General features: G+C 39.0%; 1 protein-coding gene across 1 annotated transcript; it reads right to left on the bottom strand.

Annotated features, from left to right (window-relative positions):
- Positions 1-48,553: 48,553 nt before the first annotated feature.
- On the bottom strand, positions 48,554-140,861 carry DEPDC1B (DEP domain containing 1B). Its single transcript, XM_043887676.1, has 11 exons — positions 140,741-140,861; positions 133,697-133,962; positions 101,575-101,710; positions 97,438-97,565; positions 94,053-94,183; positions 92,084-92,131; positions 86,287-86,427; positions 63,882-64,048; positions 61,056-61,232; positions 55,148-55,333; positions 48,554-49,541 (listed from the first exon to the last, which is right to left on the bottom strand). The coding sequence occupies exons 1-11, from the start codon at positions 140,786-140,788 to the stop codon at positions 49,380-49,382; spliced, it is 1,590 nt and encodes a 529-aa protein (XP_043743611.1). The 5' UTR covers positions 140,789-140,861; the 3' UTR covers positions 48,554-49,379.
- Between the last annotated feature and the right edge of the window lie 3,318 nt (positions 140,862-144,179).

Below are 144,179 nucleotides of genomic sequence, written 5' to 3'. Positions count from 1 at the left end.
ACCAGTAAATTGTGGTGTCTTCTCAGAAGAAAAGAGGACGGCCTTTTTTTCTTGAAGACATGGGAAACTGGCTGGTGTGTGGTGGGCTCCAGAGTTTCTGTAGAGGAAGCGAGTGGAGCAGAAGTCTACCACGAAGAGGAACTTGGGTGGGGGGCTTTGCTGAAAGCTGTGCTTGCCAACGCAGGAGACTCCAGTTCGATTCTTAGGTGGGGAAGATCCCCTGGAGGAGGAAACGGCAACCCATTCCAGTATTCTTGCCTGGGAAATCCCAGAGACAGAGGAGCCTGGCGGGCTGCAGTCCTTGGGGTCGCAGAAGAATCAGCCTGGACGGAGCACGCATGCGCCCGCGCACGCCGTTTCCAAGCACACGGCGCTCACGTGCGTTGCAGGTAGTCAAGCAGCTGCCGGCCTTTATCAGCCATGAGCTGAGCGAAGCTGGTGGTGATCATGATTAAGGCTGAACATCCAAGCCACCTGGCCTCCTACTGGGGGCTGAAGAGAGGAAAGGCCAGAGTGGGCAAAGCTTGGAAAACAATGGAAACCTAGCTTTTTTTTTTTTTTTTTCATTTATTTTTATTAGTTGGAGGTTAATTACTTTACAACATTGTAGTGGTTTTTGTCATACATTGACATGAATCAGCCATGGATTTGCATGTATTCCCCATCCCGATCCCCCCTCCCACCTCCCTCTCCACCGGATTCCTCTGGGTCTTCCCAGTGCACCAGGCCCGAACACTTGTCTCATGCATCCAGCCTGGGCTGGTGATCTGGGAAACCTAACTTTAATGTATCCACTCCTATATGGCTTTCTGAAGTCTCTCTTGGGAAATTTAAGTCTGGGAATTTTCCAGACACAGGCAAGTAAGTCATCAAAGCACTTAGAGGAGTCATCCAAGCAAATCATTCCATATCCACCCTCAGTATTTATTTTACCTTATTCATAGGACTTGTTGGACTTGGGGGAATGATAGGTTATTTTTAAGAGATTAATAGTGTAAATGGTTCAAAATTCAAAAGTTATAAAAGAACACAGAGTGAAATATCTTTCCCATCACTATCTTCCAGCCATTCAAGTACTGTTGCAGTTTCTTGAACATACATCTAAAGCTGTTCAATGCATACACAAGTACATCCTTACATGTATTTTAATTTTTAATTGTAGGATAATTGCTGTATGGTTTCTGCCATACATCAACCTGAATCAGCCATAGGTATACATATATTTTGTGGAAAATTCATACATCACCTATGTACACAAGTAGTTTTCAAACTTTTAAAATTGTGATCCACAAAAAAGAAATGAAACTTCTCTTCTGTTCCATGGATGTGGTTATCTGTGCCCAGTACCAGAATGCCATAATCATTTTAACTTTATAATGCATATTCATCAGCGCATTTATGCTTCTCATTGCTATTCTGATTCTGTTATTCAGGACTCTTCCTGGCTAGTCTTGCATGTTTAATTTTCCAAATAAACTTTAGAATCATTTCTCTGGACATGTGATCCTGTCTTTCATTGTATCTTAGCACCAGTTGTTGTTTATATGCATAAAGACCACTAATTTTTGCATCAAGCCACGCTACTCAATTCTTTTTTTGTTTATTGTTAGTGGCCATGATCTTTCCATTAATTTCCTTGTTTTCTAGGCACAGAGTCCTATTATTTGCAAATACAATTATTTTACCTCCTCTTTTCCTTTTTATAATCTCATATTTCTTTCTCTTACCTCACTTAAGTTGGCTAGTACCCCAAGATTAATGTTCACTAATATGATGAACATTGTTTCTATCATTCATCCATTAGGCATAAGCTGACTTTTTCTAAAAATTTATTTTTTCATTGAAGGATAATTGCTTTCCAGAATTTTGTTGGTTCTGCCAAACAATAAGCTGACTTTTGAGGTAAAGAAATATATTAATGCAGTAGGAATTTAGTTCTGTTTCATGAGGTATTTTTCTATAGATCAATCATGAGTTTAACAACAAACATTTTCGGCAACCAAGGGTGTGAACACTTATATTTAAATATATTAGCATTGTGAATTGTATTAATAGTAATTAATTAATTGTAATAATTAAGCTATCCTTTCCTTCCTAAAATAAACCTCACCTGGTCATGTTTTATTTTTCTTTTTCTGTTGGCTAATATTTTATTGAAGACTTTTGCTTTGATAGTCACAAAAGGCACTAGTCTGTGATTTTCTTTCATTTTATTGTTGATGTTTTATGATAGACTTTGGCACCAACATAATTATAAAAGAAACCAGAGGCTTTTCTTCTTTTTCTATAAGAATTTTAAAAAGCAATGGAATGATTAAGGTTAAAAGGAGTTCACCTGTGAAAACATCGGCACCTGGTAGTTAGGGAGAGGAGCATCCTTTTGAAAACCTTCTATTTTTGTGAGTATAATTGATCTCTTTAGATTTTCAAACTCTTCTGTGGCCAGTCTTGGAACTACATTCTCTAGAATTTTCTATATTTTATCCAGGTTTCTAGAAATTATATATTTTATCCAGGTTTTTTAATTAAGTTGTATATGGTTGAGCAAATACAGCTCCTGTAATCTAATTTATCTGTGATTATTTTTTTTTTCATCTATTTCTGCTTTCTCCATTTCAAAAATAAACGCTGCACCTTTTTCACAATAGCCAGAAGGAAGAAGCCATCCAAGTGTCCACCAACTGATGAATGACAAACAAAAGTTGGTAAATGCAGTACAAGGAGTATCACTCGTACATAGAAAGGAAAGAAGACACATGCTACAATATGGGTGAAATTTGAAAACATTATGCTCAGTAAAAAAAAAGGTCAGACAAAAATGGATGGATGTTGTATGATTCCACTTACATAAAATATCTTTGATTTGATACATAAATTGATACAAACAAAAAGTAAATTTGAAGTTACCAGGGGTTGGAGAGAACAGAATGAGAAGTTATTGCCTAATGGACACAGCTTCTGTTTAGGGTGATGAAAAAGTTTTAAAACAGTGGTGATAATTATACACATTGTAAATACAATTAGTGCCACAGAAGTGTACACTTTAAAATGGCAAATTTGTGTTATATATATTTTACCATAATAAAAGATGATTTCAAAAAAATGAGCATAGCAAACAATTCATAGACTTAGTTTTGCCATTTTAAAAATTCTTCAAATTCATTAATTTCTTATTTAGTCCTTGTTAATGTTTCACTCAATTGTTTCTTTTCTCTTCCATACTGGATACCTAATTCACTTAATTTAATTCTTAATTACAAGTATTTAATGCTACAGATTTTCCTCTAAGCACTGCTTCAGCAAGTATAGTCTCCAATGTTATGTTTTAATTTTTGTTGTTTTCTAATATTTCAGTTTCAAGAATTATTTAATGATTATTCTTTAATTTTCAAGAGGTAAGGAAAGTTTCTTTTTCTATTTTTATTACAATTTCTGATGACAATTTTCACAATTCTCATCAGAGAATATTATCTATTTCTATTTATTGCCATTTTCTCTGAGATTTATCATGTAGCTAATTTTTGTGACTGCTGCATTGATACTGGAAAGTATATGCTTTCAGAGTATACAACCTGATGTATACCTAAGAGTTATCATCAGTTCAGTTCAGTCGCTCAGTCATGTCTGACTCTTTGCGACCCTATGAATCACAGAACGCCAGGCCTCCCTGTCCATCACCAACTCCCGGAGTTTACCCAAACTCATGTCCATAGAGTCGGTGATGCCATCCAGCCATCTCATCCTCTGTTGTCCCCTTCTCCTCCCGCCCCCAATCCCTCCCAGCATCAGGGTCTTTTCCAATGAGTCAGCTCTTTGCATCAGGTGGCCAAAGTACTGGAGTTTCAGCTTCAGCATCAGTCCTTCCAATGAACACCCAGGGCTGATCTCCTTTAGGATGGACTGGTTGGATCTCCTTGCAGTCCAAGGGACTCCCAAGAGTCTTCACCAACACCACAGTTCAAAAGCATCAATTCATTGGCGCTCAGCTTTCTTCACAGTCCAACTCTCACGTCCATAAATGACCACTGGAAAAACCATAGCCTTGACTAGAGTTATCATAATTACTATCAATTAGGCAGTCCACACCCTTACTTGCTCTATTTTATCAACAGTAGTTAAGAGATAAGAATTAAAGTTTTATCTTATTCAGGCATTTCTATTCCTGTTTCCTGTACTTTGGCTCTCTTCCATGAGTTTATTCATCACGTTAAACTGCATCGTGTTACATCCTTTGTTATTATCGAGTGCCATTTTTATATAATGTTGTTTTGAATACAACCATACAGTTATGATTGCTTTCTCCTTCTCCTCTTCCTTCTCCCTCAGCTCCCTAGTCAGCTTGGCTGCTCTAACAAAATACCATAACCTGGGTGCACACAGTTCTGGAATCTGGAAGTCCAAGATCAAGGTGCCAGCATGGTCAGGTTCTGGTGAGAGCTCTCTTCCTGACTCGCATACAGCTGCCTTCTCGCTGTGTCTTCATAAGGCAAAGAGAAAGCTCTGGTGTCTCTTCCTCTCCTTATAAGAACACCAGTTCTCTCAGGTCAGGGTCCAACCTTGTGCCCTCATTTAACCTTAATCATCCCCTCATCATCTCTAATTTATAATCACATGAAGGGGGGTAGGGCTTCAATATGTGAGCTGGGGGCTGGATGGGGAGGACACAATTCAGCCTGTAGCAATGTCTTATCCCAACTCTTTATATTCAACCTTTCTGGGCTTCACCATTTTAGGTGTATCTTATTATTACATCTTATCATTATCATTGTATTATTATAAATAATTGGACTTCACACTTCTTATAAATTTGAGAGCCTCTTCTAGTAGACGAGTTAGATCATTTATTGTTATGGTCATATGGTTGGTCAAAACTTGCTACTCAGAGTTTATGTTATGATTCCCTTCTCTTGCTTTTGATTTTCCTATGTAATCTGCTTTGTTATAACACCAGCTTGATTTCCCCCCCTTATAATAGTTTGATTTTTGCCTGAATGACAGAAGAATTTTTCTTTGTCTTTGAGAATTCACAAATTTACCTAGATGTGTGTCAATGTTGACCACTGTTTGGTCAGCCAAGCAGTGTTGACCCAGTTTTTCCTGGGCACAGTGTGCCCTTTTCATTTGTAGATTCATGTCTTCTTTTCCAAAGCGTTGTAGTGAATACTATCTCCAGGCTAAGTCATAGAGGATACAAATAAGGTATATATTGCAATTCTGTTGTCTTCCATATCTTTCATAGTCTCTCTAATCCATTTTAACTTGGTTAATCTCTGGTTTATTTTGCTTGCTTTTCTTAATCCTGTCTACCTCATCTTCACTGACATGAGTAGTGTTTATTCTCCTGTGTTTATTCCAATATGCATAAATTTCCATATGGCTTTATTTTTCTCTTCTGCTTCCTTCCTGAGCCCTAGAAGTTCTTGTTTCATCTCCTTCTGTGGCACCTCTATATTTTCCCTGAGCTCTCAATTGCTCTGCTTTGAGCCTCTTTGTTGTTCCATTAAGTTCTATTAGTTTCTAACCATTTATTTAGTCCTGATTTCCAGCATCTTGATGGTCACTTGTTATTGTTAGGATTTTTTTTCTGCCATATATATCCCCTTTCCCCTCCCTCTATTGTCTTGTACTGTCTTGTATGGAGCCTGTTCTTGTTGCCTTTTTATTGCTCATCTCTAAATTGAGTACATTCTTCTCAGACTTTAAAGATGATACCTGTTAGGGAGAAGATGACCTGTTCCAGGAATTCCCAGTGGTTTAGGGAGAAATTCATTATGACAAGGATGTATGTGTGACTTCTTTTAGCTTTTACCTCTCTCCAGACTACAGATATTGGCAGCTAAACAGAAGAACACAGTTCAGGCTCTCCTCTAACCTGTATTGTCAGGAGACAGACCGAAGATGGCATTTTCTACATGTTTTTTATTTTTATTCAGCTCTGCTTCCTCCATTGTTCTGTGGGATGAAATAGGATCTAGAGATCCAGCCTCCACCCCACCTCATATGTAGATGCTCTTCCTGAGATTCCAAAGAAAGGATCATTGGTTCTGCCCTTCAGAGTGTCATCTACTTAAGAAAATAGTTTCCTGCCAGCTTAGTCTAAGTTCTATATCCTCAAACACCCACCCTGGGAGTCTTTCTGCATCCATGTTTGATTTTTACTGCATTGGCAGCACTTCTCATACTTTATGTTTTGGGGTTTACTCTTTAAGTCTTCAAGTTTTATCAAAGGTAAATTCATGTTTCTATCCTCTTTTTTGCTAGCAAATTCTGAGGAGAAGTGTGAAAAAAATATCTTCTTGCCCTTTTAAACAGAAGCCCCAATATTTACAAAAGCTAAAACAAAATTCAAAGTAAACATAAAGAGCAGCCTTAAAGGGGAAAAATGTCCTGGCAGGGGAATACATGACCAGTGTCTGAGCACTGGTCATGGAAGAGAGTGGAATAGTTTCTTCACCAGCATCTCGTGCCTGAGTAAGGGATTAGAAGACAAACAAGCAGACTATGCATATGCTGGGCCCTCCCTGTAAAACTTATTTCTCCCCAGACCCACTGCTTTCCCTCACCCTCTAAAATCCTTTGTGCACAAAATGTGGTCCATGGACCAGCAGCAGCAGCATCAAGGGAAAGTGGGTTAGAGATCCAGAATTGCAGGCCCTGCTTCAGATCCCAGATCCAAACCAGGACTCTGCATTTGAAAAAGATCCTCAGGTGATTCATAGACACAGAAATTTGGGAAGCAGCACTGTAGATCTCAGCAGAAGCATCACTTTGCTACACATTCATGAACAATTCCTTTTCTTCTGAGCTCTCACTCTGTAATTATACATTTGTTGGGGTAATTTTTTCTGTTCATCTATGCTTCCCCAGTAGTGCCAGGCTCCATGAATCTCCCACAACAATACAATAAATATTTGCGGAATGAGTAAATGAGCATGCAAAATACATTTGTGTCTCAGAGCATTTTTTAATGCCAGTTGGTACCTTCTCCCACCAGCAGCCTTCCTGCATCTATTCATGCCTGTCTCAGCCTGGAACTCCTTAACCCAACCCTCTTACTGGCCCAACTTCAATCCCAGGCATGGGTTTGGAGAAAACCCTGCCAGAAAAAGTGAGTGAGGAAATGAAGGAATAAAAGGCATCCCTGAAAAATTCAAGAATCTCATTCAGAGCACAGTTTCCTAACATCTTGCTGTGTGTGCGCTCAGTCATGTCTGACCCTTTTCAACACTATGGACTGTAGCCACCAAGCTCGTCTGTCCATGAAATTTTCCAGGAGGAATAACTGGGGTGGGTTGCCATTTCCTGCTCCAGGGATCTTCCCAACCTGGGGAATCTAACCCACCTCCTGCGTGTCCTGCATTAGCAGGCAGAGTCTTTACCCCAGCACCACCTGGGAAGTCCAGCATCCATAACATCTTGGATGCGTGTTCAGTCACTCAGTCATGTCCAACACTTTGAGACCCCCTCAACTGTAGCCCGCCAGGCTCCTCTGTCCAAGGGATTCTCCAGGCGAGAATCCTCAAGTAGGTTGCTATACCCTCCTTCTTGGGATCTTCCCAACCCAAGGACTAAACCCATGTCTCTTATGTCTCCTGCATTGATTGGCAGGTGGGTTCTTTAACACTAGCACCACCTGTGAAGCCTCCTAAACATCTCACATATGTGTAAATGGTACAAACAGATCCTGTTACCTGCAAGTTATTTTGCAAAATTCAATCTTAATCTCTGTGTAGGAAGGGAAGGTATCTCTCATGCAGACACCCAGCACCACCAACTCCAGTTAAGGAGTTTGCAGGAGGCAAGTCCCAGTGAGGGAGCGGGGGAGGCTAGAACAGGAGTGAGAAGAACCTGATTGACTTTTCCTGCTCCTCACATTGAACTCCAGCAGTGGAATTTTTCTTGTCGACTACCCTCACCAGGTGTTGCTGAAATTGCCATCCTCAGGTTCACGGGGCTATTTCGACAAGCAAGGAGTGAAAGGTGATGGCTTTCAACTACTTTCCCTACTTGGATGATTAAACCTTCACTAAATATAGTAGGTTTAAAATGAATGTTCACAACATTGAAAAGGAACATGCTAATTCTAAAAATATAGACTCCCTGGCGGTGAAAGTTCTCTCAAGCAGAGCGGACACTGAAGCAAAACAATGATTTCATCCCTACTGCCCACCAGCCCCTACCCAGCGAGCCAATTTTCTTCCAAAAGGAGGGTCACCACATGGCAAGGGAGGGAGCCAGGGCTGTTACCAGACACTCCATGAAACTCTCAAAAAATTAATGGTAGAAAGTCAAGGGAGGAAAGGTTATAAGTCTGAATTGCTCTGTTTGTGGGATCCCGCTTAGCACCAATCAAACCAACCAGCACTTGTAATTATATTCAATATATGCAAAGCTCCAGTTCACAGTGGGAGGAGTTTTCATTAGGTTGCCTTGTGTTGTGGTCCATAAAGCATTTTGTCAAAAAGGAGAAACATTCGAATGAGAGTATAAACTTTCTAAGAAGCCACTTTCCTGAAAGATTATAATCACAAGTGACCTTGACTCTCCATGGCTTTAAAAAGCAATTATACCAGGAGCTCAAAGAAGGCTTCTCTCGGGTTATAAAATCACCCTTTGCAACTCACTTGGTATAATAACAAATGGTCAACAAATCAAAGCGTTGTCTTCACTTGGTGTCTCTAGTTCTTGGCCTGGGTTCTCTTTTAAACCTACTGTAACCAGAGAAAAAGTTTGCATCAAGGTTATGATGGCCCTCATGTTGCTCAATCCCGCGGTCACTCCCCAGCCGTGTCAACAGAACGTGACACAATTGATCACTCCTTTCTTGAAAATCTTCACCTTTCACTCATTTGGCATTCAGTCTACCATTCCCTCTCAGTATGGGCAACTTATCTGAACAGAAACTCAGATTTTGCTTATGTGTGATCTCATAGCCAACGCCTGTGCATTCTATTCTTAAAAGGCTTGAATTTTCTGTTACCTTTATAGAAAAACTGTGTATGTAGCTATGACAGAATAACAACCACTTTTCTCCCAAAATTCTATGTGGCTCTTCAGCCCTTAATGGGCTTCCCTGGTGTCTCAGACAGTAAAGAATCTGCCTTCGAGGTAGGAGACGCAGGTTCGATCCCTGGGTTGGGAAGATCCCCTGGAGGAGGGCATGGCAGCACACTCCAGTATTCTTGCCTGAAAATATCATGCACAGAGGAGTCTGGCGGGCTACAGGCCATGGAGTCGCAAAGAGTCGGCCATGACTGAGCAACCAAGAACATGCACACGCACACGCACGCATGTGTGCGCACACGCGCACACACACACATGCAAACGCAGCCTTTTATACAGGCAAGGTCTCTTTCCCTTTGTTTTTTAAAAGCAGTAATTAATCCTGAGATGTGGGTTGATATTATATTCTATGGAGCATTTTCACTTACTTTTATTTTTTTCACAGGAAAAAAAAAATTATCTAACTCATGACTTCTGAAGAACAAGAGAAAATTGTGGCCACGTAAAAGGAGTCATTATTCAAGCCTCCAAGGCTCTTTGATTGGTCCAGATAGGAACCCCCTCCCTGATCTCCTGGAGTATCCTCCCTTCTCTAGCACTCCACACCCATGCAAACACCAGATGGCAGTTTTTAGATAAGCTTCTCTATCTTCTGGTGAAAAGTTGTCTTGTAACAAAGAATACATTCTACAGCTGTTCAAACTCCCATTTTTGGCCCTTAACTGATTCATCCTTAGTGAATATGCAAATCTATGGACCGGAGACAAACATACATCAATCGTACCTGCAGTTCAGTGTAGGACAAAGGCTACCTGGTATCATATTAATATGTGACTGCTCCTGAGTCTTGAAAATTTGGGGACTTGAACAAGGACCTTAAGTTCTAGATGAGGGAGTGAAGGCCCAGAAAGGTAAATGATTTGCCCAAGGATGTCCAAGGACCTGAGGTTCTTCCTGCCTTCATCTCTAGGTTGATAAGGTTCTACTTTTTTCTGAGGAATGCATTGCACAAGGCCCCCTGCTATACTTCTCTTGGTCTCTTGCTGTTAGGAATGACACCAAGACACTATTTCTAGATAATTCTTGAACACTGTAGTCTCTGTTTTACATCTGGCCCATTACATTTCTCTCATTAGCTCTACTCCTGCCTAGAATTCTATCAAAAGGAATCTGTTCATTAACAAACCTTTCAGAGAAATATCTCTTTGCCATTTTTAGAAGTTTAATCTAAAGGAGGGAGGAAAAGATTTGAGATAGTGGCTTGAAGAATAGTGTGGGTTGCTGAATAGTGTGGGTTATTGAATTTATTTTTTCTAGTTGAAGATAATTAGAGGATTATTGCCTACCATCTCCCTTGGAAAGACTGACATTCATTTGTTTCTCTAGCACAGAGCACATTAACTCTCAACCAATATCATTTGATTCTAGGTTAGAACTACAGATCTGATTTTCTCCAAGGGAGCCTTCAAGATTTCTGATTTCTTTTTCTTCCTAGGATAATTTACATTTTTTCTTTGAGTTACAATCTTCTCTTTTTTCCTAAGTAATAATATGTTAGCAAATTCTATGAGCTTCAGAATATCAACCTCATCTGTACCTAAGTCTCCAGATTTTCATAATAAACAATCTTGCTGATGCCTCATGTACTAAAGACTACATTTTATATGATTTTAGGTTTATATAATGGGGAAACTGACATTGCAGAACAGAAATAAGATTTCTATCCATCCCCTTCTGTTTCCTTGGGCCTAAACATGTGCCTTCTTCTCCATCAAACATGACTAAAGACTTATTATTCTGCACTACTTTCTGGGCTGGACCTCCCAGCCCCAGCCCCGGCCACATCCATTATACAGACCTTTTACTGATGTCATCAATACTTTATAGATTTAATGTATAAGCTCTGCTTCCTCAAGAGCAGATATCACATATTTTTCTTCATGTGTGTATTACCTAGCAGGTAATACCTACCAGGCTAACAAAGTAGTTAGTCAGTAAACTCTAGTTTTAAATTGTTGACATTCCTCAACCCTTTACAGAATTTCATCTTCTGGTCCAAGAGGGAACCTGCAATAGTCTTGCCTTGGCTATATGTGGAGAGCAGATCAAGGGAGAAGGCAGGACCTACTGCTTATGCTTTTGAAACAAATGTAATGGGTATAGATTTTGTTCTACAACCCCCAGGTCCACGAAATGTCATACTTCTTTACTTTTCCAAATTCTCACTGGATGACCCTTTCCCATGAGGTTTGTGAAATCCAATCTCAATCATTTTCAGACCACCAGGTATCCCACCCATCAATGTAGGAACACTGGGGCTTTTGAAACCCATTTTGGGAAGAGTCTCTGGTCTGGTCCTCTGTCTATCTTGGTTGCAGAATCTTGAAGTATGTTGTCCCACCCAACTGGCTCATTTCGTGATGGGTGACTGTTATTCACAGGATCCACCCCACAAGTCTTTGCCCTGACTTTGAAAGACAGTGTCTCTCATGACCACCAGGAGTCTCAGCATTCCAACATCTTCTGTGGTTCAACCTCCCCCTTCAGCTTCCCAGTGTTGCCTCAGGGACAGTCTGGTGCACCAGGCCCAGGAAAAGTGGTCAGTGCAGCAAAAGCCTCTGAACTCTCTCCTGGAGCAAGTGGACCTCAGACGTCCACACAGAAGCCTCCCTCCAGCTATGCTCAACTAGTAGGGATGGAGAATAAGGACAGAAGATGAACAAACATTACCAAAACGGTTATTTTCTCAGTCATTTCACACCGCCACAGAGTAAGGTCTTTGCACTGCTTATCACATTCATGCTTAAATATCTGGCAAATGCAACTATGAAATTATTTCAGAAGAAATGTAGGAAGGGTCTGTTGTTGTTGTTGTTGTTTTCCTTTTTAAAGAACAGGGGGCAAGTAATGAGAGAGATGTGGGGCCAGGAAAATTATATTTCAGAATCATGAAAAGCTAATCTGCTTCTCCCACTTCACAATTCTCAAAATAGCATAAACTATCCTCTTTTTTTAAAACAGGAAAAGGCCATGTTCACAATAAGCTCATTTCATTTCCTCCTGATTTAGCTTTTGTTACACTCTTGACCTGTCCTCTGATCCAGCATAATCAAAGCAGATTGGATAATTTTACCTATCTTTGAACGTCTTCCTGCATGACATTTCAAGATTTTAGAAATAAATTACTCTGAGAGTTAGACTTGCAAGGAAACTCTGGTTGTTTCAAGAGGTCTTCACCTTTGCATGTAAATCCTTTAAACTGCCAATTGCGCTGCTGCCATCTTCAAATGACCATAGCTCATTTTTAATCTACAAGATTATATAACTTGGGAATTTTTAAGCATAAATTACTTAAAGCACATTCTTAACCTCTAAAATTAAATGGGTGTTTTATATTGTATTTACTTTTTCACGGAGCCAAAAAGAAAGCGAGCAAATCTGACACTTTGAAGAGATGCGTTTGTTCTGTGTTCTGAATCCAATTCAAATGTTAAAGTTCCAGAGAAAATGCTTAAAAGGAAGTGGTTACAATGTGTATTTATACCACAGATAATGACATTTAGAACATATGCATTATTTAATAAATAAACAATGTATTAATTGCTAGAATTTAATTACTTGATGAACTTTCAACTAGTCAAGTATTTTTAAAATTTCCCAGTAGTTATTTAAAAGGTGAGAAAAGAGTTGTGGGGTATTACATTGTGTTCATTTTTTACTATATTCCCCCTTCACAAGCATAATGTTAGCTCTTTGTTCATCAGAGGTAAATTGAGGCAGAAAGCAGACAAGGCCTGTGAGATTTCCTGGAAGTGATTTCTGAGGTGGGCAGGGGGAGGGAGTGTAAGAACTAAGCCCTTAAAGCTAAGAAAATGAACCAAGGCCATTCAAGTGTCTGAGAAAAAATGAAAAAGGAAAATAATTTCTTACTTAGCCTCCAGAGCCCTAGTAGAAAAAAATATTCCCTCAGATTAGAAGGGAACAGAAACTGGAGAGGGGGCTGTCCTAAAAAAGAGGTGTCCTGAATGACAAGTCTCCAGAAAAAGAGGAGGTGCTTCCAGCATCCTGCAGTGTTTCTGGATTCCCCTACCCCACCCTCTCACTTCAGAGAAGAAACTGTAATGACACAGTCCCCCAAGTTCATGTACGACGTGAACACAGTGGGATGACCCATTGGAAGTAAACATGCCCTGCAGACAGGTACCAGGAATGCTTCAAGAGCAACCCAGGAAGCCCAAGGACCCAGGACCTCCTGGGAGCACAGTCGCTCAGAAACAACTGCGCAGGAGCAGAAGAGTCACCTTCAACATGAAGCTTCCCTAGAGCCTGGCCTCAAAGTGCAAAATGAGAGAAAAGGCAGACCCAAGCCTGACTGAGACTGTTTCCTCTATGCTGTCAGAATGGTGGCCGATTAAAAAAATTAGGATGGAGTATAAGAAAAACACTGATATTAGTGGACTGAGATTAATACCCACTATGAGGCAAATGTTTAATCTTCATAGTATGCTTTTCAACTAATCAGACAGATATTTATGTTCTCCACTGCATTGAGCTTATCTAGTTTATTGTATTATGAAACCAATGCCTTGTGAGGATGCTTAAAACCTACGAATGTTTACACAATCACAGTGTCCCTATTTGGAGGTCAGGAGGAAAAGTCTATCTGCAAAGTGCATTTAATAACACTGACATATCAAAATCAAAAAAGAGCAGGTTAGTGATGACAGAACTGAATGTAGTTCTATTTTTTAATGAATCCTGTGGTCCTCAGAAAACAATCTAACCGCAATACCATAAGACATTAAAATGGCCAAAATAAGTATTATTTAACTATTCAGCATCAGAAAATCCAGAGACACTTGCTATCTCCGATTTATTATAGCCAATCAGCTGATATTGCTAAAAAAATCACAAAAATTCAGCAGTTGGGTTGTTGAATTTTCTACATCAGTTGAACTCACAGTCTCATCAAGTTTCTGATGTAAAAGTGAGGGCACTGATTTGGAAAGAATGAAGACCTAAAATGTGGACTGAGGACACCTGGTTGTAGTGAAATGAAATTGACAATCCTCAAACCCCAAGTTGACCAGAGTCTTTCTTACCAGTGAAGTAGCTTGCCTTCTTTTGTTTGAGGACACTAGCCTTTCTTTGATTGAAAAGGCTGTGATAACATCATCTGGAGAAGATGACTTGAAAAAGAATGATCCCTCTCTTCAAGACCTACCACAATTACAACTACCTCTTGTGGCCACTAGATCCATAACCCAGGGCTAATTCTCAGCATGCTCCAGGGAGCTGGGCACACACTATAACACTGAAGAAAACAGCTCACTCTCCATAAGAAATGCAAGATTTTGCTAAATGTATGGGCATAAACCTGGAGAATACATGTGGAAATAGATATAAGGGTGTTAGAACAAAGAAGATGGAATATAATTAGACTGAGCCAAATTCATTGATATGGGTATATTTAATAGCAGTTTTGGATTTCATATGTTAGCTTGTGCAGCAAGAAGCAGCTCTAACACTTTGTGTGGCTGGTTGCCTGAAACCTGATCGCAAGAGTGGTCTACAAAAGCTAAGGGAAACATTAGTGTTGGAGATTTACTACGTGTGACCTGTACACCTACCTCCCAGTTATATTCCCCAAGAAGACCCAGAATATACTCCCTTCATTAAGTCACTGATAAATATATAATTATGTGGAGCACCTGTATCCTTGAGAAGGTCTGTATATAGATGCAAACTATTACATATAGAATGGATAAGCAACAAGGCTCTACTGTATAGCACAAGGAATTATACCCAATATCCTGTAATAAACCATAGTGAAAAAGAATATATATACATATATGTATGCATAACTGAATCACCTTGCTTATAGCAGAAATTAACTCATTATAAACCAATTATACTTCAATAAAATATATTTTTTTAAAAAATAGAGTTATGATCCAGAAACCACACTCCTAGGAATATATCCAGAAAAGATGAAAGCTCTAAATTCTAAAAGATACATGTACCCAATGCTCATAGCAGCGCTATTCACAATAGCTAAGACATGGTAACAATCTAAATGCCCATCAACAGACGAATGGATGAAGAAGATGTGGTATATACATACAATAGAATATTACTCAGTCATGAATAAATGAAATAATGCCATTTGCAGCAACATGGATGGACCTAGAGATTATCATACTGAGTGAAGTAAGTCAGACAGAGAAAGACATATGATATCCCTTATAGGTGGAATCTGAAAACAATAACACAACAGAACGTATTTTGCAAAATAGAAATGGATTCACAGACATAGAAAACAAATTTGTGTTTGCCAGAGGAGGAAGATGAGGGGAAGGATAAATTAGGAATCTGGGATTAACAGATACACGTTACTATATACAAAATAGATAAACAAAATCCTACTCTGTAGTACAGGGAACTATATTCAACATCTTGTAATCTATAATGGAAAAGAATCTGAAAAAGAATATATATTATATATAGAATGTCCACCAAGGGACATAAAATGGTTCCGTTAAATCATAGGATGAGAATATCATCAGGCCATTTTGTACTCCTTTTGCCACTGAATCAAAATACAGAAAAAAGGGTAACTCTGTTGGCTGGTGTGATTGATTCTGGTTACCAGGGTGAATTTAGGGTGCTACTACACAATGGAGGCAAGGGCTATGGAATGCAGGGAATCTTCTGGGGGCACCAATAGTAAAGGTTACTGAGGAAACTATAGAAATCAAAACGTTTTAAAGTGAGGATTATTGAGAACTCAGATTCTTGGAAATGAAGGTCTGGATCACTCCACCAGGTATAGAACCCTGACCATCTAAGGGCCATGGGTATGTGGAATAGACAGTAGAAAAAGGAGAAAGGCATACATTTTAACTCCAGCCTATCAATTACAGAAATGAGGACTGCAGCAGTTTTACAAGTTTTTTGTACTTTATGTGTATGAGTGTATTTGTATGTTAAGCATTTGTATATTTAACCATTTTCTTTTTTTCTTTATTCATTATTTTACATATAAATTGTTGAATGTAAATGCTTCAATTTAGCTTTTAGGTAAGAGAATGCTCAAGGGAACTGTGAGTAAATTTGAAGAGTAAGTAACATCACCAGTGGAGGATATAAATGACTGTTGAAACTGTGTATCTCCTCACTGGAGGCAGAAGTGAGAAATTCTGCACTTCTATGGAAAACAGAGTAGACTTTGTGTTGACAAATTTCAAATATGCCTAAAAGGATGCATGTGGAAGTCAGTAGCCAAAGGAGGGGACTGCTAGTTATTGGCTTATAGCCTCTCAACTCTAAATCCACCTGTGTTGCCCTAATCTGCGCTTCCCTGCTGGCTCAGATGGCAAAGAATCCATCTGCAATGTGGGAGGAATAGGTTTGATTCCTGGGTTGGGAAGATCCCCTGGAGAAGAGAATGGCTACCCACTCCAGTATCCTGCCCTGGAGAATTCCATGGATAACTCGCAAAAAGTCAGACACAACTGAGCGACTTTCACTTTCTTTCACTTTTTGCCCTAATCTGGACTTTGTAAACACGTCTCTCTCTTGCCATCTGGCGCTATGTCGTGTTTTGTTGGTAGAGTGCAAGAGGGATATCGCAAAGTATAGCAGAGGAAGGCACGTTCCTTCTTCATTCCTCCTGGTCCTTCTTGCTCCTGTGGCTTGCCATCTGTGGTGTGTGGACGATCCCCTGCAGTGGCATCACTGTCCAGCAGCTGCTTCCCACTGAGTTTCCTGGTGAACAGGCAGCTTGCTTGCCAACAGTATGTGGAAGACTCAGTGGCACCCACCTTCCCATAGGTTTTGCCAGATCCTAGTAGGGCTTTCCTGGCTCACTGCTTGCCAGCCCTGGTGAATGGCAGCTCACAAAGCTTCACCATCCGGTGGACAACAATCTCTCTCTCTCCAACAAGGTCTGGATCTCAGCCCTGAGAGGAGGGTAACCCTTTCCCAAATTTATTCCTCCCTTGAGAATTCTTCCTCACCCTAGAAGGCATAACTGCTCCCTATGGCTTTCTATTCCTGTGTTCTTTAGCATTTAACTTACCCCTTTGCACTTACTTCCCTGGTGGCTCAAATAGTACGGAATCCGCCTGCAATGTGGGAGACCTGGGTTCGATTCCTAGGTCGGGAAGATCCCCTGGAGAAGGGAACGGTTACCCACTCCAGTATTCTGTCCCGGAGAATTCCATGGACTGTATAGTCCATGGGGTCAGTCGCAAAGAGTCAGACACAACTGAGAAACTTTCACTTTTGTAGCTAATTATCTTTTACTACATTATTTAATATGAAATTTTCCCTATTCAAATTACTAGTGTAATTTCTGTCTCTTCACTAGACACTGACATAATTCCCTTCAGGAAGGAATCCACTTTAGAAAAGTTCTAAGTTTTACCACAAATGAATTGATAGTATTTCCAAAATTTTTGTTCAGTCTCAGCCATGTCCAACTCTTTGCGACCCCATGGACTGTAGCACACCAGGCTTTCCTGTCCTTTACCATCTCCCAGAGCTTGCTCAAACTCATGTGCATTGAGTCGGTGATGCCATCCAACCATCTCATCCTCAGTCATCCCCTTCTCCTCCTGTCTTCAATCTTTCCCAGCATCAAGGTCTTTTCTAATGAGTCGGCTCTTCGCATCAGGTGGCCAAAGTATTGGAGCTTCAGTTTCAGGATCAGTCCTTCCAGTGAATATTCAGGGTTGATTTCCAAAATTACAGCACCTAGGACCTCTCACCTAGGAGATAATCAATAACTGAATATTTGCCAGTTAAAATTGTAAAATTTGCCTTTTCCAAGATGGGGAGAAATTGGAAGCTTCATATACTGCTGGTGAGATTATAAAATAACACAGTCACTTTGGAAAACAGTCTGGCAGTTTCTCAAAATGTTAAACAAGTTACCATGTGATCCAGAAATTCCGCTTTTAGGTATATTCCCAAGAGAAATGAAAACATATGCCACCCAAAAACTTATCTACAACCGTTCATAGCAATATTATTCATACCAGCCAAAAAAGTAGAAAACACCCAGATACTCATCAACTGATGAATGTATAAAAACATGGTTTATGCATACAACAGAACATTATCTAGACATAGAAGGCAATGACGTATTTACATATGTCATAACACGACTGAAACTCGAAAGTGTTATGCTAAGTGAGAGAAACCAGAGCCAGTCATAAAATATCACTTTTTTTTTTCTTTTTTTTTTAATTTTTATTTTTTTTTATTAGTTGGAGGCTAATTACTTCACAACATTTCAGTGGGTTTTGTCATACATTGATATGAATCAGCCATAGATTTACACATTTTGTATGATTTCATTTGTGTGAGATGTCTAGAACAGACAAATCTATACAGACAGAAAATTCATTAGCTCTTGCCTCAGGTTGGGGAGTGGATGGGCAGGAAAGAAGAGTGATTGCTAATGGATATTGGATTTCTTTTGGGGGGGTGATGAAAATGTTCTAAAATTATATTGTGGTGCTATTTGTTCAATTCTGTGAATATGCTTAAAAAGGTGAACTGTAAAATTTAAATATATGTGAATTATTTCATGAAGCTCTGTGTGAAAATTTCCCTTTTAAGTGGCTTTCATTCTGCAGCTCCACTTCATGAAATGTATCAAAGTGCAGTTGAAACAGAAGGAATTAGCACAATCACAAAAATCTCTATTTTAAAGGATATATCTGGATACTTGTTTCATTTTATTTGCTTTTAATAAAAATTGTTTTGAGAAACATCTGAGAGAACAATGGATGACTTTTTCTCAGCTGTTTTATAATAGGCTAACTGTTTCATCAGAGGGCCTGAAGGGTATGCTTTATGACTGTGATTTCATGTGTAATGATTCTGAATCCATGTTGCAGCCCAGCTCATGAAAGCAGGAAATGTGATGGGAAATGCCACAGGGTGTCCTTCTGGCTCTACGTCTACAAATAAAGGCCAGAGTGTCAGAAGGCACCTCCACCACCCTGGGCCTCCCTTCTCATCTGTTATAAAAATGCGCGTGTTGAAAGAGATGGTCTCTGAGGGTCTTTGTGTCTCTGACATTCTGGATGTGTGAGATGATCATGTAGTTGTTAATTAATATTCATATATCAAGGATGGGAGGCAAAGGCAAATCTGGGTGAAATCTAAGCAAATTTGGCAGTGGAAGTAAATTTTTGATATTGAATGCTGAAATGTAATGGCCTAAATGACCATCAGATATGCCTGAAAGCACAGACTCTCCAAGGTCATCAATGCTACTATTCTTTAGGGAATCAGTCAAATAGCACGCTAGAGACTAGATGGGAATTAAAACTAACCTGACTCTTCAGAACGAAAACCTTTGAAGGAGGGTACAAAATTACTTATTATAGTTAGATACTGTATTTATTTGTTATTTTCCCTAGGAAAATTGACTTTTTTTAATGAAGGCTTCTGTAGCTATTGCTGGTGGGAAAAAAAAACGGGCAATTTTGAAATAATTAAATCCTCTGTATAGGTTTCTTTCACATAACTCACCTATTCTTTTGCTCTCTGAGGATCTTGCAAAGCAATGCACCTTAGGAAAAATACAGGGGAACACAACTCTTTTTTTCTCATCTTTCTTTTTGTGTGCAATGAAAGAGTACCCACAGGAGCTTTCCATCATAGCTCCAAATGTACAAGCTAAATCTAATTGCCACTTACATTAGCTAATCTCAAGTTTAAATTGTGTTGATGGCATCTTATCAAGACTTTGAACACTGCTTAAGCATTATCTGTTTACTTGAATGAATTTTAAGCTAGACATTGCTCAAGGAATTTTTTAAAATTCAAGTTTATTCCCTCAAATTTCACCTCATTTCTTTTACTAGGTATGTAAATTGGTCAGCTGTTCAGTGAATGAAAATCTTCTCCCCACAGAATAAAAAAGGAAACTAGACACTTACCCTTTATCTGAGTAACATAAAGTATAAATGAATATAAAGTGAATAAAACTATAAAATATAGATATTTTTATTAAATGAATATAAAAGTACATGTAGACTATTTGACACAGGGATAGAATATGAGATGCATTAGACAGAGACTGTAAAATATTAAATTCAAGTGAATACTTATTTAAAATAAAAAAAAGAATTGTTAAAGTACAAACTCCTAAAAAGTGGTAAAGAGCATGTTCCATAGTCCAGAAGAAATGTATAATACTAATACTAAAATTATTAATTAACTGCCTGATACATTCTATTAATAGAATACTTGTATTCCTACAACTTTAGCTTGCCCCATCTTATAGCAATGCTTTTTTTTCCCAAAATATCTAATTAAGAAGCATCATCTTTTTTGTCCATTTATGTCCCATTTGGTGTTTCATAAATATTATGGGATCATGATTTTTCTGAAAAAAGTCATTAACCATTGTTGGAGTAGTGCTTATCACAAGTCATAATGAAAGATGAGTGAAAGTGTTAGTTGCCCTGTTGTATCCCATTCTTTGCGACCCCATAGACTGTAGGCTCCTCTATCCATGGTATTCTCCAGGTGAGAATACTGGAGTGGGTTGCATCCCCTTCTCCCAGGCATCTTTCCAACCCAGGGATCAAACTCAGGTCTCTTGCATTACAGATGGATCCTTTACGGCCTGAGCCACCAGGGAAACCAGGAGTACGTATGTAAATCAATGGCCAGCTATGGTTGATCTTCATGTCCTTCTGTTGACTGTACAAATTGAAATTTTCTTTTCTGTCCTTTTCATCTTCCTGCTGCTTTTTCACTTCTTGCTTGAGAAGGTCCTAGTCCTTATCAACATCTTTATGCCTTCTGTCTCCATTTTTATTAACTATAATTCTTGGTTGTGCTGTGTTGTGCTTAGCCGCTCAGTCATATCCGACTCTTTGTGACCCCATGTAGCCTGCCAAGCCCCTCTGTCCATAGGAATTCTCCAGGCAAGAATACTGGAGTGGGTTGTCACACCCTCCTCCAGGGAATCTTCCCAAGCCAGGGATCAAACCCAGGTCTCCCACATTGCAGGAGGATTCTTAACCGTCTAAGCCACCAGGGAAGCTGGTATACTTGCTCTTATAGTTAATACTGTACACATTGACTTATTAGTGAATGTTATGGGTTTGGCCACTTGAATACTTCCCTCTTCAGGTTGTTTTATCACACCTGCCATTTGGGGTGGGCCATGTCATCTGGAACCACACGATTTTAGCAGGAAAACATGCATCTGAAATGCTAAAATAATCCAATAACCTGGCAAGCAGAAAACATGTCACACACAATTTATAGAAGCCATTCCAACACCAGTGTAGCTAGCAGTATATTTCCCTGTATATTAGCTTCCTATGACTACTGTAACGACTTACCACATGTGTGGTGACTGAGAACAACACACACACATTCCCTTATGGTTCCAGAGGTCAGAAATGTGAAATCAGTTTCACTGGGCTAAGATCAAGCAGGCCAACCTCCTTCAAGAGGCTGTAGGGGAGAATTCATTTCTTTGCCTTTTCCAGCATTCCTTGGCTTATGAAACCTTTCCTCCATCTTCAAAACCAGCAGTATAGCATCTTGCTTCAGTGGCCATTTTGCCTTCTTTTTGTGTCAAATCTTCCTCTGCCTCTTTTATAGGTTCACTTGGGATTGCTTTCAGGGCCTTCTCATACAGTCTCCCTGCCTCAAAATTGTTAATGACATCTGCAGTCTCCTTTGTCATATAAGGTAACATTCACAGGTTCCAGGCAATAGGACCTAGACATCTCTGGGGGCCACTGTACAGTCTACCACACTGTCTAAGTTTTATACATCTAAGATGTATGAATCACACATAACCCAAACTAGATGTATATCCAATTCAAACTCCCATCAGCTTAATTCCAAAAGTGCCCATGGCCACTTAACCATCATAATCCAAAGGAAAATATGACCCAAAAGTTAGAGCAGAAAGAGCAGTCTCAACTAATTGAAGTTAGAATATATTATTTTTGTAATTTTTACAAAATCTAGGACTTTATTATATCAACTCAATCATCACAACTCTTTGGTTTTATAGATGAAGTACTTTAGTTTCAAAGACAGTACAGGTGCCCCAAACAGGAACTTAAAATAGGAGCATGCACATGAGGGACCCTCTGACTAAAGCTGCAATAGCTTCAGTAAATCCTTCTCTAATGTACTGTTAACCTCTCCCAGTGTTGTGTGTTTTTGTGTTCTTGGTAGTAAATAAGAGAGACTATATTTGTAGTCAAAGGTATCTCTATGCAGATTTTCCAGTACCATCTTGTTTTGGTTTGCTTCATTTTTTAAAACTGAGGTAAAATTCACATAACCTACAGTTGAGTACATTCAGTCCCTTCACAGTGCTATGTAAACATCACTTCTGCACACATGTTTAGTTGCTTTAGTCAGGTCTGACTCTTTCTGACCCTATGGACTGTAGCCTGAGCCTGCCAGGCTCCTCTGTTCATGAGATTCTCCAGGCAAGAATACTGAAGTAGGTTGCCATGCCCTCCAGCGGATCTTCCTGACCCAGGAATCAAAACCACATCTCTTATGTCTCCTGCATTGGTGGGCGAATTCTTTAACCCTAGCTCTACCTGGGAAGCCCAAACATCACCTCTCTAGTTCCAAAATATTTTCATCACCTCAAAAGAAAATGACTTCATTAAAGAAGTCATTTTCCATTTTCCACTGGAAACCACTAACTTGTTTTCAACCTCTGTGGATTTCCCTATTCCGGATATTCTATATAAATGGAATCATACACCATGTGACATTTTGTGTTTGACTTCTTTTACTTAGCATGAAGTTTTCAAGGTTCCTCATGCTGTATCATGTATCAGTTCAGTTCAGTTGCTCAGTCACGTCTGACTCTTTGAGACCCCATGGACTGCAGCATGTCGGGCTTCTTCCCTGTGCATCACCAATTCCCAGAGTTTGCTTAAACTCATGTTCAAAGAGTTAGTGATGTCATCCAACCATCTCATCCTCTGTAATCCCCTTCTCCTCCTGCCTTCAATCTTCCCTACCATCAGGGTCTTTCCCAATGAGTCAGTTCTTTGCATCAGGTAGCCAAAGTATTGGAGCCTCAGTTTCAGCATCAGACCTTCCAATGAATATTGATTACCTTTAGGATTGACTGGTTTGATCTCCTTGCAGTCCAAGGAATTCTCAAGTCTTCTCCAACACCACAGTTCAAAAGCATCAATTCTTCAGCACTCAGCTTTCTTTATTGTCCAGCTCTCACATCCATACATGACTACTGGAAAAATCATAGCTTTGACTAGACAGACCTTTGTTGGCAAAGTAATATCTCTGCTTTTTAATATGCTGTCTAGGTTGGTCATGGCTTTTCTTCCAAGGAGCAAGTATCTTTTAACTTCATGGCTGCAGTCACCATCTGCAGTGATTTTGAAGCCCAAGCAAATAAAGTCTGTCACTGTTTCCATTTTTTCCCCTTCTATTTGCCATGAATGACGGAATCACATGCCATGATCTTAGTTTTTGAATGTTGGGTTTTAAGCCAGCTTTTTCACTCTCCTCTTTGATCCTGCATCAAGAGGCTCTTTATTTTCTCTTCACTTTCTGCCATTAGGGTGGTATCATCTGCATATCTGAAGTTATTGATATTTCTCCTAGCAATCTTGATTCCAGCTTGTGCTTCATCCAGCCTGGCGTTTTGCATGATATACTCTGCATAGAAGTTAGGTAAGCAGGGTGACAAAATACAGCCTTGATGTACTCCTTTCCCAATTTGGAACCAGTCTGTTGTTCCATTTCTGGTTCTAACTGTTGCCTCTTGACCTGCATACAGATTTCTCAGGAGACAGGTAAGGTGGCCTGGTATTCCCATCTCTTTAAGAATTTTCCAGTTTTTTGTAACCCACACAGTCAAAGGCTTTGACATAGTCAATAAGGCAGAAGTAGATGTTTTTCTAGAACTCTCTTGCTCTTTTGATGACCCAACAGACAATTTGATCTTTGGTTCCTCTGCCTTTTCTAAATCCAACTTGAACATCTGGAGGTTCTCAGTTCATATACTGTTGAAACCTGGCTTGGAGAATTTTCAGCATTACTTTTCTAGCATGTGAGATAAGTGCATTTGGGTGGGAGTTTGAACATTATTTGCCATTGCCTTTCTTTGGGATTGGAATGAAAACTGACCATTTCCAGTCCTGTGGCCACTGCTGAGTTTTCCAAATTTGCTGGCATATTGAGTGTAGCACTTTCACAGCATCAACTTTCAGGATTTGAAATAGTACCACTGGGATTCCATCTCTTCCACTAGCTTTGCTTGTAGTGATTCTTCCTAAGTCCCTATTGACTTCACAATCCAGGATGTCTGGCTTTAGGTGAGTGATCACACCATCATGGTTATCTGGGTCATTAAGATCTTTTCTATACAGTTCTGTGTATTCTTGCCACCTCTTCTTAATATTTTCTGCTTCTGTTAGGTCCATACCATTTCTGTCCTTTATTGTGCCCATCTTTGTATGAAATGTTCCCTTGGTATCTCTAACTTTCTTGAAGAGATCTCTAGTCTTTTCCATTCTATTGTTTTCCTCTATTTCTTTGCAATGATCACTGAGGAGGGCTTTCTTACCTCTCCATATTATTCTTTGGAATTCTGCATTCAGATGGATATATTTTTCCTTTTCTCCTTTGCCTTTTACTTCTCTTTTCTCAGCTATTTGTAAGGCCTCCTCAAATAACCATTTTGCCTTTTTGCATTCCTTTTTCTTGGGGATAATCTTGATCTCCGCCTCCTGTACAATGTCAAGAACCTCCGTCCATAGTTCTTCAGGCACTCTGTCTATCAGATCTAATCCCTGGAATCTTTTTGTCATTTGTATCATTGTAAGATTTTGATTTAGATCATACCTGAATGGTCTAGTGGTTTTCCCTACTTTTTTCAATATAAGTCTGAATTTGGCAATAAGGAGTTGATAATCTGAGCCACAGTCAGCTCCTGGTCTTGTTTTTGCTGACTCTATAGAGCTTCTCCATCTTCTGCTGCAAAGAATATAATCAATCTGATTTGAGTATCGACCATCTGGTGATGTCCATGTGTAGAGACGTCTCTTGTGTTGTTGGAAGAGGGTGTTTGCTATGACCAGTGCATTCTCTTGGTAAAACTGTTAGCCTTTGCCCTGCTTCATTTTGTACTCCAAGTTCAAACTTGCCTGTTACTCCAGGTGTCTCTGACTTCCTACTTTGGCATTCTAGTCCCCTATAATGAAAAGGAAATCTTTTTTGGTGTTAGCTCTAGAAGGCCTTGTAGGTCTTTATAGAACAGCTCAGCTTCTTCAGCATTAGTGGTTGGGGCATAGACTTGGATTACTGTGATATTGAGTAGTTTGCCTTGGAGATGAACAGAAATCATTCTGTCATTTTTGAGATTGATTCCAAGTACTGCATTTCAGACTCTTTTGTTGACTATGAGGGCTACTCCATTTCTTCTAAGAGATTCTTGCCCACAGTAGTAGATATAATGGTCATCTGAATTAAATTCACCCATTCTGATCTATTCTAGTTCACCGAATCCTAAAGTATCGAGGTTCACTCTTGCCACCTCCTGTTTGACCACTTCTAATTTACCTTGATTCATGGACCTAATATTCCAGGTTCCTATGCAATATTACTTTTTACAGTATTGGACTTTACTTCCATCACCAGTCACATCCACAACTGGGTATTGTTTTCACTTTGGCTCCATCTCTTCATTCTTCCTGGAGTTATTTCTCTACTCTTCTCCAGTAGCGTATTGGGCACCTAACTGACCTGGAGAGCTCATCTTTCACTGCCATATCTTTTGCCTTTTCATACTGTTCATGGGGTTCTCAAGGCACGAATACTGAAGTGGTTTGTCATTCTCTCCTCCAGTGGACCATGTTTTGTCAGAACTCTCCACTATGACCCATCCATCTTGGGTGACCCTACATGGCATGGCTCATAGTTTCATTGAGTTAGACAAGGCTCTGGTTCATCTGATCAGTATGGTTAGTTTTCCGTGATTGTGGTTTTCATTCTATCTGCCCTCTGATGAATAAGGATAAGAAACTTATTAAAGCTTCCTGATGAGAGAGGCTGACAGTTGATCATGTATCACTTCATTCTTTTTTATGGCTGAATAACATTCCATTGCATGAATAGAATACATTTGTTTATCCATTCATCAGACACTTGAATCATTTCTACCTTTTAGCTACTGTGAATAATGCTGTTATGAATATTTGTAAGCATTCTGCACCCAATAACATCCTGCATGTGTTTTCCCCATACCATTGGGTAATTCTACATCATTTGGACTGACTGATTTATCATATAATTGAATTCTGACCCTTTCTACCCAGAGATACCATTAGATTCCACAACTTAAGGGCTCAGTCCTACCAGATTGCCCCACAACTTCAGATGCCAATTTCAAGCGCAGGTTGCAACCTGTGCTTCTGACTACAGATTAAAGCCTCTAACAACCCCTCCTTTAGTTCAATTAATTTGCTGGAGTGGCTCACAGAACTCAAAGAAGCAGTTTACTTACCTTGACCAGCTTATTACAAAAGAATATAGCTCATGGGACTTCCCTGGTGGACCAGTGGCTAAGTCTCTGTGCTCCCAAAGTAGGAGGTCCAGGTCTGATTCCTGGTCATGGGATCTAGATCTCACATGCCACAACGAAGAGTTCACATACCACAACGAAAGATCCTGCATGCCTCAACTAAGACCCAGTGCAGCCAATTAAACAAATAAAGTTTAAAAAGTATATAGCTCAGGAACAGCAGGATGGAAGAGACATGAAGGACAAAGTGTTGGGAAGGGGCAGAGGCTCCCCAAATCTCCATGTGCTCACCAACCTGGAAGTTCTCCAAAATGCCTCATTTTGGGTTTTTATGGTGACTTCATTACATAGGTGTCTTCCCAAGCGGCACAGTTGATAAAGAATCTGCCAGCCAACGTAGGAAACTCCTGTTCGATCCCTGGGTCAGGAAAATCCCCTGAAGTAGGAAATAGCAACCCACTCCTGTATTGCCTGAAAAATCCCATGGACAGAGGACCTGGTGGGTTACGGCTCATGAGGTCACAAAGAGTCCGACACAACTAGCACACATGCATGCACACATTACACAGACATGATCGTCACTGGCCACTGTCTATTGACTCAACTTTTAGCCCCTCTCCTCTACCGGGTGGTCAGGGGGGTGGGTCTGAAGGTTCCAACCCTTGTTGGGGTCCTTTCATGGACCGGAACCTGCTGGTCTGGAGTTGATGATGAGAAAGTGAAAGAAGGAAAGAGGCTAATATTCCCTGGGTTACTCAGCCGGCCTTCGTGCTCCAGGGAATCAGGCAGAAATAGAAAGAAAGACACAGGGACCCAAGCTCTGATGGAACAAGGGTGCTTTATTGAATTCTGTAAGAGTATATATACTGGTAGCTTCTTCAGATAAAGATGAAGAGACCAGACTTTATAAGTTACCAAGGAAGCAAGGAGCAATAAAGGCCATAAGGCCAAAAGGCGATCCATATCAAAAGAGGGTCGTAAATAACCCCTTTCACCAAATGGAAAAGCTAATGAAGGAAATCCTATGCAGGCATCCCATCTCTTTGATCTCCGTCCTGGGAGAGGCTGATAAGGAACAGAGGACTCAAGAGTATGATAGGAAACAGCACACAGGAATCCTACTGTTAAACATTCCCTGACAAACCCTCTTAGCACATGATCTGTTTTCCTGCCAACAAGCCCTGGTCATCAAGAGATTTCCAAAAGTCACTTTAAGACCCCTCGTGTAAGAAATTCCAAAGGTTTTAGGAGCTGTGGTCCACAAATGGGGTGAAAACCAAATATATATTTCTTATTACAAATCATAGTATCACACTCACGTATAAGTTTTTGTTTGAACACCTATGTTCAATTCATTTGGTAGAACTGCTTGTTCAATAATAATTTTATGTTTAATTTTGAGGAACTCCCAGGGGTTTTTGCAATTTAAACCTTGTCACTAAGTGAAGAATAAAAAGCAATTTTCTTAACATGGTCATGTAGAGTTATTTTGAGGGGAGGCTGGCTAAGAAAGTCAAAGAAGAAAATGAAACTTCCTAGATCAGCTTCTCAGCAGCTTTTGATCCTGGCTGCACACTGCAATCACCTGCGTAAATTTTTCCCACTGGCAATTAAATGTCATGGGAAAACTTGACTAAAAGAGATTAAACAAAAAACCTGAAAAGAAAAGGTGACTCCACCAAACATCTCCCCCAAAATGTTTGAGTGGAGTTGCACCACCAGAGAAAGCCGTGGCAGCTGGTAGTACTGAGATGGAGTCTTGCCCTAACCCATGTGTAATATCTCCTCCAGTTCTGGGAAGATTGACATGAGACAGTCCTGAAGAAAAGTGAAATGACTCAATTGCTCACACTTGTCAGCAAGCCATTTGAATTAAAATGACAGTTGCTGAATTAAAACTGAATTAAAACATCCATATTAGGAATCTTACAATAGCAGAGGCCATGAAATGGAAACAGGTGGTAGGAGGGACTTAGCAACAGGAAAACAGAGAGAGGTCAAAGACAGCCATGTTCCCACCCTGGGACTCTACATTGTTGAACATAAGCCTAGTAACCACTTGTCTACCTTCCTGGCTCAGCAACCCTACATAGCAATCTGCCAGCCTCAAGAAATAAATTATGATATATGTAAGTCAGCACTTTCTAAGCTAGGGAATATGATACACTTGTGAGTCATAAAGTCAATTTTGTGAGTCAAAACCAACAACAAAAAACTATATTTTTTTAATAAAAGACATCAATAAATGTTACAATGTTAACTTTAAGTTTTGTGAGTTAAATAATACATCAAACATACTCAAAAATTTAGATGCATCTTACTTTTTAAAAAATAAAATCATGTATTTTAAACTTTAGGATATAAAGTTACTTAAATAAAGACAAGAATCACACTTTCTCAGGGCCTTTACTATATAATAAAGTCAACAAAAAAGTGAACCCCCTGCTCAGGGCTGGTGCACTAGGATGACCCTGAGGGATGGGATGGGGAGGGAGGTAGGAGGGGGAACACATATACACCCATGGCTGATTCATGTCAATGTATGGCAAAAACCACTACAATATTGTAAAGAAATTAGCCTCCAATTAAAATAAATAAATTTAAAAAAAATTTTTTTAAGTGAACCCTTGGAAAGAATGGCTAAATCCATTAATCAGTAAATGTCCATAGAGTCAATCTGTAGAATACAACAAATATTGTGTTTCATATATATTGTGGATAGAAATTTTTTCCCCAACCCAAACTATTTATAGGAAAGCAAGCTATCTATGTTTTCTATCTTGAACCCTTGGAGCATATTTTCAAACAATAATAATAATAATAGAAATAGCTACTCTTTATTAAAAAGCAGAGACATTACTTTGCCAACAAAGGTCCATCTAGTCAAAGCTATGGTTTTTCCAATAGTCATGTATGGATGTGAGAGTTCGACTATAAAAAAAAGCTGAGCACCAAAGAATTGATGCTTTTGAACTGTGGTGTTGGAGAAGACTCTTGTGAGTCCCTTGGACTGCAAGGAGATCCAACCAGTCCATCCTAAAGGAAATCAGTCCTTAGTGTTCATTGGAAGGGCTGATGCTGAAGCTGAAACTGCAATATTTTGGCCACCTGATGCAAAGAACTGATTCATCTGAAAAGACCCTGATGCTGGGAAAGATTGAAGGCAGGAGGAGAAGGGGACGACAGAGGATGAGATGGTTGGATGACATCACCAACTCAATGGATATGAGTTTGAGTAAACTCCAGGAGTTGGTGATGGACAGGGAGGCCTGGCATGCTGCAGTCCATGGGGTCGCAAAGAGTTGGACACGACTGAGCAACTGAACTCTTTATTGAAAATTCCCTTTGCCAGAGACTGTTCCAAGCACTTTGATTATATTGGCTCATTTATTCCTCCTAACAACTATTGTGTTTTAAAGAACTTTATGCTCAAAGATGTTAAATAACCCCATGTTTAAAAATAAATGTCTATATAACTCACAGACCCAAGAAATGATAGAAATTAGGAAACATCTTAAACTGACATAATAAAAACAATAAACACCAAAATTCATGGGAGTTACTAAAGCTGTGCTTAAAGGATAATTTATAGCTTTTTATGCACACAGAAGAAAATACAAAAATCTGATATGATCTAAGCATTTAAGTTAAATTAAAAAAAAATGATCTAAGCATTTAAGTTCACAAAGTTGAAATAACAGTAAACTAGAGTCAAAGAAACCGAGTAAAAGAAATAAAGACAGGAACACAAGGTAGAGAAACAAACTCACAATAGAGAGGTCAGCAAAGCCTAGGACTGTTTCTTCACAAGGGGATACATAATTTGCCTAAATAACAGAGCAAGATACCAGCCCAAAGCTCCTTGGCTCCCTAAGCAGAGATCTCAGGCTGTAGTCTAAAGAGCAACCCATAGCCACCATCTGGTACTGAGGCCCTTGAAGCACATGATCTTAATAAAAGCAACTTTGGCTGTTTATAGAAGATGGAGCCAGAAATGTAAGTGAAATTGGCTTTTATAAAATGCACTCAACAGTGAAATCATTCCTGTTGCAACATATTGGCTAAGTTTTTGAAGTCCACATCTTTTCTATGTTAAAGTAAGTCTCAAGTTATTATTTTATAGGGAAAATACTGAAAAAAATAGTAAATTGATGCTTCTGTGAAATAATATTTCATTTTACACTGAACAAGAAACAATCTGATTACTATTTTATACCAAAAGTAGAAGAATTTTGTTAAATAACATTCTCCATGAGATTAATAAAGTTACTTGGAAAAGTCTTAAAGTTACCATGAAGATCCTAGGTGGCAGGAATTGCATACACTTACCTGAAACACTCCCCACGATACTCTGCACTCTGTGATATTTCACAAACACTAATTCAAAGATTTACTGCCCTGATTTCTCCATTTTACCTAGGGTCTTACACACCCATTTGAGCCATAAATCTCCGTGGATCTTGGAGTATGGTCTCAAGACCAGCAGCAGCGGTGGCGGCAGCACCTGGATTTGTTAAATATGAAAATTCTCGGGCTGCCTCCCACACCTACTGAGTCAGCCTCTCCAGATGGAGCCCTGCAATGGGGCTTAACAAGCCCTCCAGGTGATTCTAATGCATGCTGGTGTTTGAGAACCACTGCTCTAAGTTGAAAAGTCTTCCAGAAGCATCTCAGAATGTCTCCTGCAGTACTAGCTTTAGGCAACTCATAGGATTCAGCACATCCACAGGTGTTGGCAGTTTTTGCAGAGTTTGGCTCTGATAAAGCAGGAGATGTATTATCAGAGGAGGAGCTTCCGTGGCTCTCAACAGAAGACAGGTTCTACACTGCGAAAAGGGGCTGTAAACAGCACTTCCCAGCATACTGCAAGAAATGACAGATTTAATGAGCTTATAACACCAAGAAATACTTGCCTGAATATTTGATCATTCACCAGAGTATAGTTGTCCCACCCCTGAAAAAAGGTCATTAGCAGGAAAACGGAAGTGAAGAAGTCAGCTGAAAAAAAAATCACCACTATTTCAAGGACAGCCAATTAAAAAATGACTCAATAGAATAAAAATAAGATGCACCAGCACTTTATCACCAATTATGCTAAGGTGACAGTGACTATATTTACTCATCTACACTTTCCCCTGCCTTATTCCTGCCTCTATTTTGAGAAGAAAATGAAGAAAAATGTTTCCCCTGAGTTTCCCCAAGATCACACTTTTTCAACTTCAAAAAAAAAAAAAAAAAGTGGTTACAATAGCCAGGAGAGTCTCCTGGGAGTTTAGGAACGTTAATCTCTTAACAAAGAAGAACAGAACCCTTGCCTTTCCAACTACCCTTTCTTGTTGTTGTTCCTTTTTATTTTTTAAATGTACTTTCTCCCTTCCAAATCAGACAAGAGATTAAACTGAAGTTCTGAGTGAAACTGCAATGATAATTGGTCAGGGAGAGGATAAAGAAACGTGAGCACACTTTACACTTCTCTCCTTTTTACCTGATTTCTCACACTGTGTCCAGGTGATAGCACCACCAAGTAGAATTTTCTGTAGGTCAAGGCTCTGGCCACCCTTTGGGGGACAGAAGAGCACTGAGCTGGGGGTATAGCAGCCTTCTCTCCTGTCTCCCCCATTTCAAGGCACAGGGGCGAACTCTGCCTTAGAAAAACATCTCTTTTTACAATTGTTTTGTATTCTACTTATTAAACTATAAACATTTGATAGATGCTCATTTTAACAAAAGAATCCAAAGATGCATCTATAATATCAGTAATGTTTAAATAAATCTGTAATGAACATTTGTGGGGAAATCTTCTGTTGTATGAATTTAGGTGGGAACAGATTCAAAGAGCAAGACAAAGGATTCACACATCCCATCTCCCCATCTCCCCATCCTCCCATTCTCACATGCTCAGGCTGCACCAACACTCCTACTGGGACTATTATATCTAAAGGAAGTGATACAAGACTCCACGGCCAGTTGGCAGCAGCGGAGGTGAAAGCCTTAACGGTGAACTTGCTAGTAGGAACACGCGAAACCACATTACTTAGTGGTGTGACCTCTACTGTGACCTCCTGGACCAAGGCCCTGCCAAATTCCCAAGCCTCGTGCTTCAGTCTTAACCTTCCAACCAGTTCTGGGAGCCCCTTTCAGCCCATACTTTGGAATATTCTCAATAGTGGCAAATGTTTTCCCTTTAAGGGGAGATTTGACTTTTGAAACAGCCAAAAGACATTTGGAAACAAGCGATAATACTAATTCATACTATATATGGACAAACACATTCATACACACAAATGAGATATGATTATAAAGTTTTGACATTTTCCTGCCTGAAAAAGGCAAAGAAAATGATGCCAAAAGTGTTTTGAGCAACAGAAACATTGTTAAAATGAGTGCATTTTAACACTTCTTAATATCACTCTTTAAAAGGATGGAACTAATTTGAATCTTTATTCTTGTATTTGTAAATTAAAATCGTCTCATTACTGCCTACTTAGTGAGCTACTCATCTCAGCCCAGACACAACAGGACCTCACAGAGACCCTAGAAATACTACATAATTGATAAGACAAAGCTAGGCTTCCAGATACATAATTTAATTACTTTAAACCTAGAAAATAACAACTCTGCTCTATTCTGCCTAGTATTATACTCCTTACACTGTAATAAAGCAAATTAGCTTCGTCCTGATGGTTTGTTTACCTACCTAAATACGCTATTTAGTATAGCATTTTTATGATCTTCAATAGAAGCAAATGTTTGAATTATTTTAAATTACTGTGCACTTTTGATACTCTTATCTATCTGTTTCTAGCAGGAGGTGCTGAGCCATATTTTTCTTTTTAGTTCTATGCCAAGAACTGGGCACTAAGTTTTTTATTTTCTCCTGTGAGTTTTCTGATTTTATTGAGATATGTTTCACATACCATACAGTTCACCCATTGAAGGGTAAAATTCAATGGTTTTTAATATATTTGCAGTTGTTCACCCAACACAGCTGTGATTTAAGAGGTATCAGCCAAAGGAAAGAGGGACAGAAGAGAAACTCCTTCTCAATTTATGTACAAATCCATATTGTGATTATTTTGCCTGATATACCCAAAGCATGTAGCTTTGGGGTAGCAAAGTCATCCACGCTCCACAGAAATGGCAGGAGGTGAGAGGGAAAGGAAAGCAAAGTAATTTATTTATGGTAGCCGGTCCAATCCTACTATAAGGCTCTACCCTATGGGCACTAAGAAAGTCAGGATTTGCCCAGTAATCCTGGACAAATATAAAATTTAAATATATCAGAGGCCTTCTTATCTGACATAATCAAGACTGATATTTGATTTAAAAGTCAAGTGAGGAATCATGAAATATTTAACAAATAGCTATCACAATTATTTCCATTTAAACCATACATATATATTTAATAAAATGAGTCCTTTTAGCCTGTCAAGATGATATATGCTTTTTCATCACATAGTCATTCCAGTTTTTCATTATAATATTGATTCCGTCTGAAACTTAATATTAATGGTGAAATGTAGGGCATCATTGGCTACTTGTTAGTTCTGAATTTGATTCTCTTTGCTTCTCCTTTTTTTCTAAACAGATCAACTAGCTTAATTCAGAGAATATATGATTTCTTCAGTATTCATGTTACGATGATCTGAATGTTTGTGTCCCCCAACAAAATCCATATGTTGAAACCCTAATTTCAATGTGATTGTATTAGGAGATGGGCCTTTGGGAGGAAATTAACTTGGGAAGTCTCCACCCTCATGAATGGCATTAGTGCCCTTATAAGAAGAGGCAACAAGCTAGCTTTCTTTTTGCCATGTAAGGACACAAGCAGCAGCTGGCAGTCTGCAAGCCTGAAAGTGGGATCTCATCAGACAGCAGAGCTGCCAGCACCTTGATCTTGTACTTCCCAGCCTCCAGAACTATGAGAAATAGATGTTTGCTCTTTAAGCCACCTGAGTCTATGGTAATTTGTTACAGCAGCCAAATTAAGACAGTTCATAATTTTCTTTTCCAATAAATCAGCAAATTAAATAATCCATTCTTTTATGCCTTCCTATGAAGTCATTAGTACCTTCGATTGTCTCAGATCAATTACTATACTTATGATTACAGTCTTAAAATTCAAAATTTCCTACAGCAGGAACTGGCAAGATTTTTCTGGGAAAGACCAGACTGTAAATATTTTTGGCCTTGTGGGCCATTTGATCACTGCTGCAACTCCTCACTTCTGCCTGTAAGCAGGCAGCTTCTGTGTCAAGATTCTATGTGGTAGTGGGCCTCTGCTCTTAAAGGCTCCTCACACTACAGTCTCTTCACTCTGAGCTAGCCCACTGAGGTCCCCCGGCCCTTACAGCACCTCTGAGGCTGTGGAAAACTTTAGACATGATCCCTTGTACACCGAGCACAGGCCCTGGGGAGCCAGGAGCACAGCCTCAGTCTTCTTCCTCCAGGTTCCTCCAAGGTAACTCCATGATGGTGCTCTCTGATCATGGCCCAGAGTGACAGGCTTGCGTTGACTAAGAACTAGAGTCCTTGCCCTCCCTCATGCTTTGACAGGGAGCAAAGCACTAGATCAAACATTCTCAGACTCCTCCGTGCCTTTCCTGACATTTCTATACTCTCTTCATTTGACTCACAGTTCTAAGATGGAGAAGTCAAAGATCTTAAAGAAAAAACAGGAACCATTATCTTATGGAACCAAAAGGGTAAAGCCTCTGCTTGCTCTAACCCAAATCCTTCTTCCTAGAGAAGTCAAACCCTCTGGACTTGGAAAGGACAGTCTATGATCTGAGCTAAGTGAGCTAAGTCGCTTCAGTCATGTCCAACTCTTTGTGACCCCATGAACCCCATGAGCCTGCCAGGCTCCTCTGTCCATGGAATTCTCCAGGCAAGAATACTGGAGTGGGTTGCCATGTCCTCCTCCAGGAGATCTTCCCCACCCAGGGATCAAACCCAAGTCTCTTACCATTCCTGCATTGGCCAGTGGGTTCTTTACCACTAGTGCCACCTGGGAAGTCTATGATCTAGCCCTATCAACTTTTTCTTTTAATATGTTTCAGGGCTTTAAAGAAATTTGGGAAATTCTTTTTTTCTTGACAAAATCAACACTTTAATGCTGCCAGTGCTATTGAAAAACATCCTATTGTAATTAAAGGCTGATCATTGACTTTTTTCTTTGCATTCTTAGTAAAAAGTCCCATCTTGCTCTTAGTTATAGAATTTCCCATTTTCCCACCCACAGCTACAGAAACATGTCTCCACCTGACTAGGAATAAGGTCATATACATAGAAATTCAAGAGAGGAGTGTACAAAGCATATTTCAAAAAACTTTACCTCCTGTTAAATGTTTAACTTTCATTAACTGAAAAGAATAAACAAACAAGTTGGAAGTTTAGCTTGTGAAGAAAAGAAACTCAGAGAACATTCAAGAATGTTTACTCAGCACATAAAGCCACTGAGACCATGAATATCTGTCCTTAGAAAATAAAAACGTATCCAAAGGAATTTGACATCAGGATCTTGAAGAGATATTTGCACTCCCATGTTCACTGAAACATTAGTCACAGTCCAAGATATGGGAGCAACCCAAGTACCCATTGATGGACAAGTAGATGAAGAAACTGCGGTATATGCATACAATGGAATAGTATTTAGCCTTAAAAAGAAAATCTTGCCAATTGTGACAATATGGATAAACCTGGAGGACATGATATGAAATAATCTAGACACAGAAGGATAAATATTTACTATATGATAACACTTACATGAGAAATCCACAACAGTCAAACTCAAAGAAGGAGGGAGTATAATGGTGATTACCAGGGGATTAGGAGAGGCAAAAACAGAGAGGTATTAGTCAAAGGGTACAAAGTTTCAGTTATGCAAGATGGGTAAATCCTAGAGAGCTACTATGTAACGTCGTGCCAGTAGGTAACAATACCATATTCTATACTTAAATATTTGCTAAGAGGGTAGATCTTATGTTAAGTGTTCTTATCACACACACAAAAATAATATTAAATAAAGAGGGCAGGAGGAAACTTTTGGAGGTGATAGAAGTTTATGGCACAGATGTGGTGCTTGTTCATGAATGTACACTAATCTCCTAAACCATAAAGTTGTATACATTGAAATTGTATAGCTTTTTTATGTCAATCATAACTCAACAAAGTAGTTTAAAGGAAAGAAAAAAATAAAATGCCACATTTTATAAAATCTAGGATACCTTTCATTTTTGTGCACTAAAAAAAAGAAAAGTGTTTAATGCTACCAATTAAACTGTGATACAGAATCAACTGAAAGATGTATCTCAGTTTCAGAGAAACTGAATCATGGAAATTCTGCTGATACCTGAAGAGGGTGTTGAACAATCAAAGTGCTTAGTTAATAGGAAAGCATAGGCCTGTCTTACAGCAGAATGACTGGCCCAAGAAATTCTCAGAAACACAGAGTTACTTTGAACATATTTTCTAGGAAATGTGCCCAAGCTATAGTAAGTTTGATGATCACTATACACAGTTTGGTTCTGCTTAAAGAATAGCAATCTAATCCCTGCCAATTATCCTTTCTTACCATCTGCATACCCATGACATGCATAAACGATAGAAACTATTACCTTTCATTAAAATAATACAAATAGCAATCTTACACACAAAAAAAAATAATACAAATAAAACATAAAAAGAATATAAAAATTTTAAGGCTTCATCATTCTAGACTCTGTCAAAACAAACTGAACAATCAGAAAGCCATAGCATCTAAGTATGAAAAATGTTAGCTGCTAATAACCCCCATTTATATCTACTAAGGATTTAACAAAAGTTTATACAATTGGGCTTTTGATTTTGAAAATATTTCACATTGATAATGGGAATATTCTGCATCTTCTGGTTCATACAAGGCTAATCAAAAACATTTTAATGAAATGAGGAATAATTTAGAGATGCTTATTTAATAATCTCATTTTATATTGTCAATTAAGGGGAAAAAAACAACCTCAGTTTTGATTTAATGATAAAATTTGAAACCAGGCATCATGGCATGAATCACTTGATCTAATAGGACAACTTGAAGCCCTTTGGCAGCTCTAATACCACCTTCCCAAACTACTGAAGATTACCATGAATATTAATAATGATGTGAAAATGAAGCCTGGTTTATATAAGTGCCAGTCAATACAAATAGGGAAAGGAGCATTTATTGTGATGGATGTGTTCACTGAATGCAAAAAGCGAACTATTGAAGATAGAGTGAAAGGGAGAAATCTATAAACATCCAGGCTCCCTGCAGTAGAAGGGGATTAACTACATGGAAATTAAAGAAAAGCTAAAGGAAAACACTGGGTTCACATGTGGAGAAAATATGAAAAGCATCTCACTGCAGGCAACAAGATTAAGGCAATGCATTTGCAGAGCCAGTTCTAATATTCATTAAACAATTATGAAATGGAACAGTACAGACCCAGAGGCATGGAATATCAGGCTGTTGATGGAAAAATAGAAATGGGCAAATAAAAAGGATCACTCTTGTAAGTAAAGCACAACAAGATTCATCAAAAGCAACAATTTTTTGCAACTTTTGGAAAAGCATTGGTACAAATGAACACTGGCATGCCCTGTGAAAACTGAGAAAGAGAAACCATAGTGTAGTAGCAACATAAAAAGGATCTAAAAGTTAATTCCAAGGAGCACTGGAATCTGGATCCACTGGCCTGGAATAAGAAGAGGAAGTCACCTGGGAAAAGTTACTGGAGAGATGCCACGCAACTCCTCACTTGCAATAATTCCCCAGCTCACTCTGTCACATTCATGAAATCTCATTACTCATGCCTTTATATAAAGTCATTTAAGACACTCTATTAAATTATATTATATTATATATAATATATATATATTATATTATAGGGGCAATGTGGAATTATTTCTAGCTGCCATTAGAGCCTTATTTTATGCCAGTCCCATTGAGGAAATCCCTTCTACCTTGCCTTCCTCACTGGTGGATGCATTCTTCAGGACTCAGCTTAAGTATCAGCTGCTGAGTGACATTTTCCATATTCCTCCAACTGCCTTGAAAAAATTGCCTTTCTCTCCTCTGTGACTCTTGCACTCTACCAGGCTCTGTGGCACTGAGGTCATCATCTAGAGTTACATGTAGACAAGTTCATCTTCCTCAGTGGGCTAAGGTTCCTTCAGAGTTGGAGACATCTTCTTTCAATGTGGCATATTAATGCTCTTTAAAAAAACAAAAAACAACAACAACAAAAAGCATGACTGAGTCAAAGATCTCTAACTACTTGGATAGCTAGCCAATCTTTGTAAAGAAATGTAGAGCAGCCGGATAAGTTATACTGAGGGCAAAGGTCAGCATCATAGTGATGACCCTGAAGTGAGAGGACAGTGCCATGCAGGCAGTAAGCTGTTTCACCAGCTCCTAAAAGGTATTTCATACAAAACCGATGTTCAACATGCATATGAGCACAGCCGTGGAGGTGGGGGGATGAAGAGAAAAGGACCCCAATAAGAAAGAAGAGGCACAGGTGGAGGATATGAGGAACCAAAAATAAGTGCCCCCTTATTTTATTTATATCATAGATTTGTTTGGATCAAGGCTATGTACCTTGCCTGACAGTGACAGGATTCCACAGGGATAGTGGGGTGAAGTGGAAAAGTACCAGATCATCAAAGAGAAGACCAGAATTTTGCATTTGTAACTGGGTACCACTCTGAACCCGTTTCCTCATCTGCATCTGAGATTTGCAAGGATTAAGTCAGAAAATACAAGTGAAATCACTGTAAAAAAAGTGCTCATGGAATGAAAAGTATATTTGTTTTGGTCTAACCAACAAGACAATGTAGGTGAAAAGCAACCTGCTAGTGAAAATAAAACATATGTAAGGAGACTGAAGGTTAGCTCCACCAATGTAGTTGGCACAATGCCTACCAAAATTTCTTGAGTATTTTATCAACAACTTTGATGAGATAGGTACAGACATATAACACACAAATATTGACCCTAAAGATGGAAAACACTCACTAGCTATTGTGGATTAAACCAAGTACACAGTAACATAAACAGGGGCAGATAAGTTAGGTACATTATGACAAGCTAAGGATGAGGATAACATTTCTCAGAAAAAAGCATTTCATGAAGCATTAGCATTGACTTTAAAACCACCCTGATCAGCTTTTATTCTATTTGATGCAGAACTGAGCTTCCTGACATGAGAAGCTGTTCCACTCAGAAGAAAAGAGAATGTAGATAGAAAAATAAGCACAAGGCAATGAAGAGCTAAGTGTGGGAAATGTTTTTTTTTTTTTTATTTTTTTAAATCACAAAACACTAGAACTGGAAGCAACCTTACAAATTGTTACTGAGTCCAAGCTCATACGGTTTGCCACATTACAGGCCAACAAACCAAGGGACGAGTTGTTGGGGCAAGGAATAGCAACTTTATTTGGAAAGCCAGCAGATGGAGAAAATAGTGAACTTGTGTCCCAGAAAACCAGCTTGCCTAAGTTAGAATTCAGGTTTCTTTTATACTGAAAGAGGAGGGGATCACGTGAAACATTTCCTGGTTCAGGCCAGCCTCTGAAGGAGATGTGTTAATTTCTTTCTCCCTGCAGTCATTCACAGCTGGACCTGGTGTTCTCCGTGAACTAAACAAAGGTATTTTAGGTTAGTGCTTTATTACTTGGGAGGCAGGGTTTCCAGAGATGGGCCAGTATATATAATTTAACATTATAGACAACGCCCCTTTAGTGATTAACTTGTAATAGATAACAAAGTTTCTTCTGTATTGCAAAATCACCTAATGTCTAGACTTAGGATTAGTTTGACCAACAGGAGGCATTCAACACTCTTCTGCTGTTGTTGAGCTTGTGACTTGCTCAGGTCCACTTGCCCAACTGTTTACTAGTAATGCCAGAAATTAAAATCCAAATACTCTCATTTCTAACAATACTGGCACTACAAATTCTACAGTGGGAAGGACCCTTGGGTAATAATTTAATTGGAAAGAAAGGACTAAGCATCTTGCCTTGAGGTTGTATTTACTTTACAATGTTTGTTTCAGGTGTGGCAGATGAAAGCCTCCCCAAGCTATCCTATGCTATCACTGCTTCTGCCAACACACTGATTATCTCAGGAACCTCTCAGATGTTTTCTGGGCAATGCTTGTCTGGCTGCTTATAGTATGTTGACATCAGCACCACCGAAGGCATTATCTGAAAACACATGTTTTATCCCAGATTTCCATCTCTGCATCTATTATAAAGTGCTTGGTTTAGAGATCAAAAGATTAACTTAGTCTCAGGGATGAGAGTAAAACAAGATTTATGTTAAGGAAAGAGGACAGGCAGTTATTCCCACACTGCAGAAGGCAGCTAAGGCAAGCAACTGACTTGCACAAACTTATCCCACCTCTGTGGGATTTCTCCCTCACCTCAATCCTGCAGGCAAATTTTTCCACTTTAAAGTCTAATAATCTGATATTTATCTCAAATTATCTGCTGCTGCATTTAGATAACTGCTCCTTTTTACCATTTATAACTCACTTTGGGATAGCAATTAGCAAGCCTTCTGAAGCTTTGGGGAAAAATATGATAATAGAGGAGCCAAAATATTACCCACAGTTACTTTTGTTGCAATAGAGATGATTATTTTTAAGCTTCTTCTTTCCAGAATTAATGGCTTAGTAACTACTCAAATATACTTCCCTTTTAAGCAAAATCCTTAGTTTTTCTTTTGGTACAATAATTACCAACACAAGACTGACCCCTACTGGGAATATATATCCTTGTTATAAGGATCATTCATGACTTGGGAAAAGTGAAATAGCCTAAACCAGGCACCTCCTAGGGCCTTAAGAGATGACTTAATTCAATTCTCTGTGAAAAGGCAAAAGTAAGAAACTTTTGAAATCAAAACCATCATCTTAAATTGTATCTAATTATACTTAGTAGTTTAATAAGTAAGAAAGTGAAAGTGAAGTCACTCAGTTGTGTCCACCTCTTTGCGACCCCATGGACTATAGCCTACCAGGCTCCTCCGTCCATGGGATTTTCCAGGCAAGAGTACCAGAGTGGGTTGCCATTGCCTTCTCCAATAAGTAGGAAGTTTTAAGAAATTTACAAATGATATCAGTATGTGTTTTTTATTAGTAAGTGTTAATTGTTAATTTGTCAGTAAATATTAATTATTGCTTCAGATCAAACACTGAAGCAATATTACCCAATCAGATTTTAACACCCTGCACATTCTATTTAGAGAAGTCTTAAAATCCTTTCTATTATCAAAAAGCTTTTAAAGGATTGGAGTCTTTTAGGCCAAACTTGCATATGGACAAAACACACATTTAATAACTTATGCAGAATCAGTAAGCAAGAAGGCTGGTATCATTTTTTTTTGTTTTCCATGTTCAGATCTTATGTGAAGTAGTTTTTCCACCACGTGACTCTAATCTTCAAAAGAGTTTTCCATGGTTTGGCTTAGTTTATTTATTTTTTTTTAATAATGAGTCTAAAACACACCTGATTTTAAAACTTAGGTACATAAATAAAGGTATCAGTAATTAGAGATAATCTGGACTCATGGGCTCTCAAAAAGTCAGAACTCATGGGCTCTCAGAAAGTCAGAGATTGCATTTTATCCCGGTAAAACTATTTTTAGCAGCACACTGTTCTGCTATCATGGCTGTTATCACTGTTGCTAAGATCCTTCAAAAGGTCACAAGTTCTTAGCGGAAACAGTGAGCAAACTTCCATGTTGGATTAGCCTTACTAACTGATCAAAAGTACTTCAATTTAAAAAATCAAACATACTTTACCTATAAAACTAATCTTTAGTCCTTTAAAAAAAAATAAGACTTTGTTTTACTAGACTACTTAAGAAGACTACCATGTTATTACTATCAGAGATGTTGGCAGCAATGTACAAAATCTGTGGGGGATGGAAGAGAAGAGAATAACTTGTTACATTCTCTACAAAAGGTTCTGAGTACTGTAAGTGTTCTCAGTCTTGGCAAGAAGCCCCAAAAGAGGTATGATAAACTGATAAGACCCTAGCCAAATACATATATTATTTTCTATTTTGAAATAGGCAGTTTATAAAAAATACATTCTAGATCCTTGAAGCAAACAATTCACATAACAATTCTCCAAGATAGAATTTACCAAAACTGTAAACAGGTTTTTAACTAAATCTTAGATGCACTAGAAATGATGATACTTACATAGCAATACAAATATGCCCTAAACAACTGAAAGTGACATTTTTTATTGGGCTAGTACCCTTTAATTCCATTATTCTTCCCATTTTATTTCTTCAAATTAAAAGTTTGAACATTAATCTTAAGTAGACACTGAAACACAAAAAGTCGATCAGAAGTTGCTCACTATACTATTAAATTACTGAATATATCCTCCACTTATTCCAGGCGGTATATTTTTTCTACAAGATTCAATAATAAATGCATTTTCAAGTTGATACAAATAAGCAAATTCTCTGTTAATCAATGTGGTACCAGGTCCCAAATTTCAAATCACTTGAATACCCAGGAGCAAATAATTTCTCTAAGGCTTGATAATCAGTTTATGTTGTTTAGCCACTAAGTCATATCTGACTCTTTATGACCCCATGGACATGGACAGGCTCCTCTGTCCATGGGATTTCCCTGGAAAATACTAGAGTGGGCTGCCATTTCCTCCTCCAGGGGATTTTCCCAACCCAGGGATCAAACCTGAGTTTCTTGCAACTCCTGAATTGGCAGGCATTCTTTACCACTGAGCCTAGGGATTTCCAGGTAAGTAATTTCTCTAAGGCTTGATAATCACAGTTTACACTTTACAGTAATTTGTGTGGAAGATTCAATATGCAATGATATCAAGGTATTATACTTTTTTGCAGGTTATATGGTTTTAAACAAAGAAATGCAAGAATGATTCCAAATGCCATAAAATTAGAATATCCAAAGAAATCAACCCTGAATAGTCATTGGAAGGACTGATGCTGAAACTTCAATACTTTGGTGGCCTGATGCAAGAGCCAACTCAATAGAAAAGACCCTGATGCTGGGAAAGACTGAAAGCAAGAGGAGAAGGGGACAGAAGAGGATGAAATGGTTAGAAAGCATCACCTACTCAAAGGACATGAACCTGAGCAAACTCCAGGAGATAGTGAAGGACAGAGGAGCCTGGTGTGCTGCAGTCCATGAAGTCAAAAAGAGTCAGATATGACTTAACAACTGAACAATAACAACGTGTCATTGTGAAGTGAATACTTCAAACAGGCAAATACTATAATGATGGCTAGACACACAGCTGAATTGTCTCTGACTTTAATAGGTAATAACACTCTTACTTTACTCTTACTTTACTCCAAGACTTTAATGTTTGTAGGTTTTTATTCTTGAGGGTAAAAACAAAGATACAACTTGATACAGCTAAGCCCATATAGAAAAAGTCTCTTTAACTGATTCCTCTTTTAATCATGATGAAAGATTTTTGTGACACTGCAAGATAGGAATATTTAGTTTCCTCTTCTTATACATTAACAGTTCACAAACACCAGCTCTTTTTAAGTTACGTTTTCTATAAGAAAGTACAGAAACTCTCTTGTAGAGGTGGGAAGCAGAATCAAGCTCCTGGACAACACAAATGCTAAGCCATGACCCTTATGTCTGTTACATTTGCTAGACCCCAGATATGACTTCCCTGAAGGAAGATGCAAGAACATGAAGTGGTGGGATAAATTAGAATGATGAATGATTGAATTCATCACCAAGCTCATGCACGTGGTATATTCAACCTGAAAAAAATTGCTGTGGTACTCTCAGATTTTCTATACAGAACATTCATTTGAGAAATTTCTTACCACAGTCTCTCAGAGCAATGATAATCTCTTGAATATTTTCTACTGATCATACCTAAAGATAAAAGCAATTATACATAAATATTAAAAATACCTTAAAATCATTCATAGCTATCAGCAAATACATGATTGCATCCATAGAGCTTCAAAGAAACAGTTTGCTTTCATCATTGTTGAAGTATTTTTTGTGGGAATTTGTGGAAAATACAATGGAAAACCTTCAGCAGGTGTCTGTAGGAAGTGACCAGAAGAAACTGGAAGTGAAATTTGGCAAAATGCTAGGTTAAGACAGTGAAAACACTGACAATCAGAAGGAAATTTGAGATATTAAATTTTTGAAAGTATAGGCTAAAAAATAACATGTGAGCTTATACATAAGATCTTAAAAATGCTCATAAAAAATATAAAGCACATTGTCTCCTTGGGAGATAAGACATCCTAGTAAGGAGCCTGGGCTGTGCAATCAGAAGGAGCTGGTTGTGACTGCTTATCATGTTACTTACGAGATGGGTAGTCTCAGGGAAGTTACCCAGTCTTACTGTTTCCTGAGCTGTAAATGGATGAAAATTTCATATAGGTATTTAATAGGAAACTAGACACACCTAAAGAGAAAAGTGTGGAAATCGAAGAAAGACTGAAGAAATTATCCAGAATGCAGCACAAAAAAACAAAATTATGGAAGCTGGAGAAAGAGAATAGAAAAGATCTAAAATATGTTCAAAAGAGATTCAAAAGCAGAGTTGAGATTGTGACAAAGGCAGTATTTAAAGTGAGAGAAGACTTCAATCCTTCTAAAGGGTCCTATAAGTCTCAAATAGAATAGTTATTTAAAAACACATCATGTAAGTTAGATATAGCATCAAAAACTGCAGATCACCAAAGACAATGAGAAAATCTGAAAAAAGCAGCTTGCACAAAAAAGATACATTATCTACAGAGGAAGACAGAGGGTCAGTTTGCTTCTCACCATAACACAAGCCAGCTAACAAAGGAATGATAGCTGTAATGTACTGAAATAAAATAACTATCAACCTGGAATTCTACATGCAGCAAAAATAAAAAATGAGGGCATTCCTTATAGCAAGCATACACTTAAAAGTGGTTAAAATGGCCAATTTTATCTTATATATATTTTACCATAACTTTAAAAAATGTTAAATGTCACATACCAAAAACCATTTAATTATGGTGCTAACCACACTTTAAAGGGGTTAATTGTATGGTATGGGAATTGTATCACAACAAAGCTGTTTTATAAAAGAATAATTGCAAATAAAATATTTTCAGAGAAACAAAAACCAACAAACTTACTAGACATAAATTCTAAAGAATGTACTTTCAGAAGAAAAAAAGTGGTAAAATATGTAAGTAAGCCTAATAAAGACTATATGTAATAAAGTATTATGATGTTTAAAAACAATAAAATTAAAATATCTTACAGCAATAATATCTAATTTAGGAGAGTGTTCTTAGTGCTTTCAAGTTCCTGAAGAGTCTGAGGAGGGTTAAAAGGTAATGACTAACGTTAAACTTTGATAAATTAATATGAAAGATGTAGTTTCTAGGGGATTCGATAAGATTAGAAGTGAGATGCTTATGTTTCAAGTTAAAAGAAGAAAACATGAAATTATTTTTTAGCTTCAAACAAAGGCAAGACAGTAGAGACAAAGTATTACAAAATAGCAATAAAGATTTATACCAAAACATAAAGTAATTATATTAAGTATAATTTGTCTAAATGTTACAATTAAAAATAAAGACTATCAAATTGGCTTCTTATTTAAAAAATATTCAAATTATATGTTGCTTATAAGGAAAAAAACTAAACTGTAAGAATGCAGAAACATGGCAAACAAATGCATCACTAGAGACAGTGACATTTCACAATGGTTTTTTTAAAAAGTGAAAACAGGGAAAGATGCAGGGAGGTAGGAAAGAAAGAAGTACAAAGTGTATTGTATCTGTTGCTTCATAACAAATCACCCTAAGATTAAATGGCTTATAACAACAAACATTATCTATTTTCTGTGGGTCCAGATCCAGGCATAGCTTAGCCGAGTCTCTCACAGGCTACAATCAAGGTGTCAGTGAAGGCTGCCTTCATCACAAGGCTCAACCAACAGAGAATTCGCTTCCAACACCCACATGGCTGCTGGCAGGAGTCAGAAGATCCACTTCCAAGATCACTCACACAGCTGTTGGCAGGCCTCCCATCCTCACAGCTATTCGGTAGAGACTAGAGACGTCAGTTCCTTGCCTGAGGGGCCTCTCCATAGGACAGTTCACAAGAGAACAGTTGGCTTCCCTCAGAGCAAGCCAGGGAGAGAATGAAAGAGAGGGCAAGCAAGATGGAAGCCAGGCTCTTTGTAATCTAATCTCAAAGATGATACCCCAATCCCTTTTGCCATATGCTATTTGTTAAAAGCGTCATGAGATCCAAACCACAATCAAGGAGAGATTACACAAGAGCATAAACACTAAGACACAGGGATCATTGGGGACGTTTCAGATGCTGACAACTACAGAAATGAAAAACAAAAAGTAGCACGATTGCTTATTATGTGGTAAATGCAGAAAATCCAGAAGAATCACACTAGATATTTAGAGTTAATAGGAAAGTGTAGTAAGGTTGTTGAGTACAAAAATCTGTACACAGACATTAGTTTATATTTACAATATATAAGCAACAAAAAGAAAATGGAAATTTTAAAATACTCCCATTTACAATAGGATCAAGCATTAAGGTATTTTTAAGGTAAATAATAACTGTTGATGCTAGGGAATTTTGATACAAGCCTTTTTTTTTAAAGTATCAATTATCTGCCAAGAAATCTAATAAAAAATTGTAAATCTTTACAGAGAAATTTAAATTTCTCACTTAGTCTAAAATGGAGGGATAAGCCAAGTTCATGGACTAGAAAACTTAATATTGCAAAGACAGCAATTCTCTCCAAGTAGATTTATACGTTCAATACAATCAAAATCTCAACTCTGTGTGTGCAAGTGTGTGTAGCTTGATATTAAAATTTGAACAAAGGTGAAAGAGTCCAAAAACTGTGAACTGATGAAAAAGCCATATTAATAATGCAATGTAAAACCACATTGTGGAGGAGGAAATGGCAACCCACTCCAGTATTCTTGCCTGGAGAATCCCATGGACAGAGGAGCCTGGCAGGCTACAGGCCATGGGGTCGTAAGAGTCGGACACGACCGAGCGACCAAGCACAGCACACAGAACTATAATGAGATACCATCACACGTTACACACTGCCAATTCACACTCTGACAATAGCAAGTTTTGGTGAGGATGGTACACTGCTGATGGGATGTTAACTGGGGCACAACAACTTTGAAAAACTGGTTTTATCCACTCCTCAATTTCACATGTAGGTGTGGTTATGTTTTATGATCTCTCCATAAGTATGTTATACATAACAACAAAAACAGTAATTTTAAGGGGAAAAAAAAATAAAGAAAACAGAAAACAGTAACATATATTTCCAAAGATAAGCAACAGAAGAGGAGACTTTGAGGTCAATTCTACCTTGGGGAATAAATAAAAAATAAATAAAATAAAGTAAAAAGTCCTTACTCTTCACTCTAAACACAATTCCAAGGTGGAAGAATAAATGCTGAAACACTAACAATTTCCCAGTACTTTCCTTACTGGCAAAACAAGGGGTACTCAAACCAAAAGGAACACTTCTTTTCATCTCTGAGGGGGCAATATCAGAGTCAATTGCAAGAGCCATTCTGCTACAAAAGAACAGGGGCAGATCTCAAGTGCAAGGAAAAATCAGTCCAAACAGCAGAGCAAGCCTATTAGTGAGTGTTGCTGTTTTAGCATTTTTGGGTAATCACCCTTTAGAAGAAGCCTTCAGATGCTCTATAATTTAAGTGTACCACTATCTGCAAGAGGGCAAAGCAAAGCAAAAGAAACAGACAAATCATCTCCTATTATAAGTCTAGTACAAAAGTCCAAACTCACTTCTTACTTTATCACAGAAATAAATGATTGATATGAAAACACTGGCTAAGGCAATGATGCTTAGCGTTTGAAGATGCTCTCTGACTGACCTAAATAAATGCCAAAAAAGAAACGCCAAGTACAGTAGTAAAAAGAATGGCTTTTATTTACATTCCATTTACTTTAAAAGGTTGAGGATGTTGGGGAAAATATAAAGGAAGTAGTCTCATTTTACTTAGCCCATTTGTTTTTCATGAAACAACAAAGATTTGACTTAGAATCACAGGGCTAATGAGACCAAAAGAATTTATCCAGTTCAATTTTCCATCTTTAGCCAAGACTGAAATTACACCACTGTGTAGGCACATGAAAATCTACTTCACATACAAATAAACACCACTAATATGTACATCATAGAAGAACCAGCTTTCATAAAATCTGTCACAAAATCCAACAAATCTGCAATAAAAAACACAGCCACTGTAATAAAGAACATGAAGAATCTTGGTGCAACAGTGAAAAACAATTTATATACCAGAAACAACAACTGGCTATTAAGTCAATGGCATCACAGTAACAGTACCCAGTGTCTTTCTTATTCAAGTATATACAATACTTTGCAGTCATGATCATCACAGACATCAGTAACTAGGATGTACACACAAATATTTTACAAACACAATAGAAAACAACAAATAAAAAAATGAAGATACCTTAAATTTTTAACAATTACAAACATGTTAACATCACCACTATATATAGTTGTCTCAATATTTTTAACAGATTTGTACCCTTTAAAATAGCAGAGTTTTATAAAAATACTGATAATGGCTCAATGTTTCTTGGAGTCAGGAACTCTTTATACTTATAATTCAGTAGTCTGTGGTTTATGTGCCTCGTTCTTCCACCACCAGAGTCCTATAGCCAATCATTTACTCAAAACAACAGCAACAAGAGAGGTCTCTATCCAAGTATTACATCCGAAAACTTCTAGTTCTTTGAAATGGTTGGAAGGGGTTTTTTAGCGCCCACATCAGCAGCTGTGGTTTTGCTTTAGGTTTTTCAGGAAATAGAAGTGCTTCACTTTCTGGTGTAGGAAATCGTTCTTGATAGACTTCAGGATATGATTTTTGAAACTAAAAAAAAAAGATCCAAGAAGAGTCAAAAAAAGACAAAAATCAATAAAATTGGGTACTGTAATTTTAAAATAAGTTTAATAGTTTTAAAATAAGTTTCTGATCTAATACTTTCCTACTTTTGTTTGGTTTTAATACTTACTGCTTTCCATCAGAAGAGAGATTAAGAAGAAAACAGATCACAAGTTCTCATCAATGCAAATCCATTTCTTTTTGTTAAAATAAATCACTGAATTCCACTTTCTATAGATCTGATTCATCTTTAATTTGATCTAATAGTCAAATAAATGTTTCACTTTAGTCATATCTCTTAAAATTTCTCCCCTGCCAACTATAAATAGACCTCCCTTCTAAAACAGCCACAAGTACCTCTGACTGATGCTCTACATGGTTAAAGAAAATCTTTAAAGAAAATGTTTTAAAAAAATTTCCCTATCTCCCTGCTTCTCCTACTCAGCCCCACCAGTTTCTGCCCAAATGGAAGAAAAAGCATGCTGGCATACACTATTTTACAAAAAGTTTATGAAGAAGCACTATGTATTTCCTTCGATCCTCACCACTGAACTCTTCTCCAAAATTACTGAGAAAAATACAATGGGAGTTGAGAAGCCTCATGCCCTATGTGTGTATACATACATGCCCTATGTGTACATACATACATGCCCTATGTATACGTATGTATACACACATGCCCTATGTGTACATACATACATGCCCTACACATATATACATATACACACATGCCCTACATATACACACATGCCCTACATATACATATGTATACACACATGCCCTATGTGTACAGACATACATGTCCTACACATACATACATATACACACATGCCCTACATATACATATGTATACACACATGCCCTATGTATACATATGTATACACACATGCCCTATGTAACTCTCATGCCCTATGTATACATGTGTATACATATATGCCCTATGTATACATGTGTATACATATATGCCCTGTGTATACATATGTATCCATATATGCCCTGTGTATACATATGTATACACACATGCCCTACGTATACATATGTATACACACATGCCCTATGTATACATATGTATACGTACATGCCCTACGTATACATATGTATATGCACATGCCCTATGTATACATATGTATATGCACATGCCCTATGTATACATATGTATACATACATGCCCTATGTAACTCTCATGCCCTATGTATACATATGTATATGTATATGGTGTGATCAGAAATTAAGCTATGCAGGATTCAGTCTCTAAAAATAAATACCATAGACTTGCTCTTGAATCAATACTTTAAAAATGATGAAGATAGAATTCTGAACTAACACAACACTGTAAATCAGCTACACTTCAATTTTTTAAAAAACATCAAGTTAAAGGTATTCTCAGTTGAAAACTATTTAAACTGTTGAAAACATTGTTCTTTAATAGGAACTAAAACTTTCAGTGATGCCTGAGGCAAGAAACCAATTTGATACTGGCTATCTAAAATAGAAGGCTTTCAAAATTCTGGACATTTTACACTTGTGAATTCAGTCTGATTTGCCTTTCAAAAAAAAAGAAAAGAAACTGTCCCCATTTATAGCTTCTCTGAACTTAAAGCAACTGCTGCACTAATTCATATCATCAGTTCAGTTCGGTTCAGTCGCTCAGTCGTGTCCGACTCTTTGCGACCCCATGGACTGCAGCATGGCCTCCCTGTCCATCACAACTCCCGGAGTTTACTTAAACACATGTCCATTGAGTCGGTGATGCCATCCAACCACCTCATCCTCTGTCATTCCCTTCTCCACCCGCCTTTAATCTTTCCCAGCATCACGGTCTTTTCAAATGAGGCAGCGCTTTGCTTCAGGTGGCCAAAGTATTGCAGTTTCAGCTTCAACATCAGTCCTTCCAATCAATATTCAGGATTGATTTCCTTTAGGATGGACTGATTGGATCTCCTTGCAGTCCAAGGGACTCTCAAGAGTATTCTCCACCACCACAGTTCAAAAGCATCAATTCTTCGACGCTCACTTTTCTTTATAGTCCAACTCTCACAACCATATATGACTACTGGAAAAACCATAGCCTTGACCAGACAGACCTTTGCTGGCAAAGTAATGTCTCTGCTTTTTAATATGCTGTCTAGGTTGGTCATAACTTTCCTTCCAAAGAGTAAGCATCTTTTAATTTCATGGCTGCAGTCACCATCTGTAGTGATTTTGTAGCCCCCAAAAATAAAGTCTGCCACTGTTTCCACTGTTTCACCATCTATTTGCCATGAAGCGATAGGACCAGATGCCATGATCTTAGCTTTCTGAATGTTGAGTTTTAATCAACTTTTTCACTCTCCTCTTTCACTTTCATTGAAAGACTCTTTACTTCGTCACTTTCTGCCACAAGGGTGGTGTCATCTGCATATCTGAGGTCATTGATACTTCTCCTGGCAATCTTGATTCCAGCTTGTGCTTCATTCAGCCCAGTGTTTCTCATGATGTACTCTGCATATAAGTTAAATAAGCAGGGTGACAATATACAGCCCTGACGTACTCTTTTTCCTATTTGGAACCAGTCCATTGTTCTCTGTCCAGTTCTAACTGTTGCTTCCTGACCTGCATACAGGTTTCTCAAGAGGCAGGTCAGGTGGTCTAGTATTCCCATCTCTTTAAGAATTTTCCACAGTTTGTTGTGATCCACACAAAGGCTTTGGCATAGTCAATAAATCATAAATAGACGTTTTTCTGGAACTCTCTTGCTTTTTCGATGATCCAGTGGATGTTGACAATTTGATCTCAGGTTCCTCTGCCTTTTCTAAATCCAGCTTGAACATCTGGAAGTTCATGGTTCACGTACTGTTAAAGCCGGGCTTGGAAAATTTTGAGCATTACTTTACTAGCGTGTGAGATGAGTGCAATTGTGCGATAGTTTGAGCATTCTTTGGCATTGCCTTTCTTAGGGATTGGAATGAAAACAGACCTTTTCCAGTCCTGTGGCCACTGCTGAGTTTTCCAGATTTGCTGGTATATGACTGCAGCACTTTCACAGCAGCATCTTTTAGGACTTGGAATAGCTCAACTGGAATTCCATCACCCCTACTAGCTTTGTTCGTAGTGATACTTCCTAAGGCCCACTTGACTTCACATTCCAGGATGTCTGGCTCTAGGTGAGTGATCACACCATCGTGATTATCTGGGTCATGAAGATATTTTTTGTATAGTTCTTCTGTGTGTTCTTGCCACCTCTTCTTAATATCTTCTGCTTCTATTAGGTCCATACCATTTCTGTCCTTTATTGAGCCCATCTTTGCATGAAACATTCCTTTGGTATCTCTAATTTTCTTAAAGAGATCTCTAGTCTTTCCCATTCTATTGTTTTCCTCTATTTCTTTGCACTGATCACTGAGGAAGGCTTTTTTATCTCTCCTTGCTATTCTTTGGAACTCTGCATTCAAATGGGAATATCTTTCCTTTTCTCCTTTGCTTTTCGCTTCTCTTCTTTTCACAGCTCTTTGTAAGGCCCCCTCAGACAGCCATTTCGCTTTTTTGCATTTCTTTTTCTTGGGGATGGTCTTAATCCCTGTCTCCTATACAATGTCATGAACCTCCACCCATAGTTCATCAGGTACTCTGTCTATCAGATCTAGTCCCTTAAATCTATTTCTCACTTCCACTGTAGAATCATAATGAATTTGATTTAGCTCATACCTGAACGGTCTAGTGATTTTCCCTATTTTCTTCAATTTTAGTCTGAAATTTGGTAATAAGGAGTTCATGATCTGAGCCACAGTCAGCTCCTGGTCTTGTTTTTGCTGACTGTATAGAGCTTCTTCACCTTTGGCTGCAAAGAATATAATTAATCTGATTTCGGTGTTGACCATCTGGTGATGTCCATGTGTAGATTCTTCTCTTGTGTTGTTAGAAGAGGGTGTTTGCAGTGTGTTCTCTTGGCAAAACTCAATATTAGCCTTTGCCCTGCTTCATTCTGTACTCCAAGGCCAAATTTGCCTGTTACTCCAGGTGTTTCTTGACTTCCTACTTTTGCATTCCAGTCCCCTATAATGAAAAGGACATCTTTTTTGGGTGTTAGTTCTAGAAGGTCTTGTAGGTCTTCATAGAACCGTTCAACTTCAGCTTCTTCAGCATTACTGGTGGGCACAGACTTGCATTACCATGGTATTGAATGGTTTGCCTTGGAAACAAACAGAGATCATTCTGTCATTTTTGAGGTTGCATCCAAGTACTGTATTTCAGACTCTTTTGTTGACTATGATGACTATGTTGACTATGTGGGACTCTTGCCCACAGTAGTAGATATAATGGTTATCTGAGTTAAATTCACTCATTCTAGTCCATTTTAGTTCACTGATTCCTAAAATGTCGATGTTCACTCTTGCCATCTCCTGTTTGACCACTTCCAATTTGCCTTGATTCATGGACCTAACATTCCAGGTTCTTATGCAATATTGCTCTTTACAGCATTGGACCTTGCTTCCGTCACCAGTCACATCCACAACTGAGTGTTTTTGCTTTGGCCCCGTCTCTTCATTCTTTCTGGAATTATTTCTCCACTGATCTCCAGTAGCATATCAACCTGGGGAGTTCATCTTTCAGTGTCCTATCTTTTTGCCTTTTCATACTGTTCATGGGGTTCTCAAGGCAAGAATACTGAAGTGGTTTGCCATTCCCTTCTCCAGTGGACCACATTTTGTCAGAACTCTCCACCATGACCTGTCTGTCTTGGGTGGCCCTACATGGCATGGTTCATAGTTTCACTGAGTTAGATAAGGCTGTGGTCCATGTGTTTAGATTGGTTAGTTTTCTGTGATTGTGGTTTCAGTCTGTCTGCCTTCTGATGGAGAAGGATAAAAAGCTTATGGAAGCTTCCTAATGGGAGAGACTGACTGAGGGGGAAATTTGGTCTTGTTCTGATGAGAGGGGCCATGCTCAGTAAATCTTTAATCCAATTTCCTGTTGATGGGTGGAACTGTGTTCCCTCCCTGCTATTTACCTGGGGCCAAACTATGGTGGAGGTAATGAAGATAATGGTGCCCTCCTTCAAAAGGTCCCATGCATGTCCTGCTACACTCAGTGCCCCCAACCCTGCAGCAGGCCACCACCGACCCACGCCTCCACTGGAGACTCCTGGACACTCACAGGAGTGTCCACTCACTCAAGTCTGAGTCGGTCTCCTGTGGGGTCACTGCTCCTTTCTCCTGGGTCCTGGTGCACAAGGTTCTGTTTGTGCCTCCAAGAGTCTGTTTCCCAGTCCTGTGTAAGTTCTGACAGCTCTATGGTGGGGTTAATGGTGACCTCCTCCAAGAGGACTTACAATAAATTCATATCAAACCACATATCAAAACCAAGGACAAATATTAGAGAATAGCCTCATAAATGAGGATCTCGATAATGGTAAAAGATCTACAGTGGAGAATAAAGATCTGGAAAACTGACCACTGTTGTGTAAATTAATACATGAAATGAATAATAATACTTTCAAAACTGCTCTGTCTCAGAAGATAAGATTCATATGAAATCTCTTAAAACAGAATAAAAAGGAAAAAACAACATAAGAATGGTAGGGAGAAGAAATTACTTAGGAAGAATACCCCTGTTACCTGCTTCAATTTTTTCTTCTTTTCTTTGCTGGAGAGTTTGGCATCTGTGATGACTTCCTCCAACAAGGCTGCCAGAGGTTCCTGTGAGCCATATGCTCTTTGGTATTCAAATTCCTCTGGGCTGATTTGACGGCAAAATGATGGAGCAGATAAAGTAATATCCATGTCAGCTCCTGGGTATTTTATCTGAGGCAAATGGATTATTAGTGAAAGTACATTTTCAAATAAATTACAAAAATTAGTTCAGATAGTACAGCATATCTCCTAGAAGGAATGCTATGACACTCAACTTGACTAGGGAAAACTCTATAATGAAAAGTAAACGTGTTGTGAAAATAACTATACTACCAAATGTAATCTACAGATTCAACACAATCCCTATCAAATTACCAATGGCAGTTTTCACAGAACTAGAACAAAAAAATCTCATAGTTCATATGGAAACACAGAAGACCCCTAATAGCCAAAGCAATCTTGAGTAAGAAAAATGGAGCTGGAGCAATCAACCTTCCTGACTTCAGACTATACTACAAAGCAATAGTCATCTAAATAGTATGGTACTGGCAAAAAACCAAATACAGACCAGTGGCACAAGATAGATAGCCCAGAGATAAACCCACACCCCTATGGGTTCCTTATTTTTGACAAAGGAGGCAAAAATATACAATGGGGCAAAGACAGTCTCTTCAGTAAGTGATGCTGGGAAAACTGGACAGCTACATGTAAAAGAATGAAATTAGAACACTTCCTAACACCATACACAATGATAAACTCAAAATGGATTAAAGACCTAAATGTAAGACCAAAAACTGTAAAATTCCTAGAGGAAAACATAGGCAGAATACTCTATGACATAAATCACAGCAAGATAACTCTATGACCCACCTCCTAGAGTAACGAAAATAAAACAAAAAATAAACAAGTGGGACCTAATTAAACTTAAAAGCTTTTGCACAGCAAACTATAAACAAGGTGAAAAGACAATCCTCAGAATGAGAAAAAATAATAGCAAATGAAACAACTGACAAAGAATTAATTTCAAAAGTATACAAGCAACTCATACAAGTCAATACCAGAAAAACAAGCAACCCAAACAAAAAATGGGCAAAAGACCTAAACAGACATTTCTCCAAAGAAGACACACAGATGGCTAGTAAACACATGAAAAGATGCTCAACATTGCTCATTATTAGAGTAATGCAAATCAAAACTACAATGAAATATCACCTCACACCAGTCAGAATGGCCATCATCAAAAAATCTACAAACAATAAATGCTGGAGCAGGTGTGAAGAAAAGGGAACGCTCTTGCATGGTTGGTGGGAATGCAAACTGATACAGCCACTATGGAGAACAGTATGGAGGCCTTAAAAAACTAGGAATAAAATCACCATATGACTCAGCAAACTCACTATTAGGTATATACCCTGAGGACACCAAAGTTCAAAAAGAGACATGTAACCCAAAGTTCATTGCAGCTCTATTTACAATAGCTGGGACATGGAAGCAATCTAGGTGTTCATCAACAGATGAATGAATAAAAAGGCTGTAATACATACATGTGATGGAATATTACTCAGCCATTAAAAGGAATGCATTTGAGTCAGTCCTAATGAGGTGGATGACCCCAGAGCCTATTATACAGAGTGAAGTAAGTCAGAAAGAGAAAAACAATTATCATATACTAACACATATATATGGAATCTAGAAAGATGATACTGATGAATCTATTTGCAGAGCAGCAATGGAGACACAGACATTGAGAACAGACTTATGCTTACAGCTTGTGGGGGGCAGGAGAAGGAGAGGGTGGGAGGTATGGAGAGAGTAACATGTAAAATAGACAGCCAATGGGAATTTGCCATATGACTTAGGGAACTCAAACAAGCTCGGTAACAACCTAGAGGGATGGGATGGGGAGGGAGGTGGGAGGGATGTTCAAGTAGGAGGGGACATCAGTAAACCAATGGCTGATTCATGTTGATGTTTGGTGGAAACCAATGCAATGCTGTAAAGCAATTATCTTTCAATTAAAAACAAATTTTTTAAAATAAATAAAATGAATTTATAAAAAAGAAAAGTGCTTCCATAATGTCAAAAAAATTAATATAAGCCACAGTTTTAAATAAGAGTTTTTGCCTCTTTAAACCTAAAAGCCATTTTCATAAGCAAATAAACTTTGTGCCCTCTACTAATAAGATCTGAAATTTACACATAAACTAATAAACATGCTGACTAAAATGATTCCAAACACACAAGATGAACTATGCAGGTTCTTCTCACATCTGCAGAGTCTGCTCCCCACTCCCATGGGGATGGGCAGAGGTACAAGTTCTAGCCCAGATGTCATGGACAGGAAAGTACTGCACCCATCCCATCTCCAAACATGTTCACAGTAGGAAACAAGTGAAAGCAAATGTGCAAACACTGCACAGGGCAAAAGGAAGAAGGGAGACATAGAGGGGAAAAGGCACCAAGATCTATAAGATAGAAAGATAAAAGCATGATTAAAAATATTTAATTTCAGTGTCCAATAAGTTCATCTTCTCAAAAATATACCACCAAAAAAAAAAAAAATATATATATATATACACATATATGTACGTATGTATGTGTGTGTGTATATATATATATACACATATATATATATATGGCACCTACTGTTCTTTTGTGGTGGATAAGACCTACCACTACATTCACATCTTTGGTTTAAGATTTTTTTCCAGAAGCCACAGTTAAAAATAAATGTGTTGCCAAGAAGGGTTATTTCATCAAGTACATTCCATGCCTTGGCACCAGTTTACCAGGTCACTTAGAGAAGCCAAGAGAGAGAGAACAGACCCATAAGGAAAAGGGGCACACACACAACACTTAATTTTTATTTGAACCAGGAAGTCCAGAAAAAGCACCAGAAGAGCCAGAATAAATGGTGAGGCCCAAGTAAAATGTGCCAGGCTGAAGCCTCGGAAATGAGAAAAACAACAGATACCCATGCAAGAAGAAGAGGGTTACAGACGAGGCCAACAGAAGGTAGGTGTCAAAAACAATGCAGATCTCATTGCTTATCTATCCCAGGGTCAACCATGAAACTGCCCCAAACAATTCACCAGAACAGTCCAGGTGCCTTTCATTTTCAGAAAGGCACGACCCCAAATGTTATATGACAGAGAGGCCTGTGTGAGAGAACAGAGATCTATAGATTCTGAGGGCAAAAACAAACACCGTTTGGCAATTTGAGTGTGTACTCCCAAGAGAGAAAATGTAACTGGACAATCAGATAGTTATTGATTTCATTCAGGGCCATCGCTGTGCCCCTTCACAGGATCACACTGCTCTGCAGTTAAGTTCATCATCTGTCAGTCTTCTGCTCTTCGCTGACAGAGAAGGGCTCACAGCGTTAAGCTCCTGCAACACCCGCCTGTGACATGTGAACACACAAGTCCAAGACACAGAGCAGCAGAGTCAGACTGCAGTGTTGCTTGCAGAAATGCAGTGAAAGCTATTTTTTCCTTTTTTTTATAAAGTTAGGCTCATAAAACATCAAGGGGAGGTGGGAGATTAAACTAAAACAACAGTAAGATTACACTTTCACTCATTCAAATGGCAAAGGTATGTATGTTAATAAATAATACCCAAAGTAGGCAGGGGTGTAAAGAAATGAATACTTTCTTACCAACAATGGGAATGCAAACTGAAACAATCACTCAAAACAGAAATTTGACAGTATGCAATCAATGCTTAACACACATTCATGATCTTTGACCACGCAATGCCATGCCTAGGAATTTATTCTTAGAAAATAATCAGAGGAGCCAAACAAGAAAAAAACTTAGCTATAAAAAAGTTACTGTTATAATGCTTGCAAAATAGAAAAAAAATGAAAACCATCTAAAGACTAAACCAAAGAAACACATTTAAATAAAATATGGCATATCTCTATTATAGAATATCATATTACTAATTATAATGATACTATGGAATAATCTAACAGTAATGTTGACAATAACAACAGAAGTACCAAATGAGGGCTTACTGTTTGATAAACATTATTCTAAGCACTTTATATGTCTTAAACCATTCAATCTTCAAAATAGCCTCTGAGGTAGGTATTAACTATTGTTATCCCATTTTACAGGTGAGAAAAGAAATGTTGAGACAGATGCTAAAGCTGAGAGACTTATATGTGTGTGTGTGTCCTTAATTGCTCAGTCATGTCTGACTCTTTGTGACCCTATGGACCGCAGCCCACCAGGCTCCTCTGTCCATGGGGATTCTCCAGGCAAGAATACTGGAATGGGTTGCCATGTCCTCCTCCAGGGGATCTTCCCAACCTGGGAAGGTACGAAGGTACGAAGGATCGAACCTAGGTCTCCCACACTGCAGGTGAATTCTTTACCTTCTGAGCCACCAGGGAAGCCCAAGAATGGGAGTGGGCAGCCTATCCCTTCTCCAGGGCATCTTTCTGACCCAGGAATCGAACCAGGGTCTCCTGCATTGCAGGCAGGTTCTTTACCAGCTGAGCTAACCAGGGAAACCCTGAGAGACATTACAAAACATGCCATAGTCACACAGCTAATAAAGGGCACATCAGAAATTCAAATACCATTTAGCTTAAGTCTGTGCTCCTGGCCATTATGGGTCAATCAATAATATTTAATGATGTGGAAACTTTCCTTGCTGTATTGTTAAGAGAAAGTAGGTAACTTTCTTATAAAGTAAGTTATAAAAGAGGAATAAAAGAAGAAGAGACGGAAGGAAAGGAGGGAGAAGGGGAAATAGAAAAACATCTAAAAAGACTTTAACCTTGACTCAACATTTAGAGTTACTCTGATATTTTGGGTATATTTTCTATATTTTCTAAATTCTTTCAATGTATTAGGTTGGTAATTACCAAAAAATAGAAAAAAAAAACACTTTGATTTTAATTCTTAAATTGCACATTAAAAAACAGATTATTATTTAATGATACTTTGGGGAATAGCAGTTCACTGGTCCTTATTTGTGGAGCCTCAAAAAATGCTTAATGAGAAAGAGATCCAATCATTCAGACGGAGCCAAGCAGACCTTCTGCCTGCCTTTACCCAGAGTTCCTGCTCCCACAGGCTGACATACAAACTCTACTGTGGGGCCCACATGATAGTAATACATTATAGTTCTTTTGCATCATTTTAATATAGTAACCACAATGACAATAAAAATAGCTACCTTGAAAAAGTATCTGCCATATGACAGACATCTGTGCCAAGGGTTTTATAATGTAGCATCTACTCTTTACAACAACTTCATAGAGTAGGTATGGACTACTTTAACACTTGCAGAAACTGAAATCCAGAGGGGTTAAGAAACTTGCTCAGAACCAAACAATCAGGAAAGTGGGGAGCCAGGGGTCCGGGTCCTATGGCTCTGAAGCCAGGTGAGTTCTTCTACCACTCTATGGCTTACAGTGAGGCAGAATGGCAGGGTAGTTCAGAGCACTGATTCTGGAGAATGAGTTCATCAACATGAATCCTAGCTCTGTAACCTTGGACAAATTACCTACGTTCTCTGTGCCTCAGCTTTCTCATTCAAAAAATAGTGTCTAGGTGGCAAGGCTACTGTGAATCAAGGCATTATTCCACATAAATCACTTCCATCAGGAAGTATATGAAGAGTCTGAACAAACCCATTTAAGGAATTTGCAGACAAAAGCATGCAGCATTGACTGACACCACAAAACCTAGTGGGTATTCCATACATTTTTCAAAGACAAGAACAAACACATGCAGTGCCTACTATGTACCAAGTCCAGTTGTAAGCACGTTGTACAAATTAACTGAATCTTCATTAACAAAAAATGCCAAGAAGCCTAGCAAATGTATATGACTTTTGGCAGGCAATGTTATAGGACTGGTAACATCCCTTCCTTTACCTGGACTCTTCGTAGATCGGCAACACGCTCCTCTATAGAGGTCTGCAAGGCCAAAGGGACTTTCAGAATCTCTTGGTAATTGTCCATCAGAAATGTCACCAACCTAGCAGCTAGTAAGTCATCCAAGTCCACTTCATCTTTGGAACACAAGATACAATGGGAAAATGTCTGAACCATCTTAAAAAAAAAAAAAAAAACATGAGGTCAAGGGAGTAAATTTTTAAATAAACACAAGATGAGGATTTTGTTTTGGTTTGGTTTTTTTACCTACTCTGAACTATTTTGCAAAAAGTTATAACTAGTCAGTGAGAAATGACCCACAGCACAGGGTGCCCATCTTACCTTCACCTGGACACCTGGTCATCTCAGATGCAGTAATCTTCTCATCAACCAGCATAAACAGAATGTGCCTCGCATCTCACAGGGACTTAGCAGAGATGCTTGTCTGAGCAGTTTTTAAAGACATCTCCTTTTACAGATGTTTTAAATATATATTAAACAATTCTGAAAATTATTATCACCATCATGACTTGAATCCATGTAGCACTCTTAAGTTCAAAGTACTTCATAATCATTTAGCCTCATAATATCCTAATTTCATTATTATTTTACTTAAAAAAAAATCTGCTAGCACAATCTGTGTGCTTCAAACATCATAGTTTTTCCTAGTTAACTGTTATTTTCTCCAGGATTTTGTAAGTGCATTGACAATCATCTTTGAACAAAACCATCAGAAGTGCATTAAGTAACAAAATATAAAAAATACAGCAGTTGCTTCCGTAGAATTCATTTTAACTACTCCATTCTTAATACAATCATTTCAGTTCAGTTCAGTCACTCAGTCGTGTCCAACTCTTTGCGACCCCATGAACCACAGCACGCCAGGCCTCCCTGTCCGTTACCAACTCCCAGAGTCCACCCAAACCCATGTCCATTGAGTCGGTGATGCCATCCAACCATCTCATCCTTTGTCGTCCCCTTCTCCTCCCAATCTTTCCCAGCATCAGGGTCTTTTCAAATGAGTCAGCTCTTTGCATCAAGTGGCCAAAGTATTGGAGTTTCAGCTTCAGCATCAGTCCTACCAATGAACACCCAGGACTGATCTCCTGTAGGATGATGGGCATTTTTCCCCTTTTCCTACAAATTTTATTGCTGACAATCTTATCTCAAAACCAATAAGCATGTAAATAAGTCAGGCAGAGAAAGACAAATACTGTATGATATCACTTATATGTGGAATCCAAAACATACAACTAACAAATACAACAAAAAAGAAACAGATTCACAGACACAGAGAAAAAAATGTGTGGCTACCAGTGTGGAGAGGGAAGGAGAGAAGGGCAATGTAGGGGTAAGGGATTAAGAATTACAAACTATTATGTATAAAATAAGCTACGAGTATATATTGTAAAGCACAAGAAATATCACCAATATTTTATAACTATAAAAGGACTATAACCTTTAAAAATTGTAAATCATATATTGTACACCTGCAACTTAAATTGTACATCAACTGTACTTCAATTTTAAAAACACCAATACACATGACATTATGTAATTCTGTTTAATAAGACTTCATTTCATCCACCTACTACAGGTGATACTTTATCTTCACTCCTGTACATGCACAGAGGAAGAGACACACACAAACACTCTGTCTGGGGACGCTAGACCCCAGGTATTTGGGAATGCCTTGAAATTGTATGCAAATTTTACATATACATTTTTCTGGGAAATAGGTGCAAAGACTTCTTTAGCATTCCAGAAAGGTCCATTAACCTGCCTACACATCCACCTACCCATAAAAAGTTAAGAACCACTCTTCTGGGCACTGACTGGTCCTCTGATCTTGTGCCACACCTCTGTAAGTGGGCCAGTAAACCCTCAAGCACACACAGTGGTCCAACAGCGTACGGATAGGATGCACATACCAATGAGACATCAATGCTGCTTTAAGATATTTTCTGAGGAAAATTTTAAAACTTACTAGTAAATAATTCTAAACCTAAACCCTATTTTAAAACACACACTGACATAATAAAGGAGAAATTAAAATCAGCCTACTTTTTTAAGCAAAATTGAGAATATATTAAGAAATATCCTCACTCATGGACCCTTGGATCATAGCCTAAAAGATACACATTTTCTCTCTCTTTCCAAGTTGTCTGGTCCAACTCTATTTCATTTCTTCCTTTTTTAATCTCTGATGTATGATGCATCTATTCTACTAGTTACAGTAACAAAGGCTTTGCAGCCCTTTTTGTCCTGAAGGAGAGAATATGGTTTCTTGAGAGGCCAGTAATCTTGCCTGTCTACACTTTCTTCTCTTTGTGTTGACAGTAGGCAAGATGCAGCAGCTATCTCTACACTCAGAGTCTACCCCTACTCATTCTTTACTTTTCATTATGTTCCTTAATACTTTGGCCACCTGATGTGAAGAGCTGACTCACTGGAAAAGACCCTGACGCTGGAAAAGATTGAAGGCAAAAGAGACGTAGACATCAGAAGATAAGATGGTTAGATAGCATTGCCAACTCAATGGACATGAATTTGAGCAAACTCCAGGAGATAGGGACAGGGAAAGCCTGGCATGCTGCAGTCCATGGGGTCACAAAGAGTCGGACATAACGAAGGGACTGAACAACAACAAATGTTCTCTAAGTCACTAAGACCAAAAGAATAATACCAGCCTGAGTGGATTTCAAGCCATGGCTCTTTAAACCAGCCCGCCTTGTACCTTCCTCTGGTTGCCAAACGAGTAAACTTGACTGGAGTGAATTTTATCCCCCAAACCCCAATCCTCTTAGATGTCAGAAATCAACCTACCAGTGTTCGGGTGCCAAAACCATCACACAGCGGTGGCATCTCCTTATTTAAGCAGATCCTTGCCATCATCTTCATCAATAGCTGTAACTTTCTCCTATTTTCAGGGGGCAGGAGGAGGCAGCAAATTTGAAAGGCTTCGATGGCCATTTTCTCTTTCTGTAACAAACCTGATTTAGGGGAGGAAAAATAAAAGGTTTTACTCCTTTAAAAACCTATAGCCTACCTGACTCTATAATGTTCCCATTTTTATAAAATATGTATTACTAAAATTATATAAAGCATGTTCACATGTTCAATTATACTGGGCTAATTGCTACAGATCCACTGTCACAAATGAGCATAGAAAATACAAACCATCAACTAGGCATGGCAAATATACAAAACAAACACAGTCATTTTTCCCACCCACAACTTGACAGTTGAAACTAAATTTTCATAACATTCTCTCCCATTGAATCAAGAGCAGTCAGGTTAAGCCTAATGTAACACTCAACACTCAGATAGTGTAAGAGACCCAAGACAGCATGGGCAAGAACATGAATGTGCCATCCCTGTCCTGAAGTCTCCCCTTTTGTACTATTTCCTTATGAGGAGCAGGGTCACCATATTGCCTGACTCTCACAGACTAAATAACAGGACTAATGCTCTTGGGGTCATTGCACTGCCAAAGACTCTGCTTCTTTCTAAATAACACCTGTCAAATAATCCTTCCTCCCAATTAAGCTATTTTTTTTAGCTAAGTGTGCTGATTCAATTGTGTTACATGTCAACCCTCCTCAGCCAGTATGATTTTGCTAAAAATTAGGGTATTCGAATACTGAGTTCTCTTCAACCATATTTGTCCATCTTCAAGCCTTCTAAAGAGATGAAATTGCTTTCACCAGTGTATTGGTCCATATCCAACCTTTTCAAGTTCCAACTAGTCTCTGACTTAAGAGACCAAATCACCTTTTACATTCAGCATATATTTACTGGCCACATACAACATGCCAGGAACAATCCTAGCTCTCTCTGAAGAGCTTGTGCACTGTGCAAAGAAGAGGCCCATGAAGTAGCAAAAATGTGAGGGGTGCTGCAAGAAACATCTGCAAGGGGCATATCAGGGGAACTATAAGTCACTCAACAGGACAGTAGCATAGGCTGTAAGAGCCTAGTAGAAAATAAGCTAAAAAGGTCAGCAGAGATGAGATCTTGGAAGGTCTTGAATGCCAGACTAAGGACTTTGAATGTGAAGAAAAGTTAAAAAGGAAAAGGAGCTGGGGAGTGAAGGGAAAATACTCCAAGAGTTTTGGTAAAGGTTACTCTCTAATGACATCTGAACAGATTTGAAGAAAATGAGAGCAAGCCTGGTAAATATCACAGAACAAATTTTCAAGGTAAGGGAAATAACAACTACAAAGATTATGACAAAGGAATATGTTTGGAGTGTTTGAGGAATAGCAATGAGAGTAGTGTGAAGAGAGCAGAGTGCAAGGAATATTCAGGTCAGAAATGAGGTTAGAGAGGAAATTTTTATGGAAACACGTTAAGACTGAATGCCTAAAACAATCTTGACAAGGAAGAACAAAGCTGGAGGTATCGTATGCCCTGATTTCAAACTATACTACAAAGCTTCAGTCATCAAAACAGTATGGTACTAGCGCAAAAACAGACACACAGATCAATGGAACAGAACAGAGAACCTAGAAATAAGCCACACTTACATGGGAAATTAATCTACAATAAAGGAGGCAGGAACACACAATGGGGAAAAGACAGCCACTTCAATAACTGGTGCTGGGAAAACTGGACAACTTCATGCAAAAGAATCAAACTGGAGTACTCTCTCATATTATGCATAAAAATAAACTCAAAATGAATTAAAGACTAAAATGTGAGACCTGAACCCATAAAACTTCTAGAAGAAAATAAGCAGTATGCTCTTTGACATTAGTCTTTATTATATTAGAAGGGGTATGTCTCCAAAAAACAAAAGCAAATTAGACAAATGGGACTATATCAAATTAAAAGGCCTTTGCACAGTGAAGAAAACTATCAACAAAATGAAAACACCAATTACTGAATCAGAGAAGATACAAAAATTAAAAAACAGAACTATCATATGATCTTACAATTCCACTCTAGGGTATTTATCTGAATAAAACAAAAACACTTAATTTATAAAAGATGCATGCTCCCCTGTTCCATTCCAGCATCAAAGTGCCCGTCGATAGATGAATGGATTAAGAAGGTATGTGTGAGTGTAGATACAGATATAGATATTGGGTTAGCCAAAAAGTTCCTTTGGTTTCTAAGTTAAAAGATACACTTTTCATTTTCACCAAGAACTTTATTGAACAACGTATTCACCATTTTGTTCCACTATCTTCTGCCATTTTTTCAGGCAACACCATAATCCCATCTTCCCAAAACTTTTTATCTTTTTGAGCAAAGAACTGTTCCAGATGCCTTTTATAGTCTACCTACATGAATTGAAATTTTTGCCATTAAGAGAATTTTTTAAAGACCAAAAGAAATGGAAATCCAAAGATGCAATATCTGGTGAATATGACAGATGAATCAGAACTTCCCAGCCAAGCTGTAACAGTTTTTGCTTGGTCATCAAAAAAACAGGAAGTCTTGTGTTTTCCTGATGGAAGATTATGCATTTTCTTTTGACTAATTCTGGATAGTTTTTGTCAAGTGCTGCTTTCAGTTGGTCTAATTCAGAGCTGTACTTGCTGGAATTAATTGATTGGTTTTCCGGAAGAAGCTCATAATAAAGGATTCCCTTCCAAGCCCACCATATACACAACATGATCTTTGGAAGGCAAGAAGGGTAGCCCCTGGCATGGTAGGTGGTGGTTCATTTCATTCACCCCATGATCTCTTCTATTCCTTATTATATGATTATAAGATTTCTTGATACAAATTAATCTGACCAAAGTAATGCATAAAAGCTTTTTACCTTGTGATTACAATTAAAAGACAAGTCACAGACTATGAAATTATATTTGTCGGACTTAAGGATTAGTACCTAGAATGGTATTTTTAGAATGACAGAAAAGAACAACCAAAAGAAAAAAAATGAGTAAAGGACAGAAAAAATATTTTACTCAAGAAGAAACCCACATGACCAATGAACAGTAAGAAGATTCCTTTTCATACTCACCAGATTAATAAAATTAAAGGATTGGTAAGATAACAATCAAATAGGAATATATCACTAATGGATGTGTAAACTGCTGGAACAACTCTGGAAAGCAATTGGCTAGAACCAATAAAGACATGAATATCAAACAACTTAGTGATTCTGCTTCAAAGTACAGAGAAATACATGGGTTTCTTTGCAGCCTTGCAAAATGTACTGGGTCAGGGTGGCAGGCACATGGATGTCTATTATACCACCCTCCTTCCAAACAGTACTTTTGGTGAAAATTTAGAAATGAAGTTGCAGGGTTACTTTCTTTTTGCTGTGCCGGGTCTTCGTTGTGGCGCACAGGTTTCTCATTGCGGTCACTTCTCTTGCTGCAGATCTTGGGCTCCAGGGCACACTGCAGTAGCTGCAGCTGGTGGGCACAAAAGTTGCAGAATGCAGGCTCAGTAGCTGCAGCTTATGGGCTTTGCTGTCCCGCAGCATGTGGACTCCTCCCAGAGCAGTGACTGAACCCGAGTCCCCTGCGTTGACAGGCAGATTCTTCAGTGGACTTCACTGGACCACCATGGGATCCTGCAGGGTTACTTTTTAAAGTGCTATTTGAGAATGTTGTTTTCTTTCTATGAACAATACCACCAATAACAATGAGTACAGTTAGCACTAGATCTTGGCTTATAAGTATCATTCTCTACAAAAAGAAACCAATAGTTCTTAAAGAAATGGCTGATTCCAGGGTTGGTGATAGAAAGTAAAAGTTGATCCTGTAGTGGTAAAATAAAGTGCTTCAAGAATGTCCCCCTCCTCCAGGGGATCTCCCTGACCCAAGGATCGAACCCAAATCTACTGGGTCTCATGGATTGCAGGCAGATTCTTTACTGTCTAAGACACCAGGGAAGTCCTGTAATTAGATTACTTGATATTATCCTATGTGTCATGGGGCTGTGTTCAGTTTAATTCCCTCTACCCCCAGTCTTTTTAATTCCTGAAGTCCAATTTGGTTCTTTCTTCTTTGTTCTTTTCTTATGAGATTATCTTTTTTTAACAAAAACACGTATACAGTTAAATGGGTTACCAGGTATATCCACTAAATTATGTCCATTACCACCATCTGAATTCTAGAATGTTTCTGTCACTGCAAAAAGAAATCTCCATACCTATTAGCATATAGAAATCTCCATACCTATTAGAAAATCTCCTCATTTTCTCCTCCCCTCAGTCCCTGGAAGTCACTAATCTCTGTCTCTATAGATTTGCCTGTTCTGAATATTTCATATAAATGCAATCATACAATATGTGATTTTTTGGGTCTGGCTTTTTTCATTGAGAATAATGTCTTCAAGATTCACCCACATTGTACCATGTAACAGTATTTCACTCCTTTTGAAGGCTCAACAATATGCCATTATATAAATATACTTCTCTTTTTGCATTTATCATTTGATGGACTTTTTTTTTTTTTTTTTACTATTCTGAGTAATGCTGCCATGAACATTCATGTACAAGATGTAGTGACATATACTTTCAATTGCCTTGGGTATATGCCTAAGGGTGAAACTGCTGAATCACATGGTAACTCTATGATTACCTTTTTAAGGAGCTGCAGAACTGTTTTACAAAATGGCTCTGCCATTTTATACTCCCACCTGTAATACATGATGGTTGCAATTTCTCTACATTCTTGTTAATACTTGTTAACCACCTTTCTTATACAGCCATCCTAGTGGGTGTTAAGTGGTGTCTCATTGCAGTTATGATTTGCCCTGTTTTGAGGACGGTCACCCTGGAGATGCCCAGCTTAGTGTGTATTCAGCAACAGATTCAAGGAGATTCCCATGCAGGCCTGTGGAGCTTTTTCTATATATAACTGCTTTATATTAGTTTGCTAGTGCTGCCATAACAATATATCACAGACTGGGTGGCTTAAACAACAGAATTTTTTCTCTCACAGTTTTGGAGGCTAGGAACTATGATCAAGGCTTCAGAAGGTTTGGTTTCTCCTGAGGCCTCTCTCTATGGATTGCAGACGGCTGCTTTCTTGTTCTGACCTCCATGTCATCCCGCAGTCTGTGTCCAAAATTAATCTCCTCTTCTTATTAGGACACCAGTCATATTGAACTAAGGCCAAGTCACACAGCTTTTAAGTGGAGAGGCTAGAGCTTGAACCAGTTGCAGAAATCATTCAAAATATTATTCAAAACATAATTAGCATTCAAAAAATTATTTTTAAAAAAAGTCATGTCATTTATGTACTCAACATTAGGAAAGTAGAGATGCAAGGAGCATGGTAAATGATATAGAACCAAATGACTTTGGAAAAGCTACTCAACTTCTTCTTTGGTCCACTGAGATTTTCCTTATCTGGAAATGGCAATAATACTAACACCAATCTCACAGGGGTATTGTGAAGGTTACAAAAACAATACTATAAAAGTGTGTCCAAAATTCTAAACAATACTCTTTTTATTCACAATGTACAAGAGAATACCTGTATGTTTATTAAAATTAAATAATAATTCAGGAAGACTTTATACATGTCAAGGCTTGATTCTGCCAAGTATCAGTTCAGTTCAGTCGCTCAGTCGTGTCCAACTCTTCATGACCCCATGGACTGCAGCACGCCAGGATTCCGGTCCTTCACCAACTCCCACAGCTTGTTCAAACTCATGTCCATTGAGTCAGTGATGCCATCCAACTATCATGTCCTCTGTTGTCCCCTTCTCCTCCTGCCCTCAATCCTCCCCAGCACCAGGGTCTTTTCCAATGAATCAGTTCTTTGCATCAGGTGGCCAAAGTGCTGGAGTTTCAGCATCAGTCCTTCCAATGAATATTCAGGTTGCTTTCCTTCAGGATTAACTTGTTTTATCTCCCCGCAGTCCAAAGGACTCTCAAGAGTCTTCTCCAACACCACAGTTCAAAAGCATCAATTCTTCAGATCTCAGCTTTCTTTATGATCCAACTCTCACATCCATACATGACTACTGGAAAAACCATAGCTTTGACTAGATGGACCTTTGTGGGCAAAGTAATGTCTCTGCTTTTTAATATGATGTCTAGGTTGGTCATAGCTTTTCTTCCAAGGAGCAAGCAAGTGTCTTTTAAAATTTCATGGCTATAGTCTCCATCTGCAGTGATTTTGGAGCCCAAGAAAATAAAGTCTGTCACTGTTACCCCATCTATTTGTCTTCTCTTTCACTTTCATCAAGAGGCTCTTTAGTTCTTCTTTGCTTTCTGCCCTAAGGGTGGTGTCATCTGCATATCTGAAGTTACTGATATTTCTCACTGTAGTCTTAATTCCGGCTTGTGCTTCATCCAGCCCCGCATTTCACATGATGTACTCTGCATATAAGTTAAATAAGCACGGTGACAATATACAGCCTTGACATACTCCTTTCCCAATTTTGAACCAATCTGTTGTTCAATGTCCAGTTCCAACTGTTGTTTCCTGACCTTCATATAGGTTTCTCAGAAGGCAGGTAAGGTGGTCTGGTATTCCCATCTCTTGAAGAATTTTCCACAGTTTGTCTGGCAAGTATTTTCTGCTCTGATGCCTAGAATACTATAGGTGCTAAATTTAGTATATTAAGTGGCTGAAAAGACTTGGGAAATCAGTTATACCACTATTTTGTTTGTTTAATAATCAAATGAGATTTTGAAAATTCTGCTCCCCTATCTTTGAAGACTAAACATTACTGAATGCCTTCTAGGCCCCAGTTACTATATATTAAGCAATTTTATCTGTTCACATTTAATCATTTTGATTATCCTGTAACGTAGGAAATACTGCCCCATTTTGCAAACAAGAACACTAAAGCCCAAAGTAGTTAAGACCTTCAGACTTTTCTCACAGCTAAGATTCAAACCTGTGAATCCCTTAAATATATTATTAACAACTTCCTCTCAATAAGTCTGACTTGGTTTTAATTTGGTATTAAAAGTGAATGGTCAGCAATTTAATTACCAATTAAAAGATTTCACTCTCTACTTAATACCATACTCTATATACGTATTCACCTAGGGCAGGAATAGAGATGCAAACGGAATAGAGAATGGACTTGGGGACACAAGAGGTGAAAACAGGAATAGAGAGTGGACTTGTGAACACAGCGGGGGAAGGAGAAGGTAGGATGAATTAAGAGAGGAGCACTGACATGTATACATACCACATACAGAACAGCTGGTGGGAAGCTGCTGTGCTAACAAGCAAAGGGAGCGCAGCGAGGTGCTCCAGGATGACCTGGGGCGGTGCGGGGGGCGGGGGGGAGCTCAGGAGGGAGGGGAGATATGGGTACACACAGCTGAGTCACGCTGTTGGACAGCAGAAACTAACACAGCACTGTAGTTATATTCCAATTAAATTTTTTTTAATTTAAATTAAAACTAAGAACATTCATAATGATAAACCTAATTTATAAAGATTATGAAAATAGCTAACATTTACTAAGCATTTTATTATGAATCTAATAGTGTTCTAAACTCTAACAGTATCTCATTTAATCTTTACAATAATCTCAATGAGGTAGATACTATTATAATTTTTATTTACATATAAAGGAAAATGAAGCTTAAAAGATTATATCATTTGCTCAAATCACACAGCTAGTCAATAATAGAGAAGAATTTGAGTCCAAAAAGCCTAGGCATTCATGCCCTAAACACCAGCCAATTACTTCCTAAGGATAAATTCATAGAAACAGAAATGTTGGTTCAAAGAATATGCACAAATATTCAATAAACAGATAGATAAATAAAATGGCATTCTTCAACCTGAGGCAAGGATTAGAGAATGAAAAGAACAGAGAATTTCTCAATGAAGCTAAATTTGAAACTAGCTCCTTTACAAGGGTCCAGAAAACCATTTTCTTGAGAATTCAAAATGAAAGCTGGTTTCAAAATAAAAATGACGGCCAGTTCCCCTCCCACAAAGTAAAAATAGAATGTAATTTATCCCTGAAGATTATGGATGAAAAACTGAATATAGCCCTATAAAATATGAGCCATAGGTAAAAGGTATTTTTATCTAAATGTAAGGGACAAACCATGGGATTTTTTAAAATCATGTGTAAAGGATGAACCATGTGTAAAAGGCAAGCATTTTTCACAGTTATCTATTAATACCAGTAATATCTGAACAATACTTTCTGAGAAGCCTTCACACTGTGGGGACAATCACATAAGATTGTGGGAACCTCACATAAGTCCCCACAACCATCTTACTATGTAGGTAGGTAGAGACGAAATTTAGAGTATTTTTTTTCAAAAATGTTTTACTACAACTAAAATTAAGAAATATATCTTATATGACAATAATATATATACAAATACATAGGTATTTAAAACAAAAAAGTTTATAAACATGCCTACTCTTATTATATACAGTGCACTCTGACATTTTATACACTATTCTATGGGTTTGTTTTTTTTTAATGCCATTCTGCTACATAGAATTCACATCCAACATGATAGTTTCTGCAACAATGGCCTATGAACTACTAAATTTGAATTGAGGACTTCATATAACAAATATCCAGGAATACACAGTCAGTAGTCCAAATAGATATTCTAGTCTTGAATTTAGGAGGTAGATCTGAGTTGAAGATAAGAACTGAAAATCCTCATGAATAGGTGATCCATGAAGTGCTATAGATGTGATCAAAGAGAAGATTTGATATTTCTATAACACTTAAGTCCTTCTGGGCATCCTGTCCCAAGGATATTATTTTTCAATCCGTTCAAATGTCAACATTTTTAGTTCTGCCTTTGGATCCTGGAGTGCTCTGTATTGCTTTCCTTAGTTCAATACATGTAGGAATTCTTAAATTTCCAAAAACTGTTTAATTTGAGCTGTTTCTATTTCCTAACTTCTTTCTCATTGCTAACCATTACCTAGTCTTTTTTTTTTTTTTCTCTCCCTTGACAAAAGCACACTACAAGATTCAGGGGAAAAATGACTGCAAGAGAATTTAGCTTTCAAATATCCATGACAGTCTACAGTTGAACTTGAGACATCTTCAAAAAGAACTTGAAGTACTCACTGATTTTAAAGAGCTTCTTGATTTTTGTTTAAGGTTCAAAGAGGTTCAATGTTTTAGCTCTTTTATTCTTTGGACTCATTTCATTTTGCTAAATAAAAACTAAAAGAGTAAATTTTTTTCATCTTTCATCATTTCTAAAATCTCATCATCACAAAATCACTGAATCCTCCTTCTCTTGAGAAAATAACAAGGGCCTTCTAGAGCCTCAGAGGTAACTTGTTACTTCCATTTCAGAATGATATAATAGTGCTTATCCCAATTATAGACTATAAAGCTCTATCACAAATAGTTTTACATAAAAAAATCTTCCTATCATTTGAGAGAAGACATGGCTAGATAGCAACATGTGCTTATCCTATCTCAACTTGTGCATTGTTCCAATATTTTGTAGTTTTCAAGATGAAACAAAAAATACCTAATAGAAAATGTGTTACCCATCACTTTAAGTTCCATATTTTCATACCCATAAGTATAATAGGCATTATTGCTGTTTATCACAATGAGAAAACAGGCTCAGAAAGGAAAAGCAATTTACCAGAGTGGGTACAACTAGGTCAACAAACCAATAAGTCACCTAAGCTTCATGATGTTTCCATTGGTGAAATAAGAATAAAATAATGAAAAAATAAACTAGTCACCAAATTACTTAAGCAATTCATCTGAGACTTTTTTCAATCAGAGAAACATTCTGTTATTTAGCTGAACTAAGGAAGGATAAGTGAATAAATAATTAAATCTCAAAGAAACCCAGCTGCTCCTTATGAAAGTAATAAAATCAAAATCAATGGGAATTTGTAATGTTCTATGTTTTAGAAGTTAGGCGACACTTTTGGCTGTAATGACCAATTGACAGGTTCAGAATTTTCCAGTGCTTTATGTGACACCTATCTTTGTCACCCTCCTTCCCACTCTCCAAAGGTGATATTAGATTTCTATTTTCAAATCATTAGGAACACAAATTTTCATTTTTGCAAAGTAGACCTGATCATTCCATTAACATATACAGTAAGCTATTCCTTATGGGGGCATCAAAACGGAAGTGAAATTTAAAAACTTTTGAGAAGGGCTGGAGTTTTCAAAAAGTCAGTGGACCATGTCTGTTCAGCCAGAGAATACAAGAGACTTGAGAAGAGTTCACTGTAGTTTTCGAACAACCAAAGGAATATAAAAGTTAAGTCACAGTTTCATCTCCACTGAGAAGAGGTATAAAAAGGAAATGGTTTATTCTAAGCTGCAAGAATTCAAACTACACACCAATTGGTAAGAACTCCCTGCCTACAAATATGTGGCAGTTTGGATGGGAAGGGGAGTTTGGGGAGAGTGGATACATATATATGTGACTGACTCCCTTTGCTGTCTGCCTGAGACTATCACAACATTGTTAATCAGCTATACTCCAATATAAAATAAAAAGTTAAAAAAAAAAAAAGAAAAGAACTCTCTGCCTAAAATGAGACATAATAAATGAGACTATTTCTCTGGAGACTTTTAAGTAAAAGCAAGCAAGTTGCCTTTGTGAATTGGCTTAAAGGCAGATAGAGTCATGCACAAACAAGATGACACCCTTTCCGACAAGTGTCCCAAACTGCTATAACACTGTTATGAGTTCTTTAGCTTTTATGATTAGAAAGTCTTTCACCCAACCCAACATCAGATAAATATCAACTATTTTAGATTTGCATTTTAAAAATTTAATTCTCTAACCCAGCTGAAATTAATCCTGCTGAATAGACTAAAAAAGGTCCTAATTTTTCCCCAAGTTTTGTCAATTATTCTGATGATTACTAGTATACTTACAAATAATGTATGTGCTTAGTTAAAGCCAGCGAATGCCTAGGCATTGCCTAACTTTCTATCTTTAAGAACTACCTAACTCACTTTATTCCAACAGTCCCGACATAACAGTAGTCATTACATTTGGAGGTGATTCAGTATTCTTACCTTGGCCCATCGGCAACTTCAAAAGCTCGGGCCATAAGCCCTGGGACCTGCGAGCAGAGAGCAACAGCAGGATCTTTGGACTAACGTGGGCAAGAGCCCCTCTCTCTGGTCAAGTGCACCAAATAGGCACTCTCTGAAAAAAAAGAACTGTTTTTCCCTAAGGATTACCATGGGATAAGGACCCTGAGACAATCTGAAGCATGAGGACAAAGAGAGATGGCATACAGCTCCAGAGGATCTCTAAAAGTCACTTTACACAAGAATCAAAGAGCAGAAAACCTAACTTCATGGATATTTCTAGATTAAAAAACACTGGCGTATAGCTCAGCCTTTGAGCTAGATGATCACTTCTAGTCTGAAAGTGAAAGCTAGTTACTCTGTAGTGTCAGACTCTTTGTAACCCCATGGACTATAGTCCACCAGGCTCCTCTATCCATGGAATTCTCCAGGCAAGAACACTGAAGTGGGTTGCAATTTCCTTCTCCTGGTTCTTCCCAACCCAGAGATCAAACCTGGGTCTCACACATTGCAGGCTGACTCTTTACCAACTGAGCCACCAGGAATTAGATAACCAGTCTAGTGAATTTCAATGGCATTTTCTAAATTTCACCTCTAGGAGAAAGGGAACAGCAAAGGGCTTTTCAGCCTTCCAGACTATTAGCACATAAATTAGGAGCCACAAGCCCACCTGCCTATAGGAGCAGACAAATGGAATAAATGAGCAGCAAAGGGGGTCAAGTGAACTTGACTTCACCATCTGAGAACAGGGAGCCCTGGAGCCTCAGTAAATTGGAATTCATGTCCCTGAAACACTGGCTCCCTCTAGTGGAGGCACTCGTTACACAGCTATAGCAGCTTATACCACTGAAAATTCAAGATCCAAAACTGCCAGATTTTCCAATTTTTTAAAGAAACCAAATCATAAATTCTTATGTAAATTTCCCATTTCTTAAAGTTTTACATTTAATTATATTTTCTTTTTAAAACACACAGGTTAAACCAGATCTATTTATGAGACACATTTGGCCCATAGTCTGAGATCTCAGATTTTAATACTAAACACCACAAGCCAGTCAATTTTCCAAAACACTCTTTCTTGCTCCCATGCTCCTCTGTGCTTCCTTCATGTCCTGTTTCTTCCTCAGCATGCCAACTTATTGCAAGCTACACAACCCAATGGATGCCAGGGTGCATGTGAAGTGTGAGTAAAGGCTGCTATGCTGTCTCATTCACCCTATTCAAGAGTCAGCCAAACTCTGATGCTGATACAAGAAACTGCCATTTTGGAAAAGAAGATTACTATTCAGGTATGTTGTTAGGTCAGACTGCTGAGCCAAAGTAAATCACTTTCTTAATTATAACAGGAAGTTTTAAACCTCAAAAAATGTCTTTTTCCTTTTTTTCCATTTTTTTCTTTAAGAACGCTTCAATATCCTGTTCCGCCTATCAATGTCTGTTCTCGGGGTCACATTTCTGGCATCAAGCTAGCATTATATCATGCAAGAAGCAAAGGAATGACCTCAAAAGAAATCCATTTCCATTGAAACTGCTACAGAATTAGTTTCTACACAAAGTAAAGTATTTTGTCTAAGAGTATCCTATTTCAAAGTAAGAAAAAAGGTTTAAGGAATGAGTCAGTCCTTCTGGGATTCAACCTACACAACTAGTTTGCATGTACTTACATATGATAGGCTTTCCCAGATTCTAACAGGATTGCTATATTAAATAATCTGTTATCCATATAAACAAATTATGGTCTTCCATAACTACATTGTACATCTTCGCTATGTAAAGATCTAAAAAATACAGTTTTCAACGCAGGGTGTCTGAAACATATTCACTTGAGAACGACTAATCAGGGACAGTTAATATATTACCATTTATACACATTAGTCTATTATTGCTGACACCTAAGTATAATAAATTCTACATTCTAACCATCCTTCTCCACCTCAGACTCTATAGATAATATTTTAGATGGTGGCTGACTGCCATCAATTCAGAAATAACCAGCTTCAATTCCTAGATGAGATCAAAATGAGCAACTGGGGTTAGGATAGACAAGTGACATCACAAATATAAATGATTCAAATTGGATTTCATACATTTTTAAACACCTTCCATCTGATTTTCTAGAAGCCAGTTGCTCAAATGAAAATTTTTTCAGTCAGCTTCCACCAAGCTTCCAACTGACTCTGCCAATTTCAGGGGTGTCAAAAGCAAAGAAGTTATATAGCAAGTCCAGGCTGCAGTGCAAGCCTCCTGTCATTTAGACTGTACACAAAGCATATGCAATGGTGACCCATGTGTCTCTGCTCAGCCACAGATTTGATGTCCTCAAGCATCATAGTTATCTCCAGAAGAGACGGAACTCAAAATAAAAAATAAATTTGAAGGGATGTTAGCTGTGTTGTTAGGTTACAGAGAACAGTGGTATAATATCACTTACAACAAGTTCAAATTTTCCATACGGGGAGAGGAGACAAAATGGTGGACAAAACTGCTGAACAAATATCAACAAAAAAATGCTGGAACCTACCCAAAAAGATACCCTACATCGAAAGACAAAGAAGAAGCCACACCAAGATGGTAGCAGGGACACAATAAAATCAAATCCCATACATCCTGGGTAAGCAACTCACAAACTGAAAAATTATTATACCACAGAAGCTCCCCCACAGGAGTGAAAACTGTGAGGTCCATGTAAAGCTTCCCAGTCTGGGAATCTGGCAACAGAATTTCTAAGAATCTGGCTTTGAAGGCCAGTGGGGTTTGATCATCAGAATTTACAGGACTGGGGAGACAGAAACTCTACTCTTTGAGGGTGCACACAGGGTCTCATGCTTATCAAGACCCAGAGAAAAAAAGCGGTGACATCATAAGAGACTGGGCCAGACTTACCTGCTAGAACTGAAGGTCTCCTGTGGAGGCAGGGGGCAGCTGCAGCTCACTGTACAGACAAGGACACTGGTGGTGGTAGTTCTAGGGAGTACTCACTGGTCTACGCCCTCTTGGAGGCCACAATTTTCTCACCAAGACTTCACCCCACCCAACTGCACACAGGCTCCAATGCTGGCACACCTCAGGACAAACCACCAAGGTGGAAATACAGCCACACTCATCAGCAGACAGGCTATTTAGTCTTCCTGAACACACAACTTCCAGATGAACACACGCTCTGACACGGCTCTGCCCCCAAGAGGGACAAGACTAACCCACCAGTAGGCAAAACCACCGCCTCCCACCAGGAAGCCTGAACAAGCCTCTTAGACAGCCTCATCCACTAGGCAACAGATAGCAGACGCAAGAAGAACTACAACTCTGCAGCTTGTGGAATAGAAACCATAACCACACAAAGTCAGACAAAATAAGACAGCAGAAAATATGTCCTGGATGAAGGAACAAGATAAAAACCCACAAGAACAACTAAATGAAGTGGAGCTAGGCAATCTACCTATAAAAAGAACTAAGTACTGACAGTAAAGATGATCGAAGAGCTCAGAAAAAGAAAGGACACACTGATTGAAAAGATACAAGAAATGTTTAACAAAGAAATAGAGAATAAACAAAAATGAACAATACAATAACTGAAATGAAAATACACAAGAAGTAATCAATAGCAGAATAACTGAGGGAAAGGAACAGATAAGTGAGCTGAAAGACAGAATGGTAGAAATCACTGCCATGGAATAGAATAAAAGAAAAAAAAAGATGGAAAAGAAATGAGGACAGTCTAAGAGACCTCTGGGACAACAATTAAATGTACCAACATTCGTATTATAGGAGTCCCAGCAGCAGAAGAGAAAGAGAAAGGACCTAGGAAAATACTCGAAGAGGTAATAGCTGAAAATTCCCCAACATGGGAAAGGAAACAGTCACCCAAGTCCACAAAACACACAGAGTACCAGGCAAGATAAACCCGAGAAGGATCACACTGAGACATACAGTAGTCAAACTGACAAAAACTAAATACAAATAAAAATATTAAAAACACAAATGGAAAAACAACAAATAATATACAAGGGAATTCCCAAGGTTATCAGCTGAGATCTCAGGGGAAACTCTGCAGGCCAGAAAGAACTGGAATAATATATGTAAAGTGATGAAAGGGAAGATCCTACAACCAAGAATACTCTACCCAGCAAGGCTCTCATTCAGATTCCACAGAGAAATCAAAAGCTTTACAGACAAGCAAAAGCTAAGAGAATTCAGCGCCACCAAACCAGCTTTGCAATATTTGCTATAGGAACTTCCCTAGGCAGAAAAGACCACAACTAGAAACAAGAAAATTACAAATGAAAAGGCTCACCAGTGAAGGCAAACATAGAGTAAAGGCTGGAAATCATCTATACACAAACACGATATCAAAGCAGCAACCATGAGAAGAGAACCTAATGCAGAATATTGGCAACACATTGGGAATTAAAAGACCAACAACCTAAAACAATCTTGTTTATATATAGACTGCCATATCAAAACCTCCTAGTAACTGCAAACTGAAAATCTACAATAGACACACAACCGAAACACAACACTAGTCAACAAATCACTAGAAGACAAAAGAGGAAGGGAAGAAAAAACAACTACAAAAACAAATCCAATTACAAAAAAAAAGCCAAAACAATTAACAAAATGGCAATAAGACCATCAGTTCAGTTCAGTTCAGTCGCTCAGTCACGTCTGACTCTTTGCGACCCCATGAATCACAGCACGCCAGGTCTTCCTATCCATCACCAACTCCCAGAGTTCACTCAAACTCATGTCCATCAAGTCGGTGATGCCATCCAACCATCTCATCTTCTGCCGTCCCCTTCTCCTCCTGCCCCCAATCCCTCCCAGCATCAGGGTCTTTTCCAATGAGTCAACTCTTCACATGAGGTGCCCAAACTACTGGAGTTTCAGCTTCAGCATCAGTCCTTCCAATGAACACTCAGGACTGATCTGCTTTAGGGTGGACTGCTTGGATCTCCTTGCAGTCCAAGGGACGCTCCAGAGTCTTCTCCAACACCACAGTTCAAAAGCATCAATTTTTCAGCACTCAGCCTTCTTCACTGTCCAACTCTCACATCCATACATGACCACTGGAAAACCCATAGCCTTGACTAGACGGACCTTTGTTGACAAAGTCATGTCTCTGCTTTTTAATACGCTGAGTAGGTTGGTCATAACTTTCCTTCCAAGGAGAAGCGTCTTTTAATTTCATGGCTGCAATCACCATCTGCAGTGATTTTGAATCTCAAAAAAATAAAGCCTGACACTGTTTCCACTGTTTCCCCATACCCATAATTACCTTATGCATAAATGGATTAAATGCTCCAAGTAAAAGACACAGATTGGCTGAATGGATATAAAAACAAGACCTGTATATAAGATGTTTATAAGAGACCCACTTTAAATGTAGGAGCATACACAGACTGAAAATGAGGGTATGGAAAAAGGTTTTCTACAAAAAGGAAAATCAAAAGAAAGTTGGAGTAGCAATACTCATATCAGACAAGATCAACTTTAACAGAGACACTACATAATGATCAAGGGATCAATCCAAGAAGATGATGTAACAATTTTGTGTGTATATATATACATATATACATATATATATATATACCCAGCTCTAATAGGAGCATCTCAATATATGAAGCAAAAATAACAGCCACAAAAGAAGAAATGACAGTAACACAATAACAGTGAAGGACTTTAACACCATTCTTGGATCAATGGACAGATAATCCAGATGGAAAATCAATAAGGAAACACAGGCCTTAAATGACACATTAGACAAGATGATTTAATTGATATTTATAGAGCATTCCATCCAAAAGCAGCAGAACACACATTCCTCTCATGTGCACATAGAACATTTTCCAGGGTTGACCACAGGCTGGCCACAAAGCAAGCCTCAGTAAATTTTAAAAAAGTGAAAGTATATCAAGCATCTTTTCTGACCACAATGCTATGAAATCAGAAATCCACTACAAATTAAAAAACTGAAAAAAACACATACAAATGGAGGCTAAACAATATGCTAGTAAAAAACCAATGAGTCACTGAAGAAATCAAAGAGGAAATTGAAAAATTACCTAGAGACAAACAAACAAAAAAAACACAACAATCCAAAATCCATGGAACACAGCAAAAGCAGTTCTACTCTGTGCGACCCTCTGGACTGCAGCCTGCCAAGTTCCTCTGTCCATAGGATTTCCCAGGCAAGAACAATGGAGTGCGTTGCCTTTTCCTCCTTAGGGGATCTTCTCAATCCAGGGATCAAATCTGCATCTCTTATATCTCATGCATTGGCAGGCAGGTTCTTTACCACTAGCACCACCTGGGAAGCCCCTCTAAGATATAAAGTGTATACCAATACAATCTTACCTCAGGAAACAAGAAAAATCTCAAATAAACAATCTAACCTTAAACCTCAAGCAAGCAGAGAAAGAACAAACACCCAAAGTTAGTGGAAGGAAGAAAATCGTAACGATTAGAACAAAAACAAGTGAACTACAAACAACAGAAAAGATCAATGACACTAAAAGCTGGTTCTTTGAAAAGATAAATGAAAAAAATTAACCTTTAGCCAGATTCATCAAGAAAAAGAAAAGGCTCAAATCAATAAAACTAGAAATGAAAAAGAAGAAGTTACAATGAACATCACAGAAATACAAAGGATCAAAAGAGACTACTACAAGCAACTATATGCCAATAAAATGGAAAATCTAGAGAAATGGACAAATTCTTATAAAGGTACAATTTCCGAAGATTGAACCAGTTAGAAATAGAAAATATGAACTGACCAATCACAAGTACTGAAATTGATTTGAAAACTCTCAACAAACAGTTCTAATCAGATATTTAAAGAAGAGTTAAGACCTATCCTTCTGAAACTATTCCAAAACAGTGCTGAGGAAGGAACACTCCCAAAATCATTCTATGAGGCCACCAGCACCCTGATACCAAAACCAGACAAAGATATCACCAAAAAAGAAAATGATAGGCTGATACCAAAACCAGACAAAGATATCACCAAAAAAGAAAATTACAAAGATATCACACAAAAAAAGAAAATTACAGCAGAAAACTACTGCTGAATACAGATGCAAAAATCCTCATAGCAACCAAATGCAACAATGCACTAAAAGGATCATATACCATAATCAAGTGGGATTTATCCCAGTGATACAAGGATTTCCCCATATTCACAAATCAGTGTTGTACACCATATCAACAAACTGAAGAATAAAAACCATATCATCTCAGTAGATGCAAAAAAGCTTTTGACAAAATTCAACATCCATTTATGATAAAAACAAAAACTCTCCAGAAAGTGGGCACAGAGGGAACATTGTTGTTGTTCAGTCACCCAGTTGAGTTTGACTCTTTGTGACCCCTATGGACTGTTCCCATAGAGGGAACATATCTCAACATAATAAAAGCCATATATGACAAACCTACAGCAAACATCATACTCAAGAGTGAAAAGCTGAAAGCATTTCCTCTAAGATCAGGTATAAGACAAGGATGTCCACCCTTGCCCCATTTTTCAACAGTTTTAGAAGTCCTAGCAACAGTAATCAGAGAAGAAATAAAAGAAATCCAAATTAGGAAAGAAATAAAGTGGTCAGTGTTTGCAGATGACATGACACTATACATAGAATCCTAAAGATGCTACTAGAAAACTACTAGTGCTCATCAGTGAATTTGGTAAAGTTGCAGGATGCAAAATTAATACACAGAAATCTGTTGCATTTCCATATGCTAACAATGAAAGCTCAAAAAGAGAAAGAGACAATTCCAGTTACCACTGCAACGAAAAGAAGAAAACACCTAGGAATAAACCTATCTAAGGAGGCAAAAGACCTGTGCTCTGAAAATGGTAAGATGCTGATAAAGAAATTGAAGATGACAAAAATAGAAAGATATACCTTGTTTGTGGATTAGAAGAATCAATACTGTCAAAATGACTATACTACCCAAGGCAGATTCAGTGATATTTCTATAAAATGTCATTTTTCACAAAACTAGAACAAAAAATCTTAAATCTGTATGGAAACACAAATAGCCAAAGCAATTCTGAGAAAAAAGAACGGAGCTGAAAGAATCCGGTTCCCTGACTTCTGCTTATACTACAAAGCTACTGTCATCAAAACAGTACAGAACTGGCACAAAAACAGAAATAAATCAATAGAACAGGAAAGAAAGCCCAGAAATAAACTACACACCTATGGTCAATTAATCTATAACAAAAAAGGAAAAGCCATGCAGTGAAGAAAGGACAGTCCCTTCAATAAATGGTGCTGAGAAAATTGGACAGCTACATGGAAAAAAATGAAATTAGAACATTCTTTGACACCATGCACAAAAATAAACTCAAAATGAATTAAAGACCTAAATATAAGTAAGGACACTATAAAACTCTTAGAGGAAAATATAGACAGAACACTCTTTTGACATAAATTGCAACAATATCTTTTTCAAGCCATCTCCTAGAGTAATGGCAATAAAAACAAACAAATGGGACCTGATTAAACTCAAAAGCTTTTGTACAACAAAAGAATGGGGGCAAGGGAGGGGACATATGTACACCTATGGCTGATTCACGTTGATGTTTGACAGAAAACAAAATTCTGTAAAGCAATTATCCTTCAATTAAAAATAAATTTTAAAAAAAGAATGGGGGCTTCCCAGGTGGCACTAGCAGTAAAGAACTTGCCTGCCAATGCAGGAGACATAAGAGATGAGGGTTCAGTCCCTGGGTTGGGAAGATACCCTGGAGGAGGGCATGGCAACCCAGTCCAGTATTCTTGCCTGGAGAATCACATGGACAGAGGAGCCTGGCAGGCTATGGTCCACAGGGTTGCAAAGAGTCAGACACAACTGAAGCGACTTAGCACACACGTATAGCTAAGGAAACCATAAAGAAAACGAAAAGACAACCCACAGATGGGAAAAAATATTTGCAAACGATGTGACTAAAGGGATTAATCTCCAAAATTTACAAATAGTTCCTGTGGCTAAATATCAAAAAAACAAACAATCCAATCAAAAAATGGGCAAAAGTCTCAACATTTCTCCAAGGATACAGATGGCCAAGAGGCATATGAAAAGATAATCAACATCAATAATTATTAAAGAAATGCAAATCAAAACTACAATGAGATATCACCTCACATCAGTCAGAATGGCCATTATCAAAAAAAATCTACAAGCAATAAATACTGGAGAGGGCCTGGAGAACAGGGAACCCTCCTACACTGTTGGTGGGAATGTAAATTGATACAGCCACTATGGAGACAAGTATGAATGTTCCTTAAGAACTAAAAATAGAGCAATATCAAAAATAGAGCTAGAGTGGGATCCAGCTATCCCACTTCTGGGCATGTATCCAGAGAAAAACATGGTTTGAAAGGATACATGCACCCCAATGTTCACTGTAGCACTGTTTACAATAGCCAAGACATGAACGCAACCTAAATGTCCATCGATAGATGAATGGGAAAAGAAGTTGTGGTACATATATAAATGGACCTACTCAGTCTTTAAAAGCAATGAAACGTCATTTGCAGCAACATGGATGTACCTAGAGATTATCATACTGAGTGAAGTAAGAGAAAGGGAGATAACATGCTATCATTTATATTTGAAATCTTAAAAAAATGATACAGATGAACTTATTTACAAAACAGAAACAGACTCAGACTTAGAGAACAAACTATGGTTACCAGAGGATGGGCAGGAGGGAGGGGTAGACTGTGAATCTGGAACTAAAATGTACATACTCCTATATTTAAATAGATAACCAACAAGGACCTACGTATAGCACAGGGAACTCTGCTCAATACACTGTAATAGCCTAAATGGGTAAAAAAACAATGGATACAGTTGTTTATGCATAACTGAATTACTTTGCTGTACATCTGAAACTAACAACATTGTTAATCAAATATACTCCAACATAAAATAAATTTTTTAAATACAATTTTTCCAAGTTCTTTTGTTTCAAAATCAGATCATTTTACCATAAAACATTATGAAAATGGAAAATGACAAGAAAATCTAAGAATTGGTTTGTAATCTTGTCTTTGGAATTATTTTACCAGTGGCATAAAGGCACTAAGTAGCTATGAAGAGAATCTACTCAATTAGTCCTTATGCATATTAAACAACAGCTAGTACTCATCATCAGGCATGATATTCACAAGTACACAAGCCTCCAATACTCCCTGGTGGAAAACAAAATATCAAGAAGACCCAGTGGTCTCAAAACACTGTAACAGGCCTAAACCTTCATCTGTTCTTAATTTTGATCTCTCTGAAACAAACTCCCTCTTAGATACATGATTTAAAATTGTTCCATGTTGCTTATTATCAGAAACCCTATGAAATCTTAAAATTTAAAGTATTGTGCTAAGAGATTAGGTATATTACTCACATATTGCTGATTGTTAGGATACTATGGCAGCATACATACTTTCTAAGAAGAAAATTAGACAGGAGAAAGGGAAGAGAAGGGGAAGCAAGAATGAGAAAGGGAAGGAAGCATGGGAAGGTAAAGACTGTTGAACTCTACAACACTCAAAACCAAAACGATGTTAATTTCTACAATTTACATAACAGAATATGATACCCACACAGTGATTTGGTCATTAAAGCAAACATTTGTTTACAAGAAAACAATAATACGTATTCAACAATCACGATAGGAACAGAAAAAACTGATTTCCAAGGAGAAAGGAACACTATCAGAAAGACCTACACCAATAATACTGGTTTTTCCTTCTTTTACCATGTTTCTTGGGCAGTATACAACATTTTGAAATATAAATATATGTAAGAAATCACAATAAGTTTTAGAGAATAATAGTTACTATATTTATTTTACATGTCACAAATAACAAATAATCCTACAAAACCCTGTTACTTCTATAAAAAGATTTCTAAATGATTATCTCTCATGGTTGACTATTCATGAAGTCATATCCAGAGTAGTCATGAACAGTAAATGTCAAATTTACATTCTTCTCTATCAATAAACATATATATATATATATTTTTTAATAAAAATGACATGAACATATTCTTTCCTAAGAAATAAAAACTACTGGTCCATGTTTAGGTTTATTAATAGAGCTTAACTATTTTCTTTTCTTCCTGCATACAGCAAGACTCCAACCAGGCCAGCAGCTCATTTGTTTTTATTTCAAAAATACTACGGAAATTGGGCTAACAGAAGTCTCAAGATAAAGAAAAATGAAATGTTTGCATATAAATAATGAAGATACACGTTCACTATATTCCAACTTACCTAATACACTGACAAAGGCATCAAAAAGGTGAAACGTAAGTAGAGGCTCTTTCAAATGACCATAGTAATCAGCTATAGTTTTAAAGACATCTTTTTCAAATCCTAAATACATAGGCTGCTTCAAATCTGAACAATTAGGCCCTGTTAAAAAAGAGAAAGAAAAATATTAGTAAGGCAATAACCTTCAAATATTGCTATTAGTCTCTGTGCATATACATGGTATGTATAGATATGCAAAATCAGAAAAGTTTTCAAGGGGAAAATTGATATCATACATTTTACTTACATAAATATGCTTTATGTCTAAATTGAAGTCTTAAACAATGAGAAAAACACTGGCTTACTTCCATTTTCAAAAAAAAAACCCGACTCTTTTATGACCTTCTGAAAGGCATTTTTATTAAATGCAAACAGTGATCATTTTCTTTGACACATGTAATATTTGCCTAGTCTAATATGGCAACTACCTCACATATATAACAGATAATCTATAAAGCAATTTTTAAAGCTTTTAATTATTTTATCACTGCTATCTTATAAAGTTCTAGAATTAGAGTTGAGTGAAATAACAATTCCTGCCTATAAACAATTTTAGACTAATAAGAATGTATACTCTTTTTTCTGAAGGAGATTTTACATTGTGTCTTAAATTCATTCTGATTATAAAATTCTCCATTTGATCACCATCAAAAGATAATGTGTATTAAAAAACATTTTTTTAATGTTAAAGCTGCTCAAACAGAGACCGTGGAAGACTAGGTAAAGTGGCCTCTAAGTTCCTATTCAATTTTTTGATCTAAGTGTCTAGGTTTTATTTGCCCAATGCTTTTGAGTGAATAGTGGCATTTAATGAATTTTTAATAAACAAAATTATAATAGAAAATAATACCAAAGCAGAATCAAACTGATGTTTTCTGCTAAAAAGAAGTTTAAATATAAAAGATAATTTATCAAGCAGAACCATATTGCAAATAACTCTAAGAAACTTGGAACAACCAAAAAACCAAGAGGCTTGGAATAAGTGAAGCAAAGATCCCCTTATATCAGGGACCAAAGAGGAACAAGAAACGCTTAGCTCTCTACGGTGAAAGTCAAAGTGTCGGCTGCTCAGTAGTGTCTGACTCTTCGTGACCCCATGGACCACAGCCTGCCAGGCTCCTCTGTCCATGGAATTCACCAGGCAAGAATACTGGAGTGGGTTGCCATTCCCTTCTCCAGGGGATCTTCTCTACCCAGGGATCGAACCCAGGTCTCCTGCTCTGCAGGTGGATTTTTACCATCTGAGCCATCGGAGAAGCCCCAAGCTCTCTACCGAGCTGGCAGCAAAGGGCCACAACAACCCACATACAGATGGAAGGGTTTACGTCTCCAAGTGGAGAGAGCAACTCGATCTGCAAATGCCTGAGGGAAATGGCAAGTGGTCCACTGCCACTGTGGTTGGCCAACATTGTCTATTTCCATCACAGCATGGAAGAAAGTGATGTTGACTATATTCGTCAGTTCTGAGCCAGCAGAACATTAAGACTAAACGACTGTACCCGAACAGATTTCTACCCTCAGGACAGCAGAAGAAGCCAGTAAAAATTGAAAGCAAATCCTTCCTACAGAATCACTGTAACTAATGAGAAAGGATCAAACGAAAAAAAACAGCTAAGGATTCTGGGCCTTCACATCTCCAAGCCATTAAGACACCGTGAAAACAGCTTTTTGTCAGTCTCCTTAAAAAGTCTCTTACCTTTTAATGTTCTATATGCTGCTTATAAAAACTTGGACTAAGATAATGAAAATTATTAAATGTGTGGTACCTCATTAACCTAGTGGCAAATATAGCCATTTTTACTTGCTTCTTCCTCTAAAATATCCCAAGCTTAGTCAGTTGAAATAGAGTGACATGTCTTAGCAAGCAATACACGTCACCTTGAACTATTTATTCCCTCTAAGGATAAGTATGCAGTTCATTCTAAGTAGTTGTATCTCTTACAGAACACTTTATCATTCTTGACAAAAACATGCAAAAACAAGCCAAGAAAAAGTTTTCTTTCAAATGCCAGTGCATGGCAAGCCCATGAGAGAAGGCTAAGTTCAAAGATCTGTTGTTTTTCTATCATGTTGAATTTCAGAATATATTTTTAAATCCAGTTTTTATAAATGTTATTCCTGAAAGACTTTGGAAAAAGAACTGTTTACATCAACTTTTATTAAATTCTTGCAATCTACGTGCACAAGGAAGAAAAACAGCTAACCTGGTTTTGCATTTTTTATTTAACATCAGTCCCTCACCTATGGTCAACCATGATAGCACCCAGGTCTGCAACAGATCGCCCCCAAGGAAGAGATAAGCAGTAAACCTACAGAGTAAGAGGCATGAGGCCTCCGAAAGTCTCATATCCTTTCTGTTCCCTATTGGGCAACAATAATGGAAACCCAGATTCAGTAAGGATAAGGATAAGCAACAGACTATGACTGTGACAGACTCATAGTAAATTCAGGAGATGGGGGATGAGAATTTGGAAAAATCAATAATTTTATAAAATTATTCAAAAGGCTGACCTCGCTCTTTGGCTACTTTTTTTCGTTGACACACAAGCAAGCATCTTTATGGATGTGCCAACCATTTCTCAAGTGCAGCACTTGACACATGTAGGATGGGTCCCCATTCCCAAGAATTTCCACCTAACCTAACACTACCTCACACATGTGGAGAACATGACTAAGTCAACCCTCCTATCTTTTCTCTCCACTGGTAATCTCAGTTAGTCTGACCTTTCTGCAGAAGTTTCATGGATTATATTATATATAAATCTCTCAAGCGGAAATTACACTCTTCATTACATTGTGATCACCGCTGAGAATTCAACATCATAACTACACCTTAATATACACTTTACAACATATTATAGCTTAGATTTGTTATACTGGCTTCCTCTTTTCACTCCCAGTTGACCAACTTTCAAGATCCTTAATTTTCCAAAAAGTCATACATGGGTCATTTAACCCATTCATAGCTTCTATTTTGTCTTTGCCAGCTCTGGCCAAACATATAATTTAGATTAATTTCTTTAAAATGATTGAGTGAGAATAAAAAGCATTCCTCCAAACTAAAACCACAGGACTCAACATCTCAGATGTTCTAAAACATGAACCAAAACCCAATGAAAATCTTAATAAACTCAGAGAACTTTGGTCTTCACACAAACTAACATTGTTATTCATATTCAGGATGATAGTATATCATCATTTTTATATCATCACTAAGATCACCCACAGTGAGTTGAACAGTTACTTTAGTTTCATTCTATAATCAAACAAAACTAATCAGTGAAATTAATAATTCAGGGCTTACTAATTTAATAATTTATACAGCAATCTCTATACATGCTAGTCTTGCTCAAAAGGGAGGAAAGAAACTACCTCTCTGAGGTGATCTTTAAGACTCTAAAGAGTTTATAGACCAAATATCACCATTACCACTCAGCTAAGATAACTAGAATTCTTATTACAATCACTTGTTTGGCTTAAGCCATTAACCATTAGAATCCCTTCTTTGAGTTAAGACTTCTAAAAATTCCAGAGAAACAGTTGTGCTAGTGAAATACTCTAATAACTCATTTCTTCACAGTGCCCATGATATCCTATGAAGAAGACTTCATATGCCTATGAAAACCTTCAGAGGGATCACCTTGTCCAGGCCCCTCATCTGATAGCCAAATTACTGAAACAGTCTTTCTTGTTTCTCTATTTACAGGTTCTTCTCCTTCCAATCTATGCTGCACACTAATTAGATTTGTCTTCTAAAATATTTCTCTCCAACTTAAACCATTGCCCTATAAAAAGCCAATGGGAAACAGAATCTGATGAGTAAACTAATGATGTAAATATACGGCATACTTAGGAATACATGCTTTAGGAATAAACTGCTGACAGGCATTTATCTATTACAATATTGTTTTCAATATTACTAATTATTCTTTTCTGTGATGAAGCATTCAAAAGAAGCAGTGTGGTTGCTATTTGCAGTGCGACTTTACCCACAAGAAAACAGAAGTACAAAAATCCCTTTTAAAATGCTCTATAAAAAAAATAATAAAAAAATAAAATGCTCTATAACTCAGCCCTTTCACTAAGTCACAAATAGAAAGCCCAGAGATAAATCCATGTACCGATGGACACCTTATCTTTGACAAAGGAGGCAAGGATACACAATGGATAAAAGACAACCACTTTAACAAGTGGTGCTGGGAAAACTGGTCAACCACTTGTAAAAGAATGAAACTAGAACACTTTCTAACACCATACACAAAAATAAACTCAAAATGGATTAAAGATCTAAATGTAAGAACAGAAACTATAAAACTCTTAGAGGAGAACATAGGCAAAACACTCTCCGACATGAATCACAGCAGGATCCTCTATGACCCACCTCCCAGAATATTGGAAATAAAAGCAAAACTAAACAAATGGGACCTAATTAAAATTAAAAGCTTTTGCACAACAAAGGAAACTATAAGCAAGGTGAAAAGACAGCCTTCAGAATGGGAGAAAATAATAGCAAATGAAACAACAGACAAAGGATTAATCTCAAAACTATATAAGCAACTCCTGAAGCTCAATTCCAGAAAAATAAAAGACCCAATCAAAAAGTGGGCCAAAGAACTAAACAGACATTTCTCCAAAGAAGACATACAGATGGCTAACAAACACATGAAAAGATGCTCAACATCACTCATTATTAGAGAAATGCAAATCAAAACCACAATGAGGTACCATTACACGCCAGTCAGGATGGCTGCTATCCAAAAGTCTACAAGCAAAAATTGCTGGATAGGGTGTGGAGAAAAGGTAACTCTCTTACACTGTTGGTTGGAATGCAAACTAGTACAGCCACTATGGAGAACAGTGTGGAGATTCCTTAAAAAACTGGAAATAGAACTGCCATATGACCCAGCAATCCCACTCCTGGGCATACACACCGAGGAAACCAGATCTGAAAGAGACACGTGTACCCCAAAGTTCATCACAGCACTGTTTATAATAGCCAGGACATGGAAGCAACCTAGATGCCCATCAGCAGATGAATGGATAAGGAAGATGTGATACAAATACACTATGGAATATTACTCAGCCATTAAAAAAAATTCATTTGAATCAGTTCTAATGAGATGGATGAAACTGGAGCCCATTATACAGAGTGAAGTAAGCCAGAAAGATAAACACCAATACAGTATACTAATGCATATATATGGAACTTAAAAAGATGGTAATGATAACCCTATATGCAAAACAGAAAAAGAGACACAGATGTACAGAACAGACTTTTGGACTCTATGGGAGAAGGCGAGGGTGGGATGTTCTGAGAGAACAGCATCGAAACAAGTATACTATCAAGGGTGAAACAGATCACCAGCCCCAGTTGGATGCATGAGACAAGTGCTCAGGGCTGGTGCACTGGGATGACCCAGAGGGATGGGATGGGGAGGGAGGCGGGAGGGAGGATCGGGATGGGGAACACATGTAAATCCATGGCTGATTCATGTCAGCGTATGGCAAAAACCACTACAATATTGTAAAGTAATTAGCCTCCAACTAATAAAAATAAATGAAAAAATAAAATAAAATGCTCTATAACTCAGCCCTTTCACTAAGTCATAAATTTATCACTGAAAGCACAGGAATCCCCACTTAACTGCCAGTCTCACAGGTGTCAAATCAATCTTCAGGCCATTGAGCAAAAATATTTTGTAATTCAGGGCACTAATTTCTGTCAATTTCATAAAAATGGCAGATAATTAGTACTCACAATTTGCCAAACACTTCATAGCTGACAGTACCCAATGAGGAAGTTCTTCTGCAGAAAAAGGAAAATAAAAAGATATTTTATTCAATTACATATAACTCAAAGTATTATATACATAGTTGGTAACATAAGAATGATACTTGTACCAAGTAATATGAAACATATCGGGCTAATCACAAATCACTTACTTATGTATCAGAACACTGAAAAGATAAAAATTTTTCCTTAGCAGCAATGTTACAACTCATTCTTATATAAACCATAACTGTAAATTTTTCTCAAGACAAGATGTACTTGTAAAGCTTTAGGGAAAAGAAGAAATTTGATAGTTTGTTCCAAAGAAATAAATCAATTATCCTAAGAATTATACAAAAAGAAGAAAAACACAGAAAAAGCAAAAGTATGAGTCATCAAATGCATTTATGAAACCAGTTCACCAAATATCTTTTAAAAAAAAAAAAAAGGTGAGTTCTGTTATGTCCAATGTTCAATCACTTTACAAGCTTCAATTTTCAAAATGTTTAAGGCAAGAAAGTGCCACTGACATATCAGTACAGGCTATCAGTATTAGGACAGCCTTAAAATAATAATGATTAGCAATGCTACAAAAACCCCAGCTAAGCTTTTCGGTACCGGCTCTCTTCCCCTGGCCCTGCCACAGACATCTGATGGACCAGCACTCACGCTTGTCCTTGACACCTTCTCCACTGTCTGTGAAACTGCAAAGACACTGGTTGACTTGTGTTAGGGCTAATGAACCTGAGGCTTGTGAAATGCTCTCTTCTTTCTCAAGCACGTACTTAATAAAACAAAACTGATCATCCAGCTGTAGCTGGAAGTATTCATGTCTGCTGTACTCAGGAGAATGCAGAAGGATTTTAAATGTATTTCAAAGGCAAAAGCCCCTCTCATTCTATGTAACTTAGTTTTATACATTGTTATTAACCTGACAATTCAGGAAGTCACAAAGCTATTTATTTCTGTTTCCTAACATTCTCCATTCCTGATACATAGGCTTTAAAGGAAAATTGTTTCAGGTTTCAAAGACACATTCTGCTCCTGTCAAGAAACACGGCCTAGAAAAACCTCTTCCCTTCTCACTGCTCAGGCTCCTTCTAGGCCAGCTCTGCTTGCTGCCCAGGAGCCTCCAGCGCTTCATTTGATATTAATTTATAAAAACCCGAAAGTAATGACAAAACCCACTGGAAAAAAAAAAAAAAAGTATTATACCATCTTCCCACATCCAAAGGTCATTCTAGCTCCAGCTAATTCCTAGGATCAAGAGTTTGAAGTAAAAGAAGCAGCAATCAAAGAGTGCATCCAATGTGGATCCATCCCTTATTCAGGGGAAGGAAATTTTTAAATCAGTTTGAGGACTCTGGCTCACTACAGTTACAAGCACTTTATTTTTCTTAGTCAAAAATCAGGACAGGGAGTTGCTATATGTTCCTTTTCCCCAATTTGTAAACTGGCTTGGAGTAAAAAGGCATAAAAAAATTACAACACCTTCAACATCTAAAAAGCTACCTTTGTAAAAACAGGGAAAAATGATATAAACCAAGACTATCCCTGAAAATCTGACACAAAGACACCATAATGGAAAGCTCAATGAGAGCTCTGAAAATCAGTCAGGCCCCTGGACGCCCCTAAAAGTTGACTCAAAGAATCTGTTAGGCATTAAACTTACTTCTCAGGGATTTCCTGGAGATGATAAAGAACTACTTTATACTACCATGTGGCTACCAGTGAACTAGCCTCTAGATGGATGTGGCTCAGGCCTTCACTCCTGGGTATTTTCATCTTTCTAGGACAGTTCCTGAATTAGTATAAAGGTCTTTGGAAGTAGGCTAAAGCTTTACAGAATGAGGGGGTAAACTTGTGTAGGGTTTAGGGAAAGGCCAAATAGAAGGAGATGGACTGTACAGTCAATGCACTCAGTCAACTGAGAACAAAATGGCTTTTATGCACTTACTTGACTTGTCATCAAGGATAACAACTCCTTGCTTGCTCACACTGTATACATTATGGATGATGAACTTGGAGTTGACAAGTGTAATGTCTAAAACCTCTTCTAAGGAATCCAGGCCAAGGATTTTCTGTAAACTAAAAAGATAAACCATGATTAATCACTTTTTAAAAATCATCTGCCCAAGACCCAGCACTATAAAAGATCTTTAAAATGTGCTGTTTTCATGTGTTTAACCTGATTTTTATGGGGTAAAAAGGCCAGACATTGAGTATATAAAACAAACTTTAAAAAGACCCCTTTGTCATTAATGTAGTACTTCACTAACTTAAAAGCATAACACACTGAATGTCAAGAAAATTATTTTTAAATTACATATTATAATAACAAAAACCATCTTAACCAATGATAAGAAACTGCTACGAGTATATCTTTATAAAATTTCTTTTAAAAAACCTGCTATGTCATTGTTAACTTTAGTTATCTACTGTATATCATATATCTAGAAGCTCAAATTTTCCATTATATATTTCAATAAGCTTAAGATTTCAGTGTAACTAGAAACTTTAAAAACTTTACAACACTAATTATTAGAGAAATGCAAATCAAAACAAGTCACCACCTCACACTAGTCAGAATGGCCAACATCAAAAAGTCTACAAATAATAAATGCTATAGAGGGTGTGGAGAAAAGGGAACCATCCTTTACTGTAAATGGGAATGTAAATTAGTGCAGTCACTATGGAAAACAGTGTGGAAGTTCCTTAAAAAACTGAAAATAGAGTTACCATATGATCCAGCAATCCCACTCCTGGGCTTATATCCAGAAAAGATGAAAACTCTAGTTCAAAAAGATATATGCACCCCAAGGTTCACTGCAGCAATATTTACATAACCGAAGTGTCTATTGACACATGAACAGATAAAGACGTGATACATATACACAATGGAATATTACTCAGCCATAAGAAAGAATAAAATATAGACATTTGCAGCAACGTGGATAGACCTATAGACTATCACACTAACAGAAGTGAGTAAGAAGGAGAAAAATAAATATTACATGATATCACCTACATGTGGAATCTAAAAAAATAATACAAATCAACTTATTTACAAAATACAAATAGACTCACACACATAGAAACAAACTTATGGTTACCAAAGGATAAAGATAATTTCAAGAAAACCAGAGACACCAAGGGAACACTCCACGCAAAGGTGGGCTCAATAAAGGACAGAAATGGCAGGGACCTAACAGAAGCAGAAGATATTAAGAAGAGGTGGCAAGAATGCACAGAAGAACTGTACAAAATAGATCTTCATGACCCAGATAATCACAATGGTGTGATCACTCACACTCGCCTAGAGCCAGACATCCTGGAATCTCACATTCAAGTGGGCCTTAGGAAACATCACTACAAACAAAGCTAGTGGAGATGATGGAATTCCAGTTGAGCTATTTCAAATCCTGAAAGATGATGCTGTGAAAGTGCTGCACTCAGTATGTCAGCAAATTTGGAAAACTCAGCCACGGCCACAGGACTGGAAAAGGTCAGTTTTCATTCCAATCCCAAAGAAAGGCAATGCCAAAGAATGCTCAAACTACCACACAATTGCACTCATCATACACGCTAGTAAAGTAATGCTCAAAATTCTCCAAGCCAGGCTTCAGCAATATGTGAACTGTGAACATCCAGACGTTCAAGTTGGTTTTAGAAAAGGCAGAGGAACCAGAGATCAAATTGCCAACATCTGCTGGATCATAGAAAAAGCAAGAGAGTTCCAGAAAATCACCTATTTCTGCTTTATTGACTATGCCAAAGCCTTTCTGTGGATCACAATAAACTGTGGAAAATTCTGAAGGAGATGGGAAACCAGACCACCTGACCTGCCCCTTGAGAAACCTGTATGCAGGTCAGGAAGCAACAGTTAGAACTGGACATGGGACAACAGACTGGTTCCAAATAGGAAAAGGAGTACGTCAAGGCTGTATATTGTCACCCTGCTTATTTAACTTATATGCAGAGTACATCATGAGAAATGCTGGGCTGGAAGAAGCACAAGCTGGAATCAAGATTGCCAGGAGAAATATCAATAACCTCAGATATGCAGATGACACCACTCTTATGGCAGAGAGTGAAGAGGAACTGAGAAGCCTCTTGATGAAAGTGAAAGAGGAGAGTGAAAAAGTTGGCTTAAAGCTCAACATTCAGAAAACTAAGATCATGGCATCCGGTCCCATTACTTCATGGCAAGTAGGTGGGGAAACAGCGGAAATAGTGGCAGACTTTATTTTGGGGGGGCTCCAAAATCACTGCAGATGGTGATTGCAGCCATGAAATTAAAAGACGCCTACTCCTTGGAAGGAAAGTTATGACCAACCTGGACAGCATATTAAAAAGCAGAGACATCACTTTGTCAACAAAGGTCCGTCTAGTCAAGGCTATGGTTTTTCCAGTAGTCATGTATGGATATGAGAGTTGGACTATAAAGAAAGCTGAGCGCCAAAGAATTGATGCTTTTGAACTGTGGTGTTGGAGAAGACTCCAGAGAGTTCCTTGGACTGCAAGGAGATCCAACCAGTCCATCCTAAAGGAGATCAGTCCTGGGTGTTCATTGGAAGGACTGATGTTGAAGCTGAAACTCCAGTACTTTGGCCACCTAATGCGAAGAGCTGACTCATTGGAGAAGACCCTGATGCTGGGAAAGATTGAGGGCAGGAGGAGAATGGGACGACAGAGGATGAGATGGTTTGATGGCATCAACGACTCAATGGACATGGGTTTGGGTAAACTCCAGCAGTTGGTGATGGACAGGGAGGCCTGGCCTGCTGCGGTTCATGGGGTCACAAAGAGTCGGACACGACTGAGCGACTGAACTGAACTGAACTGTAAGGATAAAGGCGAGGAGGAGGGATAAATCAGGAGTATGGGATTAACAGACATGTACCACTATAAACAATATAGATAAACAATAAGGATTTACTATAAAGCACAGTATATTGAACTATATTCAATATCTTGTACTAACCTATAATGGAAAAGAATCTGAAGTTGTACACCTGAAACTAACACAATATTATAAATCAACTAGAGTTAAATTTTTAAAAATAAAAATATTTAACCAGTAGATATTTCTAGGTTGTGGGAAAAAGAAAAAAAAAAAAACTTTTAAAGCTCTATTCTTAATTACTATAAATGATAATAGAAAATTCCCTGAATTCAGTTAAAGTCTGCTTGCTAAGCAGGATAGGTGCAAATAATGCACTCAAAAGTTGAGATTTTTATACACAGTTTCAGAAAATTAAGTATGCAGAGTAGCAGAGAAGCAAAACAAAACAAAACAAAAAAACAATATTAAAGATCTCATTAATATCAAATGCACATACTATGATAATGTCATAGACTTCCAGATCTCTTCTACATTGGCCTCTGTCAGCTGTCTGCGGTGGACAAGACGGCAAGCCGGAACCTCTCCAATAGCAATACTGTGACGCTTGTACCACATCTCAGAATTCTAATTGGGGGTGAGGGAGTGGAGAAAGACAGAAAGAGAGAACAAACATTTCAGTAGACAGTGGTATGATTTTATGAAAAACTTCTTTGATTTGGTTATTTTTAAACTTGATTTAAATAATCATTTAAAATATAAACTTTCTTTGCATGGACTACAGAGTAATAAAGGATAACTCTTAAAGATCAGATCATATCATAAATGAATAGTCAAGAATTGCCAAAGAGCTATAGCAATAAGCAAGGCATTAGCTATTTTCTCCTGTGGGAGTGCCAACTAATCAGTGAAGCAGCAGTGATAAAACTTCATTAATTAAAAATTAACTTGAGGAATATCAATCCAAATTCACACACTATTCAAATTAAGTGACTGCTTACAATAACATTAAAGTCTATTACTTTCGAGAACTCTTTTAAAAAAATAAATAAATAAATAAGAAAAGATCAAGTAAGTAGAATGTTAGATAGCAGTCCCGAGACCTTAGACATCTGAAGAGGGCGGGCAAACAACAGTAAAACCAGGAAGAAAAACTAAAGCCCAAAGAGGTGAAGTAATCTGCCCAAACTCACACTGCTTTAACGCTTCAGTGTTCTTAGCATCTCCCTTCTCACATTTAGGCTACTAGACAGAAGTCTTAAAACTCCCTTCTGGTAATCACAGAAAGGAACTTTTGAACTTTTAAAGGCAAAACATATAAGAAGTCATCTACAAAGTGCTTTTATTATAAAAGGTTTTTGTAGACGTGTCATTATAGAAAAATCTTAATTGGAAAAAATGAGCTGTGAAGTTGTTCTTTGATATGGTTTGGGGGTTTATTTTTGAGAATTACTAAACTGCAAAAGAAACTTGAAGATCATGTGGATTTGTACTTTTTTTTAAACCATCTAAATTAGGTGTTCTCTTTTGACAGTAGGAGTGTCAGTTGTTGAATTCCCTAGCCAATTCATTTCCACAAGTTATCTTAAACAAATATTCAATTATTTATCTGTAAAGATACTGCTAATTAAATTGTTTACACATAGAACGAAAAAGTTGAAAACATGGTATAATACATATCTAACCGTGAAGGACTGGATAAACCATAGAACTTTACAGAAAAGATGCAGATATTAAAAATGATACTAAATGTTTGATAACATTAAAAAATGGACACAATATACTGTTCTAAGTGTAGAATACAGGCAACCAAAACAGAACAGCATGACCTCATTACAGTGTTAAAAACATGCATAGCAGTGGGAGCTCAACATGTCTATGTGCCACCCCAGACAGACAGACATCCTTGCTGGCAGGACAGATGTCCTTGCTGGGCAGGACAGGTGTGCCCCCGCAGCAGGGCATGGTGCCCCACAGCCTGCACTAGGGTGTCATGTCCCCTCCACCCCCACAAAGCCTCATGACCAAGCAGAATTTCATGCTGATGAAGCAGCAGGCCATGTGGGGTAAGGTCTACAGCCAGCCCCCCGACATGCGCTCCCCACAGGGCTCCCTCCTGGGCCTTCCGCCCCAGCAGAACCTCATGATTTCCCACCACCTGCGGCAGCACAGTGTGTCTCTGGACAACCAGATGGGCTACATCCCGGCTCCGGGTGGCATGGCCAACCTGCCACTCTAGCGGGCCCTGTGAGGGGCTGGAGCTGGGGCCATACTGCAAATATGACAACCTTTAAAAAAAATGCATAGGAAAAAAATAAAAGAGTTAATATTAATTCTCTCTGGATGATACTATGAGTAATTTTTTCCTTTTGTCTCTATCTATGAACAACTCTATTAATAATGGCAATAGCAATTAACAGTTTTTCAAAGCCTGTGTGTCAGGCACCCTTGTAAACACACTATAGATATGAAGTCACTTGAGTATCATGACCATCTTACCCCAGGGGAGTGTTATCATCCCACTCTCACCAAAAAGAAAACTTAGACACAGACGCAGCAAATGAAACAGAGAAACAAGCTTGCACAGCTAATAAACGAAGAACCAAGATTCAAACCCAGCAGTCTGTCTCCAGAGCTCACTCTCCACCTGCTGCCTGTCAGCAAACACAACAAATTGTTTTATTTGCTGCACTTCATTTTATTTTATATAATGACTAGGCAAGAGAGAGGACAGGACAGAACAAAAACAAAACCAATAAGAAAAGTGGAGGCAGAGATAGAAAGAGGGAAAGTAAGATAAAAAAAAGGAAGACGAACTCAAGTGCTTTAAAAAAGATGGACTGTTTCTCTATTGACTACTAACATCATCAATCTAACAACTGCATTGAGGCCCAACTGAGAAAACATCCTAGTCTGCCATTTTTTCTCTGGACAGTTCCCAAGAAGCAGAGCCCAAGCATTAGAGGAGCTGGAACAAGTGAGGATCTCAAACCTCCACCACTTAATTTAAGGTTAAGGCAAGAAAAAGGCAAGAGCAAGGTTATCAGAAATATCCAAATAATCAGGGACATGACAAGCTATGGGAGGGGGGAATGGGTGATGAATCAGAGTCACTGGCAGATGACCTCAGGATTGCTGAAAATGAGAAACCGAAAACAGATGAGAGAAGAGAGAAGACACTGTCTTCTTCATTGGTGCATGAAAGTGACTAACGAGCAGCTGGTCTTCCTAGAGGTTCACAGAACCAAAAAGAACAGAAAAGGGAAGTTATTATATTGATGACATATATACACATTAGTTTAATATGGTGTTTTACCTGTTGTGTATAAACAACACTAGATGACCTTACAATGAAAAAACATCTGCTGAATAACCACTCTACTGATTGGGGTCATATTAGGTGTTTAAACACAAATTTCTTTTTTTAAAAACGAACCTGATTTCATGGAGCTTATATTTTAGAGCACAGAAACTATCAGCTAGAGCTTAATTAACTTCTCATTAGTAATGAATTAAATGATCCTCAAATACCCTTTGTGCTCACTCTTTCAGAGTAGTCCCACTGTTTCCTAATCACCTATCACTGTATGAGCTCTTCTGGAGGAAAAACTATATCACATTCAACTGTATCTGTAGAACAGGGCACAATGCATGGCACATAGCAAACACTCAATAAAAGTTTGTTGCAAGAATAAATCAATGACTTTCAAATATGACCTCTCATCTAACTTCCAGGGCCCTTACCTCCACCTGCCTGTTAGACATTTCCATATAATATCATCTACCTTTATCATCAAGCATAATTAAAACTACATTCATCACTGTCCCTAACAAATCTGCAAGCCCATAGGGAGTCCCCATTTCTGTCACTGGTCTCACTCCTGCATTATTTCTGATAAAGGCTAAGCTGCTTAATTACTCTCTCCAGACTGAGATACAATATAACCACATTCAATCTCATTGCCTAAAAATGTTTACAACACACCTCTGCAAATGTAGGAACTGGACATCTAGTCCTATAAGACTAAACTAACTTAAAACATGGTTGTTAGTACAATTCTTTAAATAAATTGCCTATAGAAGTTTTTGTCTACATTTTATTTTTTAGCATTATCTCAATCTTAGTAGTTTTCTGTTGGGGATATTTCAAGAGAAAAGTATGCTTCCAAAAAGGCAGTTTATTCTACAATGTGCTTAGGTTTCTCCAAACTATACCTTTGTTCATATTATCAGGGCTCGCTCCACAATTCTCCATGTCCCAACCTTTACACTTTCAACTGGTAATAATTACAACAAAGTTCAGGAAGAGGAGACAAAAAGGGAATTGAGGAAATTACAGAATAGAAAAGAAAAGGAAATTACAAGGGAGTTTTATGAGAAACCTGCTCAGTCTAAATGTATGAAAACGGGTACCACCTATTCAGTCCAAGTGTCAATGGGCAAGAGTGAAAAATGCAAAAGCCAATCTTCTTGTGCTACTAGTCTCTCAGCTACTGACAGCTAAGATATTGTTTTAAAGTGCTTTCACACCACTATTTCCAAGGGACCAACAAAAAAACTGGACTAAGCCTAAAGGTTCACAGACTTTTTCTCTCTCTCCGGCTGCTAGTTCATCAGCTTCTATAATGGCACTTACCATCACAAGTGGCCTCACCGGGATGCTCTCTTGTGAAGTGCCTGGTGGGGGATCATTCCATTTTGGAAATTTAATAGCATCCTTTTGATATGGAGGCCTCTTTGGATAAGGCTTCAGGGGTGAAGAAGGAGGAAATCTAAAAACCAAGAAGAAAATTTCTATTATTGCAGTCAATGGGAAATACAGATATTTTAACAGTAATCCCCACTTCTTGTACCCTTGAGAATTTATATAATTCCAAACTTCGGATAATCAATTCATACTTAAATCATTACACACATCTAATTGCACCCAACAATATATGACTTTTTAAAAACATTCATCCATTGCGTCCATCAAATCACCTTTATGAAGAAAAAACAGAAGTCAAACATGTGACACATTTTTAAATAAATAAACCTTGTTCTGTCACTTGATTTTCATGATTAAAGATGTTTTTAATGGAACCCTAACCCTGAAAAGAAAGTCATTTCTTTCACCCAGCTCAAAACCCTTACTGCCATCTAACTCCAGCTGAAATTTTTAGCTGGTTAGTATGCAAGTAAGCTTCCCTGGTAGCTCAGATGGTAAAGAATCTGCCTGCAGTGCAGGGACCTGGGTTCAGTCCCTGGGTTGGGAAGATCCCCGAGATGAGGGCATGGCAACCACTCCAGTATTCTTGCCTGGAGAATCCCCACGGACAGAGGAGCCTACAAGCTACAGTCCGTGGGGTCGCAGAGTCAGACACGACTGACTGACTAGGCACACGTGCAAGATGAAATTACTGATAGATAAAACTTCAGTAATACTTGCTCAGGAGATGAACACTAGAACAAAAATCATTTGGCCTAATATTTATTTTCATAACTGTTTATTATAAAGATTAACCCTCCTTTCCTTGAATATCTAACACTTCACACTGAGATTGCAGCTACAGTCTAAAACTTCATCTTGGAGACAGAAAGCTCCCCAGGACCCTTATGCTATCCTTAGTCTTTCAGTCCAACTCTCTGCAACCCCTCAGACTGCAGCCTGCCAGCTCCTCTGTCCATGGGGATTCTCCAGGCAAGAACAGTGGAGTGGGTTGCCTTCCTCCAGGTCCCAGTATCCTTATTCTGCCATTTATACCCCTTCCCTGCTTTTATCCACCCTAGGTATCATCATTCCATGGACAAATACATAGAAGTCTAAATACAATCTGACTCTCTTTAAACTGGTCTAGGGCATAGCTGATAAAGAACAAGAGGCAATTAAATACATATTTTTCTCAGAGCATCTTTTTCTGTTAGCTTGCTAGAGAAGGATAGATCGTACTGCATTGAAAAAGTAACATAAGAACTCTAGTTCTTAAAAGTTGACATAGAAGTTAATAGGTAAAGACTTCTATTTTTATTTTTTATTTATGTAAGCCAAACAAAAGGCTTAAAATCTTGTCCATGATATCCATAAACAAGTAATCCAAATAAAACATAAAGATACTATTCATAAGGCAACTGCAGAAATAAGGAAATTTTAAATGTCTACAGTTAGCAAGGAAAGTCTCTATCAAGGTAAACCAGAATTATAAATAATAAGAGTACTATGGAGAAACATTTCAAGAACAGTCACAATAGACCTCAAAAAGGATGACTAACAGAGAGCAGCTGAGTTCCATCTTCTGAAAAGAACATCCAAAAACCATACTTTATTTGAAAAGTCAGTTTTGAGTAAGGGAAAAAATGAGATCTGGAAATCATTAAATTAAATTAAAGATAAATAAACTGAAAGAAAGCTTACATTTTTGGTAATCAAGTTACCAAGGCAGGTATTTCCAAACAATTACAATTTATAAATTAAATGAATCTCTAAAACCAGTGAAAGTTATTCTGCTTTGTAAGTAAACGCTGGCTTACCGCAGTCCAATCCTATTTCTTAGAAGCCAACAATCACATCCAAAATATAGCAAGTGTGTGCACACACGTGCAGACACATACACACAAACTCTCACATTCATATACACATGCGTGCATGCATGCTAAGTCGCTTCAGTAGTGTCCCGACTCTCTACAACCCCATGGACTATAGCCCGCCAGGCTCCTCTGTCCATGAGTCTCCAGGCAAGAATACTGGAGTGGGTTGTCACGCCCTCCTCAAGGGGATCTTTTCAGCCTAGGGATCAAAACTCTATCTCTTATGTCTCCTGCATTGGGAGGAGGGTTCTTTACCACTTGGTGCCACCTGGGAAGCCCTGACATACATATAATAATTCCAGGGAATTCACAGACCACCCACCTCTCAGTCCTTTAAAAATTAAACATAACCCCTACTCCCATTCCATCACTCAAATCCACTGCTTACTTCTTTTCTCCATTCCCTCACTATAGTGTGAAAAGTATGAACTTGAGTTTCAGCCTTGGCTCTCTCACAAATTGTCTGTTTGTCCTTTGGAAAGTTAAAGTGTCTCTAAATCATAGCTTTTTCACTTTTAAATAAAGGAATTAAATTGGATGATCTGTAAGTTTCCTCCTAGATTCAAAATATGTTGCTTGTCTTCCCACACTCAGAAAAAAAAAAAAAAAAATGATATCTTCCCAGGACCAAGGCAACATTTCTTTTGTGGAGAACTGTGACCAAAGAGATACCAGGGAGTCACCTTCTTCCCCTGCCCTGATAAGATGAGGTCTGCGCTACAGCATCTGCAGCCATTAACATCAGTAGCTGATGCAGTTCCCTTCGTACCTGACTGGCAATCTGGCAAGAGACAAAAATGCAGAAGAGCTCCCTCTAGTGGACTACTTGTATTTTGTGCATTCAAAGTTTTCAATTTCTAACATTTTAATCATGTCATCTGCGGCTTGAAAATCTGTTAGAGATGATCTATTCAAATGTCACATTTTTCACTTAGGGAAATTAAGGCTCAAAAGAGGAACACAACTTACTACAAGCCTCACAGCTAACTGGCCAAGAGAGTAAATCTTGCACAAAAGATTTGCAAACCTTTTAATAAGAAAATTATGAAGTTTTATTAAAAGGTATCAAAGAATTAAATTGACAGAAATATCATATTAGTGAATAAGAGGATTCAATATCATAAAATCTCAATGCTCCTCATGAAGATATATAGTTATAATGAAATTCCAACCAAAACATAGTTTTTCATGACACATGATAAACTGATTCTAAAATTTATATGGAAACACAAGCGATCAAACATAATTAAGACATTCATTCTTAAAAATGAAAAGCAAAGTGAGGTGACTTACTCTACCAACTTTAAGCTAATTAAGATACTATGGCAGGACAATACTGGTGGTATGGAGCATGATTTCTCAATTTCAGCATTATTGACATTTGGGGCTGGATGATTCTTTGCTGTGGGAGGCAGTTCTGTACATTATAAGATGCTTAGCAGTAAGCCTGGCCTCTATTCTCTAGATGCTAGTAGCACCTTCTCCCAAGTATGACAGCCAAAAATGTCTCCACATATTATTCCCTGCAGAATAACCCCCAGCTGAAAATCAAGAGTACAAAAAGGCAATCTAAGACAAATACCCACATGTTTAGAAACCTCATTTATGACAGAACAGACATGACATATCAAAGAAAGAGAACCGACTGTTCAACAAAGAACTCTGATCCAAGTGGCATCCATTTGGGAACAGTGAGGCTGCACCCCTGTGGCCAACGTAAGTTCCAAAGATGTCTTGCAATATTACCTCCCACCTACATGCGCTTCTGCAGTGTGATCCTGCCACTTCCCTAACAAGAGGCAGAGTCTTGTTAGGGTGAGCCATCTCTAATTACTTTGATAAAAAGAAGATGGCAGAAGTGACAGTGGCAGTTCTAGGCACTAGCCTTTAACTGGCCTGAAACTTTTCCTCCTGCCTCTTGGAACTCGCGCTCATCACTCTTGCAAAACTCTCTCCTGGAAACCATTCATCATGTAAGAAGTGCAACCACCCTGAGCCCAGCGCACTACCCTGAGCGATGCCTAAGCGATAGGAAGAGGCCTGAAAGGGGAGAGTCTGCATGAAAAGAAATTGAGGTCAAGGAGCACAGAAGTTCCAGGTTTGTGGATGGGTCTCAGCAGTACCAGCTAAAACCAGCAGTACCTTTCTAAAACCCACAAAATTACATAAAAATTACAATGATTGTTTTAAGCCACTAAGTTTGCACATAGCTTTGTTAAACAACGGATAACCAGAATAGATATGTGTGGCATTAGGGCCAGGCAGTGAGTGGAGGCCTAAAGGGTCTCAGAGACACATGTTAGTGAAGGCTGGAAGAACAATGACGAGGTTGTTACTGAAGATGGAGAAAGGCCCATGTTACACAGTTACATAAAGTTCAGTTACAACTGGCACTTTCAGTAACAAGGTAAATACAAAAGGTAGGCCTGGCTAAGGACTCTTCCAGGATGAATGGTGAAAGTGCCAACTTATTTCTTTTAGCCTTGATAACAAGATTTAGACAGAGAGAGATAAACTAAAGAAGGAACTTTTTAGCTTTTAAGCAAAATTTAGAGGAACTATAAGAGTCGTGACTTGATGATTCAAAAATAAAGCTAGTTCCATCCCTAATCTCTCCCAGCAAAAGGTTCTCAAAGTAAAAATGGCCTTATAACAAATATCAGATTCAAGCTGTTGCTAGTAAATTATTGTCTCAGAGTAATCACAAGTGTGTGGCTATAAACCGTTTGCTATAACCTCAGAAAGATTTAGGGCAGTACCTTATAAAGCAGCACTTTAGGAATCTTAGAGTGTTGTACCACAGCAGACTTAATAACAGAGTAGAGCCTATCTCAAAGAGATTTACGAATGTGACTTTTGTCTAATGGATTAAAGCACAATAAGATCCACAGAAACAGTACTAACAGAATCGCCACTGGTTTCAATAGGCAGGTAGCTAGGTATGAGCAGAGAAATGGGGAGAGAGGACAGTTGGCAGGAAATCATACATCTTAAAAACAGCAGGCACCCGTGGGCAGCCAGAGAAAAGCAGGAACCTCTAAACTGACAGGAAACCATATATTTTGGGTCATAAATGTCCTGGAAGCAGACAAAGAAATGTGTGGAAAGATGGGAATCTCCTGAGTCCAAACATAACCTGTTACTCATTATGTTCCCATTACAACAAAAGTAGACTTACAGATAAGAAGTACCCATTATGCACCAATACCATGAACCTCTGATCTAAGCTGAGGTGAAAAGCCAAAGTGTTAGTCGATCAGTTGTGTCCGACTCTTTGCGACTGCAGCCCACCAGGCTCTTCTGCCCACAAGATTCTCCAGGCAAGAACACTGGAGTGGGTTGTCATTTCCTTCTCTAGGGGATCTTCCCAACCCAGGGATCGAACCTAGGTCTCCTGCATTGCAGGCAGATTTTACACCTTCTGAGCCACCAGGTAAACTGAATAAGGACAAAAATCCCTCCTCCCTTTGGGAAGATGGAGCTGGGATGAAAATCAAGGAATACAACCCCCAAACTCCTCCTTCCCCAGTGAATATTCCACCCCTTCATGTGTATGCCCCTCATAAACAACTTGCCAAAGACACCTAGGGCAGCAGCTCCATGCCTGTCTGCTTGCTCTCCCTGAGAGCAGGTCCTTGCTTAAATAAGGACCTCCCTGCGCTATCTCCAAATTCTTTTGAGACAAAGAAAGGACCTTAAATTCACCAGGAGCACATTCATTTGCTGCTTTATCTCCCTGCTTTATCTGCAAATTCTTTTGAGACAAAGAAAGGACCTTAAATTCACCAGGAGCACATTCATTTGGACTAAATTATTTCAAATTAAAAAAAAACAATTAAGAATCTCAAGCTTTTATAAGCAGGAAGCATCTTAGAAAGCTATTCCACTGCAATCATGGACCAAAATGACTCAGAATTTAGAGCTAAGAATTTAGAGCTAAGAGTATAAGGGCATAGCCAGGAACCACATAGAATCCAGGAGGCAGAACTGTGACCTAATCAAGGAATAGCAGGCATGTTTCAAGTATATAATAAGTGTTACATATGGGTTCAATTCAGTTCAGTCGCTCAGTCGTGTCCGACTCTTTGTGATTCCATGGACTACAGCACGCCATGCTTCCCTGTCCATCACCAACTCCTGGAGCTTACTCAAACTCATGTCCATAGAGTCGGTGATGCCATTCAACCATCTCATCCTCTGTCATCCCCTTCTCCTGCCTTCAATCTTTCCCAGCATCAGGGTCTTTTCTAATGAGTCAGTTCTTCGCATCAGGTTGCCAAAGTATTGGAGTTTCAGCTTCAGCATTAGTCCTTCCAATGAACACCCAGGACTGATCTCCTTTAGGATGGACTGGTTGGATCTCCTTACAGTCCAAGGGACTCTCAAGAGTCTTCTCCAATGCCACAGTTCAAAAGCATCAATTCTTCAGTGCTCAGTTTTCTTTATAGTCCAACTCTCACATCCATACATGACTACTGGAAAAACCATAGCTTTGACTAGACGGACCTTTGTTGACATACGGGTTCCTGACTGCTATATGCGATGCCATAACAGAATACATTTTGAGAGTTTTGACGAAGTGGGTGAATGTAGTTTCAAAATAAATGTTGTTGTGGTCAGATTGTATTTTTCAAAGATGACCACAATAATATCTCCCTTTCTTTATGCTTCTTCCACAGTGTGGCTTTGACACTCTCCATCAACAGGAGGAGGTTATTTTTATTTCCCTACTCCTTTGAATTGGAGTGAGCCCCATGATTGTTTTGACAAATAGAACAGACAGAAGTGACATTGTGAACTCCAGGCATAGATCTTAGCTGCTTGGCAGTTTCCTCTTCTTGCCTATTGGAAATACTAGCTCTTGGGATGCTCATTCTTGGAATACACCTCTTAGAAGTCAACAACCACATAAGAATAGCAACTACCCAAAGCCCATCATACTGCAAGAAGCATAACCCAAACGGAGATGCCCTAGAGGATAAAAGCTCAGGTAGAAAGAGAAAGGAGCCAAGATGCACGAATGTACCACATTTGTGAGCAGAGAAAGGAGCCATCTTGGAAGTGAATTTTCTAGCCCAACTAATGCCTTGTGGATAAGGGTCATACTGCCAGCTGAACTCTTTCTAAATTCTTGACACAAAAATCATGAGCTAAATAAAACGGTTGCTTTCAGCCACTAAAGTTTGGGATAAGCTGTTTTTCAACAATAGAAAACCAGAATAACCCCAAATTCACACCATGAATAAGAATCATGGGCAAAACCATAAAATTTAGGGCCCTGGGACTTCCCTGGTAGTTCAGTGGTTAAGAATCCACCTTCCAATGCAGGGGACATGGGTTCGATCCCGGGTTGGAGAACTAAGACGACTGAGTTTGCACACTCTGAAGCCCTCACATCACAACTAGAGAAGCCTGCACACCACAGCAAAGACCTAGTACACCCAAAAAAGAAAAAAACTTAGGACACAATATAAGACAATAGCTCTCTGACCTTGGGCAATAAAGGAATTCTTTTTAAGCAAGATATAAAAACCATAGGGTACAAAGAAAAAAAAAGCCTGATACATTCATTCACATCACAATTAAAAACTTTTCTGTTCATCAAGACACCATAACATGGAAAAAAAAAAATGTGAGAGTTTGTAATCTATATAACTGACAAAGGATTAATATCCAGAATACATTTTTTTAAACTGCTAAGGATTTATGAGAAAAAACAAAATCCTATTGAGAAGACAAAAGACAAAAGAAGCAGGAATTTCCAGGTATGGAATCAGGAATGATAAATAAACATGGAGTGGGGGATAAATTAGGAGTATGAGGATAACAGATACATACTACCATATATAAAATAGATAACAAGGATTTACTGCATACCACAAGGAACTACATTCAATATCTTGAAATAATCTATAATGGAAAAGAATTTATATATATATATATGTATATATATATATATGAAACCAAATCACTTTGTTGTTGTATACCTGATACTAATACAAGATCATAAATCAACTATAATTCAATAAAAAAAAGACACTGAGAATCCCATGGACAAAGGAGCCTGGCGGACTATGGTCCGCAGGGTCGCAGAGAGTTAGACACGACTGAAGTGACTGAGCGCAAGCACAAGCACAATCTCATTAGTAATCAAGGAAATTCAAAATATCACAATGAAGTATCATTTCACTCTTAACACATCTGCAAAAGCTAAAGTCAGTCAGTAACAAATTATTTCCCACTACTGAAATAAAGGGCTTCCCTGATAGCTCAGCTGGTAAAGAATCCACATGCAATGCAGGAGACCCCAGTTCGATTCTTGGGTCAGGAAGATCCGCTAGAGAAGGGATAGGCTACCCACTCCAGCATTCTTGGGCTTCCCTTGTGGCTCAGCTGGTAAAGAACCTACCTGCAACAAAGGAGACCGGGGTTTGATCCCTGGGTTGGGAAGATCCCCTGGAGAAGGGAAAAGCTACCCACTCCAGTATTCTGGCCTAGAAAATTTCATGGAATGTATCATGGGGTCACAAAGAGTCAGACATAACTGAGCAACTTTCACTTTCACTGAAATAAAAATTAGCGTATTCACTATGGAAAACAGTTGGCATGACCTAGTAAAGTGGGACTTGCACACATGAACATACACATATCCTGTATACTAATTCCATTCCTCAGTAACTCCGAGTAACCTCAAGATACACTCACACATATGCAAGGATGCACATCCACCAATGTTCATGGCAGCATTGTTTATAAGAGCAAAAAACTCAAAGTAACCCAAATCTCCAATGACAGGAGAAAAGGATTATAGAGATTAAATTGATATAAGAGAACAAGTAATACAGCTGAGGAAATTCCAAGAACTATAATTAAGTATACCAAGATGGATGAATCTCAAAAACCATGAAAAACAAAACAAGTCAGAGAACATACACTCTTTGATATCTTTAATATAAAGTCCAAAACAAAGAAAAGTGTTTCAGAAACAAAAATAGTACTTAAGGATACAAACCTAAGTGTTAAAACAAAAAGCAAGCAAATGATTAATGCAGACGTCAGGATATTGAGGACCTCTCCAGAGAAGAAACTATGGGTAATAGGTGTTTGCTTTATTATTCATATATAAATTGTTCGAATATAGTTTATACACCCTTGCATGAAAAATGTATTTCTCAAAATTGAGGACATTCGAATAGAGCAGAGCTCTCTCTAGTGAAGGGGGGGGCCTCCCCTGGTGGCTCAGACAGGAAAGAATCTGCCCACAATCAGGAGACCTGGGTTATCTGCCCTGGGAAGATCCCTGGAGAAGGGCATGGCTACCCACTCCAGTATTCTTGCCTAGAGAATTCCATGGAGAGAACAGCCTAGCGGGCTATAGTCCATGGGGTCACAAAGAGTTGGAGACAACCGAGCGACTAACACCTTCACTTTCTAAAGGGCAACATTTGCCTTTATTTTAAAAACTATAAGGAATTCCCTGGCAGTCCAGTGGTTGGGACTCCTCGATTTCGCTGCCAACGGCCTGGGTTCGATCCCTGGTTGAGGAGCTGGGATCCCACAGACTGTACAGCAGGGTCAAAAAATAAGCAATAAAATACAAACTACAAATTTAATGCCAAGATAATCATGGATTCCAAAATTATAAAGTCCCCTTAGAAATGATCTAGCACAAACTATACATCTGTACACTGAAAAATCTGAGGCAAAAAAAGGAACTAGCCACAGTTGATCATTCAACACAGCAACCCAGGTCTCCTACTGCTGCCTCAGTTGCCAAACACTAGTTGGAAAAAAGCAATTAAATAATAACCCATACCCAAAGTACTATCCTTTGACAAATATACTCTAAATAAAATAGAATGTATTACCTAATCAATCAATCAACATTCCAGGGCATCTGAACACTAAGGAAAACAATTTATAAATCTTAATAAATCTGATTCATGAATGATAGGGGATGGAATGACTTAAAATCCTTTCCACAATACATGCTAAAAATTTTCCTTTAGCATCTCCAGAAATCTGTAGCATCCCCAGCTTTTACTCTTTGCCTTCATAGCCTGAAGCCTTTGTATAAAAAAGTCAGCCTAGTAGTGATTATTACAGAAGCTGATCTCTGAGACGGCTGTTTCCCAGAAACAGGCAAATTTACAGTATTTTGCTGGGTTTCACTATGCTCTATAAAGCCAGTCAACATATTTTTTGAGCTCAATAACATTATTATAGTCCTGTATCATTTAAATGCTGAAAAACTGCCAATGATTACATCCCACGATTCTGCTTCAATGTGTAGGAACTAAAAGTATTTGGAGGAAGGAGAAGGATAGATACAGCCTTCCCTGATAGCTCAGTTGGTAAAGAATCCACCTGCAATGCAGGAAACCGAAGTTCAATTCCTGGGTCAGAAAGATCTGCTGGAGAAGGGATAGGCTACCCACTCCAGTATTCTTGGGCTTCCTTTGTGGCTCAGCTGGTAAAGGATCCACCTGCAATATGGGAGACCTGGGTTCAATCCCTGGGTTGGGAAGATACCCTGGAGAAGGGAAAGGCTACCCATTCCAGTATTCTGGCCTGGAGAATTCCAAGAGAGAATTCCAGGAAGAGATGAAGCTGGAAAAAGTTACTTGATACACTAAGGAACTCTGAACTATAAACTCAGAAATTATTCTGTATTCTGTATGAATAAAGATTCCACCATAAGTAAATGATCAAATGAGTATTCTTCTTTTTTTTTTTTTGCTGTGACTTGAAACACTTTAATATGATAACTAGAATTATAACTGACAGCATTTTACCAGGACATATCAGATTTTCATGGATGTCACATAATTTCTAGGATGCCTATATTAATAACTGAAGGAGTCTTTGGGCCTAGAAAAGAAAACAACAGTCTCAAAGGCCCTCGCTAAATCATCTAACTTCAGAGAAAATAAAACCAAACTTTAGGTCCTGCCGTGAGGCTCCAGGCCAGTTGTATCTATCTGGGACTTATCATCCCCTGCCCAACTACAAATGCCATCTCTCTCCCCTTCTTTTCTTCCTCGGCCCGAACTATACTTTACAGTAACATCCACCATATAATATAACTTGGAAAGATTCATCACTCCTTCTGACAGCACTTCCCGTGTAGTTTAACATGCCAAATGAACTCAGGTTGTTTAATATCTCTTTGGGAGGTCTCAGGGGCCCTCTGAAGCATCCCAAAGTTGCTGCTGCTGCTGCTAAGTCGCTTCAGTCGTGTCCGACTCTGTGCGACCCCATAGACGGCAGTCCACCAGGCTCCCCTGTCCCTGGGATTCTCCAGGCAAGAACACTGGAGTGGGTTGCCATTTCCTTCTCCAATGCATGAAAGTGAAAAGTGAAAGTGAGGTCGCTCAGTCGTGTCTGACTCTTAGCGACCCCATGGACTGCAGCCCACCAGGCCCCTCCGTCCATGGGATTTTCCAGGCAAGAGTACTGGAGTGGGTTGCCATTGCCTTCTCCGTCAAATGAGTATTCTTAAGGAGGGGAGAGACATGATCTGATCTGAAAGAAATTCTTGATTTAGATTAGCAATAACTATTTAGAAAATAAATTCCATTTACAACAGAATAAAATATATTAAATATTGATGATAAAAAAATAAAAGAAATGCACAAGTTTTCTACAGGGAAAACTACCACTATTTATAATAGCACAAAAAATGAACTACTTAGTCTAAATCTAACAAAATTTGTGCAGTCTGTATATTTAAAGCTATAAACACTGCTGAGAGATTTAAAACCTAAATAAACTGAAAGATATACCATGGTGATTTAGAAGACTCATTTTGTTATCAAAAATCCCCAAACTGACCTACAGATTCCACACAATTTCATTCCAAAATCTCAAAAGAAATTTTTCTAGAAATAAACAATTTGATTCTAAAATGTATATGAAAAGGCAAAAGAAGTAGAATAGCCAAAACAATTTAAGAAAAGTTAGAGGACACTATCTGAATTCAAGATTCATTACAAACCCACTCTAATGGAGACAGTATGGTACTGGAGACGGGGTGGACATATAGAACAATGGAATGTGTAAGAGTTAAGTCAGAGGGCTCTATAGAGTGCTGGGTCCAATACACACGTGAATGCCTGCCCAGGACCAAGGGGTGGAAGCAGGAACAGCCCCACTCACCATCTTTCCCATGACCCACGGGGGGACTTTGTGGTTCCCATCCCGAGGACCCTGGGCTCTGCAGTTAGAAGTCCCATCCTCCAAAGGGAAGTCCTGCCAGAATCTGGCAGGGAGCAGCAGGCAAGAAGAGGAATCCCTATCATGGCAGGAGTAATTGGTCCTGACCAGCAGAAGGAAGCACGGGAGCTCTTACCCTGGGGGGCAGGAAGGAATGAATACCCCGGGGCACCTCGTGCTCCCCTCCCCCGCTGTACTGTGAACGGGCACGGACACAAACATCACGCCTGAGAAGCAAATGGTTACCAAGGGTCTAGATTCTCAGAATGAACTTCCAGGTCACACTTCTAGGTAAGCCACCCAAGTCTGCCAGTGTGACAGCTGAGGGTGGGGGAAGCGACCATGGAGAGTGGAGAAGGGAGAGAATCTGCACCAGTCTCAGCCCTGAGGCCATGAGCTACAGCAGCAGAATGTACTCTTCCAGCAGAACGTAATTTCCATCTCCTAGATTTTGCCTCAAAAAGAAAGGCGCCCAAGAAACAATCTGTGCAGCACAAGAAAGGATGGTGCCCGGACACGGAGGAGCACGGCTCACACCCCTCTGAGAGCAGCAGCCTCTAGGACAGCCTCCAGCCTCTAGCTGTTGCACCTTTCAGGCTTCCCCCAGGATGCTTCCAGCACATCCGTGAGCACACTGCGGGTACTGGAGCCAGGTCAATCCCACCAGAAGACACAAGACTCCCCCAGCAGGTAACGACTGCCCAAGGACTTCCCATCACGTCAGCCGGCCGAGACTGAGACCTTTTCAGAACTGTACCCTGTGGGCTTGGCCCTCATTCCCTAACTCCTCTTTCTTTTATCCTTCCCAGGTGCCCCAACCCTGGCATTATGATGCCTGCAAATCCACTGCCCTCCTGGTGAATCCTTCTCTTCCCAGAGGACAAGAACTAACAGAATCTTCTATTAATGTGCACTCCTTTCTGTGTGACACCTTCAAATCAATTCAAACAATCTAAGTGCATGCTGCATATCAGGCATGCTTCCATGACTTCTGTAAACCTAGTCTTATAACCTATAGGCTTCCCAGGTGGCTCAGTGGTAAAGAATCTACCTGCCAAGGCAGGAGACACAGAAGACTCGGGTTCGGCCCCTGGGTCTGAAGATCCCCTGGAGGAGGAAATGGCAACCCACTCCAATATGCTTGCCTGAAAAATCTCATGGACAAAGAAGCCTAGAGGCATCGCATGGAAAAGAGTCAGACACTACTGAGTACGCATGTACAATGAACAACCTGCGTGTTGAGGCAAATTCCCACTCTTCTCAGAAAGTTAGTTTTAGAATTAACTGAGAACTGATTGATGCCCATATGATCTATATCACTTGAACAACACAGGTTTCAAGTGTGTGGGTCCACTTACAAGCGGATTGTTTTCAATAAACATAGTGGGAATTTTTTGAAGATGTACAACAATTTGAAAAAAACTCACAGATGAAAAAAAAAAAAAAAAACCTCACAGATGAACCATGTAGCCTAGAACTATCAAAAAAATTAAGAGGAAAAAGTTAGGGAGTGTCCTGAATGCATAAACCATATGTAGAGACTAGTCTATTTTATCACTTACTACTGTAAAATAAACACAAATCTACTACAAAAAGCTAAAATGTATCAAAATTTACACACAAACTCAAGAGACTGTACATGGTACTATTAGCAGTTGAGAAAAATCTAACCAACATAAAAATGCAATATTAAAACCACATAAAACTGTGTTCACACTCTACTACTGTGGCAATTTGCAGTCGCAGCCTGTTGCCATTATGGGGAGGTCATGCTCCCAGTGTCTGCTTACAGTGCTCTGTGACCGACCGTCTCCACATGAACAGCTCGTATTTCCAATAAACTGTGTTTCAAAGTAAAAAGTGATCTCTCACAGTTCTCATGTATTTTTTATCATGTCTGGTGCCATAAACCTCGAACAACACCATGGGACCCACACAAAATGCTGCCAGTGATGCTAGAAGTGCTGCCTAAAAAGCAGAGAAAAGTCATGATATGACAAGAAACAGTGGAACTGCTTGATATGTACCATAGAGGTTGAGGTCTGAAGGTGTGGTTGCTCAAGATAAATGAATCCAGTGTAAGGATCACTGCTTTAAGGAAAAAAAAGGGAAAAGAAAGAAATCTGTGAAGCTGCTGCTGACACTAACAAGCCAGCAGGTGCAAAAACCTTGCACTTTCTGAGAAATACCTTTTTTTTTTTTAATATTGAAAATGTAGCTTTTATGTAGGTGCAGGATTGCTATAAGAAAGATGTATAGACTCTAATATGATTTGAGAAAAAGTAAAATCATTGTTTGGACGGCTTAAAGCAAAAGAAAGGTGAAGGATCTAAAATCAGAGGACTTAAGGCCAGAAAAGAATGGTTTGGTAATTTCAGAAAAAAGTCTGGCTTAAAAACAATGCAGAGATAACAGGACAAGCAGCTTCTGCTGACCAAGAAGCAGCAGGTGAATTCCCCAACACCACTAAGAAGATCACTGAGGAGAAACTCAGATATGTGCCTTAACAGGTTTTTAATACACATGAAAGTGTCTATATTATTTGGGGTTGACGGGGTGGGGAATGCTACAAAAGGCATTTATTAATAAGGAAGAGACGGGAGCACCAGGATTTAAGGCAGGGAGGGTCAGGCTAATTCTACTGTTGTGTGCAAACATAGTAGAGTTTACAATCGGGATTGCCCTTGTCTATAAAGCTGCTAACCTCTGAGCCTTGAAGGGAAAACTAAACACCAGTTGCCAGTCTTCTGTTTGTACAAGAAGGCCTGGTCAACAAGAATCCCTTTTCTGGACCAGTTCCATTGGTGCTTCGTCCTTAGAAATATTTTGCCAGTAAGGGACTGCCTTTTAAAGTTCTTTTGATACTGGACAATGCCCCTGGCCACCCAGAACCCCATGAGTTCAACACTGAAGACGTCAAAGTGATCTACTTACCCTCAAATACAACGTCTCTAATTCAGCCTGCGTATCAGGGGGTCATAAGGGCCTTTAAGGTTAATTTATACAAGATATTCTATAGAAAGGATTGTCACACTATGGAAGAGAACCCTGACAGAACGTCATGAAAGTCATGAAGATACCATTGTTGTTATGATAAAAGCTCTGAAAGCTCTCAAATCTAAAACAGTAAGTTCCTGCTAAAGAAAAAGTATGTCCAAATGTTGTACATGACTTCGTGGGATTTACAACAGAGCCTTGAACAGGGCGAGGGGTTCAAGACATGGATCTTGGAGAAAAGTCAAGAGCTAACAGACGTCACACTGGAAGAATCAACAGGAGACAACTTGATGGAGACAGGTGCTTCCCAACCTGTGTCAGGTGATAAGGAAGAAGATACAGAAGCAGCAGTACCAGGATTTCAGTCACTCAAGACTGCTCTGACTTCTTTTACGACATGGATCCATCTAAGATACAGGCAGGGAAACTGAAACAGAGGATAGAACGATTGATACGATACAGAAACATTTTTAGACAATTGAAAAAGCAAAAAAAGAAGTCAGAAATCATGATACATTCTGTAAAGTTCACCAAGTGTGCCTGCCTCTCCTGCCTCCCTGCCCACCACCTCCTCTCCTCTTCCACCTCTGCCACCCCTGAGACAGCAAGACCAACTCCTCCTCCCCACTCCTCCTCTCCAGCCTACTCATTGTGAAGACAAGGATGAAGGCCTTTATGATGAGCCACTTCTACTTAATGAATAGTAAATAATCATTACACCATACAGTTAGTAAGCTTATCTCCATGTGAAAATCTGGTGAGACAACATTATCATCATCACCTAAATATTCACTCTGTAGAACATCTTGTGTATGACTTGTATTGAAGTAGATACCCTATCCTTAGACAGGCATAAGATGAGTGATATTTAATACAAAACTAACAATGTGCTAGTTTTAACTATGTCATTACTTTGTTTTCAAAGAATTATATCATACAGTATGTGGTATCTCTCTCTTGCATTTGGAGAAAGTACCAAGTCTATCATCACAGGTAACCAGCTTTTGTTTTTTTAAATGTAATACTGCTTCTAATATTGTATTATGAATATGACTTTAATACTGTACACCATAAGAATTTTGTAAAAATTCATTCATTAGTGTATAGGGTAGGCTACTGTGGAGCAATCATACTGTTATTTCTTTGTTATCAATGCATGAATCATTATAGTGACGTGAAAGTTGCTCAGTTGTGTTCATGGACTGTAGCCTGCCAGGCTCCTCTGTCCATGGAATTCTCCAGGCAAGAATACTGGAGTGGGTAGCCGTTCCCTTCTCCAGGGGATCTTCCCAACCCAGGGATCAAACCCAGGTCTCCGCATTGCAGGCAGATGTTTTAGTGAAGCACTTGTAGCTCAGATCTTCCATGGGTTGGGAAGATCCCCTGGAAAAGGGAACGGCAACCCACTCCAGTATTCTTGCCTGGAAAATCCTATGCACAGAGGAGCCTGGCAGGCTATAGTCCATGAGGTCACAAAGGGTCAGTATGAATTGTTATACCTGTAAATAAATATTAATTTCTTTTTCATATTATCTCCTCATTTTTAATGTCTATTGTTAGTGATAGATATAACATCTACAGTGTTTTGTATCATATAAGACAACATTGATTGAGGTGCTGACAGACAATTCATCCTATAAACAGCGTCAACTAACAGTATCAATAAATACAGTCCATAAGTCCATGTCTTCTTTGGAAAAATGGCTATTCAGGTCTTCTGCGTATTTTTTAAACACGTTTTTTTGATATTGAGTTGTATGAGTTGTTTATATAGTTGGAGTATTAACTCTTTGTCATACATATCATTTGCAAGTATTTTCTCCCATTCAGTAGGATGTCTTCATTTTATCAATGCTTTCCTTTGCTGGACAAAAGCTTTCAAGTTTAATGAGGTCTTATTTGTTTATTTTTTATTGTGTTTTCCTTGCCTCAGGAGACAGATGCAAAAAGAACTATTGCTGAGACATGTCAAACAGTGTACAGCCTATGGTTTCTTCTAGGAGTTTTATAAACAACAGGCACATGAAAAGATGTTCAACTTGGCTAATCATCAGGGTGATGCAAATCAAAACCACAATCAGATCATCATCTCACACCTGTCAAAATGGCTACTGTCAAAAAGGCAACAAATATAAATGCTATAAATATAAAATTATAAATATAAACATAAATGCTATTGAGGATGTGGAGAAAAGGAAACCCTACACACTACTGGTAGGAATTTAAACTGGTATAGCCACTACAGAAAACAGTACGGAGTGTCCTCCAAAAACCAAAAACAGAACTACCAAATGACCCAGCAATTCCACTCCTGGGTATATCTCTGAAGAAAATAAAACCACCAATTCAAGAAGACATATGGGGACTTCCCTGGTGGTCTAGTGGTTAAGAATCCACTTTGCAATGCAGGGAATATGGGTTTGATCCCTGGTCAAAGAACTGAGATCCCACATGCCATGGAACAATTAAGCCCGAGCACCACAACTAGAAAGCCTGCGTGCCACAAACAGAAGGTCCTGCGTGACACAACAAAAATCCCACACGCAGCAACTAAGACCCAAGGCAGCCAAATAAATAAATATTTTAAAAAGGAAGATACATGCACCCCAATGTTCACAATGCTGTTCAGTCCTGTTCAACTCTTTGCAATCTCATGAACTGCAGCATTCCAGGCTTCCCTGTCCTTCACCATTCCCAGGAGTTTGCGCAAACTAATGTCCATTGAGTCAGTGATGCCATCCAACCATCTCAGAGCAGCATCATTTACAACAGACAAGACATGGAAGCAACCTAAGTGTTCATCAACAGGTGAATGGCTAAAAAAGATGTGGTATATATATACAGGGGAATATTATACAGTCATTAAAAATGAAATTTTGCCATCTGCAACAGCATGGTTGGATCTGGAGGGTACTATGCTTAGCAAAATAAGTCAAACAGAGAAAGACAAATACTGTCTGTTTTCATGTACATATAGAATCTTAATAAAAAAGAATGAATATAACCTATAAATATAGTTTAATACTATAAAAGCATTTTTCTTCCTTAAGATATTCTTACCATTTTGTTTTCTTTACCTTATTTCATTGTAAGAATACAGAGTATGATATATAACATACAACGTATGTGTTAACTGACAGTTAATTATCATTAATAAGGCATCCAGTCAACAATAGGCTCTCAGTACTTCAATTTGGGGGGGACAGGTGGGGGGGAATCAAAAGTTAGACTCAGATTTTGGACTGTGCAGGAGGTCTGCACTCCTAACCCTGACATTGTTCAAGGGTCAACTCTATTTTGTTTCAAGGTCAACTGTATTGAGAACTACTATTCAATCTACCTTCTCTGACTGAAAAGAGCTTTCTCCCCATCTGAAATGGGAGCATTCAGTGAGTCGAGTACCTTTGATTTTTCTAGATTCCACTGCTCCATTCCCTACTAATGACACATCATTCCCTATTAATGATAATAACCGGGCATGATAAATTCATAGAAAAGAAATCTGGGCAAGGATTTAAACAGAAAAAATTTCAAGAGCAAGTCCATGAAGACCAAGTGGATAAAACAAACAAATATAAAGGGAAGGGATATAAAGTAACCTGACAGGGAACATGTAGCTATGACCAAAAATGAAGGCCCAAGATAGAAAAATAAATCACAAATTTAAAATTTGCATGAGTTAATCACCAAAAGCCTAAAAAAGGACATTACAAAAGTTTATCAGTTACCAAGAGTTGCCTTTTGTGAGTCAGGACAACCCAGTTCAACCTTCTGTGTAACACACCCTACTGGCATCTTTTACATCCAAAGATAGAAATGGTAATGTAACCTCAGACTAAGCAAGACTGATATAGAACTTTCAGCCCTCGAGCCACGTGTAACCATTCTTCTTAGTAAGACTCTGCTGCGAGTAAGACTCTGCAACTGCGCAGCAGGGATCCTGAGCTCCAGGTCCAAGTCTAGCGGCTTCGGGCCAATCTGATCCAGGGCTTGGCTCTCAGGCACACAGAAAGTATGGCACTATTTCCTAGGCCCAGAAAGCTGCCCCAGTTTTGTCACTTCCATAGGCACTGCTTGTTATATCAGTCTGAGTCTGGAAAACCGGGGTCAGAAAATTTTAAAAATTTTAAAAGCTGGGACAAGGGAGAAAAGCAAGTGCCCCTGCACACACAGTAGGACCACAAGTGACAGGTGAGTGTGAAAGTCGCCACTAGCACCATGGTGACTCGTCCTTGCTCCCGCAAGCCACCACTGCCAGCACAAGAAATTCTAAGCTGTCTGAAGTCCTAGGGAAAACACGCCAAGGGCCAAGGGCACGAGGCATGCGTGCACGCCAACCACTCGGGGCGGGGAGACAGCAGCTTAGCCGCCCAGGCTTCCACTAGGGGCTGGGGTGGGGCGGGGCCTGTCTCCCACCAAAGCTCACACAAACAAGGACTCCCGCAAGATAAAAAAGGAGTTTAGAATGTGTGGCAGCAAAAAAAAGTCAAATGTCTACTGCATATTTTCCCATATTACTCCACAACTATGACAGCACAACCTGGACATTCATTCTTGACCCGTGTGGGAGGTACGGGGACAGACACCCTGAGATGCTCATCCAGTACCCGAGGTCCCTGAGCCCTTGATACAGGAAAGAGAAACAGAGCCATTCCGAAGACTCAGACACCCCCTGAACACTGTAGGTGCTTGAAGAACTACAAGGTATGATGATTGACAGTTGCCTTGAAAAGGACTTCTGTTACATTCCAGTCATCAGTAAAAGAAAACGCTAAATATTCACAAAGATTCTAAATGAAAACAATGATTTCAGACTAATGGATAACACGTTTAAAAAGTATCAGACTTCAGGCAAGCCTGAAGGTCTACAGAGCAGTTAGGGGCTGGCTTGGAGTTTGGCTATAAAATAAGGGTCCTTCCTTCCTTTTCAACCCCATGGCTGGCATTCTCATCTGGGCAACACCCGCCCCCACCACAGTCACCTGAAAACCTCACCAGTTTCTCTGCCTTAAAAATTTATTACTACTTACTACTATTCAATTAACTCTATTCTAGAACACAGACTTCATTTCTACTCAAAGCATGGGCCTTGGCTGCTTTTTCCTTTTACGTAAACATCAACGCCAAGCCAGGTGTTTAAGAAACATCACCAAATTTAGCCCTATGACTTCCTACTAATAAAACTCCTTCCTCCCTCTTCTCCTAGTAAAGCTGCCTTAGGCACACCTGACTGAGAGCTGTGGTCGTACCAGCCCTGTCTCCTGTAATACCCGCCCCCTCCCTTTCCCATCTGATCATCCAGAACCTATCCCATTTTCAGGACGCAGACAGATGTCCTCCACCCGCTCCTCCAGGAGGCTGCACAACTTCCATCCACACTGACTGGCTCACAAACTCTTCCTGCGTTGACCAGGCAGACAACAAAACCATGATACAATCTGGTAGGATGTAGAGAAGTGATGGAAAGGTGGTAACTGGGGCGGGGGCGGGCAGGATTTTCTCTTCTAAAGACTTGCAGGGTCACAAATGTTAAGACCCTGTGTTAGAAGCTAATTAGGTGCCTGTAGGAAAGGCAACTGGATGGAGAGCTTGTCTTTTTCTCTACTCTATTCAGTTCCATATTGATTTATTCCAGGTCTATTATCCACTGTTTAGCCCCATGGCATTTTAGTTTCTGATAAAGCGAAAAGTCCTGTCCAAGATTTTTTGGCTACTTTTGTGCCTTTTCTCTACTGAATGAGTTTTTACTCTTGTCAACTGAAACAATAACTCTGAGAAACTACCGAGAGACTGCTCCAAAGAGGTAAGGGGAGAGCCAAGATATAGGAGTTTTACGACAAAGTCCAGATAGTGAGAATGATGAAAGATTACTGTTAATTAAAGAGAATCACATATCTCAAATTAATGAACTTAGCACTTTTATGTATATGGGAAGATGCAAGAGTCTGGGTTTATGGAACTCACTCCTCTGATATGCACCTCAGCTACCTGGGACTAGCATCCTCTGCTTTCTCATCCTGAATCTAAATGGCTGCAACATCCTCTGTTTACTGACAATGGCAGGAGGCCTTCTTAATCCATAGAAGCAAGTGGGATAACAGTGTGGAGCAGAGGTACCTAAAAGAACTCATTCCGTCCCTGATGCTGGGAAAGACTGAGGGCAGGAGGAGAAGCGGGTGATAGAGGAAGAGATGGTTGGATGACATCATCAACTCAACGGACATGAGTTTGAGCAAGCTTCAGGAAATGAAGGACAGGGAAGCCGAGCATGCTGGAGTCCATGGGGTTGCAAAGACTCAGGCATGACTTAGCGACTCAACAACTGTCATTGTAAACTTTCACACAATAGGATTTATCCCTGTTTTACTGCTATGATTTAAAAAACTGAAAATAAAAGCAATATACATTCTATGAGTAATATTAAGAAGAGAGAAAATAATTTGTGCTCTCTTTAAGCCTTCTATCCAGAAATAGCTACTGTTAACATTGTGACTTTTCTATATTTTTTTCCTAAAGCTTTTACATGGAAAAAAGAAACAATAAAGTATCTTCTGATCTGCTCTTCCCCCTCTACTGCTATTATGCATTTGAAAGTTATTTAACTTCTTCTCATCCAGGTCAAACTGGAATTTAGGGTATAAAAAGCCAATACAACTTAAGAATAAATAATAAAAATAAGAAAGATTCACTGCAAGTTCAAGACTTGAACCCCACCTTGGGGACGAAAAGCAGAAGGGAGATTTTCCCTGAACATGCCTTGTCTAACTCAATGAAACTATGAGCCATGCCATGTAGGGCCACCCAAGACGGAAGGGTCATAGTGGAGAGTTCTAATAAAACGTGGTTCACAGGAGAAGGGAATGCCAAACCACTTCAGTATTCTTGCCTTGAGAACCCCATGAACAGTATGAAGAGGCAAAAGACATGATACTGACAGACCACAGGTAGGTGCCCAATATGCTACTGGAGAAGAGCGGAGAAATAACTCCAGAAAGAATGAAGAGGCAGAGCCAAAGCAAAAACAACACCCAGTTGTGGATGTTACTGGTGATAGAGGTAAAGTCCAATGCTGTAAAGAGCAATATTGCATAGGAGCCTGGAATGTTAGATCCATGAAACAAAGTAAATTAGAAGTAGTCAAATAGGAGATGGCAAGAGTGAACATCGACATTTTAGGAATCAGTGAACTAAAATGGACTGGAATGGGCAAATTTAATTCATATGACCATTATATCTACTACTGTGGGCAAGAATCCCTTAGAAGAAATGGAGTAGCCATCATAGTCAACAAAAGAGACCGAAATGCAGTACTTGGGTACAATATCAAAAACAACAAAATGATCTTTGTTCGTTTCCAAGGCAAACCATTCAATATCACAGTAATCCATGTCTATGCCTTGACCAGTAATGCTGAAGAAGCTGAAACTGAATGGTTCTAAGAGGACTGACAAGACCCTCTAGAACTAACACCCAAAAAAGATGTCCTTTTCATCACAGGGGATTGGAATGCAAAAGTAGGAAGTCAAGAGATACATGGAGTAACAGGCAAATTTGGCCTTGGAGTACAAAATGAAGCAGGGCAAAAGATTTTTTGCCAAGAGAACACACTGGTCATAGCAAACACCCTCTTCCAACAACACAAGAGAAGACTCTACACATGGACATCACCAGATGGTCAGACTGATTATATTCTTTGCAACCAAAGATGGAGAAGGTCTATACAGCCAGCAAAAACAAGACGGGGAGCTGTCTGTGGCTCAGATCATGAACTCCTTAATGCCAAATTCAGACTTGAAGAAAGTAGCGAAAACCACTAGACCATTCAGGTATGACCTAAATCAAATCCCTTACGATTATACAGTGGAAGTGACAAATAGATTCAAGAGATTAGATCTGACAGACAGAGTGCCTGAAGAACTATGGATGGAGGTTTGTGGCATTGTACAGGAGGCAGGGATCCAGACCATCCCCAAGGAAAAGAAACGCAAAAAGGCAAAATGGTTGTCTGAGGAGGCCTTACAAAGAGCTGAGAAAAGAAGAGAAGCTAAAGGTAAAGGAGAAAAGGAAACATATACCCATCTGAATGCAGAGTTGCAGAGAATAGCAAGGAAAGATAAGAAAGCCTTCCTCAGTGATCAATGCAAAGAAACAGAGGAAAACAATAGAATGGGAAAGACTAAAGATCTCTTCAAGAGAATCAGAGATACCAAAGGAACATTTCATGCAAAGATGGGCACAATAAAGGACAGAAATGGTATGAACCTAACAGAAGCAGAAGATATTAAGAGGAGGTGGAAAGAATACATAGAAAGAACTATACAAAAAAAGATCTTCATGACCTAGATAACCACGATGGTGTGATCATTCACCTAGAGCCAGACATCCTAGAACGGAAAGTCAAGTGGGCTTTAGGAAGCATCACTACAAACAAAGCTAGTGGAGGTGATGGAATTCCAGTTGAGCTATTTCAAGTCCTAAAAGATGACGCTGTGAAAGTGCTGCACTCAGTATGTCAATAAATCTGGAAAACTCAGCAATGGACACAGGACTGGAAAAGATCAGTTTTCATTCCAATTCCAAAGAAGGGCAATGCCAAAGAATGTTCAAACTACCACACGATTGTACTCATCTCACACTCCAGCAAAGTTATGCTCAAAATTCTCCAAGCCAGGCTTCAACAGTATGTGAGCCGTGAACTTTCAGATGTTCAAGCTGGATTTAGAAAAGGCAGAGGAACCAGAGATCAAATTGCCAACATCCGTTGGATCATTGAAAAAGCAAGAGAGTTCCAGAAAAACATCTACTTCTGCTTTATTGATCATGCCAAAGCCTTTGACTGTGTCAATCACAACAGAGTGTGGAAAATTCTTCAAGAGACATGAATATCAGACCACCTTATCTACCTCCTGAGAAATCTGTATGCAGGTCAAGAAGCAAGTTAGAACTGGACATGGAACAACGGACTGGTTCCAAATTGGGAAAGGAGTATTTCAAGGCTGTATATTGTCACCCTGCTTATTTAACTTATGGGCAGAGTACATCATGCAAAATGCTGGACTAGATGAACCACAAGCTGGAATAAAGATTGCCAGGAGAAATATCGATAACCTCAGATACACAGATGAACCACCCTTATGGCAGAAAGTGAAGAGAAAATAAAGAGCCTCTTGATGAAAGTGAAAGAGGAAAGTGAAAAAGCTGGCTTAAAACTCAACATTCAAAAAATTAAGATCATGGCATCCAGTTCCATCATTCCATGGCAAATAGATGGAGAAACAATGGAAACAGTGACAGACTTTATTTTCTTGGGCTCCAAAATCACTGCGGATGGTGACTGCAGCCATGAAATTAAAAGACGCTTGCTCCTTGGAAGAAAAGCTATGACCAACCTAGACAGCATATTAAAAAGCATATTACTTTGCCAACAAAGGTCCATGTAGTCAAAGCTGTGGTTTTTCCAGTGGTCATGTATGGATGTCAGAGTTGGACTACAAAGAAAGCTGAGTGCAGAAGAATTGATGCTTTTGAACTGTGGTGTTGGAGAAGACTCTTGAGAGCCCCTTGGACTGCAAGGAGATCCAACCAGTCCATCCTAACGGAGATCAGTCCTGAACATTCATTGGAAGGACTGACGCTAAAGTTCCAATACTTGGGCCACCTGATGCAAAAGAACTGACTCATTGGAAAAGACCCTGATGCTGGGAAAGATTGAAGGCAAGAGTAGAAGGGGATGACAGAGGATGAGATGGTTAGATGACATCACAGACTCAATGGACCTGAGTTTGAGCAAGCTCTGGGAGTTGCTGATGGACAGGGAAGCCTGTCCATGGCATACTGCAGTCCATGAGACCGCAAAGAATCGGACACAACCGAGCAACTGAACTGAACTGAGCATCCAGGTCAAACTGTAATTTAGGGTATAAAAAAACCAACACAACTTTAGAATAAATAATAAAAGTAAGAAAGATTCAGTGCAAGTTCAAGGCTTGAACCCCACCTTGGGGAAGCAAAGTAGAAGGGAGAGTCTCACTGAATATACTCTCTGTGTTGTGCTCAGTCACTTCAGTCGTGTCCGACTCTCTGCGATCCCACGGACTGTAGCCCACCAGCCTCCTCTGTCCATGGGATTCTCCAGGCAGGAACACTGGAGTGGGTTACCATGCCCTCCTCGAATATACTCTTCGGTACTTTGTAAATTTTGAATCAGAGGAATGCATTACTTTTATAAAATATACAAAATTGAAAAATAAAAATGAGAAAAAATTTTTCAGTGACTGAAAACATAATGCTAGTAAAACAAAATAGCTATGTTAACCCAAGGACTGTCAGTGCAGTGCCTCTAATTTTTTGGTTAAACTCAAAACTGCCTTGTTTCTGCCACTTATCTTTTTCATACATGTATACTCTCTCTCAAGAGAGACTGCAAAACTGAGGAGAAAAAGAATGTCATATTTATTTCTTATCTTCTTCATCACCTAAGCACTGGAAAACCCCTGTGATAAGTACTCAATATTTGGAATAATGAAAGTTTAGAATGGAAAAAGACCTTAAAGATCTATTTCAGGGGCTTCCCTGATGATCCAGTGATTAAGAATCTGCCTTGCAATGCAAGGAACACCGGTTTGATCCCTGGTCTGGGAAGATCGCCTTCCCTGGTGGCACAGCTGATAAAGAATCTGCCTGCCAATGCAGGAGAGGTGGGTTCGATCCCTGGGACAGGAAGATCCCCTGGAGTAAAAAATGGCAACCCACTCTAGTATTCCGGGAAATCCAATGGACAGAGGAGCCTGGCATGCTACAGTCCACGGGGCTGCAAAGAGTTGGACACAAGTGAGCACACACGCACACACACGGGGATGATCCCACAGGCTGTGGGACAACTAAGCCCGTGTGCCAACTACTGAAGCCTGTGCACCCTAGAGTCCACACTCCACGGCAAGAGAAGCCACAGCAATGAGGATCCCATGCAGGAAAACTAGAGTAGCCTCCACTCACTGCAACAAAGAAAGCCTGTGCATGGCAACAGTGACCAGTACAGCCAAAATAAAGAAAGAAATATGCTTGAAGAACTAGTCCCAGTCCTGTCATTTTACAGATGAAAAAACTGATGCATATGAAAGGTACAAAATTTATCTAGCCATCACAGGATAAGAACACAAGACTTGAGGAAATGAATAAAAAGAAAAGAAAAACAAAATCACAATCACAATATTGAAATTGACTATAAGAACAAAAGGTGTCCACCAGAGGGAGCCAATAGTCCATTAACGTGAAGAAGTTCCTATCTGCCCCTTCAAAAGACACTGTTGTTTAGTCAGTAAGTAGGGTCATGGCCGACTCTTTATTGACCCCAAGGACAGTAGCCCGCCAGGCTCCTCTGTCCATATGGTAACAATGAAGACTTTTTTCCAGGCCCACAGGGGCATTTGGATTTCTTTCACTAGAGGTAACAAATACAGACTTTTCAAATCTCCAGTATTTAAAAAATGTTATTAGCATATAGCAAAATTGATCATTTTTTCCATTGTGTGTGTGTATGTGTATAATGCTCTATCAATAGACACTTGTGTAACCACCATCCCAATTAGGAAACATTTCCATCATTCACCAAAAAACCTCTCCTGCTCTGACTGTATAGTCATACCCCCTACTGCAGCCGATATACATAGCAGCATTCCATACAGATGTTCAGTGTTTTATCCACTCACCCATGGAGGAACAGCTGAGTTAATGGAGCAGCTATAAACATTCACATGCAAGTTTCTGTGTGAACATAAGTTTTCATTTCTCTAGGGTAAATGCTCTGGAGCAGAATATGGAGTCAGATGTAAGTAATACATGTTTAATTTGAAAAGAGACTGAAAAATTGTTTTCCAAAGTGACTTTGTTTTTCAAAGTGTTTACCAACCTAGGCTTCCCACCATCAATGGATGAGATTTCCAATTGTTCTGCACCCACTAGATTCTGGCATTATCAATTTTCTTATTTTAGCCATTCTACTAGATATATAGAAGTATCTCACCAGGGTTTTAATTTGCATTTCCCTAGTGCTAATGAGGAAGTGTCCTTTCAAATCTATTTTTTGAGTTGTTTTTTCACAGTTGAGTTTTGCAAATTTTTTATATATTCTTGATATTAGTCCACTTACATGTGGTTTACAAATATTTTCTCAATAGTAGCTAGTCTTCTCATCCTCTCACTAGCACCTTTCACACAGCAAAAGTTTTTAATTTTGATGAAATCCAATTTATCATGTTTTTTCTTTTATAAATCATGCTTTTGATGTCATGTCTAAAAGCTCCTTGTCTAACCCTTCAGTATAAAGATTTTCTCCTGTTTTTCTAAAATTTTCATAGTTTTACACTGAAATCTACAATTCACTTTGAATGAATTTTTGTATAAAAAAATGAGATTTAGGTGGAGCTTCATTTTTTTGCATGTAGATGAACAGATTTTTCCAATGTTATGACTGCCGGTGGTATAGTGGTAAGTACAGTTACCTTCCAAATGTTCCAACGTCATTTACCAAAAAGACTGATCTCTTTCTTTAAAGGAGTTTTTGCATCTTCATCAAAAATCAATTGGCCATATTCATAAGTGTGTTTCTGGACTCGACTCTGTTTCACTGATCCAGGCATCCATGTACCCCTTCACCAATACCAGTCTTCATTACTGTGGTTTATATGGTAAGTTTTGAAACTACATAGCATGATTCCTATTTTTTAAATTAAGAACTGTGAAATTTACATTCAAGAAAGCTGATAAAATCTACATAACAAATTTTAGGTTCAAATTAAAATACACAAGTTGGAAATAAGCCAGAAAAAAAAAGCAAATATAAGGGAAAAGACAGAAAGAAAAGGAGAAACTAAGTAGAAGAAAAAGAAAAGGGGAAAGAATTGGGAATGTGAGATGATACACATAAAGAGACAGAAACAGAGGGATGAAAAAAAAAAGGAACAGGAATAAGTAGAATAAAAAGAAAATGGTTCCCTACACATTAGATCAGAGCTTCCCTGGTGGCTCTGTGGTAAAGAACTGCCTGCCAATGCAGGAGACAAGGGTTCAATCCCTGGGTCAGGCAGATCCCCTGAAGGAAATGGCAACCCACTCCAGTATTCTTGCCTGGGAAATCCCATGGACAGAGAAGCCTGGTAGGCTATAGACCATGGGGTCGCAAAGAGTCAGATACGACTTAGCAACTAAACAACAACACATTAGCTCACACACACTACACGGGAACTAGTGAATTCCTCTCTGTAAACTGTGAGCACCATCCAGTTACAACTGCATCCCGGAGCTAGCCCTGGTAATGAGAGCAGGGCAAGGCGCAGGTGGAGGCTCCAGATCAAAGGACCTATCCTGCTAAAAATCTAAAACAGACCAAATGCTCTCCTTATTAAATAGTCCAAAACAAGCGATGATCACAGTATACACTTCTATTTTTATATAACCCACTACATTCAGTTCAGTCGCTCAGTCCTGTCTGACTCTTTGCGACCCCATGGACTGCAGCACACCAGGCTTCCCTGTCCATCACCATCTCCTGGAGCTTGCTCAAACTCATGTCCATCCAGTCGGTGATGCCATCCAACCATCTCATTCTCTGTCATGCCCTTCTCCTCCTGCCTTCAATCTTTCCCAGCATCAGGGTCTTCTCTAAGGAGTCAGTTCTGGCCAGGTGGCCAAAGTATTGGAGCTTCAGTATCAGTCCTTCCAATGAATATTCAGGACTGATATCCTTTAGGAATGACAGGTTTGATCTCCCTGCAAACCGAGGGACTCTCAAGAGTCTTCTCCAACACCACAGTTCAAAAGCATCAATTCTTTGGTGCTCAGCCTTCTTTATGGTCCAACTCTCACATCCATACATGACTGCTGGAAAAACCATAGCTATGACTAGATGGACCTTTGTTGGCATTAGGTTCAAATAATCCCACGTAACCATTTGTTCACATACACAAATGGGTAATTCAGGGATCGGCATGGAATTTCCTGGTGTTATGTTTAGATGTTTCAAAGAGACAAGTGTCTGGTTCTCTGAGGATGAAATATCCACTCTGTCTACTTCACAGGGTTGTCATGAAGATCAAATGAGATCATAAAGCGAAACTGCTACATAAACTGAAACTTCTCATAAACATACAAGGTAGTGCAGGTTCTCTTCATCTGAAGTCGAGGGCCACAAAGCTTGGTTAGACACAGATGATAGCTTCTTGTCTGGCTGGACAATGATGACCCTATGATGACCCCGATGACTATGATGTAATTGTCTTTACCGGTAGCAAATCTAGCCACTCTTTCTAGTCATCAGTGTTACTAACAGCAAAGAAGTGGTTCAGTAAATAGCTCTGGACCTTTCTCTGCAACATCTCTGATTGTTAGGGACATTCTCATATTAGGATCTTATTTTCCTTTTTTACACACAAAAATTCACTATTTCCTATTTTCTATACTTAACTCTTAAGATTCTTGAAAAATAAAATCATAGTTAACACATGTGAATGCAATCACACAATAAATACATTTTTTAAACTAGAAATAAGATTTAATACACTACAAAGTAAAAACATAACTCATCATTTCTGTTATAAAATTCTGCTGTGTGTGTGTGTAATTTCTGCCTTTAAAAAATACTCTGTCTTTATATTTCATGTTGCTTTCTGTAACCCAGACCCAGGCAACCACCCATCCCCTACATTTACATAAGTATTTCAGCTGATAATGTTTACCTTACCGCCTCTATTTGAGAAGACAGTTGATTATTCAATATGTATTACACAGTACTTAACACATTTCTAGAATTCTGTGAATATATGAACACATGTTGACTACACCAACTATTTCTTATTTACTATTCTGTGTTTTCTCATTCAGTCCTTAAATTAGTTAACAAGCTAGTCAACCTCATGCCGTGGAAATGGAGGCAGTCAAGCACAACACAAGAACACAGGCCTCGGATGCAGAGCCCTCAGTTCAAATTCTCTTTTACTACCACCTGAGTGACTGTGGACAAGTTGGTACCTTTGGTCTCATTAATTTCCTTATTTTTAAGATTAGATAAGAGACATCTGCAGGTGCCGAGGTAAATGATGACTATGCAGTGACTCTGGCCCATCACAGGTGCTCCACAATGCTAGTTCCTTTCTTTTAAGAACTCTCAGCTACCCATTCCAACTTTGACACTACTTATAGAGGCTCCTCCTCCACAAAGCTTGATATTTAAAAGCATTGTAGGAATTTATCTTATAGATTCTTCACCTATTTTTCAAATCTAATATGCCTCGAGCTCCTAATGTCCCTCATGGGCTCTCATTACGATTTGGCAGTGGTACTATTCGACCACAAGGAGCAGGTGGACACTGAGCAGGGAGGGCAGCCTGTCCCCAATCCTCCCTGGGGCACTGGCAAGTCAGCATATCATCACGAGCTGTACACTCAGTCCTGGAAGCTGCCTCGTGCCAACAGGTGCCTCTACACTCCTGAGTGAGCTCTCAACTCAAGGCACTTTATTTTTTAAAGGACAAATGATTAAGTCTTCATATTGAGGTGAAACCTGCTCTGACAGTCACTGCTGGGGGGCGGCGCTGGCTCCTAGAACAGGCTTCTGTTTTACTCGCCTGGCATCTCTGAAAGCCTCATGGGACTCAATGGCTGGTACCCAATCTAAGGTCACAATAAAAGAGACTTCAAGTTACTCCTCCAGACAACCTTCTAGGAGTGTGAGTTAACTCTTGATGGGGTACAAGCAATTATAGCTTCCCAAGAGAAACAATCACTTAAGCATTCCCAATGAAGTATGTCATGTGGAACCAGGGCTAGAGTTTCCACTGCCTGATACTAATATGCACTATGGTCTCAGAACAGGCTAATATCATCCAAGATTCTAATTAAAAGTTGGATCAGCAAGCCAGAAATAACTGCCAAGTGGAGAGACAACTAATTGCCCAGCTGACAATCCTGATGCCTAGAAGGGGAGATGGCTGACATTCCATGAGGAAGTCAGAGCCTAAACATACACACTGCTGGGTGCTAGCCTGAGTGCTGGTGACCCCCCTGCACTTGCTCTGCAGCCCTTCCTCAGCAGCTAGTCCCCAAAGGAACCGACGACGTGACTCAGGCAGGGAACAGGCACGCTTTCTCTGCTCAAAGCCAGGCGTCCCAGTGGCCCCCAAATGCCCCGCTGAACGTGCTATAAGAGCATTCCTTATTCTTCCACTGGAGTAAACGACAGCAGATATTAAGGGCTCTCCATCTTCATTTCTTCCTTTAATCCCTCACAGGTTCTTGGTGCTCTGGTAGCCCTCTCTGTAGATACCTCAATGATTCCTCTTTTCATTCCTCTTTAAGTATTCCCTCATTCCCTGAATCTCAGGCAGGCCCTCTCCACTTCCAGGAATAAACCAGCCTAGCGTGCGATGAGAAGGGCAGTGTCAATAGAGGGACGTCCTTGCCCTCAGATTATCGCATAGTAAGTAAGTAATCACAGAGGAGCACTGAAATGCGGCCGGGAGGCAGCCACGCACTGCAGAGTTAATCTGAGACATGGGGGAGTTCCAGCACAATTCCTCATGATGAGCCTGAGCTCTGCTTGGAGATCAGACACCTCTGCCAAGAAACCCTGAACACACACCCTCACATTGCTCAGAAAGGTGCAAGCCAGAGCTACTGTTTCACCCTCTCAGATTCCCCAGGAGAGGCACTCTACTATAGCCATCCTTCCAGGTTATAGAAGGCACGAAAAGGTTCCATTACTGAAAGCCACTGTGACAAAAGACTACTTACGGGTGCTCTATGAAGCCAAGAACAAGCGCAATCAGTTCTCTCATAGTGACAGATGCAGTTCTCCACCCAACAAATCACAAGTACAAGCACCCGTCCCAGGAACAAGGCAAGTTCTCTCACAGGAGGAATTTCATCAGACTGACCAGGTCCACGTGTGCTCCCCATGCTCTTCCCCATCAGGGCTGACATGTCATTACCTGTACAAGTGACGGTTGTCCTCGAAGTCTTCCTGGCCCCATTTTCCCTTGATGTCTTCAATAACGTGGTTCTTCAGGAATTTTTTAAGCAGCTGGACCGTTTGTTTGCGGGTCACTTCGGGGCCAAAGTTTTGGCTGCACCTCAGCAGCTCGTGTAGCCAATCCACAGCTTCAGTCGCTGTGAAGCAATGCTCGTAACTTTTGAAACGACAGCGATGTTTCCGTAATGGCATCTTGGCGCGAAAAAGTTCAACTGTTTCATTCCACTTGGGGCAAAAATGGAGGAAAGCATTTAGTAAATTTTTTAAAATGTTACTGCATCCTAAATATTAGGACAACAAATGCAGTTTTTCCATTTAAAAGACTGCCTCAATAACAGAAGCAGTCCAAGTTTTTTTTTTCTATTTACGACCTTTAAATGCTAAAGTAACCTTATAAACAAATACATTTATTCATTCAATAAATATTTACTGGAAATGTTGTCATCAAGTTGTCCTTGATGTGAACTTAATGGATTTTTATGTTAATGAGAAATACATGAACAAAACTAGTAGTAAAAACTGAGGCCGTAATTCAATTCTTGGAGTCCTACATTTAATATAACTACCTCATTCAGCAAGTACTTACTGATTATTACACGAGGCGTTGTATGGGGAGAGGAAAAAAGAGATACATAAAATATAGTGCCTGGTGTCAAAGAATGTTTAAAAATTCTGCAGAATACTATCCTATAAAAAAAAAGAAAAGAAAAGAAAAAATTCTAGCGATTTCCCTGGCAGTCCAGAGGTTAGGACTCCAAGCTTCCAATACAGGGGCCAAGGGTTTGATCCCTGGCCAGGAAACTAAGATTCCACATGCCACATGATGCAGCCAAATTTAAAAAAGAAAAAAAAAATTTTAATCTAGATATTCACACCATTATCAGCCATCCCAAAATTAAATGAAATGTTCACATGTGATGTTCTTCCTACATAATTACTCCACTTCCTTAGGACCCTTGTCATCCCGCCAGTCCTACAAGTTCTGAAAACTCAGTCTTACTCTTACTACCATTCTCTCTTCTTTCATGCTCCTCTTTTAAGTCTATTAATTTACAGACTCTGAACCTTATTTTTTACCTACCTTTCCTACTGAAATCAGTTCTTCCTTTTTCTTTCAACGATAGTCCTGACCTTAACATATTCTTTTTATTTTGCCCAACCCTGTAACCTTGTTTTCGCCTCTTCTGCGTTTCTCTCCATACTCTCCGCTGCCCAATCACCTCTGCACCTGTGGTCCACTTCTCTTCTCCCTTCGATAGCCTACCTCTCTCAAGCACAGTAACCATCCCTGAGTACACAACACCAGGTGCGTCAAGGGCCCAGGTCGGGTCTATTCAAGCACGCTCCCTGGACGTGCAGCACAGGGCACAGCAAACACAGCAGGTGCTCAACACGCAAACACCTAACTGGTCTTTCCCTTTTCCTGTTTTTATTAAACCACCTCCTAACTTCATGTAATTTAATTCTACTCTGATTCTCAATCATGTCTTCCTCCTGGCCAAATTCAAACATCTTTATGTCCTCTGCATATCAATCTTTCTACTTCATTTGACACTACGATAAGCCATGCTTCAAATTAAGTTGGTCCAGATTTAAAATTTTTTTTAATTCTTAAAACCACGCACAAAAACAATGCAATCTGTAGAGTAAGATAACATATACCAGAATTTCTAAGACAAAATGAAAAATTCAACTCAAGAAAGGGCATTCAAAAGAAAAATGAAAAAAACACTTAAACAGGCACTTCACATAAAAGAATCTCCAAATTTACCATAGTATATGCAGAGATGTTCAATCTCATGAATTAGCAGTGAAATGCAAATAAATCCCCAATGCAATAATATACATGCCTACAGAAAGACTAAAATGAAAAAGATGGGCAATACTAGGTGCCAATCGGAACATGGAGCAACCAGAAATAATATGCACACTGTATAACCCAGAAATTCCATTCTTAAGTGTGTATATATATGCAGCAGAAGTATGTTAACCAAAAAAAAAAAAAAAAACAAAAGAAGTATGTTAACCAAAAGCCACACTGTTCAAAATAGCACTATTCTTATTTAATAGATTAAAAACCCAAATGTCCATCAACATAAGAATAAACAAATTCATGCAACAGAATAGTGTAAAGTAATGAGAATAAACAAACTATTGCTACATGCAGTAACATAGATGAATAACATAGATAAAATGTAATTGATAACTGTTTTTGCTTCACAACACAAGTCAAATTACAAAACACAACACTGAGTGTTGAAATCAGTCAGTTCAGTCGTTCAGTTGTGTCCAACTCTTTATGACTCCATGGACTGCAGCACGCCAGGCTTCCCTGTCCGTCACCAACTCCTGGAGCTTACTCAAACTCCTGTCCATCAAGTCGGTGATGCCATCCAACCATCTCATCCTCTGTCGTCCCCTTCTCCTCTCACCTTCAATCTTGACCAGCTGCTGCTGCTGCTGCTAAGTCGCTTCAGTCGTGTCCAACTCTGTGCGACCCCATAGACAGCAGCCCACCAGGCTCCACCATCCCTGGGATTCTCCAGGCAAGAACACTGGAGTGGGTTGCCATTTCCTTCTCCAATGCATGAAAGTGAAAAGTAAAAGTGAAGTTGCTCAGTTGTGTCTGACTCTTAGCGACCCCATGGACTGTAGCCTACCAGGCTCCTCCCTCCATGGGATTTTCCAGGCAAGAGAACTGGAGTGGGGTGTCATTGCCTTCTCCGATCTTTCCCAGCAACAGGGTCTTTTCCAATGAGTCAGCTCATTGGTCAGGTAGCCAAAGTATTGGAGCCTCAGCTTTAGGATCAGTCCTTGGACTGGTTTGATCTCCTTGCAGGGACTCTCAAGAGTCTTCTCCAACACCACAGTTCAAAAGCATCAATTCATTGGTGCTCAGCTTTCTTTATAGTCCAACTCTCACATCCATACATGACTACTGGAAAAACCATAGCTTTGACTAGATGGACCTTTGTTGGCAAAGTAATGTCTCTGTTTTTTAATATGCTGTCTAGGTTGGTCATAGCTTTTCTTCCAAGGAGCAAGCAAGTGTCTTTTAATTTCATGGCTGCAATCACCATCTGCAGTGATTCTGGAGCCCAAGAAAATAAAGTCTCACACTGTTTTCACTGTTTCCCCATCTATTTGCCATGAAGTGATGGGACTGAATGCCATGATCTCAGTTTTCTGAGTATTGAAATGTGCTTCCTATTTTTTTCTCTTGAACATTATTCCATTTCTTTACTTCTTAGTATCAAAAATATTATGATAGTGGTGCTATAATACAGCACTGGCCAGGGACTTCAGAGACAAACAAGTGCTAGATAAAGGTGTACTTGCCACACACTGGCAGTGTGAACTTGACCATGTCAGTTCACCACTTTAGGCCTCAATAAAATGAGAGTCCCCTTCACAGATCACAGCCTTGTTGTGGCGAAGGGGCTTACATTACTCAATGAAGCTATCAGCCATGCTGTGCAAGGCCATCCAAGACAGACAGGTCAAAGTGAAGAGTTCTGACAAAACGTGGTCCCCTGAAGGAAGGGATGGCAAATCACTCCCGTATTCTTGCCGTAAGAACCCCATGAACAGTACAAAAAAAGACAAAAGATATGACACGAGAAGAGGTGCTCTCCCAGGTCAGAAGGTGACCCCCTGGGAAGGGCAGGGCGCAATTACTAATAGCCCTAGGAAGAATGAAAGTGCTGGGCCAAAGCAGAAACGATGCTCAGCTGTGGATGTGTCTGACGGTCAAAGTAAAGTCCAATGCTGTAAAGAACAATATTGCATCCAACTCCAGGAGACAGAGAAGGACAAGGGAGCCCAGCGTGTTGCAGTCTATGGGGTCGCCAAGAGTTGAACACAACTTCACAACTAAACAATAACAACAAAATGAGAGAACTGGAATCTTTAGAGTCGATTCAAACTCTCAGATTCAATGACACCTGTAAGTCTTTTAAAGTTCACCTGTTATATCAGAAGACACATACAACTCAGAATTAAGTTCAAAGAAAGGATTGGTAGATTTATGCTGTTTTCAGAAAAATCAATTTTCTTTCTCACCATTTCTTGTTAACTAGTGTTTACAGAACTATTTAATACGTGGATTACAAAAATGAAAGTTATTTCAGTGAAGATGAGTAAGTTGCTAATTAGCTTCCATATTCACCATGAATTGACTTACAGAGTCTGTCATTTGATTTGGGGCATAGAAATTTACCTAGTCCATAAAATGTTATTTTCAGATAAGACTTTGGTACCTTAGAAAATGGAGCTGTACATGGTTTGAGAAAGTATAGTGAGCCATGAAAGGAGGAAGCAAAGGCCGGCTCATTGTGTACCACTAGGTTTTTCCCAAGCTTTTCTGAAGATTAGGTTGAGTGTAACGGTGGGAAAAGACGGAAATGGTAAACTGGGAACCAGGGAGGCAAACAGAGCTGAGGCAGAGAAAGAGGGCTAACTGATTTAACTGATAGAAGCTGTAAAGCACAAATGAATTATACTCAGAGAAACACTTAGAGATTTTACAATGGGGGGAAAGTACCTGTAATGACTACAGAGATCACCAATAAATCAGGAATTCTCACTTTAAAAAAAAAAAAAAAAGCCTATCGCTTTCTGTGTTTTCAAAAATCTGAGTTTAAGTTCAAGATTCTCAAAGAGAATAAAATCGAGAACTGATTGATACTTAGCAAATTCTGGTGAAACTGAGGTGTTTTCATCAATTATTCACATAATTTCGTTTCCTATTTAACTCAGTCTTGGCTAAATGTGACTTGAAAATCATTTCTTGGGAACTGAAAACTTCTGAAGAACAGAATACTTTTCTTCATAAATTCTTTTGATAACACTTTAATGTGACTCAGAATCAAGAATGTCTTTCACATAGGCAGGCTGCATCTATAGAGTTACTTCATACAATTCTGTGAATATGAGATTTAAAAAGTTTCAATTATCATGTAATTTATTTTTTTAGTCTAAAGCTAGAAGAATGAGAACAAGTCGCCCCAAGATCCAGCGTCTCTGTTTCCCCTGTGTAGTGAATAAATTGGCAGTTGTTGTTCAGTCGCCAAGTCACATGGACTGCAGTACATCAGGCTTCCCTGTCCCTCACCATCTTTGGGAGTCTGCCCAAGATCATGTCCATTGAGTCCATGATGCCATTCAACCATCTCATCCACTGCTGTCCTCTTCTCTATCTGCAGTAGGAGAATATTACTTTACCTCCACAAAGGACAGTAAGCTTTTTTGCTTTTTTTGTTTTTTTAAGATTTTTTTTGATGTGGGCCATTTTTAAAGTCTTTATTGAATTTGTCACAGTGTTGATTCTGCTTTGTTTTTTTGTTTGTAGGGTGTAGGGTGTTGTTCTTTTTCCTTTTTTTCGGGGGGGGGGGAGCATGGGGGGCGCCTAAGGCATGTGCGCTCTTAGCTCCCTAACCAGGGAGCAAACCCACAGCCCCTGCATTGGAAGGAAACCTCTTAACCACGGGACAGCCAGGGCAGTCCCAAAGAGAGTCAAATTTTTGAATGTCCCTGATAAAGCACAATCTGTATCTCATCCCTAAAGATGGACCAACCAATAGCCTTGACCCCAGATGGTTTCAAGTGGTAGAGGCACTGTGACATGGAACTTGATAAGAAAACACTATTTGAAAATAGTGTTGTCCCTGCCACCAGGATCCATACCTCTTAGAGACTACCCCAAAGGAAAACCTAAATTTATATTAATTTTTTTAATGAATAAATCATTATGGGTCATATGTATACCTATGGCTGATTCATATCAATGTTTGATAGAAAACATTAAAATTCTGTAAAGCAATTATCCTTAATTAAAAAATTAATAAATTTTAAAATCATTATGGGTGTCTGAAGTGGATTGTTTGCAAAAATGAGGGCAATAACTTCTTCCATCCTGTTATCTTTTCCTGGATATCCCTTAGGGGTGCAAGGAACAATGAGCCTAATTCTCAAGTTAGCTGTGGCCAGAAGTGGTGACAGTCCAAGGAGTGCAGTCTCTTCCTCCCAAACCACCTTTAAGCTTTCATAAAAAGTCGTCTAAAACCAACCCTGGACATTACCAAATTATCTCCATTTATTCCATTATGAAATCGCTATAATCACTTGCTTCAGGTCACAAAAAAATCAAGTATGCCTCAGAACTCTGATTATCAATGCTCTTCTCCCAGGAAAAAAAGGCAGCACCCTGGACCACTGGGGTCTGAGAGAAAGAAAGTGAAGTCGCTCAGTCGTGTCCGACTCTTTGAGACCGCAAGGACTGGAGCCCACCAGGCGCCTCCGTCCATGGGATTTTCCAGACAAGAGTACTGGAGTGGGTTGCCATTTCCTCCTCCAGGGGATCTTTCCAACCCAGGGATCGAACCCGGGCCTCCCGCATTGCAGGCAGACGCTTTACCGTCTGAGCCACCAGGGAAGCTGAAAAGTCTCTTTCAAACCATCCGTCCGGGCCCACCCTTCCCCTTCATTTAGGTGGGTGCTGATAGAAAAAGAAACATCAGGAGCCGGAAACGTGGCCAGAGAGATCCACCTCTGTTTAGGTTACCGTTGCAAAGAACTTCAAGTGTCACCACAAGTGACACTCAGGATGGACACGCCCTGCCCGTAAAGGGCGGCGGGTGGCCCAAAAGTGACGGACTGACTGGATCATCCTCTCCCGGCGGGGGACGTAGGGTTCCAGAAGATCAGGAAAGGGGAGGAGGATGCCGTCGAGCTCTTCCGGGCGCTTTAAACCCGGAGTCGCCGTTCACTGGCGAGAACCCAGCCACCGTCTCGGGATCCAAGCTGCGTCCACCCTCGATGGGCTGGGCCCGCGGCCGGGCTAGCCTTTCTTTAAGCATCATCTAGAATTTGGCCTCACAAGCTGAAACACGCCCCGCCTCCAGAACTCGGTCAGACTAGCTCTGGAGAAGCGAGTACTGACGAGTCCACGGTCGGCCCGCAGGCCGGGGGCTCGCTTCGCCCAGACCCCCGCACGCACACTCACCAGCCTGGTGGCCCGGTATGGCCCGGGCCCCACGATGCGGTGCTCCATGCCCCGCACGCCACGGCGGCGACCAGCGCCGATTCCCGAGAGTCCCAGGCGCCGCAGTTTGAATCCCGAGCCCACGCGCTGCAGGCGCTGATTGGGCGGCGCGGCGGCACGTGACGGGAACTGCGGGGCGGGGCTGTCGGGGCTCGAAGGAGGGGCCGGTGGGCGGCTCCTCCCGAACCGCCGGCGGCGGAGCGAACCACAAGCTTGAAACCAACTCGGTTCTAGCGCGTGCCCACGCTTGCCCAGCCCGCGCGCACGTAGAGGGGTCGCTTTGAACTTGTGTATTTCAGAGACCGAAACCCGGCTGGGCTGGATAGACAAAGCCATGTGCACCCTTTCAAGTGCGCGGTTGAACCTAGCGGTTGCGGCTAAGATTGGGAGAAGTGGGTAGTGAAGGGAAGCGAGTGGACTCCCTCTTCAAGCGGAGGGACGTGTGAAAACTAGATAAGAGCACTTGGCCCCAGGGAGTGTCGACAGCGTGAAAGAATAAAGAGCTGGAGAAGAGCCCCGTTCAGCTTCCTGTGTTGTTCTTTTGGTAGCGTCCTCTTTCCCTGGAACTTGAGTTCTTTGTTTTTTTGAATCTGACTGAAATTTTCAGTCCTGTGCCACAGGGCTGTGAGGTGTTTTTTGTTTCTCAGGATTTTCCCCCTAGGACTTGATGATCTGATTTGCAACTGTTCAAAGGGACAATTGAGGTCACCATTCTCTACCTACCACTCGAGTTCAAAGTTCAAATCTGGTCCCCTCAGCGATCATTCGGGATGAGATATAATGAGGAGACAAGACAGGGATCAGATGCCCTTATTCTAGTAATACCCTTCCTCCATTTCCTGCATTAGATACGTATTAGCTGCATTTTAGAAAACCCCCAAAATTCCTAAAATATTACATATTTATTAGTTTTGTAATGAAAAAAAAAAAGCAATAAAGATAGTTTTGTATTTCCAATCTTATCAGAACTTTGTGGGGTTTTTGAACTTCTAAATTCCGCAGTGCGAGCTAAGTCGCTTCAGGAGTGTCCCACTCTTTGTGACCCTAAGGACCGTAGCCCACCAGGCTCCTCTGTCCATGGGTTTCCCCAGGCAAGAATACTGGAGTGGGTTGCCATGCCCTCTTCCGGGGGATCTTCCCAACCCTGGGATTGAACCCACATTTCTTACAACTACCTGCATTGGCAGGAGAATTATTAACCACTAGGACCACTTAGGAAGCCTCCGTAGAAGGGACACCAATGGGGCACGAGAGACAGAAGGAAAAAAGGATTTCAGGGCCCTGTCCATCTGGAAACTGTCATCACTTGCCACAGCGGTGGACTTGGGATCTGATACAAAACATCATGCCCTGCTTCTTGAGCATTTTCCCAAGAGTCCATCATGAGCTAAAGACAAGACAGTTTCTTTTTCTGGAAAGATATATCTCCCCATGATCTATGTATAAAAAGCCACGGTCTTTGTAAATATATAAAAGTCCACAGTCTTTGTAAATGTAGTTTAAATTCAAACTACATAAAGACTGATCATCTCCCAGTCTTTCAGCATCATCAACTGGGAGATTTCTCACCCGCTCTCTGCCCTAAATTGCTTTCTACCTTGCTGACTATGTTCCAGGCACAATGGTCCTCTTTCCATTCAAACCTCATAGTCTCTGCACCATTCCCCTGCTGGTAATGTTCTTGCCCCAGCGCTTTGTAAGACCAGCTGCATCTCACCATTCAGGTCTAAGTTCATATGCTGACTTCACACCTGACTTGTCACTGACATTAAGAAATTCCAAGCTGTGGAGCAACAACAACATAGGCCTCAGTTATTTTGTGGGTTTGGAGGCTGTGTTTCTCAGTAATGCCCCAGGAATTCCTGACTGATACATGCAGTCCTGCAGCTGCCTGAAAGGTGTCCCAGACAGCTGGATGGGTCATTTCGAAAGAACACCTCTGTTGAAACCCAAGTCATTGCTTACATTTAACTTGAGCCTTTTGGATTGTACTGCAGCTATCTTTAGTTGTATCTGTTAGCATTTAAGCCATCAACACTATTTGTCAAGGTTCTTAGAACTGTCATATCAATGACTTGATTTCCATTGTTATTGGTCTATACTGTCATTGTTCTATTAGGAAGTCTTCCCCCAAAGCTTGTGCTAACCTTATTCACCTACAGGAACATTATGTTCTTTTGGGTATGGTGAAAAAGAAAGGATAAAAATATATGGAAAACACAAACCCACACTATTTCTTTGAAACTGTTTACCAATATTTTTATTTCAGCATTTTAAAAATAAATGCCCCAGAGAAATAGAGGATTTATACATTCATTTATTCATTTAAACAAATATGTCCGAATACTGACTATATGCCAGGCACTGTTTCAATCACTGAAATACTACTGGAGGTAAAACAAAGTTCTTGTTTCCAAAAGCTGACATCCTAGTGGAGGAAGGGATGAAAAGCCCACTATAATACATAAAATGTATTTAATATATCAGGTAGCAATTGAGTTCTGGAAAGAAAAGTAGAAGAAGAAAGAGAAGGTGGTAAAGGGAGTAGATGCTATTTTGGCTTAGGTGATCAGGAAAGGTCTCTCTGATGAAGTGACATCAGGTTAGAAAATCTGAGAGGAATAGAGGGGTAGCTGTCTAAGGGAAGACCTCCCAAGACGGTGGAGTAACACCCACATGAAAGCCTGAGATGGATGCATACTTGCCAGGTCCAGGGAATACGGGAAGGGTACTGGTGTTACTGAGGCGGAGTGAGTGAAGGGAAAGAGAAGGATATGTGGCTGGATACAGAATGGAAAGGGGGCTTTTGAGGCTACATTATGGGCTATAGGATTTGGATTTTACTCTGAATTTTTAAAAATATATTAGAAAGTTTTGACTGTGTCAAGATCTTAAACAGGGTTTTTAAAGCATCACTCTGGCCATTGTGTAGATAATACACTGGAATGGGTGTCGGTGTGGCATGGAAGCAGGAAAAGCAGTTAGGGATACTGTAGCAATACACTAGTAGGAAAAGTAAATAAATATGATTGGTACAGTGCTTGTCACATAATGACATTCCACAAATATTTGTTGAATGAATAAATGAATGAGCAAATGAAACTAACCTTCAAATGGTTATTTATCTCCTAAAGGTCAGTTCAGTTCATTTTATCTATAAATGTATTTCTTATATGTATGTACTCTACAGTATAACAGCTAACTTTTATATTTTCAATGTTACCTATACAATTTGCTTCTGAAACAACTACTCTGTTAGTTCTTACTGTTAAAGGATTATCCATATTTGTTTCTCCCTTTTGAGTCTGGGAAGATACAATCCATACCCCATGCCTTGTATTATAATCACATGCATAAACACACACACACATGCACACACATTTCCTGCCACCTCACAATC

The sequence above is a fragment of the Cervus elaphus genome, chromosome 25 (assembly GCF_910594005.1).
Source record: "Cervus elaphus chromosome 25, mCerEla1.1, whole genome shotgun sequence".
In the NCBI taxonomy this organism is placed as follows: Eukaryota; Metazoa; Chordata; class Mammalia; order Artiodactyla; family Cervidae; genus Cervus; species Cervus elaphus.
The sequence above is the reverse complement of the archived record's forward strand: the minus strand, read 5'-3'. Positions and strand labels throughout refer to the sequence as shown.

Excerpts from the sequence above, each read along its gene's own strand:
- DEPDC1B (XM_043887676.1), bottom strand. The coding sequence starts at position 140,788 with ATGGAGCACCGCATCGTGGGGCCCGGGCCATACCGGGCCACCAGGCTG. Across the intron at positions 97,566-101,574 it reads CGGTGAGGCCACTTGTGATG|AATTCTGAGATGTGGTACAA; the intron begins GTAAGTGCCATT and ends ACCCCCAATTAG. Across the intron at positions 55,334-61,055 it reads CCGATCTACGAAGAGTCCAG|ATAAAATACCCAGGAGCTGA; the intron begins GTAAAGGAAGGG and ends CATTTGCCTCAG.